Raw genomic sequence first — 117,229 nt, 5'->3', positions numbered from 1 at the left:
CAAACTCCTTTGGAAGGGACTTGAAAACAAGCTGAACAAGGAACGGTTCTGGTAAAGGCATGTCCATTGTCTTTAGCTTGTTAGCCATGTGGCTCATTTCTAGGATATGATCTCTAATTCCACCACCAGTATAATTAGCTGCTCTGCAAGAGTAGCAGCATAAGCCTTGGAAGAGCCAGTGAACTGACTCTTTATTTTCTGGAGGTATTCTGCAGCGGTGGGGCAATCAGTGATCGCCATTCTGATAGGGTCTGAGATAGAACCTTTAATGATAATTAAGCACTTGCGGTTTGAATCCACCCACGGTGCCATTTCAATGTCATACAAGGTCTTTTCTTCATCATATTTCTTCTGACGAGCAGCGAATGCAGCGTCAGTTTCATTCTGAGCCCTCACGGGCTTTTTTGGTTCTTGTGGCTGAGGCATATTGATGGCCAAATCTATGTTGGCCATCACCAGAGCAATTTCTAGCTTCTGATACCACTTCCCATAGTTCCTTCCAACTAATTCTAGAATGCCATTCAAAAGGTTCATAACATTCGAACCTGAAATTCAGATTCAAAAATTTGTGAGCACAACAACAATGTGCATGCATCAATTTAACTTTGGTCAAAATTAAAGCATGCGATATTCTGTACATTAAATCTAAATCACTGTTGGGCAGAAAAAGATATAATGTATATGAAATTCTGAACAAAATTATAATATTGCAATATCAATTTTGGTCAGAAATTACAATATCATAATATACTGAAAATTCTGAAAAATAAATTATGTATGCCTCTATATCAATTATCTCTTGGGCCACCCCTGGAAGTTTTCCCCATGGATGTTTAGCCGCCTTGCGATGACCTCTTCATTGGTTCAAATTAACATAGAGACAAAATAAATTTTTTGTAGTGGAAACATGTAAAAATTCTAAAATTTCAGAAAAATAATTCTGTAAGATTCTGCTCTGAAAATAATACACGTTGGTGCATTTATTTGTAGAGATTCAAATTCTAAACAAATTCATCAAAACAATTCATATTCAAAAGCTTCTGAAAATGAAAAAAGTGAACGAATTCTCGTTCTGATTTTCAGCCCAAAGGCAAAAACCAGCCCACGGCCCGCGCGCACGGCGCCCACCTCGCGCCCAGGCCGCAACCTGGGCCTGGGCCGGAAAAGTGGCCCGCCCATGCCCCCTCCCCGCCTGGGCTGCTTCTGGCCCGCCGGCCATGTGGCGATCCTAGCCGTTGGATCAAGTCCGACAGCTCTCCGCGCTTCTCGCACGGACAAAACCGGCGGCCGGCGTTCACCCCCTCAAACCCTAGCGTCATTCTTCTCTTCCCCTTTCTCTTTCTTCTGTCTCGCGTGGAGAAATGGCGACGGCGGCGGCAACTGGCCCCAGAAGCGACGGCGGCGCTGCTGTGGCGTCCTCGCCGGTGCGCGCGCTCGCCCGAGGGTGAGCGCGCGGCCGTCGAGGTGGCCGCGGGCGGCACCCCTGCTCTGGTCCAGGCCAGGTCGAACGCGCGACGGCGAGCGGCCGGCGGCCAGATTTTGGTCAGCACGCCGACGAACGGTGGCGACCGAGGAAGGTGGAAGGTAAGCCCCCCCCCTTTTCTCGGGTTCTTTCTTGGTTCGATTCGTGTATTTCTGAGGGCTAGGGTTAGGGTTCGATTCGAGATCGATTTCCTTTCTTTCTTTCTTCTCTGGTTCTTCGATTTGTGAGTGAATCTGGTTCGTTTCTTTGATTCTTCCCCAAAACAACCCGATCTATGCACTAGATCAGCGAGTGATACCATTGTTAGTTCCGAAATTTCTAGGGTTCTACAAAAGATCACATCTAGGCATAAGTATCGGGTAGGGGACAACACATTTTGAATAGGATATCAAGTGTTCATCCTAGATCTAGTACAAGAGAGAGAGAGAGAGAGGAGTAGAGTGTAGCAGACCGTCATTCCAGGGGCGGACGAGCTGGTGCCGGCGGGTGCCATCGCGTCGATGGAGTCGAGGATGGAGGCGAGAAAGTTCGCGTCAGCGAGGCGCGGATCCGGCGATGACGGTGGACGGCGTAGATCCTGACGTCCTTCAGGCCTCCACCGGCACTGGCCGATGACGGGGTTAGCGGAGGAAGACGTCGTGGCTGCGGCGGCGGAGCTTTCCGTCGGCCTCGCGCAAACCCTAAATCGGTACGGACTGTGGGGTCGGTTCTGGCGGCGGTGAATCTCGTGTCTCCCGCCCCAGGCCCCACCCCTCTTCTATATAGCGCGGGCGACGAGGGCCCACCAGCCATAACGGACTGGACGCCCCCGATCAGGGCGCGGAGAGGGAGTCCGGCCCGATCTTTGGATCGGGCCTGGAGATCAACTCCAACAGAAAATATATTTCTGCTGAATCTTCTTATGTAGTGTAGGGACTAGAAACACACGTAGATGCTGAGCCATTCTGGTGCGTGCAGTAATGGTCTATTATTTCGTTTGAAATATAAAATAATGGTATATTATTTCGTATCCTTTTGTTGACCTTTTCCTAAAGCAAGCCGAAGTTGACATTGATGTGCTAAAACTATAAATTCATTTGCAGTTAGATAATGCAACTGGTGCGTTGTTTAGGCTACATCTGGCGCAGATGTTGAGCCATTCAGAACTGCCCTGCTGACTTTTAGCAGCAAGTTAGTGTTAATCAAGGCTGGTCAAGATCAGTGTGTAATTGCACAAGATCTGCATGCAAGTAGTCATGAAAATAACGTAACATTATTCTTCCGTCAGTGGGGTGAAGCTGTAAAATTGCACGCACATAGTAGTACACATCAAACTAGCTGTAGCTGATGGCTGGGTGCTTGGTGTCTCCTAGCTTTTCAAGTTTTGTTGAGAGATAACATAACATAGGATGAGCTATTAACATCAGATTAATTTGATGATTGTTGCTGATGTTGGGTGGTTAGTTGAGATGACGCCCCAGCCGCCCAGGAACTGCAACCCCTTTCTCACAAGAAAATGCCAGCTGACGTGTGGATATTTTCTTATTTTTTTCGCGACCGTGGCTGAGCGTTTTTCATTAAGAGGAAAAAGAATAAGTCACCAGAACAAACACTAGCTTTAGAACAGGGGCCCAAAGCTCGAAAACATATGAAAAAAAATTACATATGAACTAAAAAGCGACCAAATGATCTACCGAGAGTGACAACAAAAGAAGTAATCGAGCTATGACCAGCTAGGCCCCAAGTGACAGCCTCATCCTCAAGGCCCGAGGTGACCTCCAACACAGACCTAGACTGGTGATCGAACGTTCTTCTATTGCGCTCAAGCCAGATCGTCCACAAGGTGAGGAGTACCGGTGAGTCGAAGCACTTGCGATTGTCTTTCTGTAGCTTTTTCCGTGAGGAAGACCACCAGGAAGCCAGGTCATAACAGCCATTCAAAGGAACAAGTGTGTGCCAGCCAAGGCGCGACAATTCCCGGTGCCAAACTTCCCTGGCAAAAACGCATCGGGCCAATAAATGAGAGATGGACTCCACTTCTTGAGCGCAAAGGATGCAAGTGTCATCCTCCTGCAGGCCATGGCACTTTCTCCTCGCGGCAGTCCAACAACGATCATGGAGGACAAGCCACATGAAAAATTTGCATTTATTCGGGGCACGTGCCTTCTTCAGTGGCTTGTCTCCCTGTATCTCCGTTTGACCAATGAAGAATGCACGATACGCAGACGCAGTGGAGAAGTTGTGGTCACTCGTCCATTTCCAAATAAATCAATCCGGCATCTCAGGCATAAGATGCACCGATCTAGTTAACTCCCACACTAGCAGATAGTCAAGTATCACCTGGACCGTTAGAGCACCTGGGATGTTGCGAGCCCAATTGTTATTCAACAGGCCCTCTTCCACTGTTCTATGTTTTACCACTCTAGGACCAACTGCATTGAACAGACAGGGTGCCAGTTCACTAATGCTTTTCCCTTGAAGCCAGCGGTCCAACCAGAATAGCGCCCGCTGTCCGTTACCGATCTCAACGGACACCGAAACCTCAAAAAATGGCGTCGACCAGGCCCTCCGATTTGTCAGGTAAACTAGCCCATGGCCGCGACCCATCCGTTTTTTGAACCATAGCCAACGCATTCTCAAAGCATAGCCGAAGATTTCCAAGTCGATGAGACCCAGTCCCCCAAGATCCGGCGGTCTGCACACTTTCGGCCAAGCTACAGAGCATTTTCTACCGCTCACCGTGTTTGTACCTGCCCATAAGAATGCACGACGCAGTTTGTCAATGCATTGGATCACCCAAGGAGAGATTGTGTAACATCCCAGTTTTCATCACTATTGAGGGGAGTGTTGAAATATACAATGCAAACTTCTAGAAGGTTTTATAAAAATAAGGATAAACCATGGCATAATTTTGTTCACCATTACAAAGTTCTAGAATGCTCCACAAGAATCATAAGAAGACATGAAGCTTGGATATTTTCTTGTCATGGTAAAATTTAGAATTTTCTAGAAATAGATATTTGTAGGGAACCTCCTAGAGTGTGACATGTGTCACTCATCCAAGAGGGTATGGGTGCCTATATAAGGAGGGTGCCACCCCTTGCCATGCCATACTACTCCACTCCATCCCACACACATCCAAGGGCATGGTAGAAGTGAGCATAGTTAGAGTGTGCTAGGTTAGCCACCACAAGGTGTGTGTTCCTTTATAACTTTGTTGCTCCAATAAGGTAAGTGTCTTTATAAGTGTTAGTCTCCCATTAAGCTTAGTACTTAGTGTATAAGTTATGATCCATCGAAGTTTGGCTCTGTCACCCGGGATCACAAAAGGGTCTGGGCTTCATCGAAAGTTGGCTCTGCCACCCGGAAGCCAGCTTTATCTGTTGGTAGGCTCTGCCTCCCGGAAGCAAAAGGCGGCTCTGCCGTCAAAAAGGACCCGGTACACTAAGTAACTAGAAGTTGACCGACTCTGAAGTGAGTTGGTGTAGATCCTCAACTTAGTAGGGCCACCTCAATTTCCAACAATTACTAAAATAAAACTTAGGTTGCAATTAAACTACTAGTAACGTAAAATAATACTAACGTTACATGAGGCATTACATAATTACTAGGCAAACTATTTTATACTCTTGCCTCGCGTTAGTACATTCGATCCCTCCAGTAACCAGCATACGCATGCTTGCACCCGCGAAAAATATCATCTTGCCTCTTTCCATAGAAGCCTCTTGAGTCACCGTACCACGCCATAACTCACAGTCAACCGATGGCAGCACCTACTCGCTATTACTCATGCCTCGACGGCAACATACCACGCCATAATTCCTAGACAATCATGGCAGCGCCTACCTCCTTCGCCATAACTTCATCATTCCCTGGAAGCCACAGAGTACCCACACCATTAACCTTGAAATGACCCGTCATGGCAGCACTCACTCCATTTCCTGGAAGCCGACGCCCCCCTCTGCTGTCCTCACACGCTCGCTCTCGCTCGCGCAAGCGCGACATGCCGGCCCCACGACGAGACCACGCCTGCCGCCGGCACCATGCCGTGCCGCCCACCTCCGCGTCCCCACCTCGCCCACGCCGCTGCAGCGTCCTCGCCGGCTTTGCCACCTCGACGCTCGCGCCTTCAGCACTGCCACTGTTCGCATTGACGACGAGCTGCCGCAGCCCACGCCGTCGCCCGTCCCTGCATGACGCCGCTGCTGCTCTCCTCGCCTATAAAAGGAGCGAGGCCGTGACGAGCCCCGTCACCAGCCCAAGCACACCGAGCCGCTTCGCTCCGCTAGCTAAACCACTCCTCACGAGCCCAGCTAACTCACGAAACGAAGCTCCAACAGTTGACCCTCTTCCTCGAGCTGTTCCGCGCCAATGTGAGATGGCAGACAGCTCCCCGACCATTAACTCCACAACACTAATAAAGGCCCAAAACATCCACCAGGCCGTGAGCACTTAATCCAAATCCTTCTATTAACGGAATTAAATACCGACCAATACTGTAAACTCAATATCTCTTTCATATCAACTCCTTTTCACGAAACTCTTTTTTTCCTAAACTCTCCTCAAATCATATACTATCTATTCCTCCTATTTTCATCTACATTTGAGCTTATTTTATAGCTTGTTTGTGTTTGTTTGCCGGTTGTGCCGTTTTCGCCCGTAGATCACGGAGTGACCGAGGAGGAGCCTGCCAAGGAGTACGAAGGCCAGTACCGCGAGCCGGAGCCAGAAGACCCTACCGCGAGCAGGAAGCCGCCGCCGCCGATGCGTAGGTAAGCGAAGGCAAGTTTCATCGACCCCTACGTGAGCAGTTGCATCCATGTGAGGACGTCTAGTTGTAGCCCTGGTTTAGGATCGATTACATACATCGGAACTTGAGTGATTGAGTGTGCTCATACATGCATATGAGTTGTTATGCATATCCAGAGTTGAGACTATTATATGAAGGGATTTGTCTAAAGCTAGGGAAGCTGGGTATGCTGGAGCCGGCGCTACCGTGGTGGTAGACTGGCAGGTGAGTGCTACCGTGGTGGTAGGCTCGAGTTGACATGTTTAGGGATGGTTGCTGCCCTGGTGAACCATAAGGACCGAGTTGTTTTGACATCTCACCTAGCTTACTTTAGTACGACCACAGGTTCCGGTATGGGCCGGACTTAGCCTAATCCCACTGGTTAGCCTGACGGTCGTAGGGATGGTTTACGGGTATAGACCATTGGGGTCAGGGCCCGAGGGTTTGTGCGGCCGGGCTGGGGCGAGACCACGGCTGGGTGTCGGCTATGTCGGTTGTCCGTCCGGGCAGTCGAGCGTGTGGGTACAGTGTACGACCTCTGCAGAGTGTATAATCCATTCGAATAGTCCGTGTCCACAGTATGGACAGGCTACGGTGTGGTCCTGACAACTAGTGAGCTACCTACTGTGGGTTGTGTCGGGAAGAGTTTCATACCGTTAGTTGCATTGCTATAAGATTGTGCTTAATGTGTATCTTGCATGTCATTCCCCTCCCGTAGGGCGAGGTGGAGCTTGCTGAGTACTTTTGTACTCACCCTTGTTGATTTTTCTCCAGAGGATCCTGATTTTGTGCCAGATGACTACGAGTAGATCGTGTCCGCACCCAAGATGATCGAGTGGAGCCGTGATGGACGAAGAGCTAGTCCTCCATGCCATCATGCTAGTCATTATCCTATGGTTGATCTGTGTAGCTCTGTGTTGTCGCTTTTATCCCTCGTGTACATATTAAATAAAGCTCTGTATAACTCTGCACTCTACTTGATGTAACATGTATTATGCCGGAGACTTTATTCAGTAATTAATACATGGTTTAGCCTTGATCTTTGGGTCGGGGCGCTCCAGGTGGTATCAGAGCCATGCTTGGCTGTAGGACACGAACCAGTAGTGAACGACGACCGTAGGAGCCCTAGGATGGTCAATCCTTGAAACCCTATTACTCCTTAAAACTTTAACCTTATTATGCTAACCCTACCTTTATAAGTCAGACGGCGGATGACTGGACCACCACCTACTGCATCAACGAAGATGGATTCCCCAGGGTGCTTTATGCTGCCACGGTGCGATTTGGTATTCCGGAGCGACCGGAGTACGTGGGTCGCGAGTTCATGGAGCATGGCACCGAAAGCTGTGAGGTCACTATCCATATTGGCGCCAGTGATAAGTACTTGGAGATGCAACCCTGGAGCGTCACCGCCACTGGAGCCCGTATGCCTGACACCATTCAACTTGCAGCTCACAAGGCGCTGCAGTACCTATGCCAGATGTTTGAATGGCACTTGGGTTCCACCCCCATGAAGTACTTTCCCCCGCTAGATCGTAACCGTCCTGCTTGGGCGGCGAGGATCCGCAACTTGGAGAGCACCGCAGGAACCGAGAAGGACCCCACAATTGTCGCTATGTCTGCCTATTTGCTTAGCCTCGATGATTTGTGCGACCAACTGTATCAGCGTGTGAGAGATTTAATCCAGCGTGCTGAGGGTGCGGAGTCCCGTTGGCGTAGGGCTAAACTGGCCGTAGCCCAGGCAGAAGCCCGAGCAGCCGAAGCTGAAAGCCGTCTTGCCATGGCCGAAGAGAACCTTAGGGAGCAGGCAGATCGCCACAGTCAACTCCTTAGGGGCATCTATTTAGTGGACCTTGCCAAGCGCAAGGAACGCCATCCCAGGACTGCCGCGGAGCCGCCAATCTTAGAGGGAATTTCGCTGTATCCCTTGTCCCAACCACGCAGGAGGATTGGTGAATCAGTGCCACCCACACCTCCCGCATCTCCCCGAGATCTCGGAAATAGTGACCCCGAATAACGTGTTGTAGGGTTCAGTAGTCGAGTCGTCCCGGCCGACCCTTAAAAGTTGAGCCGCGTTATTGTACTCCGTCGTGGCATGTATCCCTGCTTGTTTGAATGAATGCTTGTGTGGTGCTTGAATGATTCGTTTGTGTTGTGTGCTATTATATATATACAAATCTACCCCAGTAATAAATTAGGAGAGCCACCTAATCTTACCTTATCCCTCCTTGACCGCAGATGTCCCATCATTCGAGCCGATTCCAGGGACTCCATGCTCAGGAAGACGGTGACGAGGTCAAACCGAGAAACCAAGCCCCTCTGAATGTAGCCCCAGAAGCACCAAAAAATGGACACCTGCCGCCGCCACCTCCCCGTGCCCCAGCACCCATTGATCTGGCAGCCATACTGCAGTAGCAGAACCAACTCCTTCAAGTTCTTGTGACCACTCTCACAGCTCAAGCTCAAGGCAATCTTGGTAACAACAGACCTGCAATGCATCATAATGGCAATGGCAGCAGAATTGCAGATTTCAACCGCTTGCAGCCACCTAAGTTTGGAGGATCTGATAACCCTATTGAGGCAGATGATTGGCTGCGAGAGATTGAAATGAAGCTCGAAGTGGTCCATGCAGATGACAGAGACAAAGTTTTGCTCGCAGTACAGTAGTTAAGGGGATCAACCCTTGCTTGGTGGCAGAGTTACCGGGAAATAAATGAAAACACTAACGAGATGGTATGGGCTGACTTTGTCAAGATCTTCAGAGAACATCACATTTCCAGCAGTGTTATGAAGCTCAAGAGGGATGAGTTCAGAAAGCTTCATCAAGGTGGTATGACTGTGATAGAGTATCTTTATAAGTTCACAGAGTTGTCTCGTTATGCACCAGAGGATATCAATGATGACGAGAAGAAGCAAGAAGCTTTTCTTGGTGGGCTTAACCCTGAAATCAGGACCTTAGTTGAAGTCACCACCCACAGTGATTTTAATGCTATGGTCAACAGGGCTATCACCACTGAGAGAAACAGGAAGGTGGAACTCAGTGAGCGCAAACGTCGGTTTGAAAGCAAGAAACCCCAGCAGTTGGAGAAGTTTCAGAGGACCCATTATCCGGCTCACTCAGGCCCGAGGAGCCAGGTGCCTTTTCATTCAAAGCGCACCCCGGTTCTTTCCAGAAGCCAGCCCAATCAGCTCCTGTTATGAAGACCCAGAATACCTTACGCACCCAACCGTCGGGTGGAAGTCAAGTGACCAATGTGAAGACATGTTTCCACTGCCGCGAAGCCGGACACTACAAGGCCAACTGTCCGTATCTCAATCAGCCCGCCCCTTCTATTTTCTCCAACTCTGTTCAAGGACCAAAGCAGCCGACTGGAGCCAAACATGCAACACCAGCTAAGAGCCAGCAACAGTCCTTCGGCAAGGCAAAAGTGAACCATGTGAATGCTGAAGAAGCAGAGGATGCACCCGGAGTGATTTTCGGTGAGTTTCTAGTCCAATCCGCCCTAGCCTCGGTTCTTTTTGATTCTGGAGCATCACATTCCTTTATATCCTCCCACTTTGTGGAAAAGCATGATATACCTACTATAGCCCTTAAGAGGCCAATAATGACCTGTTCCCCTGGAGGTCATATACCCTGCCACTTAGGTGTCTTAGATATCCCTATAAATCTAAGTGGGGTACTATTCCTTGCCAACCTAGTAGTCCTTACTTCCAAAGGGATAGATGTCATACTCGGTATGGACTGGCTCACCAAGCACCGCGGAAACATAGCCTGTGCTGAGAGAGCAGTGACAATCACCAACCACCAAGGGATTACAATCACATGCCTAATCCAGCCTAGCCTGTCGGACTCCATGGTGAACCACATCCAAGCAGAATCCCAAGAAGATGTGCCAGTAGTTCGGGAGTTCGCAGATGTGTTTCCAGATGAATTACCCGGTATGCCTCCAGAAAGAGATGTAGAGTTCACTATTGACTTAGTCCCTGGAACCAAACCTATAACAAAGAATGCCTATCGGTTAGCAGCCCAGAGCTTGCCGAGTTGAAGAAGCAGCTTGAAGAGCTTCAACAAAAGGGATTTATTAGACCTGCTGCTTCTCCGTGGGGAGCCCCAGTGCTCTTTGTGAAGAAGAAAGATGGAAGCATGAGACTTTGTGTGGACTTCCGTGATCTGAATGCAGTCACCATCAAGAACAAGTACCCTCTGCCTCGGATTGATGACCTGTTTGATCAGCTGAAGGGAGCTAAGTTCTTCTCCAAGATAGATCTGAGGTCAGGTTATCATCAGCTCAGAGTGCGACAAGAGGACATATCTAAGACAGCCTTCCGGACCCGTTATGACCAGTATGAGTTCACAGTGATGCCTTTTGGTCTGACTAATGCCCCTGCCTTTTTCATGACCCTCATGAATAAGGTGTTTATGGAGGAGTTAGATCGGTTTGTTGTGGTATTCATAGATGACATACTAGTCTACTCTAAGAGTGCTGAGGAGCATGGACAACATCTCAGAGTTGTGCTGGGAAAGCTTAGAAAACACCAGTTGTATGCCAAGTTTAGTAAGTGTGGATTCTGGTTGCAGAGAGTCAGTTTTCTGGGTCATGTCTTAACAGCTGAAGGTGTTGAAGTGAACCCGGAAAAGGTCAAGGCAGTATCAGAATGGAAGCAACCAATCTCAGCCTCGGAAATCAGGAGTTTCTTGGGATTAGCCGGATATTACCGGAGCTTCATTGAAGTTTTCTCTAAGATAGCCCGGCCTATGACTGAGTTGCTCCGGAAGGACACGAAGTTTGTCTGGTCTGAAGCTTGCGAGCGAAGCTTTCAAGAGTTGAAGAGGCGACTAACTTCTGCCCCAGTGCTAGTCTTGCCAGATAATCAGAAGAGCATTGTCGTTTATTGCGACGCATCCCGACAAGGATTGGGTTGTGTGCTTATGCAAGAAGGAAGAGTTGTAGCTTATGCCTCAAGACAGTTGAGAACACATGAGCAGAACTACCCCACCCATGACTGGAATTAGCCGCAGTGGTGCATTCCCTCAAGATTTGGAGACATTATCTGATCGGGAACAAGTGTGAAATCTACATGGATCACAAGAGCCTGAAGTACATTTTCACCCAGTTAGACCTCAACCTTAGACAGAGAAGATGGTTGGAGTTGATCAAAGACTATGATTTGGAAATTCATTACCACCCTGGAAAGGCTAATGTGGTGGCTGATGCGCTCAGTCGTAAAGCTTATTGCCATCACTTAGTCAACACAAGTCCCAGAGCTGAGTGAATAAATGAGGAAGCTGAACTTAAGGGTTGTACGCCGTTCTTGCAACTATAACCTTAGTGTCCATCCCGTCCTGGATGACCACATAAAGGAAGTTCAGATGGAGGATAAAAGATTGGTATGGATTAAAGGTCGCTACAGTGAAGGCAAAGCCCCAGATTTCAGAGTAGATAAAGATGGAGTCTTGTGGTTCAAGAAGAGATTATGTGTGCCTAAGCAAGGTCATTTCCGCAGGACCATCTTGGATGAAGCCCATAACTCAGCCTATTCCATTCACCCCGGCACTACGAAAATGAACCTGAACCTTAAGGAGAAGTATTGGTGGAATGGTATGAAGGGGGATATCGCTCGATTCGTCGCTCATTGTGATGTGTGCAAAAGGGTCAAAGCAGAGCATCAGAAGCCCAGTGAATTACTCCAGCCGTTGCCGATCCCAGTATGGAAGTGGGATGAAGTTAGTATGGATTTTATCACCGGTCTACCAAGAACCCAGAACGATCATGACTCAGTTTGGGTGATTTTTGACCGACTCACTAAAGTGGCACACTTTATCCCAGTGCGTACCACTTATGGAGGTGATAAATTAGCCAAGTTATATATTGAGTGTATTGTGAAGTTGCATGGAGTACCTAAGAGGATTGTGTCAGATAGAGGCGCCCAGTTCACTTTGAGATTCTGGAGCAGGTTACATGAAGCACTTGGTACAAAGTTGGACTTCAGTTCAGCCTATCATCCTTAGACTGATGGCCAGACCGAAAGAGTTAATCAGATCCTTGAAGACAAGCTAAGAGCCTATGTTCTTACTTATGGTAAAAATTGGGAAGATAGTTTGCCATATGCAGAGTTCTCTTACAACAACAGCTACCAGTCAAGTTTGAAGATGTCGCCGTTCGAAGCACTATACGGGAGGAGGTGTCGCACACCTCTCATGTGGACCGAAGTTGGCGACCGCATCATTGAGGGCCCAGATTTTATTAAAGAAGCAGAAGACAAGATACCAGAAATCAGAGAGAATCTAAAGGCAGCTCAATCCCGCCAGAAAAGTTATGCCAATAAAAGAAGACGTACTCTCAGCTTCGAAGTTGGAGACTATGTGTACCTTAAAGTTTCCCCAATTCGCGGCACATGCAGATTCCAGGTACGAGGAAAGTTGGCTCCACGTTACATTGGACCTTTCCCAATTATCAAGAAAGTGGGAGCGGTAGCCTATAAGCTTCAGTTGCCAGCAGAGATGTCAGGTATACACGATGTATTCCATGTGTCCCAACTAAGAAAGTGTCTGCGAGTACCAGAAGAACAAGTGGCCCCAGAGACAATCGACCTGCAGGATGATCTCAGATATCAAGAGGTACCAGTTAAAATTCTGGGCACTATGACGCGAATAACCCGCAACTCAGAAGTCAGGATTTGCTGAGTTCAGTGGAGCAGGCATTCGGAAGCAGAAGCAACTTGAGAGAGAGAAGACGCGCTCCGAGCCGAGTTCCCTAGTCTCTTTAGTAGTGAAGCTGAATCTCGGGGACGAGATTCAACCTAAGTGGGGTAGGTTTGTAACATCTCAGTTTTCATCACTATTTAGGGGGAGTGTTGAAATATACAATGCAAACTTCTAGAAGGTTCTATAAAAATAAGGATAAACCATGGCATAATTTTGTTCACCATGACAAGGTTCTAGAATGCTCCACAAGAATCATAAGAAGACATGAAGCTTGGATATTTTCTTGTCATGGTAAAATTTAGAATTTTCTAGAAATAGATATTTGTATGGAACCTCCTAGAGTGTGACATGTGTCACTCATCCAAGAGGGTATGGGTGCCTATATAAGGAGGGTGCCACCCCTTGCCATGCCATACTACTCCACTCCATCCCACACACATCCAAGGGCATGGTAGAAGTGAGCATAGGTAGAGTGTGCTAGGTTAGCCACCAAAAGGTGTGTGTTCCTTTGTAACTTTGTTGCTCCAATAAGGTAAGTGTCTTTATAAGTGTTAGTCTCCCGGTTAAGCTTAGTACTTAGTGTATAAGTTGTGATCCATCGAAGTTTGGCTCTGTCACCCGGGATCACAAAAGGGTCTGGGCTTCATCGAAAGTTGGCTCTGCCACCCGGAAGAGGGTATGGATGGGCTACGGTGTGGTCCTGACAACTAGTGAGCTTCCTACTGTGGGTTGTGTCGGGAAGAGTTGCATACCGTTAGTTGCATTGTGATTAGATTGTGCTTAATGTGTATCATGCATGTCATTCCCCTCCCGTAGGGCGAGGTGGAGCTTGCTGAGTACTTTTGTACTCACCCTTGTTGATTTTTCTCCAGAGGATCCTAACTTTGTGCCAGAAGACTACGAGTAGATCGTGTCCGCACCCAAGATGATCGAGTGGAGCCGTGATGGATGAAGAGCTAGTCCTCCATGCCATCATGCTAGTCGTTATCCTATGGTTAATCTATGTAGCTCTGTGTTGTCTCTTTATCCCTTGTGTACATATTGAATAAAGCTCTGTATGACTCTGCACTCCACTTGATGTAACATGTATTATGCCGGAGACTTTATTCGGTAATTAATACATGGTTTAGCCTTGATCTTTGGGTCGGGGCGCTTCAGATTGTGATCGCCAAGGCTGTATGCACTGGAATTGCTGATAATGTGGTCTTCACTAGGACACACCGACCAGCTTTGCTTAGGAACTTTGCTTTCCATGCATGGAGACAACCAGCAACCTTCTCCACTAAGGTTTGCAAAGTTGATTTCTTTAGATGCCCCACTGCTAATGGAATCCCAAGATAAGTGATTGGCAGAGGACTCAGCTTTGCAGGAAAAAAATGCACTAGTGTCACTGTTTCTTCTAGCCCACACTGAATCGGTGTGACCAGACATTTTTTGATGTTGGAGTGTAGACCAGAAGCTGCTGCAAAAAGATCAAGAATCCCTCTAGCCACCACCAGGTCTTGCTGTCTTGCTGCACAAAATAGAATTACATCGTCCGCGTAGAGAAAGGCTCTATCTGCGATCCGGCTGTCAAGATAGGTAAAAAGGCCCCGGGTGTAACACCCCAGGTGTTAATCACCTATAATAAAGATTAATCACGGGCTTAACTAGTCAATTAGAGACCTAATCTTTTGGGTACAAATCGAGTCACCAAAAATCGACTCAAGTTCAGTCCAATTTTCTGGAGCCTGGGAAAACCCGGATACTCCGGGTTTGCACTCGGATATTCCGGAATTACCCGGATACTCCGGATTTGTTTCCGGATAGTCCGGACCTGGAGTTTCTATATCACGTGTCTTAGCTCTTGCACTGTTTCCAAATGTTAAAACATCAGCTCTTCTCTATTCCTCACTCCCTCACGCTCACCCTCACTCTCTCACGTCACTCTCTCCCTCTCTCACGTCCACTCCCTCCCTCACTCTCTCCCTCAAGTGCTCTCCCTCTCGCTAGAGCCCTAAACCCCAAATCCTCCACCCCAACTTGAGCTCAAGGCCAAGAAGGCTTCAAGATGGCGAGGAGCACCTTCTTCTCCACATGTTCCTCCCCGGGAAGTCTTGGGTTTCAAGTTCTTCGCGCGGGGAAAAGCTCGTTCAAGGTACTCCAATTTGTGCCGGCCCGATCTATCTTTCTAGGAGGTTCTAAGTGATTTCCTTTGGTCAATCATCTCCTTATGCATCCTTGAACTAGGATTCAAAAGGGTTTCAGTTTTGGTGGGCTAGTTTTTCCACCATGAGGATTTCTGTTCTTGGTAGAAAAAAATGCTGTCGGACCCGGAGACTCCGGGTATAAGCCCGGATACTCCGGATTTGGAACACTCCGGGGAAAACTCCGGGTATAAGCCCGGATACTCCGGATTTTTAACATTCCGGGGACAACTCCGGGTATAGACCCGGAAACTCCGGATGTATCCGGATACTCCGGATTTTCACCCGGATAGTCCGGACTTAAAATTATATATCACGTGTTTTGGGTCTTGTGACTGTTCCCAAACGTTATTACACCGTTTTCTCTCCTTTCCTCTCTCCCTCACAAGCTCTCCCTTTCCCCTTGGCCCTAAACCCTAAATCCTTCCTTTCAAATCCATTCCAAGGCCTAAGGGAGCTCCGATCGGCGTGGGGGAATCCTCTCCTCCCAATATCCCACCTTGGGGTGGTTTCATTTTCGAGTTTTCTTGCAAGGGAAGCTTACTCAAGATACCAAAAGCTAGGGCTAAATGGATTGGTTGTTCTAGGGTGTTTTAAGCGATTTCTTTTTGGTCAATCATCTCCATACGAGTCACTCTACTAGGGTTTAGAAGAGTTTCGATTTTCGTGGGGTAGTTTTGTCGTAACAAGAATTTCAGTTTTGGGGGCGAAAATGTTGTGAAACCCGGATACTCCGGGTAATCCGGAGATTCCGAATAGGAATCCGGATATTCCGGGTTGCATTAGGAATGTTAAGTATAAGTGGTACAAATTAGTAGTGTTTATACTCGGTACTTGTTAAGTTGTTGTTGTATGTCATATTTGCATTCTCATGTCATATGCATCTCATGTAGATGCGCTAGATGTACAGTGTGTGAGCGTGAAGCACGCGATGTTGGAGCCGAACCCCAAGACGGTGTTTGATGGATGTATCCTAAAGAGAGAAGGACCAGCTGGCGCAACTGAAGACCCGGCCCAAGGTCGGAAGGGCCCAAGGCCTTGATAGCATTAACACTGACTTAGTGTTACCCTCAGGCAAGCCCCGGTGCACATCCTATTATTTGAAATTATGACGCCTATATATGTATTTATTACTTGTGCATTACGTTTCAGGAGTTGATTGGAACCCTAGTTGCATGATCCCTAGGTTTCCCTGAGTTGTACTAGCATGTATAGGACGATAGAAATACTATGCTTAATAGTTCTCGATAGAAGTCGAGTGACTTCTTGCACTCGCGAGAAATAGGATGATTAGAAGTCGAGTAATTCCCGGTTACTCGCGAGATATATAATATTTGACAATCCGGTTCCGAGCTGTTGAATTTGATATAAATGGAAGCTTGAGACCGGGCGGGAGAGGTGTAGTTCCGCCTGTGTCGGTTAAGGACCGAGCCGTTGTTGGCCCTACTGATCATGTTTGAACTGTACTAACCGCATGCCGGGAGTAGGAGGTAGTCGAAACCGGTAAGCCGAGTACTGCCTCACCTCGAAAGTACAGGACTCCATCTCACCTCCTGGGGTAGTCGAGTAGTCGTGGAGAAATGGGGATGCATATGTTTACTTTTGGTGGTCTCACGTTGAGCTCGGCTGACCATATGATGGTGGGGCGGTCCTGTAGTTCAAGGCGGCGAGGGGAAATGTCGGTGCGTGGGGTCCGACGGGGCTTTTATGTGCCGTGTTAGTTAGGTCCACCTTGCAAGGTTAAATCAGATCGATTTGCCGTCAATCGCTCTCGGATATGAGCACCTTGATCACTGCGTCGCAACGTAGTGTTATGATGGAATGATGAGTATATTTATTTATATATGATAATGAACACATTGAATTATTATAGATTGCACCACTATATTTGCTATAGTTGGTTTAAGCAAATATTGGACTATAGTTAATTTATATAGAATTTGGAGCTAAAATATAAAAATTAAGGAATTACTTTAGTCGCTGTTTTCTGCAACATAACCACCAGCCAAAAGCCTTGCATGTCTAGAGATGTGGGCTAAGTTATACCCACTAGTCGGGTAAGTCTTGCTGAGTATTAGTTGCTCAGGGTTTGTTATTTACCCTGTTTCAGGTATAGGAGCTAACTAGGTTTCCCATCAGTGGGCTCGATGTGGCACCTTGTCTTCACGTCTCGGTAGTCCTCGGCTTATTTAGTTTGTTTTATTTATTCTCTAGTAAAAATGCTCTGTAAGTTAGATTCTCTTACGTGCTGTCATTTTTTTTGTAAATTTTAAATTTAAACCTGTTTGTAAAAGTCTTAACATATTTTGCTATTTTTGTAAGATTATATCGTGCTGGTACCTTCTGCGTTCGCCTTCGTGCGAGACTTATGGTGTGTTTCGGTCGGCCTGTGGGTTGAAAGCAGCCTGTCAAGTTACACTTAATTAAGCTAATGCGTCTGATGCCTTCAGATGATGACGGTTACGCTTAATTAAGCGTTTTAACTCGGCGGGTCTATCACACCAGGTTTCAGCAAGTTTGAAAAGAGCATTTAGGGCCTCCATCCCCAGCACAAATAAAAGTGGTGACAAAGGATCACCCTGTCGGAGTCCCTGTGCATGACAGATACGTCGGCCAGGAGAGCCATTGCAAATGATTTTGGTGCTGGCCGAAGAAAGCAACAACGATATCCAGTTCAACCACCTTCTCGAGAAGCCCATATGTGCAAGTAAACCCAAGAGGAAACGCCAGTCAATGGAATCGAAGGCTTTGGAAATATCAATCTTCAATAACGCACTTACCTTCTTCTTTTTATGCAGCAGCTTGGCTGTCAACTGGGCACCTTTGAAATTGTCATGTAACACACGCCCTCTGATGAATGCACTTTGATTCGTTTTTACCAGCAAGTTCATTTGTGGGGCAAGCCGGTTTGCCAGTACTTTGGTGAATAGTTGGATGAAGCTATGAATGAGGCTTATTGGTCTGAAATCACCTACCAAGCATGCCTCTGGCTTCTTGCGCAGCAGTACAATGTATGCTTGATTCACCAGGTACAGGCTGCGACCATCGAGCGCCCAGAGAGCATGGAACGCTCTCAAGATGTCGTGCTTGATAATTGACCAAGCTGAACGGTAAAATTCTCCTGTGAATCCATCTGGCCCTGGTGCTTTGTCCACAAGAATGTCCAGCATGGTTTGGCGAACCTCCTCTTCACTAAAGCAGTAATCAAGCTGAGCATCACCCAGGTTCGGCAAACCCAGGGCCGATAGGTTCAGGCTTGCACCTCTAGTCCCAGGCGATCCTAAGACTGCCTCAAAGTGCCTAAAAAAGGCATCAGCTTTGTCCTTGTCCTCTGTTAGCTCGACATCCTGAACCCGGATGCTAGCAATATGGTTTTTCCGGCTGCGGTGACAAGCCTGTAAGTGGAAGAATTTTGTATTTGCATCGCCTTCAGCCAGAAACGTGAAACGAGATCTTTGTCTGACCATAGAACGTTGCAGTGATGCCAACCCAAGAGAACACAACTTTGCCTTACGCCGCAACGCCAGTTCATGGGCAGCAAGAGTACGTGACTTGTGCACAGTCAAGTCTCAGCGTGATCTCTTTAGCAATTGCGAGCTGTAAACGAACAGAACCCACCTGTTTGGCACTCCAACTAGAGAGGGCTCTGGCAGTAGCTCTTAGCTTGTAATCGAGCACGCGAAAGGCATCTGCTTGCGGCCAAGGTAGGGGTGCGTTCCAGGCTTGCTCAACTGTCTGGAGGTAACCCTCACATTTTGTCCAAAAATTCTCAAACCTGAACCGCTTGAAGTGAGGCAAAGCGCAGTCAGTTCGCAGCAAGAGAGGCGCGTGATCCGAGCACTCCGTTGCCAAGGCTGAGAGGTTATGGTCAGGAAAAGCTGTCGACCATTCATCAGAAGCAAAGACTCTATCAAGTCTCTCGAGGGTTGGGTTATCCCTCTCATTCGACCAGGTAAAACGACGACCATTAAGATGAAGTTCAATCAGCTCGTTGTCAGCAATGGATATTTTCTTATGATAGGTTAGCGTGTGATACAAGTATGCATAGAAACCTTGGAGAGATGTACTGGTAGATGCACCTACCCCAGCGCCAGTGGCACTACCACATGAGTACTATTTAATTGTCCATCACTGTATGCATGAAGTTGAAAGACAAAATAGCAAAAAATCATCCATATCATTGGGCTCGACTCAATTTGGTCCCTGAACTATGAAAACATCTAGTCTCTGAACTATTCTAACCGGCTCAACTTCATCCTTGAATCCAACCTGGCACACAACATAGGCTCATTCTGTCACCGCCCAGTCAGCTTGGGTATGAAATACATTTTTTACCCTCCATTCATACATATAGCAGATTTAACACGGCAAGTCGGGCAGCTTCTAAGCCACATCGAGCTGACCGCTTCTTCCCCAACCAGGTCGTCACCCCTCCTAGGTAGCGCAGGTCATTAATGGTAGGGGAGAGAGCGGCTCGATGAAGGCTGGAAGCTGCCTGTGTTTAAACCTGATCCATGGATGGAGGGTAAAAAGAATATTTCACATCCCAAATTGACTGAGCGGCGACTGGAGTAGCCTACGTGGCGTGCCACGTCACATTCAACGATGAAATTGGGATAGTTCAGGGACTAAATTAGACGTTTTCATAGTTCAGGGACCAAATTAAGTCGAGACCCATAGTTTAAGGATGATTTTAACTATTTCGCCAAGTTGGACTGCAAGGAGTGTCTCTCCACTCACCCCTGCTACAGTGTAAGAGGGTGAATCCGAGGCGACGAGCATTCCGGCGCCGATCCCGCCGGCTCTCCACTGCGTCCGGCTGTTCTATAGGCGTCGGAGGTGGTGGAGAGCTGTGGATCCGGCGGCCGGTGTACAGTTTCCTGCTTCCTAGGTCTAGGTTAGGGTTAGGTAGTGGTGGAATCGTCTCCTCTCCGTCGTCGGTGCCGGATGGGGCCTTTTTTCTCATCGGCGTCAGATCCGGCGACGGCTCGGGTGGCTTCGGCTTCAACGGTTGCGCGGCGAGGTGCTCCGCCGGCGGATGAAGCAGGAGCTTCTTTGACTGAGTTGGTGATGTCGGAGTGAGTTCTTTTCCCCTTTTCTCGTCGAAAGGGTGGGAACCTGGGACATCCTTGTGGGTGCGTGGTTGGTTTGGGCCGCTGAGTCATTCAGCGACGGTAGACTCTTCTTCCGGTCGTCGGTCGTCCGGTCGGCGATGGCGGACCTCTTGTTCCTCTCCTATCATGTCAAGGTGACGGCCGATAGGCATTCAGCGGAATCGATGCGCTTGGTGGAGTACTGGGCGTTGGCTCTTGCGGCTTTACCAAGATTTGGAGTCCCTTGGCGTTATGGGAGGCGGATTTGGAAGCTGCAGGTGGAGACGATGGTGAATGAGACGCCGGAGAAGTCGTATGCCAGCAGCCAGCTCCTTCAAAAATACGAACAGTCGGAGTAAAAGAAGAGAGAAAAACTAAAATACCACTCCTATGCCAAATTAGCAGAGAGATAGAAAGAAGCTTTTGGTTTAGCCCAATTATAGTTGTCCAGAAAGCCCGCAACCCGACAACCCGCCTGTTATCGCCATAAATTAATAGGGTTAATTAATGGGCCGCAAGTGAGTTGGGCTTAATGCAGAAATTAAAGGAGGCTTACGAATCGGCTCCTGTGTGGGCGTTCGGGCCATCTGGGCCATGTACCTTTAGGTTTAAGTTTAGTTTGAGTTAGAGATAGAGTCCAATATGGACACGTTAGTTTAGATTATTTTCCAAGTCTCCGAACTATAAATATGTACCCTATGACATTCGTAAAGAGAGAACGTCATCACGTCTCGCAACAACAATTCTCGGCGCACCGCCACCCCTAATCCTAGGGTTTCATCCAAGTAAGCGCCATGCTGCCCTGATCACTTCTTGTGATCAGGGCAGCATTGTTCTTGCTTTTACCTTGGTATTACTCAAGCGTTTTTTATGGAGAGTAATGTTAGTTATCCCGATGTAATTGTGAATAGTAAAGGTCTAGGGTTTGGGCGCCCCCCATTCCCTCTGTTTATATAGCCCCTTAGGTGGGCTGCCTTGGGCCCCACCTTGGGCGCCCCCTTTTGGGCCGAAAAGGCCCATTAGTGCACCTAAGCCCAGTCTAATTCGGATCTCATCCTTATCAGGCTTCTTTTCCTTAAGTGTGTGACCCTATGGGCTCATATGCGAATAGACATGGCCCGAGTACTCTTACTCGGCCCAATAGTAGACAGTGGTCTCTAGCAAGACATGTCAACTCCTATACGCACACAAAGATCATATCAGACGAGCCGCCACAATATCATATACATACTGTTCCCTTTGCCTCACGATATTTGGTCTAGTTTAAAGCCGACCACTCTTTCTCGATCCTATGATTCAGAATCCTTGGTTAACTCTTAACCCTATCATGGTCATGCATTTCTTGATCCGAATCACTCGAGGGGCCCAGAGATATCTCTCTCTTGTAGAGAGGGGCATATCCCATCTTGACCGACTATGTCTCACAGCATGCTTCTTGACAGACCCGAAAACCACCTTTATAACTACCCAGTTACGGTGCAGCGTTTGATGGCTCCTAAGTAAGTAGGTTCACATCTTTAGTACATACGACGATCTCAGGTCTTAGGACACAGCGTACATATTGTGTAATGAGAATTCATCATCTCGTGTTGGGTCAGTTCAGTCTCATGTCTCACATGAGCCCACATTATTAGTTTGACATCCTCATGTCCATGACTTGTGAAACGTAGTCAATCAACTAATACATGTGCTAGTCTAATATTCATGTGTGTCCTCACATGAACTCCGACTAAGAACATTTTAGAATATTCATACAAGTATAGAGTTTCACAAATACTTCACATAAGCATTAATCAATACAAGTTGTCATCCATGAATATTCAAGGTACACTTTATTAACCATGAATAAAAGGAAATATGATTGCCTCTAGGGCATATTTCCAACAATAGATGCTTTGCCTTGATCTTAACAGGGACTGATATGGGAATCGGCTTTTGCTTATTCTTAGGCCTCTTTTCTAGTTAAAGTTTGGTTATCTATTACGCTCGTTAGGCCTAATTATGTGTAGGATGTTCCGATCTAGCAGTGAAGCTTTTACCGTTGTCGATTGGATTAACTAGATCTAATTGAAGCAGTTTTTGCAGTTATTTGCTTTATCTATTAACATCCAGATATGCAGATCTGATCTGACACCGGAACTCGATAGGTTCTTTAAAGCCGATGCAAGAGTCGTCCTGGGGAGCCGACCATGGCTCGGACTAATGTTTACATATGTTTGTGCATGTAGGCAAACCATCGAAAGCATTTTCACCTTTCTGATCGGGTATAGGTCAGGTGGCACGCCCTGCATCTCCGGAAGCATCGGCGTGTGCCAGGATCTGGGCCGTTGACCGAGGGACCGGTGCCAGCCAGCGCCCCGGCAGCCTCCCGGCTCTTCGTGTTGCCTGTCGCTACTCGCCGGTGGGTTTTGACCGACAACACATTCTAGCACGCCCGGTGGGACCTTCATCAGCAACAACATCCACCGCCGGGATGACTGGACCTCAGAACCAAGCGCCGGTTCCGCCGTCCACCAACCCTGTCACGTATGAAGAGCTGACCCCCGAACACCAGCAGAAGTATGATGAGGTCAAAGCTCAGTTCGAAGCCGATCTCATCGGCTCTTTCGAGAGGACCCGCAACCACGGCATCAGGTGGAAGGGGTTCTCACCCGAAGGCGCTCTTGACCACGTCAACCTGTCCGTACCGTCAGAGGAGCGCACCAGAGCCCTGCGCCAGGAGATGAACTACATGGTGGCTCACTCGCTTCATCGGTACTCAGAAAGCCTGGTGAACGAGCTCGAGCGTGTAGCACATCGCGTCGTCCAAGAGGTGATCAAGAATCAGTACTCCCCATCGGGACCAATCCTAGGGAGTCACAGGGGAGAGGCCCCACTTCAGTCTAGGCCGCCATTGCCATACTCGCTCACAACTCCAGGGCCACAGAGTTCGCCGATCTACGTCGTCTACAAGATCGGCGGTGATCCCGGGGAGGGCCAGTTCCTGAGCGAGCCGCCTAAGGAGATCACACACGGCTACACGTGCATGTACATACCTGACAACATCAACCCAACACGCGCGGGACAGTTGGTGAGTACAGGAGCTTCAGGGACAGATGCGGAGAAACAAGCATGGCTAGCAAAGTATGCTACCGGGCCGAGTTCTGAGCCCTCAGCCCCAGGAGATCTTAGTGTGAAGCAGATCAGCGCAATACTAAGGGACCAGTTCGGCATTCTGCCCAAGAGAAAGGCGATCGGCTATTCCAAGCCGTGCCCAATCGACTACGACTTGATCCCGTTGCCACCCAAGTATCGGCTCCCGGAGTTCACCAAGTTCAGCGGGTCAGAAGGGGCCAGCTCCGTCGAGCATGTGAGCCGATACCTAACGTAGCTCAGGATGATTTTAGTATCGGATCCTCTGAGGGTCGGGTTCTTCTGTCAGTCTCTCACGGGCTCAGCCTTTGGATGGTACACATCATTGGCCCCAGATTCAATCCGCACTTGGAGGCAGCTGGAAGATCTGTTCCACACCCAGTATCACTAAGGCTGCTGAAGCCGGGATTGCCGACCTCGCCCAAGTCATGTGTCCGAGTACGTGCAGCGCTTCAGAGAGGTTAAGAATCGATGCTACTCATCGCGCATCACAGAAAAGGAGGCAGTCGATTTGGCAGTTCTGGGGCTCACTAAGCCGATCAAGGATCTGGCTTTTCAGTTGGAATTCACCTCTCTGGCGCACATGGTACAGAAGCTCACGACGTATGAACACTATCACCCTGAGATGTACTAGGAAAAATTCAAGCACCATGTGAATATGGCCCAAGCAGATGATTCTGGTGATTCTAGCAGGGAATAAGAAGTGGCTGTGGCAGAGTGGACCCGAGAGGCAAACCCCGTCCCGTGCAAGTGGGTCAAACAGAAGGGGCTTGTGAAGGGCTTTGATTTTGACGTGGCTAAGGCAGAGCAGATATTCGACTTACTGCTCAAGGAAAAGCAGTTGAAGCTCCCAGAGAATCACAAGCTGCCAACGACGCAAGAGCTGTAGGGGAGGCCGTACTGCAAGTGGCACCACTCGTTCACCCATGCCACGAATGACTGCAAGGAGCTGCATCGGCAGATCCAATCGGCTATTGAGTAAGGCCTATTAATTCTGGCCCAACACACGATGAGGGTTGACAGTCAACCGTTCCCACAGGCTAACATGGTGGGGCTGTCAGATCTTAGATCTGAGGGCCAGAATATAGCGTTCCGGATTAACATGGTGGGATCCATACGCCGCCGTGACGAGCAGAGGAAAGAGGCTGATTCTGGCAAACGGCCCTACGATGAAGACGAGTCGGAGCAGCAACATATTACAGAAGAACAAGTGCGTCACATCCACAATCAACTCCCAGCTTCCAATTGGCTTCTTGAAAAATACGAGTATCAGTACAAGCTGCGTCGCCGGTATGAATCGGAAGAGGAGGAGTACGAGCACCGCATGGGGAGAACACTGGGGAGGCGCCAAGCTGTACGCGACCACTGGCATTGCCCGTTCTTCAGGTACTGTTGGAATTCCGGCATGAGCCGATTGCCTACTATCGATGATTGCCTGGAGTGCAGGCCTCGGGGACGCCAGTCAGGCGAGACGTCGGTGTTCCGGCGCTTAGGGCCCAAAGCGCGTCACGACGACCATGTTGAGCGGCCATCCAGGGATGATCTTGAGCTCGAAGGAGAGGATAAGTATCATCGTCCACGATGGTGTCCTGACAGACTCAGTCGCTCGTAGAAGCACAGAGTGCAGCGCTTATGCAATCTCGAAGAGGCGGAAGCAAGGTACCTCGACGTGCTGAGGAAGGCGCATCCGGATCTCGCGGAGCAAGTTAGGCACCCGCGAAGGGTAGAAAGGCGCCCTCCAAGGAGGGAGTGGCGCCCCAAGCAGCCAAAAGCCGATGAGAAGCCATCGGCTGATGTGAATATGGTGTTCGTGCTCCCATCAGAGTTTCGGGTGCCCAAACCGGAGGAGTTGGCCGTCGCACAGCTCGATCTTGGCCCCCAGCCGATCATCTTTGAGAAGCCCAAGGAGAAAAGCTACAAACACCTGAAGGGGTTATATCTCAAAGGCCTCATCGACGGCAAGCCTGTGAATAGGATGTTGGTCGATACTGGCACCGCAGTTAATTTGATGTTGTATTCAGTGTTGCGCCGATTGGGTCGTTCTGCTGCTGACCTTATCAAGACCAACGTAATGCTCAATTATTTCAATGGGCAGCCATCGGAGGCAAAGGGTGTCCTCAATGTGGAGTTGACAGTTGGCCGCAAGACCGTCCCAACTTCGTTCTTCATCGTCAACAGTAAGAGTACGTACACAGTGCTACTTCGGAGGGATTGGATTCACGCCAATTGTTGTGTTCCTTCCATAATGCACCAGTGTTTGGTTCAATGGGATGGCAACGAAGTGGAGGTGGTCCGTGTGTAGATGACTCCAGCAAGGTTTCGCTCGCAGACATGAATGCCTGTGACGCGGAAGGACAAGAGCCGATCTCAGGGATTGTGCTAGAAGACTGTGATCGGATCGAAGCGACAAAAAACGGATTGAGGCTGGTCTTATCCACTGGCCTCACAGAATAAACACATCCTGGCACGCTACGGAATTCAGCAGGTTTAGAGAGGCCGGTCCCAGTGACCGGCCCCAAAAAGTAGATAATTCTTATTTGGAGTTGAAACTGTTACATTATGAACAAACAATAGCCTGCTCTGGCAGTTGGTTAGTCAATGTGTATTCAGTTTCGAATGGTAATACAGAAATGGCCAGCCCGTGCGGTCGGCCGAAAATTTTCTTTTGTTATCTCTCTGTATTTGCTGTCGACGTGGCAGGTGACGACGAGTTGCCTGCGTCCACAGTTGATTTTACAGGCGACGGCAAGTTGGGGTATGGGTTTACATCAGCTGACGAGTTTGAGGAAGTTGATATCGGTCCCGGGGATAAGCCGCGACCAACATTTATCAGCAAAAATTTAGACCCGAGCCTGCGTGAGTCGATGATAGCACTATTAAGAGAATACCGGGACTGTTTCGCGTGGGATTATACTGAAATGCCCGGTCTGGATAGAAGCATCGTCGAACATCGGCTCTCGCTTAAGAAAGGATTTCGGCCGTTTCAACAACGAGCACGACAGATGAAGGCCGAAATCCTAGAGGAGGTCAAGAAAGAGGTGCAAAAGATGTTGGATGCAGGGTTCATCAGGCCATGTCGGTATGCAGAATGGATCACCAGCGTGGTCCCTGTACAAAAGAAGGATGGCCGATGGCGAGTCTGCGTGGATTTCAGAGACCTCAACAGAGCAACGCCAAAAGACGAGTATCCGATGCCCATTGCGGAAACATTGATCAACGCAGCTGCCGGTCACAAAATGCTGAGCTTTATGGATGGTAATGCCGGCTACAACCAGATCTTCATGGCCCCAGAGGATATAAGTAAGACCGCGTTCAGAGTACCAGGCGCGGTCGGCTTGTTCGAGTACTTGGTTATGACCTTTGGATTGAAAAATGCCGGTGCAACATATCAACGCGCCATGAATTACATTTTTCATGATCTCATCGGCAAACTGGTAGAAATCTACATTGATGATGTCGTGGTCAAGTCCACATCGGCTGGGGGACATCTGGAAGATTTGCGTCAGGTCTTGGAGCGGACTCGGAGGTTTGGGCTTAGAATGAACCCGAAGAAATGCGCCTTTGGTGTATCGGCCGGTCAATTCTTAGGATTCCTGGTACATGAGGGATCGAGATCGGCCTAAAAAGTCAAGAAGCTGTAAGGACGATGAGGCCACCTACTACGAAGAAGGAGTTACAGAAGCTCATCGGCAAAATCAACTTTGTCAGACGATTCATATCCAATCTGTCTGGACGTATCGAGCCATTCATGGGTCTCGTAAAAATCAAGTCCGATGATGAATTTCACTGGGGGCAGAGCAGCAGCAAGCTTTCGACGAAATCAAGGAATACTTGTCGAATCCTCCAGTTTTGGTTCCTGTACAGCAAGACAGGCCCTTCTACGTATACTTATCCGTAGGCGACACCTCCATCGCATCGGTGCTGGTTCAGAAGCATGACGGATAGGAAAGGGTTGTGTTCTACCTTAGCAGGCACATGTTGGATGCCGAGACCAGTTACCCTGAGATTGAAAAGCTTTGTCTCTGTTTATTCTTTACATGTACAAAGCTTCGTCATATTTTGCTCACGGCAGAAACAATCGTTATTTGCAAATCGGATGTCATAAAGCATATGCTGTCGGCTCCTGTTCTGAAAGGCCGACTCGGAAAGTGGATGTTCGCGCTGTCAGAGTTTGATATCCGATATCAACCGGCAAAGGTAGTCAAGGGACAGGCACTGGCGGATCTCATTGCAGACAGGATCAGCACTGATGTGGTTGCCCTTTTCATATGTCCATGGGCCATATTTTTCGACGGATTGGTGTGTGATGATGGGTGCGGTGTAGGAATTCTTTTGGTATCGCCTCGAGGGGTGACTTATTCCTTTTCCATCAAGATGACCACTCCATGCACCAATAATTTAGTAGAGTATGAGGCCATTCGCAAGGGGATGGAATTACTCCTGGAAGCTGGTGCAGAAGCGGTGGAAATATTTGGGGATTGGAAACTGGTGATTTCTCAGCTCACGGAAGAATATAGATGTGAGAGCGAGGCTCTTTTTCCGATATGGATGCAGTGTCGTGAGTTGATGTCACAATTCAGGTATATTAATTTCCACTGGATACGCAGGACTTTGAACAATGAAGCCAATGACTTGGCACAGATGGCTTCCGGATACAAGTAAACAGCCGATGTGGTCGATGTAGAGGTTCCGTTTCTAGAACCTAGAGATTGGAGAGCCGATATCTTCAATTATTTGAAGGATTCGGCTCGGGGGGCACCCTAAAGGATAAGACTCAAAGCTATGAAGTATGTTCTGATAGGGGACGATATGTTCTACAGGACTTTGGAAGGACTGCTGCTTAAATGTCTGGGGCCTTCGGAGTTGACTCGGCTTTTGCTTGAGGTTCATGAGGGAGCCTGCGGTACTCCTCAATCGGCCCATAAGATGAAGTGGCTGATTAGGCAATCGGGATATTACTGGCCTACCATGCTTGAGGACTGCTTTAAATATTACAAGGGATGTTAGGCATGTCAGCGATTCGGCAAGATTCAGATGGTGCCGGCATCAGTAATGAATCCTATCATTAAGCCATGGCCGTTCAGGGGTTGGGCCATGGATATGATTGGCCAGATCAAACCGCCATCCAGCAAGGGTCACCAATGGGTGTTGGTTGTCACGGATTATTTCATGAAATGGGTGGAGGCGGTACCCATGAGGTCGGTGGCATCAAAAGATGTGATCAATTTCGTTAAAGAGCACATCATTTATAGGTTCGGGATTCCCCAGACCATTATGACCGATGGAGGATCGGTCTTTATATCGGAGGAATTTAGGAAGTTCGCCGATGACACGGGGTTCAAGCTGATCAGATCATCCTCATATTATGCCCAGGCTAATGGACAGGGTGAAGCATCCAACCAGAGCCTTATCAAGCTGATCAGAAGGAAGATCGATGAATATCCTAGGCGCTGGCATGAGGTGTTGTCAGAGGCTTTGTGGGCATATCGTATTTCGTGTCACGGATCCATCAAAATGTCACCGTACCATCTGGTCTACGGTCAAGACGCTGTGTTGCCATGGGAAATCACGGCCGGATCAAGGCGTGTTGAGTTCCAGAATGATCTGTCGACTGAGGAGTATGCAGTCTTGATGAGCGACAATGTGGAGGATCTCACAGAGCTAAGACTTTGGTCACTTGAGAAGATCAAGGAAAACAATGCCAAAGTTGCTCGTGCATACAACCAAAAGGTCAAGCCAAAAGATTTCCAGGTTGGAGACTTTGTTTGGGAGGCAGTGCTACTATTGGGAACTAAAGATAGGAAGTATGGTAAATGGTCTCCAACTTGGCATGGGCCATATAAGGTTGATCAGGTCCTGCCTGGAAATGTGTACATGCTTAAAGAATTGGACGGTGTCAAGTTTTCTGTAGCCGTCAATGGCCAACACCTCAAGAAATATTTCCCGAGCATGTGGGAAGGCGAATAACAAGAGTCGATGAAATCCATCTGGCTGTATTATAAAAGGACAACACATTGAGTTGGCTAGTAAAAAAATAATAAAAAGTGAGAGAGGCCAACACGTTGAGTTGGCCAGTAAATATATATATATGAGAAGCAAGGCAGCCGATGTGTAACCATCGACTTAAGATGTTATTAATAGGTACGAGTTTCAGATTTAACAGGCAACATTAAATGTTCTCTGAATTGTTCTACTAGCTCAGGAACCCTTCTATGACATGGATGGCTTCTGCGCATATGGCGTCGGCTCTTGCTATGATCGCTTCGTCGTCTTTGTCATCGCCTGTTACTATCTGGTGACTCAAGGTGCTTATCTCTGCAAACTCTGCCTGTATCTGCTCGGTCATTTCTTGGGCTTCTTGCTTGGAGTTTGCAATCGAGGCTTTCTCCTCTTGGATCAGTCTCTAGGTGGTGCGGACCTTTTCTTCGAGCTCCACCAGTTCTTTCTCCAGGAGATTGAGTCGCCTTGTACTCACAGAGATATCGGCTTTGGCGTCCAGAGTTGCTTTCTTCTGGTTGAGCATCTTGCACCTTTGAGCAATGTCGGCTTTCAGAGGGATTTGAGAATGACGTAGTTCTATTCTCTGTTGTGCTGCTTTCAAATCGGCCCGAAAGAAGGGAAGATGGCCGGCTGGCCAGAGCTTGACCTGAAGTGACTCTGGGAGTTGGGATTCTATTTGCTCGAGGATTTTCTTTATTTCACTGGAATCATCAACCAGGGTACTGATTAGAACAGATAGCAGACCTTTGATATGTTGTAGCTGATCCGCGAGGTCAATCGGCTGCCATGATGATGGTACTTTCGCTCCAGGGGCAATCAGTCCCATTGATACTGGGTCAAAGGAGAGCAAAGCTGAAATATTGAAGCCCTATGGAGATAGTGGAGTTAGTTTTGGGAACAAGGTGCATCAATGGAATTATCGACTGATTTAGAATCGGCTCATGTAATGTTACCTGTTCTGAGGAAGAAGCGATGGTCGGTCCGGGTGTGATCGGCTCAGTTGGGTTTGAGGCAACAATAGGGGCATCGGCTATGTCAGCCTGTTCGTCACGCACCTCCATCGGAGCATCGGGAGTTCCGGGTTGAGCTTCCATCAGTACATCAGCTGTTGCAGTTCCTTCGCTGCGAATTTCTGCTGAGACAATGGTTGATCCTTGTTGTTCTTGGACTTCAGTTGTTCCAGTGTCAGCTTCATGAACGGTGGTTCCCTGTCGTGTTGGGCTTCCAGTACTGAGGGTGTCTCCAGCTGCGTCCTGAAAATAGGATTACAGTCAACCAGAATATATATGCGTAAGAAAGAAGTTTCGGAGAGATGAATTACCTGGTTGGTATTGGATTCTGATAGATTCAGGGAAGGTTGTACTATTTTCTTGATGACTCGTCTTGCGATGATCTTCCTTTTCTTAGTCGGGACTCGGGGGGCAGCACTTCCAGAGGTTTGTCTCCGCTTAGAAGCCGACTGGGGTGAGTCTGGCTGAGCAGTCATTATTACTTTCTTCATTGGCGGTGACTCCTTGCAAAAAAGAATATCAGGGGCGGTTGGAAGGAAGTAGAATGGCTCCCCGTCACTGGTCATGGGTACTGGATCATCTTGTTGCTGTAAGCAAGGTGAGCAGGGTTAGCCAAGTAAAGTGGTGGAGGACTTAGAAAAAATAGGTGCACTGATTCAGTACCTCTTCCTCGGGGATTGCGTTTTCAGGATCAATTTGCTGCTGTAGAGGGCCTAAAGCTCTTCTGAATACATGAGTTTTCCACATTCCCCTCCATGTGTTAAAGTCAATTGACGAGGGAGTAAAGGACAGATCGGCTGGTATTGAAATGTGGAGGTTGTCAAACATGTTGTAGCATCTTGAGCTGGTAAGACCATCGGGTAAATCGGCTCTACTCTCCACCAAGTGGTGAATATGGAAGTGGGGAGGGACTTGTCCTAAGCCAAATTGCCAAGTTGCTATGACTGGTTGATAGGTTTCATAACCTGGTTTGATGATTCTGTTGGAAGTACTTATGCCAACAGGGAGGAAGCCAGGTCGGATCATCAGGGAATATAGATGCCGAGTGCTATCGTCATCAGCAAAGCTATCCAGCCTGAAGGTAGTTGGGTTCTCAAAGGCTTCAGATTCAGTGAATGGAAAGTAGAGGGGATTGTCTAGACCTTTGTAGAAGACTCTAAACTAGTTTGTTGCATCTGTCGAGTTCAGTTTGCTACCAGGGAGGCTGAATAGGGCTTGGCCATAGCTAGTGCAACTAATTGGCTTGCCATTCTCGTCGGGGAAGGAATTCTTGGCTAGCCTTTGAAAGTTTGGAATCTGATGCTGGAAGTAGAGTTGTGCCCATAACAAAATAAACCACCAAGGGCCTCCAGTTCTGAGTTTCCTTTGGTTGAGCAAATTAGTTGTCATCAGATGGAGACATCTGTATGTTTCTTCGAGAAAAAGTTTGCCTAGGCTAGTGCGGTTGCCATGGGCCAGATGGAAAGCCAAAGGAAGGTAATTCTTAGTTGGAGCTAAGGAAGGACCACAGAAAATAAAATGTTCTAACCAAAGATTTAAAAAGGTTGTGTGTTCCTTTTTAGTTACTGGACCTTTTGTCTTCATGTGCTGGTTCATGTAAGTACTTCAGTTTGTGCAGTCTGCCTTGGATCAAAGTTTGAAGGGGACTTCTACCATTCTGTGGGCTGCAGGATCAGGGGATCTAATGTCTAGGCCAGAAATCATGGTAACATCTAGCAGAGTAGGGGTCATGGGTCCATGACCAAAGAGGAAGCAGTTCAGAGCATCGGACCAGAAATAGCCGATGGTTTTCAGAAGGTTTTCATCTTTATCTAGGGGGGATAATGCTAAACTGAGTGCAGTAGCTATTTTCAATTCTTAAGCAGTCGGCCCAGGAATTTAAATTAATGTCTTGACTTACAAAGGGGGTTCTATTCGCTTCACAGGAGATTAAATCTATGGGATTTTCATAAGCTCGTGGGCCAAGACAAAAGGATTTGGGATTGGAAGGATGCGGCAAAAGGATGTCTGACACCTGGAGTTCAGAAATTCAGAAATGGTGTCATATTTCAGAGTTTAATTCATTCGGAGCTAAGGAAAGTTGAAAAGGACAGGCTGAATATTACCTTCAGGCCGAGGATTGCCGTATCTACGATTGGAGATCTCGCTGTTTGAGCTTCAGAGTTCGCAAGGTTCAGATCTGCTAACTTAGGGTTTTGTTGTTTTGCGGGCTCTGGTTCAAGTTTTGAATACTGTGAGTTTTCGCTCGAACTTATGGAACGGGATTCTCGAATTGCTCTCGGATTTGGAATATCTATTTCGAGTCGGATTCAGAGTGGGGGTGATGTTTTGTTCTTATGCAAGTTACTTCCAGTTTTGAATTTCGTCGGCTCTTGGATATTGGTAAAGAACGATGTAGTGCCATCGGCTTTTGGAGGATTGTCCGAGCAAGCAATTAAGTGATAATGAACTTTATTCATTAAAGATAAAGTTTTTACAAGAGGAAGAGCCGATTTGACAAAGGGACGAATCCTTCGGCTCAATCTATGCTATAGTACTACTCCTACAGTACTACCTACATCTACCACCTGTAGGTACCTAGGTGCCTACGGCGCTTGGGACTTCGCGCCGGCACGTTTCCGCCATCGCTGTCATCGCCATCGTCATCGCTGCTGCCGTTCTTGTCAGCGCTGCTGCTGTCGCTGGCCTCATCATCGCTGCTCCAGCCGCCACCACCGTTGCTTTCCTCCTTGCTGTCCTCCTCGGAGGAGCCGAGGAATCGGAAGGCGCTTCCGGCCATCGGGTCGTCTTCGTCAGAGGAGGAGTCGATTTCCTCTTCCGAGGAGGAATCAACTCTGTCCCAGGAGAAGTGGTCGTCGCTACACTCCTCCAGCTCTTCCTGGAACAGGAGCCGGAGGTCCTCGCCATTGGTCTTGGGTTCGTCGTCTTCAGAGACGACCCCGAAGTCGAACTCCTCTGCATCCCAATGGCGAGCGCCTCGTGCGCCGCCGTCGGGTTGTATTCCGGCGTCGGCTCTCGGCTCTCGGAGATGGGGTCGAGGGAGGAGACGGTGGAACTCGAGGAAGAATGGGAAAGAGGGGAGCCGATGGAAATGGAGCCAGAGGAGGAGGAGATCGCCATGGCTATAGGAGGTTTGGGTGCTCTATGCTGTTTGACTGAGGGAGGAAGACGAGTTTGTGGTGAAAGGAGTCGATTCAGGGTGAGATTAAATAGAAAAAAATGGAAGATGAATCGGCACTTTCACATTCTGCGAGGAGCTGGCTGCAGAGATGTTGCGTCTTCCGTGGTGGTTGTAGTGCGTTTTAATGAGCATCAACAGGGAGATGAAGCAACGAGATGGTTTTGGAATTATCATTGCCAAAACCAGAGGGGCATGTGTTATCGCCATAAATTAACAGGGTTAATTAATGGGCCGCAAGTGAGTTGGGCTTAATGCAGAAATTAAAGGAGGCTTACGAATCGGCTCCTGCGTGGGCGTTCGGGCCATCTGGGCCATGTACCTTTAGGTTTAAGTTCAGTTTGAGTTAGAGATAGTGTCCAATATGGACACGTTAGTTTAGATTGTTTTCCAAGTCTCCGGACTATAAATATGTACCCTATGACATTCGTAAAGAGAGAACGTCATCACGTCTCGCAACAACAATTCTCGGCGCACCGCCACCCCTAATCCTAGGGTTTCATCCAAGTAAGCGCCATGCTGCCCTGATCACTTCTTGTGATCATGGCAGTATTGTTCTTGCTTTTACCTTGGTATTACTCGTACTGAAGCATTTTTTATGGCGAGTAATGCTAGTTATCCCGATGTTCGCAACATGACCTTTAGTAGATCTATCATGCTCTTGTTGTTTATCATCTACGAATATCATGTTATCTCTGCGTGATCATGTATTAATCTTACGCTATTTCTCGTTGCATAGGAATTAGTCGCGTAGAGATAACACACTGCTTCTTTTCTATCTAGTAGATCTAATCTGTTATGGTTTGTTCTTATACGTAAGAATCGGCTTAATATCTGCTAGGTTAGGCCTTGCAAACGGGTTGGACGATCCGGCGATGTATTAGATGCTTTGCCTTGATCTTAACAGGGATTGATCCGGGAATCGGCTTTTACTTATTCTTAGGCCTCTTTTCTGGTTAAAGTTTGGTTATCTATTACGCTCGTTAGGCCTAATTATGTATAGGATGTTCCGATCTAGCAGTGAAGCTTTTACCGTTGTCGATTGGATTAACTAGATCTAATTGAAGCAGTTTTTGCAGTTATTTGCTTTATCTATTAACATCCAGATATGCAGATCTGATCTGACACCGGAACTCGATCGGCTCTTTAAAGCCGATGCAAGAGTCGTCCCGGGGAGCCGACCACGGCTCGGACTAATGTTTACATATGTTTGTGCATGTAGGCAAACTATCGAAAGCACGTTTGCACCTTCCTGATCGGGTATATGTCAGGTGGCACGCCCTGCATCTCCAGAAGCGTCGGCGTGTGCCAGGATCTGGGCCGTTGACCGAGGGACCGGTGCCAGCCTGCGCCCCGGCAGCCTCCCGGCTCTTCGTGTTGCCTGTCGCTACTCGCCGGTGGGTTTTGACAGACAACACCGCCCGAAAGCCCGGTTTTTTTGGCCCAGCCCAAGCTCGGCCCGGCCTGTGCTGACTCGGGCCCGGGCTAGCCCAGGCCGGTAGGGCGTGCCGGGTTTGGGCCGCCACCCCAGCACGCCGGGTGGCCCGGCCCGGCACGGGGGGACCAGGCCGGCCCGATTAAGGCCCGCATATATGCCACTTGGCCCCCAGCCCCCAGGTCTCTCCACGAGACCACGACAGGAGGCCGTTCCGCTCAAAAAAAAGACGGGAGGCCGTTCTCCTTCTCCCTCCGCACATCCGCAGACCGTGGGTCGCGGCTCCGCCCCCACCCTTCGCCCTTCCGATGACCAGCGCCACTCCCTGAAGCGTCCCCTCATGAGAGAAGACTTAAAAGTGATACAATATCAGTCCCAGGAGGCTGATAACACTTTTATTACATCAGATGGTATATCACCGTACAACTGTACGCGGAAGTGGGCAGTGAAGCGCCACTATCTCGTGGATAACAACTAACACCCACACAACGTTATTAACTACGAAGAGGGGGTCATCAGAGTCTTGCGCCATACGGAACTTCCTGCGGGTGACCCTATCCACATGCAAGGTTTGGTGCAGGACGGAACCTCTACTCAACGTTTTCGGGAATGAAGTCTGGATCTTCCTCTGTAAAAATTAAGAATGGGGTGAGTACAAACGTACTCAGCAAGTCCAGCCACACCCACGGAGAGGGTATAAACAGAATATAATGCACAGGGTAAATTAAGGATGAGGCTAGCGTTTTATTTGCGGAAAGCAAATTTTGATGCAGGGGTTCATTTAAAAGAAAGGATTTTCAAAGCAAGTTTTCTTGTACCAAATAACACGTAGTGTTGATCCACACAGGATCCAAGTTTTAAGTTGCTACCGGACTCCTCATCTGCCGTAGCACACGGCACAACTGCCGGACACTTTTCCCAAAACAACTCACGCCAACCCATCCATTCCTAGAAGAAACACAAGTTATGTGACCACACCGTAACTCGCCCAGTACCGTGGGCACGGCTATTCAAATAGATTTTAACTCTGCAGAGGTGTGCAACTTTACCCACAAGCGGGGTACCACAGCTCGATCATCGTAGTGTCGGTGCAGATCCCAACAAAGCCATTACCCACCTTAGCTAGACCTGACTAGCCATCACGGGATCCACCGAGGGGTCATTGACCTATCACAGATGTTGTAACCGGGGCATAAGTCACACAGAGCTAATCATTTCTCCTTGATCACCCGTTGCTCTCAGCTCTCCTGATGGCTATTAGACTAACTAGTGGGGTTTATGCTAAGCCGTTGCCCATACAACGGTCGAGTGGTTTGCACGATAGTGGAGTTATGTGAGATGACACACCAACTCGGTCCTTAATTGTGACAAGATGGATATCTCCCTTCCTTGCTCAACCACACAGGCACGAGCACACCATTTGGCAAATCACACTGAAGTGCCATCCATCCTGTCTAAACTTATCTTTCGAAAATTTCCCATTTTTCGCTTCCCACAGACTCACACATTTTATTTTTATAAAACGAGTTGAATCGTGTTTAAGGTCCTAAGCGCTCTAGCAGCGATTAACGTCCAAACAAATCACATTCAGACATTAATCTAGGTGGTCAAGGAATGGTTATAACAAATCAAGGGGTGGCTATCCAACCATGTTTTCAGCAGTCAAAACATATGCAATTTTATAAAACAGGCCAATAGGTTCTGTTTATAAAAACTAGAACAAAATATGCATCAAAGGGCGGGATTGAACTTGCCATCTTCAAAGCCTTCTGGGAAGTCCTGATCGAGGTACTGTCCTTCGGGTTCGGGGTCGCGGAACTGGTCCTCGTTCGCTTGCTCGCAGCACTGCTCGTCGACGGGCTCTCCCTCGTTCACACCGTGATCTACGACGCACACAAACAGGCACACAATTAACAAAAAGAGATAAAAGCTTTATCGTTGAGCTAGATTCGGAAATAATTAAGATATGGAGATAGAAGTAATATTTTTGGGCGGATTCCTAATGACATGGCCAAAACTATGTTAGTAATGGCGTGGTAAAGTTTCAGGCCGATCGGAGATTGTTTTGCGCAAGAAATGATAAGTTAACGGGGTGTTTAGGGTCTAAACAAGGGTCCAGGGACTTGTTTGTAAATAGTGAAAGGACCTAATTAGAAATATGGGGAATGTTTGGGTTATTCTAGAAAAGGGTAGGGTTTTGTTTATAAATATGTTTATATGGTGGAGGGTTTATTTAGGAATATAATAAAAGGAAGGGCTTAATTTGCAAAAGGACCAAAGGGTGGAAGAGTTCTTAAACAAATAAAAGAAAGGGGAGGGGGTTATGGGCAAATTGCCCTTTCTTCTTCTCTCTCTCCCCGCAGAACAGGGGAGGAGGCCGGCGCACCGGCGACGGCCCTGGGCCGGCGACCTGGGGGCTCGTCGGTGCTCGGGAAGCGGGGAAAAAGGGAGAGGGCGGCACGGGGAGTTAATTCCCAGCCGCGGCTCGAGCGGAGGTGGCCCGTGGGAGCTTGGCCACGGCGGTGGGCGGCGGCGGCGATGGTGGTGGCGCCACTAGGAGCTTAGCGGCGGCCCGGAGCTAGGGGAAAAGCACGAGGGAGTCCTGGGGACTACATTCCCCCGCTCACCTTGGGCGATGGCGGCCCGTGGACGGCTCACCACGGCGGCGGGCGGAGTTCGGCGGTTATGGAGGTGGCGGCGCTGGAGAGCTCTAGGAGGAGGCTATAAGTGGCGGTCGGCGTCGTGGTGGCGAGGAAGCAGCGTAGGGGCCTATTTATAGGCCGCGAGAGGCGGTGGAGCGGTGGTGGCCGGTGGGGAGGCCGGAGAGTGGTGCGGGGTGGCTTTAATGGTGCTTGGCGTCTCGGAGCGGAACGGCGCGCGATTCGCGGCGGCGACGCGACGGCTTGGGCAGGGTTAACGCGCTGGGGAGGACGAGCACGTGGAGGGACCGGCTGCTCAGCTTGGAGTCGCGTTGTGCGGCTCGAGCGGCGAGGCGGCAGCGCTGTGCGAGCAGTGCACGCGTGTGCGTGGCCGGTGGCGAGGGCGGGCACAGGAAGGCAATGATGGTGCTGACAGCGGGCGGCGCGGCGGGCTTCGGGACTGCGTGGAACGCGTGCAGCGCGTGGCAGGCGGCCGTGGCGTGGCGCGGTGCGCCGTGCGCGGTGAGCGCGTGCATGCGCGCGCGCGTGCGCACGACCCAGGGATGCTCGGCGGGGCAGGCGCGTGCCGTGCGTGGGGTGGCTGGGTGCGCGCGCGTGCGTGGAACGGGGGGGCGGCCGGTGGCGGGGTGCACGGCCAGGGGGAGGCGTGCGCGGGCAGGCGGCGAGCCGAGCGGCGTTCGGGGGTGCGCAACAGGGGAGAGGGAGGAAGGAGAGAGGGAGATGGAAGGAAAAATAAAAGAAAAAGGAAAGAGAAAAAGGGGGAGGGAAAAAGAAAGAGAGAGAGAGGGAGAGGGAAAAAGAGAGATCAACCGGCGGATCTCGCGGCGGCGACCGCGGCCGGACGCGCACGCGCGCCGGTCGGGCGTGATGCGGCGACCGGCGGTACGTGACGCGCGGAATAGGAAAAAGAAAGAGACGAGACCGTGATTGATTCGGATGTTAGGGCAGAGATCTGATGGGACAAGTTTCGGGGGAAAAGGGCTCAGGGGTTTAGGAAGGTTGGAGCTCAACGATGAAAAATTTTGAAAATTATTTTCCACGCGTGATTTATTTGGTAGATTTTCGGGATGTTACACTCCCCCTCCTCTCCAACGCTAGCGCCGCTCCCCCAATCATCTCCTCCACTGCCGGCGCCGCTCCCCCAACTCCTCTCCTCCACCGCCGGCGCCGCTTCCCCTCCTCTCCTCCATCGCCGGTGCGGCGGCGCCGCTCCCCCTCCTCTCCTCCACCTCCGGGCTCCGGCGCCCTACCATCGACGCCAGTCGCCCGCTACGCTCCACTCAACCGAGCTCCTCTACAGATCCAGGCGACTCACGCCTCCACAGATCCCGCGCGGTCGTCTCCTCTACAAATCCCGGCGGCTCCACCAGACCCCGACGGCTCCACTGCTGCACCGGGCCTGGCGGGCACGTGGCTCACTAGGCTGGCCGTGCCATCCGGGCTGGCACGGCACGAAATGGGCCCGTGGGCCCCTGCCTGGGCCGTTGCTGCAGTCCGTGGGCAAGCATGGCCCGACACGGTGGACCATAGTGCCGGGCCTGGCCCGGCACGAAGTTGACCGGGCCTAGCTGGGCCCGGGCTCAGGCCGGGCCGAGCGGCCCGAATGGACATCTATAAGCCCAATGTTGGAAGCGTTTCTTCGGAAAAGGATTTTCTCTGAAAAGAAAAGAAAAAAAAGGGCAGGACAAAGCATAGCAAAGACAGACAGACACTTTGCTTGGGAGTCGGGGCTCCTGCATGGACGACCGGCTGCCCTGCCCACCAAAGCACGACCAGCTGCCCTGCCCACGCAGCCGAGGTTTACACGGTGCCGTCCCGCACCTGGAACCGTCAGTATCCTCTCGTTCCCCGGCCTGGTTTGGCAGTGAGCCTGAGGGGCCGTTTAGTTCCCAAAAATTTTTACCCAAAAATTTTCACCTCCTCTTTGAAACACATGTATGAAGTACTAAATATAATTAAATAATAAAATTAATTACACAGTTTGGATGTACACGACGAGACGAATCTTTTGAGCCTAATTAGGGCATGATTAGCCATAAGTGCTACAGTAACCCCACATGTGTTAATGATGCGGTCAAAGGCCTCAAAAGATTCGTCTTGCGGTTTCCAAGTGAGTTCTGAAATTAATTTTTTAATTAGTGTTCGAAAAACCCTCCCGACATCTGGTCAAACATTGATGGGACACCTAAAAATTTTCGTTTTTGGGAACTAAACGCACCCGAAAGGGACGCGGCACGGCACGACAGCACACCGTCCACCGGGAGAGCGCTAGCTCGTTGCCTGACGAGTAAGGCATTGAAGGAATTTACTCCTGCCTGACCGTCAGTAGCGCGACGCAGACCTGTGCGGCCGCCGTTCAGGTCATCGAGCGCCTGCCTGGCAGCTAGGATACGAACATGTCAAAATGTAGATAAATATATATATTTGACGTCTATTTGGTTGGATTCCAAAAAGAAACCCATTGAACTAGTAGTATTTTAAAATTTTAATTTAAAAGATTAGCATATCTATGTTTTAGGCTCTGTTTAGTTGTCTTCAAAATTCCAAAACTTTACAAGATTTCTTATCAAATCAAATGTTTCAATGCATGCATGAAGTATTAAATGTAGCTAAATAAAATAATTAATTACATAGTTTGTATATAATTTGCGAGACGAATCTTTTGAGTCTAATTAACCTATGACGGGATAATAATTACTAAATACAAACAAAAGTGCTATAGTACTTTACACCAAAAAATTTACGCATCTAAACAAAGACTCAGTAGCTAGCTAAACATGCCCTAAATTTCGAGGCTGGTCAGGTCTCGCATCAACGGTGGCCCGCTGCTGGGAATCTGGAGGCTGTGAGGACAGCGACACGCGGCATGGGCAGCTGGTTTTGACCGGCAGCGGTGTTCAAAGTAGCGAGGGCAGTCTCAATAAAGACTCTATTTATAGAGTCTAAGCCTCAAAAACTCTATCACAAGAAACTATACTTCCCAATACAAAATATGTTATTTTAGTTTATATGGCACACTTGTCTCTCTCACATTCATTCTTATTTGCGTGAAGACTTGGAGTCTAAATAAGACTTAGAGTCTTGATTTTTCTCCCTCTCTCTTCTATAAATATACTGTTACATCAGTAAAACACAATAAATAGGAGATTTAGACTCTATGGTAGAATTTGGATTGGGACTGTCCTGATGGAATTATGGCCAAAGGCTGCAACACAATAGTACAATAGTAGTACTGCGTGACAAATGGCGAGCGGATCACGCGGGTTGATTTTTGGGAGCTGAATTTGCATAAGATCTTCCCCCGATTTTCAAATAGTCTGATGATCATTTGACCGGGGATCGTTTGATAAGGCCTGCTCCAGCGGCTCCCGCTAGTACCGGCGATTTCACCAGCCCAGACAGCAACAGCAATGTCTAAGAACGCGTGTATGTGAGGGGAAGACCGCTCTCGCTAGGCGATGACTACACCGCTAGCACGAATGTTTGTACATTGTTCATCAATTAAAGAATTCATTTAATCGGTGATATCGCCTGTCACTGGTGGAGGCGTAACGCAAGATAACGACAGTAACGTGGTGCGTGTTGCTGGATAACCGCCCAACGCCACCCCGTTTTGTTCAAGCGGTACGTGTAAGAACGGCCGAGAATTGTATTTGTTGTACATGTCTAGTCGTCTAGACAAATTATTGGCCAATACACCCGAGATGTAACAATTCGTAAAACTGATCAATGGTCTACACAAATTATTGGGCAACATACCCTTCTTTTTCAAAAAGCTACGAAGGATGCTTCATTTTGCGAAGATAATTTGAGCCACACGTAACACCTCATTGCCATTGCACATTTCTTTTACGAAATTTTTAGTTTCTTCATTGCAACCTGGAGCCTGGAGGTTAGCAAGCAATTGAACTAAAAAGAAGTACTCCCTCCGTCTCGAGATATAAGACGTATTTTGATTGATTTTCTAACTTTAACCAACAATTAGTTAAATTTTATGTGTGCATAGAATTTGCATCGATATGTTTGTAAACAAACAGAATTTGATATTATATTAAGTTTTTAGCTATGATATCGTGGTATAGGAAAAATCATAAGTCAAAATCTTCTATGAAGACTTTTCTCGATTAAAACATGTTTAACATTTCTGGACCGAGGAAGTAAATGTTCTTGTAATTAGTCGATGGTCTGTAGGCGTGGCGATGCTCGTCGATGCTCATCACCTGTCACCTATACGAGAGTTCCTTTTCTCATAATTAAATAGTACTCCCCTCGTTGAAGCGTCTCCTCATAAGAGAAGACATAAATGTGATACAAACATCAGTCCCAGGGGGCTGATGACACATTTATTACATCAGATGATACATCAACGTACAACTCTACGCGGTAATGGGCAGTGAAGCGCCACTATCGCGAGGATTACAACTAAAACCCACACAACTACATTAACTACGAAGAGGGGGTCGTCAGAGTCTTGCGCCATACGGAAGTTTCTGCGGGTGACCCCATCCACAGGCAAGGCTGGGTGCAGAACGGTACTCCTACTCAGCGTCGTCAGGAACGAAGTCTGGATCTTCCTCTGTAAAAATAAAGGATGGGGTGAGTACAAACGTACTCAGCAAGTCCAACCACACCCACGAAGGGGGAATAAACAGAATATAATGCATAAGGTAAATCAAGGATAAGACTAGGGTTTTATTTATGGAAAGTAAATTTTGATGCAGGGGTTCATTTAAAAGAAAGGATTTTCAAAGCAAGTTTTCTTGTACCAAGTAACACGTAGTGTTGATCCACACAGGATCCAAGATTTAAACTGCTACCGGACTCCTCATCCGCTGTAGCACACGGCACAATTGCCGGACACTTTTCCCAAAACAACTCACGCCAACCCATCCAATCCCAGAAGAAACACTAGTTGAGTGACCACACCGTAACTCGCCCAGTACCATGAGCACGGCTATTCGAATAGATTTCAACTCTGCAGAGGTGTGCAATTTACCCACAAGCGGGGTACCGCAACTCGATCTCCTTAGTGTCGGTGCAGATCCCAACAAAGTCATTACCCACCTTAGCTAGACCTGACTAGCCATCTCGGGATCCACCAAGGGGTCATTGACCTATCACAGAGGTCTTAACCGGGGCATAAGTCACACAGAGCTAATCACTTCTCCTTTATCACCCGTTGCTCTCAGCTCTCCTGATGGCTATCATACTAACTAGTGGGGTTTATGCTAAGCTGTTGCCCATTCAACAGTCGAGTGGTTTGCACGACAGTGGAGTTAGGTGAGACGACACACCAACTCGGTCCTTAGTGGTGACAAGATGGATATCTCCCTTCCCTGCTCTGCCACACAGGCACGAGCACACCGATCGGCAATCACACAGAAATGTCATCCATCCCGTCTAAACTCATCTTTCGAAATTTCACATTTTTCCCTTCCCACACACTCACACATTTTCTTTATAAAGCAAGTTGTATTGTGTATAAGGTCCTAAGTGTTCTAGCAGCGATTAACGTCCAAACAAAACACATTCAGACATTAATCTAGGTGGTCAAGGAATAGTTGTAACAAATCAAGGGGTGGCTATCCAACCATGTTTTCAGCAGGCAAAACATATGCAATTTTATAAAACAGGCCAATAGGTTGTGTTTATAAAAACTATGACAAAAGCATGCATCAAAGGGCGGGATTGAACTTGCCGTCTTCAAATCCTTCCGGGGTTTCCTGATCGAAGTGCTGTCCTTCGGGCTCGGAGTCGCAGAACTGGTCCTCATTCGCTTGCTCATAGTACTGCTCGTCGACGGGCTCTTCTTCGTTCACACCGTGATCTACGACGTATATAAACAAGCACACAATCAAGAAAAAGAAATAAAATCTTTATCATTGAGCTCGAATCGGAAACAATTAAGATATGGAGATAGAAGTAATATTTTTGGGAGATTTCCTAATGGCATGGCCAATACTATGTTATGAGAGGTGTGGCAAAGTTTCAGGTCGATCTGAGGTTGTTTGGCGCATAAAATGATAAGCCGAAGAGGGGTTTAGGGGCTAAATCAAAGTACAGGGGCCTATTTGTAATTATTTCTGGGAGTGACAAGACTTGAATAGAATTTCTAAAAATATCTGGAACATTATGGAAAGCGGTAGGGGTCTATTTACAATTAGTTCTATATAGTGGAAGGGTCTTTCTTTAAATAGGGAGAACATGGGGGTCTCTTTTGCAAAAGACTAAAAGGGTGGAAGGGCTTTTAAATAAAAGAAAGAAAGGCCAGGGGCCTTTGGGCAAAACTGCCCTGTCCTCTCCTTTCTCCCGACCGAAATAGGGGAGGGGGAAAACAGGGGCGCCGGCGGTGTCGATCCCGGCACTCCAGGCCACGGCGGCGGCTGGGTGAGGGGGAAAAGAGGGAGGGGCTACGGGGACTCGATTCCCGGTCCTACCTCAGGCTGGGACTGCGCGAGGAGGTGGGGCGACGAGGGCCGGCGGCGGTGGGCGGAGGTGGCGGCGCTGCAAGGCCAGGAAGGGGGCGCGCGGGAGCTGGGCGGGTTCATAGAGGAGCGGAGGCGCGCGGAGGTCGTATTTATAGCAAGGAATGGCAGTGGAGCGGTGCGGGGCAGGTGGCCGGCTAGCGAGCATCGCAGGGCGCCATTAATGGCGCTCCGGCCGCTTGCGGCCGTCGTTGAGCGGCGCACGGGCGGCGACGCCGGTACGGGGTGATGGGACGGCTCGGGCAGGCGCGGCGAGCGGGCCAGTGGCACTGTGGTTGACGGCGGGCGGCGCGGCGAGCAGTGCTGCGCGTGGGCGTGCACAGCGGTGGCCGGCGGCGTGGGCGGGGCACGCACGCGGCTCGGTTCGCTGGCAGACATGGGAGCGCGGGCGGCGAGGCAGCCGAGTGGCACGGCGGCTCAGCGAGGCGGGGCCTGCGGCGTGTACGCGTGTGAGCGATGTCGCAGCGCGCGAGGCGTGGCGTGCCGAGCGCGGAGAGCACGTGCGCGCGCAGCCGCGGCTCGCGCGGCGTGGGCAGAGGGAGGCCGCGGGGCGCTTGCCGCGGTGGGGTGTGGGCCAGGGGGAGGTGTGCACGCGTGGGCGGGCGGCCGGACTGGGCGGGCGCGCGGCGGCTGAGCGACGTTCGGGGGCGCGCGGTGCGCGGCAGAGAAGGGAGAGAGGAAGGGGAGAGAGAGGGAGAGGAAAAAGAAAATGGAAAAAGAAAGGGGAAAATGAAAACTGAAAAAGAAAAAGGGGAAAGAGATAGAGAGAGAGACTCGCGCCGGCGCTGATCGCGGCGACGACCGCGGGGTCGGTCAGCCGCGCTTAGCGGTCGTGTGCGCGCGCGGGCGAGGCCACAGGGAGAGGGGTCGGGGGTTGGAAATCGGACGTTTGGAACAGAGAAAGATTCCGGGAACTAGGGTTCAGAGTTTTAGGAGGATTTTGAGCTCAACGATGAAAAGTTTTGGAAAAAATATTTTAGCGTGTGATTTAATTTTGATAGATTTTCGGGATGTCACAAACCTACCCCACTTAAAATGAATCTCGCCCTCGAGATTCGGCTGGCTCCTAAATAGATGGGGAAATTCCTTCTTCAGACCGTCTTCGAGTTCCCACGTAGCTTCTCTACTCCGTGTCTACTCCACTGAACTCTGCAAATCCGTACTTCGGAGTTTTTTGTCCTCCTAGTGACTGTGTCCAGGATCTTAACCGGTATTTCCTGGTATCGCAGATCTGGCTGCAGATCTATCATTTCTACTGGCACGTGTTCTGTCTCGGGTACCCTCAAACATCTTTTTAATTGCGAGACGTGAAACACTGGGTGTATATCCGACATTTCTTCGGGTAGCTCTAGACGGTATGCTACTGCTCCAACCTTTTCAGAACTTGGTACGGTCCAATGTACCGAGGGGCCAACTTTCCTTGTACTTGAAATCTCCAAGTTCCCCGGATGGGTGAAACCTTGAGATAAACGAAGTCTCCTGGGTTGAAACTTATTTCCCGTCTTTTCTTGTCCGCGTAGCTCTTCTGCCGAGACTGAGCTGCTTTCAGCTTTTCTCTAATCTCGGCAACTCTTTCTTCTGCTTCCTTTATGAGTGCGGGTCCGACTAGGGCACGTTCTCCAACCTCTGACCACATCAGGGGAGTCCTGCATTTTCTGCCATAAAGAGTTTCAAATGGTGACATGCCTAAACTCGCTTGATAACCGTTGTTGTATGAAAATTCCGCATAGGGTAAACTTTGCTCCCAATCCTTGCCATAGGATAAGGACACATGCTCTCAACATATCCTCCATGATCTGATTCACCCTTTCTGTCTGGCCATCCGTTTGCGGGTGATAAGCGGAGCTGAAATCCAACTTGGTGCCCATGGCTTTATGCAAACTTTTCCAAAACCAAGAGGTGAATTGGGTCCCTCTATCTGAAACAATTCTGCTAGGCACACCATGCAACTTTACTATGTTTTCCACATAAAACTTTGCTAGCTTTTCTCCACCGTAATTTGTTCGTACGGGTATGAAATGAGCTGCTTTAGTGAGTCGGTCCACTATTACCCATATGGAGTCATGACCTTTCGGTGTTCTGGGCAAACCCACTACAAAGTCCATTCCTATCTCATCTCATTTCCAAACCGGGATGGGTAGGGGTTGCAACAATCCTGCTGGCTTCCGATGTTCGGCCTTGATTCTCTGACACGTATCACAGTGGGCGACGAATCGTGCAATATCCGCCTTCATTCCATTCCACCAATATTTTTGTCTTAAATCCAGATACATTTTGGTGGATCCTGGGTGAATGGAATATGCTAAGTTATGAGCCTCGTCCATGATCACTTGCCGGAGGCCTCCTTTCTGGGGCACACAAATCCTAATATTATACCATAACGTTCCTTTATCATCCACTCTAAAATCCGGTGCCTTGTTTTTCTCCAGTATGTTTGCGGATCTTCATTAAATCCTTTATCCAAACCTTGGGCCTTTCTGATTCTGTCCTCTAGTGTGGATTGGATGTTCAGCACGTGGCTGGAGCCTCGAGGGACAATGTGCACATTCAATCGTGCCATTTTCTCTCGCAGATGATCATCCTTGGGTCCATGGTATTTCCGGCTTAAGACATCGGCTACCACGTTAGCCTTGCCAGGATGGCAATGGATTTCCACATTATAATCCTTAACCAGTTCTAACCACCTTCTTTGCCTTAAATTCAAATCTGGCTGGGTGAAAATATACTTCAAACTCTTGTGGTCGGTGTAAATCTCACACTTATTCCCAATCAAATAATGTCTCCAAATCTTAAGGGCATGCACTACAGCTGCAAATTCCAAATCATGAGTTGGATAATTCTACTATGAGGCCTGAGTTGGCGGGAAGCGTATGCAACAAATTTTCCGTCCTGCATCAGTACACAACCCAATCCTTGTCGGGATGCATCACAATAGATGACAAAATCCCAATGAATATCCGGTAGGGTCAGCACCAGGGCGGTCGTCAACCTATTCTTCAATTCTTGAAAAGTCCTCTCACATGACTCTGTCCAGGTGAATTTCTTCTCCTTCTTGAGCAGCTCTGTCATGGGCCGGGCTATCTTGGAAAATCCTTCAATGAATCTCCGATAATATCCAGCTAATCCAAGAAAACTTCTGATTTCACTAACATTGGTCGGTTGCTGCCAGTTGGAAACTGCTTCAACCTTCTCGGGGTCCACTACTACTCCTTCTGCGGTCAGAATATGACCAAGGAAAGCAACTTTCTCCAGCCAGAATTCACATTTGCTGAATTTGGCATATAGCCTATGTACTTTCAATTTTTCCAAAACTACTCTCAGATGTTGCTCGTGGTCCTGAACACTCTTCGAGTAAATAAGTATGTCGTCGATGAAGACTATGACAAACTTATCTAACTCGTCCATAAACACCTTGTTCATGAGGTTCATGAAATACGCAGGTGCATTAGTTAGTCCAAAAGACATCACGGTGAACTCAAACTGCCCGTATCGGGTGACAAAGGTTGTCTTTGGGATGTCGCTCTCTCTAATCTTGAGCTGAAAATATCCTGACCTCAGATCAATCTTGGAGAAGTACCTGGCTCCTTTTAGATGATCGAAAAGGTCATCAATCCTGGGGAGGGGGTACTTATTTTTTATGGTAACTTCGTTCAGCGCCCGGTAATCTACACACAACCTCATACTCCCATCCTTCTTCTTGACAAATAGGACTGGGGCTCCCCAAGGTGACGAGCTTTGTCTGATGAAGCCAATTCGTTGTAATTCTTCCAGTTGCTTCTTTAATTCTGCCAATTCGGAGGCTGCCATCCTATAGGGTCTCTTGGCTATAGGGGTGGTTCTAGGGACAAGGTCGATAACAAACTCTATATCCCTATATGGCGGCATCCCAGGAAGTTCTTCCGGGAAAACATCTGGGTACTCATTTACTATTGGGACTTCTTCCAAGGACTTGACTTCCATACTAAACACCATTGGGTCTGATCCACTTACCCGAGTATGGCAGGTCACTCGTACTCCTTCCGGGTTTGTTAGGTGTGCCACCTTGTCAGTACAACCTATGAGACCATTGTGTCGGCTTAACCAGTCCATTCCAAGGATCACATCTATTCCCTTAGACTTAAGTACTACTAGGTCTGCTAAAAATTCTACCCCACTTAAATTGATCCTTACCCGTAGACAACCTAGTTGACACTTGATGTCACCTCCAGGCGTCCGGGTTAATAGGGGTGTTTTTAGTAGTACTGTAGGTATATTGTGCTTTTCCACAAAACTCGAGGATATGAACGAGTGTGATGCTCCATAATCAAATAGTACTGTTGCAAGAGCTGAGCCAACTAGGTACTCACCGAGCACTACGCCCTGAGCTCCTTGAGCCTCCTGCGCGTTGATGTGGTTGACGCGGGCTCGTCCAAACAACTGCTGGGGCTGCCTCATCTGCTGACTGTTGTTGTTGTTGCGGATGGGCACTCGGTTGGCACCTGACAGAACTGGCCTTGGTCCATTCACCGTGTTGGAGAAGGCTTATGTAGCAGGCTTGTTCTTGGCATATGGGCAGTTGGCAATGAAATGTCCTGTCTCACAGCAGTTGAAATAGACCTTAGCATTGTTGTTGGTGGTGGTGACCTGGCTTGCATTGCTCTGCGGGGCCCTCATGGTGTTCTGGCTCCTGAGCTGTGTGTTAGGGGCCTGTGGGCCTGTCACCTGAGATTGAGTCCTATACTGCATTGGGGGCTGGGATCTTGGTGCAGTGTAGCTGAAGCTTCTTGGTTTCTGGAAGCGATCCTGCTGGCGGGACTTGCTTTCCAGGAACTTGCGCTTATTATTCTTCCTCTCTTCAATTTTGACCCTTTCTGTAAGAATCGCCTTGTTCATCAGAGTATTGAAGTCAGGGTAGATCTGAGGGGTAAGCAAGGTCCGGAGTTCTGAGTTCAGTCCCTTCTTGAACATGTCATGCTTCTTTTCATCATCGTTCACTTCTTCTGGTGCATATCAGGCCAACTCCATGAACTGATAGGTGTACTCTTCCACCGACATGCTTCCTTACTATAGTGCGCGGAACTCATCCGCCTTGCGCTTCATGGTGGCCGAGGGAATATGATATCGGCGGAACTCCTTCACAAACTCTTTCCATGTGATGGTGGAGGCATCATCGGCAGCGGCACAGTAATTTTCCCACTAGGCTAAGGCAGTCCCGGTGAGTTGGTGTGCTGCCAGAAGAACTTTGTCCCGATCTTGGCATTCAAACGGCTCGAGCTTCCTCTGGATCACACGAAGCCAGTCGTCTGCATCTAAGGGGTTGCTGGATCTGGCAAAAGTGGGCGGCTTGGTCCTCAGAAAAGCTGTCAGCTTGTCGTTCATGGTTTGCTCTCGTGGTCGCTTGTTAACGAGGGCATTGGCGAGTGCTTCCAGTATGAGGGTCTGGTTGTGTATTATCTGTGCCAGGTCTCCGAGGGGTGGTGGTGGTGGCAGTGGCCCTTCTACTTGATTTTCTCCTCAGTCCTGGCTCACTTCCTGTTCTCCCTGAGGAGGGTTCTGTCCATTAGGCTGTGCTCCTGCATCAGCGGCTGCAGGGTTCCGGATGCGGGAGGCCCTCATAACGCTTCGGGAAGCCATCTGTAGATTGGGTAGAGTTTTTGTGAGATTGGGATTAAGTGATGTTTAAGTTGTTTAATTCATATTTTTGAAAAGGCAGAATCTACCTTCTGCCGAAAAGCACACCAACTAACAAGCACACAAACATAGCAAACAACAAGCACAAACAACTTTATTACTGCAAGGGAAGGTACAACACGGGGACAAGACTAAAATGCATACTACACGTCCGGGTACAGGTTCACACTTAAGGTTACAACTTAAACCAAGGGGCTGGAAGGGTTCAACACCAGGGTGGTGTCGGGTATTCTACTCGCGAGGCGATCCTTCTTCTGGGGCGGAGTGTGCGAGTAGTTCTTGCTCGCCGTCCTCTATGTTTCCATTTTCCAAGGGTTGCGTAGCAGCTCCTCTTTCACCGACGGCAGTAGACCCTTCGGGATTCTCGGGTGGGGCTTGTGGGGTTCTTAAGAGTGGTCCCCATCCTATGACGGGCGTCCCGAGTAGAACATGGTCTTCCCCAATTGCCGGGACTGGGGTTCCACTTCTGATCCATTCTTGCATACGCTGATCTCGGGCTTGCCTGAGGCTTTCTTGAGCAACTGCTTCGCTGCTGACCGCGGTTGCGGCTCTTGCCTCGGCTTGAGCTGCTCGTATCTGTTGCAGTCTCACTGCGAGCTCTGCTTGCTCGGCTCAATGGGTCTGCTCCCTTAGAATGTTGGCTTGCTTGTCAAAGAGCTGATCCAAGGAGGCTACGTAAGTAGCCATTTGGTACAGTGGGTCTTCTTCATGGCGACGCCGTTCCAGACTCCTCATGCGTGCTTCCCAAACTGGGGTTCTGAAGGCTGGCGGAAAGAACCTCATTGGTGTGGGAGCGAGGTGTCTTTCAAAAATCCGGCACGGGTAACGGAGTGCCTTTCTGACGGCCAAGGGATAGGTGTCTTGGTGCCTAAACCCTGTAGCGGTTACTCGCCACGGCTGAATGTCGGGGTAGCGGTCACTTCTGGCGATGACCAGAATCACCCTGCAGCGGAGGGTACCATGGTGCTCGTACTCTCTGCTGTAGTACCTTGGGCGTTCCGTAACACCAAGGCTTTCCAGGGCATTGATCAAGAGGCTGGGGAAGCCAGGCGCAGCTTGGCAATTGCCCTGGGTCCATCCTTCCTCAGCCATCTGAAAACAAAGATAGGGTGAACAAATTTTTGCACGAATATTTGGGTACAAAGGGGATAGATGGTATTTATTACTGCAACATGGGGGATACAGATTTCATGGATACACGATTATTAGGATAGGGTTCTAGCTCGGAGTGCTACTCCTATCATGGGGACTCTTCCTCGATCCTAATAGGGCGTTTCTTCAGTGGAAGACACGGAAGCAAAATCCAGTGGTGGAGATGAACCAGGGATCCACATCAGGGTAGCGAGTGCTCCTTCCCACAAAAATCATTACGTCGCACCGAAGAGTGGCCCTGGAGTCGTACTCCCGGTAGACGTACTCTGGTGGGTCCACCACTCCAATGCGTTCCAGGCTGAGTATCAATAACTTAGGAAAGCCGGGCTCTGCGTGACAGATTCCGCCAATCCATCCATTGTCAGCCATCTGGAACAGGGCAAGAATCAGTGGTGAGTGTTTGTGTGAAAGAAGGATTAACGAAAGAAAAGTCCTAGTGTGAAAGGGCCTGAAAAAGGGTTTCGCTCCGAGGGTCACGTCCTACGGCCAACCTACGGCTCTGATACCACCTGAAGCATCCCCTCATAAGAGAAGACTTAAATGTGATACAAACATCAATCCCAGGAGGCTGATGACACATTTATTACATCAGATGGTACATCACCGTACAACTTATGCGGTAATGGGCAGTGAAGCGCCACTATCGCGAGGATTACAACTAAAACCGACACAACTACATTAACAACGAAGAGGGGGTCGTCAGAGTCTTACGCCATACGGAACTTCCTGCAGGTGACCCTATCCACAGGCAAGGCTGGGTGCAGGACGGTACCCCTACTCAGCGTCGTCAGGAACGAAGTCTGGATCTTCCTCTGTAAAAATAAAGGATAGGGTGAGTACAAACGTACTCAGCAAGTCCAACCACACCCACGAAGGGGGAATAAACAGAATATAATGCACAAGGTAAATCAAGGATAAGGCTAGGGTTTTATTTGCGGAAAGCAAATTTTGATGCAGGGGTTCATTTAAAAGAAAGGATTTTCAAATCAAGTTTTCTTGTACCAAGTAACACGTAGTGTTGATCCACACAAGATCCAAGTTTTAAACTGCTACCGGACTCCTCATCCACCGTAGCACACGGCACAACTGCCGGACAATTTTCCCAAAACAACTCACGCCAACCCATCCAATCCCAGAAGAAACACTAGTTGCGTGACCACACCGTAACTCGCCCAGTACCGTGGGCACGGCTATTCGAATAGATTTCAACTCTGCAGAGGTGTGCAACTTTACCCACAAGAGGGGTACCGCAACTCGATCACCTTAGTGTCGGTGCAGATCCCAACAAAGCCATTACCCACCTTAGCTAGACCTGACTAGCCATCACGGGATCCACCAAGGGGTCATTGACCTATCACAGAGGTCTTAACCGGGGGCATAAGTCACACAGAGCTAATCCCTTCTCCTTGATCACCCATTGCTCTCAGCTCTCCTAATGGCTATCATACTAACTAGTGGGGTTTATGCTAAGTCGTTGCCCATTCAACAGTCGAGTGGTTTGCACGACAGTGGAGTTAGGTGAGATGACACACCAACTCGGTCCTTAGTGGTGACAAGATGGATATCTCCCTTCCCTACTCTGCCACACAGGCACGAGCACACCGATCGTCAATCACACAGAAATGTCATCCATCCCGTCTAAACTCATCTTTCGAAATTTCACATTTTTCCCTTCCCACACACTCACACATTTTCTTTATAAAGCAAGTTGTATTGTGTATAAGGTCCTAATCGTTCTAGCAGCGATTAACGTCCAAACAAAACACATTCAGACATTAATCTAGGTGGTCAAGGAATGGTTGTAACAAATCAAGGGGTGGCTATCCAACCATGTTTTCAGAAGGCAAAACATATGCAATTTTATAAAACAGGCCAATAGGTTGTGTTTATAAAAACTAGGACAAAAGCATGCATCAAAGGGCGGGATTGAACTTGCCGTCTTCAAATCCTTCCGGGGTTTCCTGATCGAAGTGCTGTCCTTCGGGCTCGGGGTCGCAGAACTGGTCCTCATTTGCTTGCTCGCAGTACTGCTCATCGACGTGCTCTCCTTCGTTCACACCGTGATCTACGACGTATATAAACAAGCACACAATCAAGAAAAAGAAATAAAAGCTTTATCATTGAGCTCGAATCGGAAACAATTAAGATATGGAGATAGAAGTAATATTTTTCGGAGATTTCCTAATGGCATGGCCAAAACTATGTTATGAGAGGCGTGAGAAAGTTTCAGGTCGATCTGAGGTTGTTTGGCGCATAAAATGATAGGCCGAAGAGGGGTTTAGGGGATAAATCAGAGTCCAGGGGCCTATTTGTAATTATTTCTGGGAGTGACAGGACTTGAATAGAATTTCTAAAAATATCCAAAACATTATGGAAATGGGTAGGGGTCTATTTATAATTAGTTCTATATAGTGGAAGGGTCTTTCTTTAAATAGGGAGAACATGGGGGTCTCTTTTGCAAAAGACTAAAAGGGTGGAAGGGCTTTTAAATAAAAGAAAGAAAGGCCAGGGGCCTTTGGGCAAAACTGCCCTGTCCTCTCCTTTCTCCCGACCGAAACAGGGGAGGGGGAAACAAGGGCGCTGGCGGCCTCGATCCCGGCGCTCCGGGCCACGACGGCGGCTGGGGTGAGAGGGAAAAGAGGGAGGGGGCTACGGGGACTCGATTCCCGGTCCTACCTCGGGCTGGGACGGCGCGAGGAGGTGGGGCGACGAGGGTCGGCGGTGGTGGGCGGAGGTGGCCGCGGCGGCGGCGCTTCAAGGCCAGGAAGGGGGCACGCGGGAGCTGGGCGGGTTCGTGGAGGAGCGGAGGCGCGCGGAGGGCGTATTTATAGCCAAGGAATGGCGGTGGAGCGGTGCGGGGCAGGTGGCCGGCTAGCGAGCATCGCGGGGCGCCATTAATGGTGCTCCGGCCGTTTGCGGCCGTCGTGGAGCGGCGCACGGGCGGCGAGGCCGTTACGGGGTGATGGGACGGCTCGGGCAGACGCGGCGAGCGGGCCAGCGGCACTGTGGTTGACGGCGGGCGGCGCGGCGAGCAATGCTGCGCGTGGGCGTGCACAGCGGTGGCCGGCAGCGTGGGCGGGGCTCGCACGCGGCTCGGTTCGCTGGCGGACACGGGAGCGCGGGCGTCGAGGCAGGCGAGCGGCATGGTGGCTCAGCGAGGCGGGGCGTGCGGCGTGTGCGCGTGTGAGCGATGTCGCGGCGCGCGCGGCGCGGCGTGCCGAGCGCGGCGAGCACGTGCACGCGCAGCCGCGACTCACGCGGCGTGGGCAGAGGGAGGCCGCGGGGCGCTTGGCATGGTGGGGTGCGGGCCAGGGGGAGGTGTGCACGCGCGGGCAGGCAGCCGGACGGGGCGGGCGCGCGCGCATCCGCGTGGGCCAAGGGCGGCGGCGGCTGAGCAGCGTTCGGGGCGCGCGGTGCGCGGCAGAGAAGGGAGGGAGGAAGGGGAGAGAGAGGGAGAGGAAAAAGAAAATGGAAAAAAAGGGAAAATGAAAAAGAAAAAAGGGGAAAGAGAGATAGAGTCTCGCGCCGGCGCTGATGGCGGCGGCGACCGCGGGGTCGGTCGGCCACACTCAGCGGTCACGTGCACGTGCGGACGAGGCCACAGGGAGAGGGGTCGGGGGTTGGAAATCGGACGTTTGGAACAGAGAAAGATTCCGGGAACTAGGGTTCAGGGTTTTAGGAGGATTTTGAGCTCAACGATGAAAAGTTTTGGAAAAAAAATATTTTAGCGCGTTATTTAATTTTGATAGATTTTCGGGATGTCGCACTCGTGCCATAAAAATACAATTCTAGATTTTTTTTCAGACAGATTAGTGGTGGCGTAAAAAGACCGAGTGCCCTCAATTGTTTGCCACATATAGTTAGTTTTGGCATGCAATTCAAATCTGACTACTTAATTAGTTAGTTAATTGAGATCCAATATCTAGAATTGCGTTGTTTGTGGGATTTTTTTTCAAACTCAAGATTGCACTTTCATAGAACTGAGGGAGTAGAGCTCTTGCTATTTTCATTAAAAAATACTCATTACAACCACGACCGATGCGGAATATCTTTAAAATTAAATCTTAGATTTCTCTCTCCCCCGACAGGTTGTGTTTAAAGAAGTTCCAGTGTCAAGTGAACATTCGTTGTTACTTTGGGCTCTTTCGACAGGTTTTGAGAGGTTTAAGAGTGCCAAATCTCCTGCTTTGGTGCCAATTTTGAACCCCAAACCCAAACCCGTTGTCACGGTACCAAATCTGCATCCTGTGCGGCAGTTCATCCGCCAGACTACTCTCCGGGAAAACAGGGGCATCGTTGGCCCGCGAGGGGGCACTGCCGCAGCGTGACTGGCACAGACGATTGCCGGAACAAAAAGATGGCTCGGCCCCCCAAACGCGGGTCCCCTGCCCGCCCGGCTCCGGCGCCGCTCTGCTCTCCCTCCGACCGAGAAAGAACCCGCCCCGCTCGCTCGCTCAGCCAGGCCGCAGCACGCGACCGAGCCAGATTCCCAGCCCCGCGCCGCGCGGCCGCATCAGCGAGCAGCCGTCGACCCGACCCGACCCGGCCGCTGCGCACACCAACCCACCCCACCCCCACACACGACCGCGAGTCCGCGACGACTCTTCTCTTCCCCGCCACGGCAAGTCGGCAGGAGGGAAAAGAGAGGCGCGCCCGGCCCGACGAGCCCTCGACCCCGCGACACCGGACGCCGACGGCCCGGCGGGTTCGTGGCGTCAACCTGAAGCAGCCAGCCTCCTTCACACAGCCCTCGAGGCTTCGGCTTCGGCTTCGCTTCGCTTCCCCTGCGCTGCGCTGCGCTTCTGCCCTCGCTCCCTCGGCCCCTCCCGCCCGCCCCGCCCTCCTCGGCCGCGCGGCTTCTCCGACTAGCCTCGCCGCTCGCTAGCTCCTCCTCGCTCCGGCGCCCGCGGCGGCGGGCTGGGCGTGGGCGGGACTCGTCTGGAGGGTCCGCCGCTCGCTCGCGCGCGCGAGGGCGGCCTCCGCTAGGCTGCGCTGGGGCCTTCGGGTGGCCGAGCGGCGGCGGCGGCGGCGGCGGCGGCGGGAATTCCTGGTGAGTGGCTCTGGCATTGGGCTTGTGCTCTGCGGGCGTCGAGTCGCATTGCGAGGTGGGGAGCGACCTGTGCCGGGGTGGGGGGGGGGGGATGCCGCTGCCGCGTGGAATTCGGGGTGCGCGTGCTCGCGAGCTTGCTGCTGTCTGCTTCGCCCCCCTGATCTCGCTTGCGGCGTGCGCCAGATTTCGTGGGGATTGTTATCGTGATCTGCGCATTTCCAAAGGAACTGGTGCTCTTTCCTACTTTTCTAGCAGTAAAAAAAAATTAAAAAAAAAAACTCCGGAAGGACTGTCGGTGGGGTTTGTGGGGTGGCGCTAGATTCGCGGCGTCTATTTTTCTGTTTTTTTTTTGCGAAATGTAAACTGGTGTTTTCCCCCTCCCTGTAATTGCTTCTCCCTCCACTGTTTTGTGATTCTGTGTCTGAAGCTTCTCGTGATCTGCATAGGTTGAGCATCACCTGTTTGGTGCACTGTCATGCTCAAATTTTCTCCTCTCCACAGACACATATAGCTCGGTTATTGGTAGGCGCGATCCCATCTCACAGTTTTCTGATAATTTTGCTTCTGTATCAGATTTTTCCTCAATATTTTTTTTATCTTTTTATTGTTGATGTGATTCGATTCGTAGTCAACCTTAATTTTCCCCATTTGGTAGTCGAATTGAAGTGCATCGCTGATGAGTCTCTAGCCGTGGGTTTTGTGAGTACGTCATTTGTGATAGATTCTGGTATGTATACAAGCGAGTACACATATACGCAGGCTTGGAATCCTACTATACACACATGGCGCGTTATTAAACCTTAGCCTTGTATGCGCGATTGAATGCTGTTACGCAATCAGCATCTCAAAAGTGCAGTGTGACAACATTAATGAGCGTGCACCTTCTTCTTAACAGGATAAAGTTCATTCTTGTTTGGTGGTTTCTGGCACACCTACCTGCCTCAAGTCTTGCTGCTACGCTTCCCTGTGGTTATAAAGCTTTCAGGATACACCTGGGAACGTTTGGTTACTTTGAAGTAGTTGTTGGAGCATACCACAACTGGGTGACAGTTCAGCAGGAATTCTTCAACTTTCTGATCGGATGGTTTTGTTCTGATTTTTTTCCTTTCTGAAATTGTGCGATGCTTTAGTGTGAAGCCATAGTGAATGCAAACTCCGGACCAACTTGTCACAAGGTTTTGAGTGATGAAGAAATGGCATGGTGGCTTTGTCATAGTATCTCTGTTCATCATCTTGATGTTAAGATATGTGATATTAGATAGTCCACTCGCGGAAAAATCCCTTCAGTATGTCTTCCAGCAAAACAGAACAGCAGAACTACATTGGTTAGATGTTCCAAACCCACCTGCAATCCAGAATCCACAGAACTCTTCTGAAGTAATATCTACCAAACTCTTGGCATCCAACCTTTCCATTACCAGAAATCTCTCTGATAAAGAACTACAGTCTTTGCATTCTTGGAATCATTTGAGGAATCTAGTATCTCATGCCCATATCCTACCAGATGGAGTAGAGGCAATCAAGGAAGCCGGAGTTGCATGGAGAGAACTAAATACAGCCCTGGCATATGATGATTCAATTGCTTCTGTTAATGGCAGCACCCAGCAAAAGGACAAAGGAAAACAATGCCCATATTCTATCCGAAGAATGAATGCCACGAGGTTAGGGGATAGGTTTGCTTTAAAGATCCCCTGTGGATTGATTCAGGGCTCTTCAATAACTATCATCGGTACTCCTGGTAGTCTTCTGGGTAATTTTAAGATAGAGTTAACTGGAGCTGCAGTTCCTGGCGAACCAGACCCTCCCATTGTGCTTCATTATAATGTCCGTCTTCTTGGTGATAAACTTACAGAAGATCCTGTAATAGTCCAAAATACATGGACTGTAGCTGATGATTGGGGTTCTGAAGATCGCTGCCCATCTTCTGAATCGGATGCTAAGGACAGTGCAAATGGTACTTATCTTACTTGCCTATGTATGAGTATTTCATTACGTATGAGTAAGACCTAGTAAAATATCAATATACTCATATCCACTTGTTGCAGTATCAAAGCTAGGAATCTACAAATAAAATGAGATGAAAATATTATTTAATATGGTTTTTTCCTTCATGGTTTTTTCAACAAAATGGTTTGTCGTCTGCGTGAATATATTTAATCCTGGTCTCAGGATTGACATTGGTTCTTTGCCTTCTCTTGTTTTACAGTGGATGATCTAGAAAAATGTAGTGGCATGGTAGGCAAGGAGCAGAAAGAAATCTTGGCCTCTAAGTTTCGTTCTAATGTTTCATCCATGCCACCTGCAAGGAAAATGAGTGCAGAACCTAGAAAATATTTCCCCTTCAAACAAGGATATCTTGCTGTAGCAATTCTTCGCGTTGGAGCACATGGGATTCATATGACAGTAGATGGCAAACATATCACTTCCTTTGCGTTCCGAGAGGTAAGTCTTGCACAAGTAATCCATCATGCCTTTCGTCCTATAGCAATGTATAGTCAATGATTTCAATTCATGCTTAAATTTTTTTTTCTCATACACACCGATATGAAACTATTTTAATTGCCTATGCTCTATTGTAGCGATATCACAATTTGTTATGGGTGTTTTATTTTGTCATTATTTTTACACTTTGTACATCGATCTATCCAGGATTTGGAACCCGGATTTGTTGGTGAAGTAAGAATTGCAGGAGACATTAAACTGCTCTCTGTGATAGCAAGTGGTCTGCCTACAACTGAGGACTTTGAGCATGTCATGGACTTGGAAACATTGAAGGCTCCACCCGTGCCTATAGATAAATTTGTTGATCTTTTTGTAGGGGTCTTCTCTACAGCAAACAATTTCAAACGCCGGATGGCAGTTCGCAGAACTTGGATGCAATATGATGTTGTCCACTCAGCAAAAGTTGCAGTCCGATTCTTTGTTGGCCTGGTAAGAATGGAAATTTGATAAGAGGACAGATATATCATAGTAATTTGGCCATATAGTAGCTGCAGCATTGTGTTTTGTTATGGTTCTATGCTTAGAAGTAATGTATGCATGACAGCATGAGACAAATTGTGTATGTAGAAGGACAACAGCACAGAAGGCGTCACTCATGTTAATACATCCTAAACAATATGTTCAGTGCATCATCATTATCAATTGCATACATCTTATGCATGAGATTACCATTCCATTGACGGTATTTCTGTCTTTGTTCATGGCATTCTTTTTGTAGTCGCTTGCAAATTATCACAATATACTCTTTCATCAGTACTGTTTTTGAACAGTAAATCAACATTATGGTTTTCACCCCTTTACTAGTTTGAGTTAGCGCTCCCAACTTCAGTCTACTCTGTACTCATTTTCCTTCCATTTTTAAAAGCACAAAAATGAAGTGGTGAATGAAGAACTCTGGAATGAAGCACGGACATATGGAGACATCCAGTTGATGCCATTTGTGGATTACTATAGCCTGATTCTCTGGAAGACCATAGCGATCTGCATCTATGGTGTATGTATAATTTATTATGTGTTTTATTTAATTTAGAGGGCACGTGTGTGCATTTTCTAAGCAATTATTCTTTACAGACAGATGTATTGTCAGCCAAGTATGTGATGAAAACAGATGACGATGCTTTTGTTCGAGTGGATGAAATACTTTCTTCCCTAGACCGAGTAAATATCAGCCATGGACTTCTGTATGGTCGTGTCAATTCAGATTCTCAGCCTCATCGAGATCCATATAGCAAATGGTACATAACCCCTAAGGTAAGTTGTGTTAAACTATATATTCTTATATCGAGAGATTATGCAATTGGTAAGCACATAGAGTAGACAGGCTCTACATTTCATGTGCACGCTAGAAAGAATGAATTTATTTAAATTTGTCCATAATCACTTCTTTACATAAGCGTCCAGTAATTAATCGTGGGAGGATGTGAGAGTGAATGTAAAAGCTAGTCGCCGCATGGCTGCATACTTTTTAAGCATGAATTAAGGCTTGTTTTTGTTTTGAGAGAAAAATCACAAAGGATTTTCTCTGCGTGGAAAATAAAGAGATGCGGGCGTGCCAGTGTATATAGAAAATACACAAAAGAAACAAAGATAGAGAACACAAGCTTTATTCATATTTTGAAAATACAAATACAGGTTCCCGTGTACAAGTGTGCGCTCCATAGCCTGGCGCCGTAGGGCAGATCTGACTTGGGCGAAAGTGGTCTTCTGGTTCCCGGGGCCTCGGAAAGCACCCGGTTAATTACCTCCGCAAGACTAGCTTGCCGGAGTACCTCCGATTAAGCTGTCGTGTGGTCATCGTCTTCGGTCTTCGCTTCGCATTCTCCATGCATGATGATGGTGGTGGTGTAGAGGTGGGCGTCGGCGTCATCCATGGCCTCGTCGGTGTCCATGAGCCGGTGTAGCGCAGCTGCAGCATCAGCAGCACCCGCCCGTGTCATTCGGCCTCGTCGGTCTCGAACGGCGTGGTAGTCGTGGTAGATTGAAGATGCTTGGAGAAGACTTGAAGCTGGACCGAGTCGATGTCGTGGCAGCTTAGTCGTGGTCGAGGTAGTCGATGTTGTTGATGAAGAGGGTCACATCAACCCATGAGCATGTGTGGTGGTGGTGGTGGTGTAGATGGCGTCGATGTCATCCATGGCCTCGTCGGTCCATGAGCTGGTGCAACGGCACTGGGACATCAGCGGCGCCCCACCTGAGTCGTCCGGCCTCATCGGTCTCGAATGGCATCGTAGTCGTAGAGGTGGGTAGTCGATGCAGAGCCGACGAGCTGGATCGAGTCGATGAAGCGGAAGGGAATGTCACCAACCCATGAGCATGTGTGGCGTGGTTGGAGCATCAACGCTGCCCGCTCGCCTGTGCCGTCTAGCTCGCCGGTGTCGGACGTCGCGTAGACGGAGTTGGTGTAGCGCAACTGGAACATCAGCTTAATCGTCCGCCTCGCCAGTGTGGGCCTGGCGAGGTCGCAGTGGGGTGACGATGCGTGGTTGAGTCGGGTCGTTGAGACGCTAGCTGATCCTCAAAGAGATGGCAAGGCATCTACATGGAGATGCACTAGCTTGTTGCTTCTTGTGGAGGCGCACGTATGCTTGTGTGGCTTGCTAGCTTCTCGTACATGTGCACTTGTGCGCGCTGTACATGATCTCGCATGTGAGCGCACATCCAGGCGCCGAGGTGCAGATCCTCCGGCTGCTCCGCGCGGCTCCTCAGGTCGTCGGCGCGTGACGGCATCTTGCGGCAGCCTGCCATCAGCGTCGCCTCATCCTGGCATCTTCACGGCGACGACGTCATATGGTCGGCGCCGGTTTGAACGGGCAGCGTCGGTCATGCCTCTGGCCTCAGCGTCTTCGTGGTGGTGTAGTCGTCGGGTCGATGCCGGGCTTGAGCGTGAAACGCCGGTCGTGCCGGCACGCACTTCGATGTCTTCGTGGCGGCGTAGTTGTCGGTCGATGCCGGGCTTGAACGTGAAGGGCCGGTCGTGCCGGTGTCGCACCTCGGCGTCTTCGTGGCGGCATAGTTGTCGGTTGATGCCGGGCTTGAACGTGAAGCGCTAGTCTCGCCGCGCCGCGCCTCGGCGTCTCCACGGCAGCGTCATCGTCAAGTCGGTGCTGGATGTGCAGCGCCAGCCACGATGGTGCCGTCGATGATGAGAAGGTGGTCGATGACGCCGCTCCACCGGCAGCCGAGCTGAGGTGGCCGTCGATGATGAGGGGTGCCGCGCCACTCCGCCGGCAGCCGAGCTGAGGTGGTTGTCGATGTAGAGGGGTGCCGCCGGCAGCCGAGCTGAGGTGGCTGTCGATGTAGAGTCGGCAAGCTGGACCGGCGAGTCGACGTCGTAGCGGTTGATCGTAGACGAATGGCGAGACATCAACATGTACATGGGTGGGCACACCTACGTGCATTCTCCTGTAAATGAATGCTCTTATACATACATGCGCATGTAGCTAGCTAGCTTGCTAGCCATACGTGCGTTTCTGACAAATACACACACAGACTTGTGCGCACAGCGGTGCAGATTATCTCTTCGGCTCCATGCGACTTCTCGAGCCGTCGGTGTATAGGCGTCTCGCGATAGCCCTTCATCATGGAGTCGTCGCCGTCTCATCCTGGCATCTCCGTGATGGTCGACGCAGCAGCGATGTCGTCATCCTCGACGCCGGCTTGGCGTGCAGCGCCGGCGCTTCGACGTCATTGTCGGTGCGGTGGCCGGGCTTCAGTAACTTCGTGGCGACGCCGTTGTCACTGGTTCGGTAGCCGGACCTCGACGCGTAGTGTGGTGTCGCCGCCAGTCGTCTCAGTGTCCTCGCGGCGCCATCGTCGTTGGTCGGCAGCCAGGCTTGACGATGCGGCGTGGTGTCGTCGCCGGCCGTCTCAGTGTCCTCGCGGCGCCGTCGTCGTTGATCGGCAGCCGGGCTTGACGATGCGGCGTGGTGTTGTCGCCGGCCGATGCTTCATCACCAGCTTGGGGTCTGCCGCGCCTCCGAAGACGAACCGGGCGTCATGGCCTTCTCCTCCACTCCTTCGACTTGCTTCTCGACCTCTGCTCGGCGCCGGCGCGGCTGCCGACTCCGGCTCCTTGCCGACGGCAGATGATGAGGCTGAGGATGGCGAGAGGACAAGGGTCGCCACCGGCTTGGTGCAGACGACGAGGAAGACGAAGACGATGGCTGGCGAGGTCGTCGCCGGCGTAGTGCAGACTTGCGGGCCCGACCAGGAAGACGAAGGTGTAGGCGGACGTGATTCCCTTGTTGACGATGAGGGATGCAGAGGGGATGAGCACGTCTCCGGCAACTCCGAGCGCCGGCGAGCTCGACGACGGCAGGCGATCCCTTGACTCCGGCGCGCGGCTTGAACGAAGATGGACGAGCGCGCCTGCCTCTACTCGTCACGGCGAGCAAGATGTGCGCGGCGTCGTCTGCATCTCCGATGGAGATGGGCTGGGGGCGCTTCTCGCCCCTGGCTCCTTCAGCCGCCCTCCCCTCCCATCCAGGAAAGGAAGCCCCTGTGAGGGAGGCGCACATGCCTTTATATAGCCAGGGATTAGGGTGACGCGCTGCTTGCTAGGTTTTCATCCGGCGCCGCCTTCGTTTGTTGAGAGATATCCGCAGGCCTTATCTGCTCGGCGAGATAAGCATCCCGTCCACCGGATTCGTTGCATCGTGGACCTGATCAAGAAAACCCTCTAGCACACGTGCGTGACAAGCTAATAAGAAGCTAAGGATGCGTGCACGTGCATTTTCATCCGGCTTGCTTACACGTAGACTTGTCTCGTTTTGTTACGGGCCGATGCACCGAGTTGCTGTCACGGCGAAAGTGTTCGGGAAGTCTCGATGCTTCTAGAACCTTCCTGGCCACGCCGGCTGTCGCGCGGGCCCGGCCAGACAGCCGTTCCTCCACCTGTATATCGTACCGGGTTTGAGTACGTGTACACGGCCTGTATACACGTGCCGGAACTGCAGACGTAGATGCATAGGCTTGTCATATGCGTACGTGCATGCTCGGAACTCTGCATGCTCTTGGGGCTAGCTTCACATGTCCTATGTATAAAGTCAAAGATTATGAAAATTATATTTTAAAATAATTGCACAAAATCTCGTCAAACAGTTTTTTACTTTCTTCTTCGGCACAACTGTTTTTTTTAGGCATGCACTACTTCTGCTGCTATTTTCTATAATCTAATTTCCCTGTTACTGCCATTTCTTTGGTGAGTCAAGTGTTGTAATTAATCTTTACTTTGAGTAGGAATGGCCTGAGGAGAGTTATCCTCCATGGGCACATGGACCAGGATACATTGTTTCACAGGATATAGCAAAGGAAGTTTACAGGAAGCACAAGAGGGGGGAGTTAAAGGTACTGTCCAAACTTCTGTGAAATTTTCCTTTTGTGCTGTTGTATGGAGTAATTATGAAGGTTTAGTTGCTTCTGTTTGGATAGCATTTAAACTCAAACATCAAAATACCAGGATCTACTCAGTATCTAAAAAAATGCCTAGCTTTATTAGCTGCTTATTTCTACCTCTACTAACTATAATGTGTCATCTTGACTCTTACAGATGTTCAAGCTGGAGGATGTCGCAATGGGGATATGGATCAATGAGATGAAGAAGGATGGCTTGGATGTCAAGTATGAGAATGATGGGAGGATCTTGGTCGAAGGCTGTGAGGATGGGTATGTGATTGCCCACTACCAAGAACCAAGGGATATGATGTGCCTCTGGGACAAATTTCAGAAAACAAAACGAGGAACATGTTGCAAAGAGTGACAGAGCTAACGGAAAGCAGCCCTTCATCCTACGGTGGCTGCTGTTGGCCGTTGCCTGAACCCAAGCCTTCGCGCTATGACAATCTTGACACATCCCAATTCTATAAGGACGTGCAGAACTGGAAGGCTACAAAGTTTTGGATATCTTCCAGTTTAGTTTGTTCACAGTCGGAAGAATTTCAAGTCTAACTAGGGAATACGCATTGTAGACTATGATAGGCCACATCTGGTTTTGGCGTAGGTAGGAGGGTATTGCTTGCTTTTATTTACAGTGTGGCTACTTGTAGAATATCTGTTAGAATGTAGGGATACAGGAGCGGCAGGTTATCTCGTTACTTGTTAGGATAGATCGAGAGGCAGTGTAACCATTCTTTGAACGGAATGCATTTTGCATCCGGTGTAAATCTATGTGACGGCTATGTCTCTTATATAATCCACTCTGTGTCCCTCCACACCTGAAAATTTTGAAGTTATACAATGACAGTCCCCTTTATAATTCATTCTGGAAATATTCAAATTGGTAGTGATTAAGATATGATTATTATTACATCACATTCAAGTTTTTCAAAGGATAACTGTTCCCTCCCGATTGCCCGATCCCTTCAGAATTCCAACAAACAGGATGCCATGCCGTGCGCGCAGCCGCGCAGGCAAAGTAGCTCGCCCAGGCCAGCAGTATTGCATCCTAAAAAAAAAAGTCAGCAGTATTGCGGGCTCAGAACGAAAATGTCTTCCTGGGCCGTACTTTTCATCCAAATTGAGCCCAAACAAAGTAAGGGCCCACTCTGTTCCCGGAACTTGTACGGCCTCATCCCCTCTCCCTCTCGAAAGAAACTCAAAAAAAAAAAAACTTGAGACGAGCCGACATCGAAACAAAACTTAGACCAACGCGAAGCTGTTGCTGTTGTGTAGTAGTACCCGGCGTATCGTCTGTCGTTGCCCTCCCGAGTCCCGCGATAGTTATGGATAGGGATGCAAGCGGGGCGGCAGGCGCCGCGATCAATTTTGCGGAGCAACGCGGCAGCCTGCATGCCGCCGCATCATTTATGCGGTGTATTGCGGCAGCCCGCGTGCTTCCCGTCACATCAGTTTGGCAGAGCGACGCGACAACCCACAGCTCAAGTTGGCATTTAGCTATTCTTTTGGTTTTTTAATATGACAAAAACTCTATTTCCAGTAGCAAGTTCAGGTAATCAGAAACGTTGTAAATTATTCATTGGTTCAGAACTTCGGACCATACACCTTTCTGCAGATTCAGCTCAAACGAATTACAGAAAAATGTACAATCAATTTCCACTCGGTTCCTCTTGATGCTTCTCCATTCATAGACCATGCATTTGCTTCTTTCAAAAATCAAGCTCATCCCAGATGTATCCTTATTGAGCTTTTTGGGATTACCAGAAACTGAAAATTTGAATCCACAACGGTACAGCCATGCTGTTTGTAAACATATTACAAAGAGTGCCGTTTGAACTACTAGTAATCTCATGAGAGATATTTTAGCACTGTTAATAGACTATATGCTCCTACGTGTAGTATCAAATCATAAGCAACTGGCCACCAAAGAGATGATGAACTTTTTGAACTCTCCTTTGTGACATCAATCACCTAGCTGCAATCTGAAGAAAAAAGGCATTCAGATTGTAACATTCAGCATGATCAGTCAGTTTAAGGAAAACCTACTTGCAAGCAACATACATCCTCCAGATACTGACTCACAAGGAGCACCAGAAAACAATTCAGAGATAGGCAAATCTTTCTGAACTATCATAAATATTTCATAAATAAAATGATTTGTAACTCAATATTTTACTAGCTACCACTAGAATACAGACAGACTGAACACAAAAGACTGAACACCAGTATATTCAGAGATTATGTAGACACGTATTATAAACACCAGTACCTTGTAGTAAGATCAGAGTAAAAATATTGCAGTTCAATGCTCATGGGTCTACGACTCCTAAATCATCCTCGTCATCCTTTTCATCTCCAATTAAGTATCCAGCTATTTCATCATGGGTGATATTACAGTCTGAAATAATTGAAATGGATTAGGCAAGGAGTAAACATATTAGCACACACGGAAGACATCACAATACATATAGTAGACCAAACACACCCTTCCCCCTGATCCAATCTTGGAGACAAATCAATGCTTCCACTGTCTTGCTAGTCAACCTACTTCTATAGGCACTGATAACTTTCTCTCCACTAGAAAATGCCGATTCCGATGCTACCGTTGATGCTGGAACAGCTAGCATATCTCGTGCCATACGTGCAAGTATGGGATATGTAGTGCAAGAAGTCTTCCAATATTGCAGAATGTCAAAAGGAGCATTTGTAGGGACTGTTTCTGCTTCCAAATACTTGTCGAGTTCACTCACCCTTCTCATTTGGCTCAAGTTCTGGTGTAAGCTCCAATCTGCCCAAGGGTTGCTTCTATCAACATTGGTTTCAACACTACCAACCGAATTTGCATGATCTTGAGTACAGTCACTTGATTGTGAGTTATATTCATCGAAGAGATCTCGAAATGTCCTCTCAACTATAGGGAAGTATTGTGATGTTTCACCAAAACATTTGCTTAGACGAAACTTAAGAAATCCCAACTTAAATCTAGGGTCCAAGATGACTGGAACACATATTTGCAAGAAGCATATATCCCAGTATTTCTGAAGTTTTTCTTTCATCTTATGTATCATGGCTGCAATCATAACATCTGCATTTGAGGACTCCTTTTCCAACAATAGCTTGACCTCCCAAAACTGATCAAAAATACAGCTTGCAGTAGGATAGTTGGAACCCGAGAGTACTTCAGTAGCATCACAAAATGTCTTCAAGATGTCACAAAGCTTTTTGGCCATCTTCCATTCCTCAACTAAAGGCTCATGCACATACTGACTGTCCTCACGGGTTAGAGCTTCAAATGCACTCTCATATTCCAAAGCACACTTGAGCATGTGATAAGTGGAATTCCACCGCGTCGGAACATCAAGTGGCGGTCGTTTATCACAAGATATCCCCACTTCTTTAATCATCTTCTCGAAGCTTTGCTTACGTCCTTGTGAGCTCTTCACATACTTTGCACTGTCTCTAATACTTGTGACAGCATTGCTCATGGCCAGCAAACCTTCTTGAACTATCAGATTTAAGATGTGGGCGGTACATCGGCAATGAAACATTGTGCCTTTACTTGGCAGCAAACACTTGGCTACTAGGTTTTCTCTCAAAGTGCTCACAAAGTTGTTGTTTACAGAAGCATTATCTAGGGTGATTGAAAAGACCTTATCTTTGATGCTCCGCTCATTCAAGCACTTCAGCATTGCATTAAACAAATTTCTGCCATCATGAGGTGTTTCTACAGTACCAAACTTTATAACCATTTTATGAAGTTTCCAATTTCTTATAAAATGACAGGTAACACACAAGTAGCCTAAGGTTTGCTTGGACGTCCATAAATCTTCAGTGAGTGATACTCTAGAAGTTGAACTTTTCAACACCTCGAGTAATTCAGACTTCCCTTTCTCATATGTACCCATGCAATATGACTTGATTGTGGTTCTTGAAATATGTTCGAAGCATGGATTAAGACTGTTCACAAAACTCCTGAACCTTGGATACTCAACAAGGCTAAAAGGTAGTGAATGGACAACAATTAGATAAGCTAATTCTTGCCAAGATTTTTCCTGATCAAATTTCCAGTCTTTTAATGATGCACTGAGTGAGGATAGATCATCAGAGTTCATTTGATTGAGCATTTGATCCACCCTTGCTTTTGCCTCACAAGTACGCAAATGCTTAAGGCAAGTGCTTGTGCCAACTTCACGTGCGACTTTGATTATTTTTTGGCAATGCATACACTGAGCTTCAGCAATTGAGTCACCATCATATATAGCATCAAAATCTTTCCATATTTTACAATGTGAAAAAAGAGAAGATGTGCCAAGAGCGTTTTAGAAATTACCATGGAGGGGCTTCCCTAATGTCCAGCAGTGGCAGTAGTGGCAGCTGTGGAGGAGCCTTGGTGTGCAGGTCGTAGCACCTTTACCCTCTTGCCAAACTCAGATATGTCCTTTTGTTTCTTGTGGAGGAGCATGTTCTCCTTGATCTTGCGCCCCCTGCAACCCAAATTCAGTATACATTGTTTACAGCAACAAATCAGCGCTCTGTTTTCATAATGGATCCACAAATCGGATGCAAAGCAAGGTACGTAACAAGGCTGGAACAAGAACAACAAGAAAAACCCGCCTCACCTTCGCGTGATGTGGTCGGTGTCGTCGGCGCCGAGGCCCGAGCCAGGGTGTACGAATGCCCTGTCGTGCACGTTAGCGCTATAGAGCCCCGCCGTCTAGAATCATACGCGAGCACCCCAGATTGGATCAGCCGGATCGAAAGAGCAAGAGGAGCAAATGGGGAAAAGGGAGACACAAGGAGCATGGAAGTATGGAATGAAGATCTTGACCTTGCCTCTGTCCAAGGAGACAAGGGCAGGGTCTCCTTGGTCGGGCGTGAGCACGACATCGGAGTGCGGGTGGACGGGCTCCTTGCAGCTGTCCACCGCGGCTGAGGGAGCTTCGGCGGCACTCATGGTGGAAGTCCGCGAGGTCGAGCAGGACCGGATGGCGCCGCCGCCGGGAGGAAGAGGCGCGCGTGGAGGCGGCCAGGACGGGCGGGTCAAGCAGCGAGCCAGCGACTGGACGGCAGCGGAGGCGGCACCTCTTCCTGAGATTCCCGATCCCTACTCCTCTCCGTGACTCCATTTCTTGCGGGCTTTGCGGCGCCGCTGGGCCCCGTTGGGCCGCCGCATAACGCCGCTTAAACTATGCGGGCCCAATTGAGGCATTAAACAGGCTCGCGGCGTGGGCTTGCGGCAAAGCCCGTCCCGCTTGCATCCCTAATCATGGAGATGGAGAGAAAGGCGGCGGCTCCCGCTGCTATAGTTGGCCAAACGGGCCGGCACGGGCCCGGTTCGAAAAAGCACGGCACTGACCCGGCCCGGCCTGTTACCCCGCGGGCCCGTGTCGTGCCCGTGCCAGAGGCCGGGCCGTGCCTGGGCCGCGATCTCGGCCCGCGGCACAGCACGGGGAGGCACGGCCTCGACCCGTTTGGCACGACGGCGGCCCGTCTGGCCCGGCGCCATTCTCCCCCACGCGCCCCCTTGGACCGTTGGATCTGCCCGTTTGGGGCGATCTGACCGTTGGGGGGAGGGCTATATAAGGCCCGGCACCGGCTGTTCCCCCCTCCTAACCCTAACCCTAATCATTTCTCTCCCTCCGCCGGCCGCCGCTTGTCTCGCTCTCGCACTCTCGCCTCTCAGTCTCTCACCCTCTCGTCCTCTCCTCTCCTCTTCCCGAGCTCTGGTGAGTAGCTCGGAGCCCCAGAGGGTGAAGGCCGGGGTGCGGGGCCGGCACTAGCAGACGGAACGACCATCTAGACCCATCGTCTCGATCTTGCACAGACGATGTAGCATCCTCTTCTCGTTGTCATCCTCCTCGCCGTCGCCGCCGCCAAACTCTGGTGCTCCGGATCTCGCGTAAGTAAGGATGGATCTAAACATCCGAATTCTTAGAACAAATTTGATATTTTAAAATAGATATGCTTAAAATTTTATGCTAATCTTTTTTTATATTATCAAGCATATTATTACACATAAGAATAAAATTTTGTATAAATTTGTTTATGTATTATTTGCTCCCTACAATTAAAAAGGTGAAAAAAGATTTGTATCCGTATCCGATCCGTATTCGAATTTTTATATCTATTATTTGAGAATATATATGATAAATTTGAGGTTTAGTTTTTATGAATCTTTACAAGATCAATGTTAAATACAAGGCTATGAATTTACATAGTAAATTCTATATCTTATTTGTCCATAATCGAAGAAAAATGACCAAAAATCTGACATTCGAATAGACATCCGAATCCATCCATACGCGTAAGTACCTCTATCCTTTCATCTCGCTCTCGCACAGACGCTCTCGGGCTCTCGATCTCTCACTTTCCTCACATTTTTCTGTAGATGTAGATGAGATCCGTCGAGGAACCAGGGCCGGGGGGCTAGATCCGTGCTTCATCAACTTCGCCGGTGTACCTGGTGCTCCGGCTACAAAGGTGAGTCTCTTACCCTAACCCTAGATGACTAGATCTATGTTCTTTCCTTAACCCAGGTCTTGATCTGTGCAGCTGTTGAGGAACCAGGTCACTGGCGAGTGACGATGGCCGGATCTAACGACGAGACGGTGGAGCTCGGTGTGACCGAGAACGAGGAGCGGCGATTGTGCGGGATGGCCGGAGATGATGACGAGGATGACTTGCGCGAGGACCATGATGCATTGTTCGGCCCTGGTGCTGATGACCCCATCAACATCGACGATGATGGCCCTGCTGTACCTGCCTGCGGCGGTGCACCCCCCCCCCCAGACGGTAACAGCGCCAAGCGCTCACGTCCCTCTACCTCTCCTGTTTGGGATGATTTCGAGAAGATGTTCAAAACCACAGCTGATGGAAAGACCGTCAGGTATGGAGCTAGGTGCCTACATTGCTCTAAGATCTACTCTGGTTTTTCTAGTGGTGCCACTGGTCATCTTTCATGCCACATTGCCTCTTGTGTTAAGAGGCGTGAAAAAACTCGCATGTCTCAGTCTCAAATCTCTTTTAATCCTGATGGTAGTATGCGTACTTGGGATTACTGTCCTCTGGTTGCTCGTACTCAACTGGTTAGATTGATTGGTAGACTTGATGTTCCTATCTCTATGGGTGAATCTGAGGCTTTTAAAGAGTTTATTAAAACTGCTCACAATCCTAAATATGCTAGAGTGTCTAGGCAAACCACCACTAGAGACATACAGAAGTACGTCACTGATTGCAAGGCTAAACTTGTTGAGACTTTTGGTACTTCTGTTAATTGTGTGTGTCTAACCTCTGACATTTGGTCTGGTAATGCCAAAGAGGATTACCTCAGTGTTGTTGCTCACTACATAAACTCTGACTGGCAATTAGAGAAGAGGGTTCTTGGTCTAGTTCTTATTGATGTGTCCCACAATGGACAAAATATTGCTGACCGTGTAGCATCTGTTCTTGCTGATTATGGTTTGACTGATAAGGTGTTTGCTGTTACTTTAGACAATGCATCATCTAATGCTTCAGCCATGCTAAAATTGAAACCTATCATTTCTCACTACCTTGGTTTTGATGTTACTGATGAACCAGAGTATGCATCATGTAATGACATTGCATCATCTTCTATTAATTCTATGTTCTTGCATCAGCGTTGTGCATGTCATATTCTCAATCTGATTGTCAAGGAAGCCTTAACTACTCTCAAGCATTTGCTAGAAACATTTAGAACTGCAATATCATTCTTAAATTCATCTAATCAAAGAATTGCAGCATATAAAAGTTACTGCATTGCAACTGGTGTTAGGCCTAGAAAGTTTCAGCTAGACATGGAGGTTAGGTGGAATTCTACCTACCTAATGCTTAAACATTTGTTTCCTCATAAGTCCCCTTTCACTACTTTCATCCAAGCTCAGTATCCTAGGCCTGAAGGTGAGCCATTTTTGTTAACTGATGAGCATTGGATGATTGCATAAAAAGTTTTATCATTTCTTGAGCTGTTTTATGATTCAACAGTTACATTGTCTAGTGTGTACTATCCTACAACTCCACTTATGATTCATTATCTTGTTAAGATTGTTCTGCACCTAAAAAATTATGCTAATGATATACACATCAGATCTGTGGTGCAACCTATGATAGACAAATATAATAAGTACTGGAGGGACATACCTTTGTTGTACTCTTTTCATTCATCTTGGACCCCAGAGCTAAAATGAAAGGTTTTACTAGGGTGCTTAGAAGGTTAGGTGGTCTCACCAGTACTGATTATTCTACTTATTTGGTTGGCACTAGAGCTAGATTTACTGATGTTATCGTCATAAATTAACAGGATTAATTTATGGGCCGAAAGCAAGATGGGCTTAAAGCAGAAGATGAGGAAGGCTTGTAAATCGGCTCCTGCATGAGCATCTGGGCCATATTGGCCATGTATCCTTAGATTTAGTTCGAGATTAGAGATAGAGATCAATCGGGACAAGATTAGTTTAGATTGTTTTCCAAGTCTCCAGACTATAAATATGTATCCTTTGTTATTCATGAAGGAGAGCGTCATAACGTCTCGCAAACAACAACTCTCGGCGTATCGCCACCCCTAATCCTAGGGTTTCATCCAAGTAAGTGCCATGCTGCCCTGATCGCTTCTTGCGATCAGGGCAGCGTAGTTCTTGCTTTTACCTTGGTATTACTCGTACTGAAGCATTTTTTATGGCGAGTAATGCTAGTTATCCTGATGTTCGTAGCATGGCTTTTAGTAGATCTGTTATGCTTCGTTGCTTATCATCTACGAATATCACGTTGTCTCTGTGCTGTCACGTTTCAATCTTATGCTAGTTCTTGTCGCATAGAATTAGTCGCGCAAAGGCAACATCCTGCTTCTTTTATGTTTAGTAGATATAATCTGTTATGGTTTGCTCTTATACTAGGAGTTGGCGTAATATCTGTTAGGTTAGGCCTTGCAAACGGATTGGACGATCCGGTGGCATAGTAGATGCTTTATCTTAGCCTTAATAGGGATTGTTCCGGGAATCGGCTCTTGCTAGTTCTTAGGCCTCTGTTTTGGGTTTTGGTACAGTTGTCTGTTACGTTCATTAGGCCGTAGGATGTTCCGATCTAGCAGTGAAGCTTTTACCATCGTGGATTGGATTAGCTAGATTTAATCGAAGCAGTTTCACAGTTATTTACTTTATTCATCGACATCTGAATAGTTACAAATCCAATATGACACCGGGACTCGATCGGCTCTTTAAAGCCGATGCAAGAGTCGTCCCGGGGAGCCGACCACGGCTCGGACTTACGTTTACACGTGTCTTTGTATGCAGGAAATTGTTCGGAGCACGTCTGCACCCTCCTAATCGGGTATAGGTCAGGTGGCACGCCCGGTTTTCCACAAAACCTCCGGGCGCGTGACGGAATTGCGGGCCGTCGACGAGGGAGCAGTGCCTGTCAGTGCCCCAGCAACCTCCCGGCTCTTCGTGTTGCCCGTCGCTACTCGCCGGTGGGTTTCGACCGACAACACATTCTGGCACGCCCGGTGGGACCACCCTTCTCGGCAACAACGTCCACTACAACAATGACCGGAGCTCAAGATCAAGAACCTGCTCCCAAGCCCGTCACGTATGAAGAGCTCTCTCCTGAACACAAGAAGAAGTATGACGAGATCAAAGCTCTGCTGGAAGCCGATCTCATCGGCTCTTTTGAGAGGACCCGCAACCATGGCATCAGGTGGAAGGTGTTCTCCCCTGAAGGCGCTCTCAACAACGTGGACCTATCTGTACCATCAGAGGAGCGCACCAGGGCCTTGCGTCAGGAGATGAGCTACATGGTGGCCCATTCGCTTCATCGGCATTCTCAGAGCCTGATGAACAAGCTTGAGCGTATGGCGCACCGCGTCATCCAGGAGATAATCAAGAACCAGTACTCTCCATCGGGACCAACCTTGGGGAGTCACATAGAAGAAGCCGCACTGCATTCTAGGCCACAATTGATGTTCTCATTTGCGGCCCCAAGACCACAAAATTCGCCGATCTACGTCATTCACAAGATCGGCGGCGATCCTGGAGAAGGCCAATTCCTCACCGAGCCACCCAAGGAGATCCCGCACGGTTACACGTGCGCCTACATCCCTGACAGCGTCAATCCAACACGCTCGATGCAGGTGGTCAGCCCAGGAGCTTCTAGAGTAGACGCAGAGAAACAAGGATGGCTGGCAAAGTACGCTACTGGGCCGAGTGCTGAGCCATCGGCCCCAGGAGTTCTTAGTGTGGAGCAGGTCAGTGCAATACTGAGAGATCAGTTTGGTATCCTGCCCAAGAGGAAAGCGGTCGGCTATTCCAAGCCGTACCCAAGTGATTATGACTTGATCCCGTTGCCGCCCAAGTATCGGCTTCCTGAGTTTACTAAGTTCAACGGGTTAGAAGGAGCCAGCTCCATAGAGCATGTGAGCCGATACTTAACGCGGCTTGGGATGATCTCAGTGTCAGATCCTCTGAGGGTCTAGTTCTTCGGCCAGTCCCTTACAGGCCCAGCTTTTGGATGGTATGCATCACTGGCTCCGGATTCGATTCGGACTTAGAGGCAGCTTGAAGATCAATTCCATACCCAGTACCATTCGGAGGCTGCTGAAGCTGGAATTGCCGACCTCGCCCAGGTCAGGCAAAAGCGAGGAGAGACTGTGTCGGAGTACGTACAGCGCTTCAGAGAAGTCAAGAACCGATGCTACTCGTCGCGCATCACAGAGAAGGAGGCAGTCGATCCGGCTGTCCTCGGGCTTGCTAAGCCGATCAAGGATGCGGCTTTCCAGTTGGAGTTCGCATCTCTGGCACACCTGGTACAGAAGCTTATGGCATACGAGCATTATCATCCTGAGCTGTACCAGAACAAGTTCAAGCGCCATGTAAACATGGCCCAGGCAGAAGAATCTGATGACTCTGGTGAAGAGCAAGAAGTGGCCGTGGCAGAGTGGACTCGGAGTTCAAATCCTATCCCGTGCAAGTGGATCAAGTAGCAGGGGCTTGTGAAGGGCTTCGACTTCGACGTGACCAAAGCAGAGCAGATATTTGACCTGCTCCTCAAAGAAAAATAGCTGAAGCTCCCAGAAAATCACAAGCTACCGACGGCACAAGAGCTGCAGGGGAGGCTGTACTACAAGTGGCACCACTCGTTTACTCACGCGACGGGTGAATGCAAGCAGCTGCGTCATCAGATCCAATCGGCTATCGAGCAAGGCCGATTAATCCTGGCTCAACACACTATGAAGGTGGACACAAAGCCCTTCCTACAAGCTAATGTGGTGGAGCTGTCAGACTTCAGATCCAAGGGCCAGGATCTGGCATTCCAGATCAACATGGTGGGACCCATGCGCCGCCATGACAAGCAGAGGAGAGAGGCCGCTTCTGGCAAACGGCCGCAGAATGAACGCAGGTTGGAACAGCAGCATGTGACTGAAGAGCAGGTGCGTCACATCCGCAATCAGCTTCCAGCTTCTAATCGGCTTCTGGAAAAGTACCAGTACCAGTACAAGTTGCGTCACCGATACGAATCGGAGGAGGACAAGTACGAGCATCGCACAGGAAGGACACTGGGGAGACGCCAGGCTATACGCGACCACTGGCACTGCCCGTTCTTCAGGTATTGTTGGAATTCCGGCATGAGCCGATTGCCTACTATAGATGATTGCTTGGAGTGCAGGCCTCAAGGACGCCAGCAGGACGAGACATCGGTGTTCCGGCTCTTGGGTCCCAGAACACGTCAAGATGACCATGTGAGGCGCCCACCCAGGGGTGATTCTGAGCCAGAAGAAGAAGACAGGTACCATCGCCCACGGTGGTGTCCTGACGGGCTCAATCGCTCGCAGAAGCGCAGGGTGCAGCGCTTGCGCAGTTTGGAAGAGGCAGAAGCAAAGTACCTCGACGTGCTGAGGAAGGCGCGTCCGGATCTCGCGGAACAAGTCAGGCGACCGCGAAGGGAGGAGAGGTGCCCTCCGAGAAAAGAGTGGCGCCCCAAGCAGACAAAAGTCGATGACAAGCCATCGGCTGATGTGAACATGGTGTCCGTACTCCCGTCGGAGTTTCGAGCACCCCAACCGGAGGAATTGGCTATCGCGCAGCTGGATCTCGGCCCACGGCCAATCATTTTCGAGAAGCCCAAGGAGAAGAGCTACAAGCACCTGAAGGGGTTATATCTCAAGGGCTTCATCAATGGCAAGCATGTGAACAGGATGTTGGTCGACACTGGTGCCGCAGTCAACCTGATGCCATACTCTGTGCTGCGCCGATTGGGTCGTTCTTCTGCCAATCTGATCAAGACCAATGTGATGCTTAATGAATTTAATGGACAGCCATCAGAGGCGATGGGGGTTCTTAACGTGGAACTGACAGTGGGCCGCAAGACGATCCCGACTTCGTTCTTCATCGTTAACAGCAAGAGTACATACACAGTGCTGCTTGGGAGGGACTGGATTCATGCCAACTGTTGTATCCCTTCCACAATGCATCAGTACCTCGTCCAATGGGATGGCGATGAAGTAGAAGTGGTCCCTGCAGACGATTCCAGCGAGGTCTCGCTCGCAGATATGAACGCCTGGGATGCGGAAGGACAAGAGCCGATCTCAGGGATCGCCCTGGAAGACTGTGATCGGATCGAGGCGACAAAAAACGGACTGAGGCTGGTCTTATCCACTGGCCTCACAGAATAGATGCATCCTGGCATGCCACGGGGTGTAATAGAAATAGAGAGGCCGGTCCCAGCGATCGGCCCCAAAAAATAGAAAAATTCTGTTTAGGTTCGGAATTGTTACATCATGTACACACGATGGCCTGCTTTGGCAGTTGGCTACTCATCGACTATTTGGTTTCGAATGATGATGGAATTATGGAAGCGGCTAGCCCGTGCGATTGGCCAAATAATTTTTCTTCTCATCTCCCTTGTGGATAACGAAGACTCGCTTGCGTTCGCAGCTAATTTTTCAGACGACGGCAAACTCGGATACGGGTTCACGTCAGCTGATGACTTGGAAGAGGTTGACATCGGTCCTGGGGATAAGCCACGGCCGACATTTATCAGCAAGAAGTTGATCCGGCTTTGCGAGAGGAGATGATTGCGTTACTGAAGGAATACCGGGATTGCTTTGCATGGGACTACACCGAGATGCCCGGACTGGATAGAAGCATAGTCGAGCATCGGCTCCCGCTCAAGAAAGGGTTTCGGCCGTTTCAGCAACGAGCACGTCAGATGAAGGCCGAAGTCCTAGAAGAAGTTAAGAAAGAGGTGGAGAAGATGCTGGATGCTGGGTTCATCAGGCCGTGCCGGTATGCAGAATGGATCTCTAGCGTAGTACCGGTACAAAAGAAGGATGGCCGATGGCGTGTTTGCATCGATTTTAGAGATCTCAACAGAGCAACACCAAAGGACGAATATCCGATGCCTGTTGCAGAAACACTGATCAACGCGGCTGCTGGCCACAAAATGATGAGCTTTATGGATGGCAATGCTGGTTACAACCAGATCTTCATGGCCCCAGAAGACGTGAACAAGACTGCGTTCAGAGTACCAGGCACAGTCGGCTTGTTCGAGTACTTGGTTATGACCTTTGGACTGAAAAATGCCGGTGCAACGTACCAGCGTGCCATGAATTATATTTTTCATGATCTCATCGGCAAACTGATAGAGATCTATATTGATGATGTTGTGGTCAAGTCCAAATCGGCTAGGGGGCATCTAGAAGATCTGCGTTAAGTTTTAGAGCGGACACGGAGGTTTGGGCTCAAAATGAACCCAAAGAAGTGCGCTTTCGGTGTGACGGCCGGTCAGTTTCTGGGATTCTTGGTGCATGAACGGGGAATTGAGATCGGTCTAAAGAGTCAAGAAGCTGTGAAGACGATGAAGCCACCTACTGCAAAGAAGGAGTTACAGAAACTCATCGGTAAAATTAACTTTGTCAGGCGATTTATTTCTAATCTGTCTGGACGCATTGAGCCATTTATGGGTTTAGTGAAGATCAAATCCGATGATGAGTTTCGCTGGGGGGCAGAACAGCAACAAGCTTTCGATGAAATCAAGGAATATTTGTCAAAGCCTCTAGTGTTGGTTCCTCCTCAGCAAGATAGGCCGTTCTACATGTACCTATCCGTGGGTGACACTTCCATTGCTTCGGTGCTAGTCCAGAAGCATGATGGCCAAGAGAGGGTGGTTTTCTACCTCAGCAGATGCATGTTAGACGCCGAGACCAGGTATCCTGAAATCGAGAAGCTTTGCCTTTGCTTATACTTTACATGTACAAAGCTTCGTCATATTTTGCTCTCGGCGGAAACAATTGTCATATGCAAATCGGATGTCATAAAGCACATGCTGTCGGCTCCTGTCCTGAAATGCCGACTTGGAAAATGGATGTTTGCATTGTCAGAGTTCGATATCTGGTATCAGCCTGCAAAAGCAGTCAAAGGAAAAGCACTGGCGGATCTTGTTGCAGACAGGATCAGCACCGATATTGCTGTATTATTTATTCGTGCTTGGGCTATGTTCTTTGACGGATCGGCTTGTGATGATGGGTGCGGTGTGGGAATTCTGCTGGTGTCGCCTCGTGGGGCGACTTACTCCTTTTTCATCAGAATGACTGCTCCATGCACCAATAATTTGGTGGAATATGAAGCCGTTCGCAAAGGGATGGAATTGCTACTCGAAGCTGGGGCAGAAGCAGTGGAAATTTTTGGGAATTCAAAGTTGGTGATTTCTCAGCTCACGGAGGAATATAGATGTGAGAGCGAGGCTCTTTTCCCAGTATGGATGCAATGCCGTGAGTTGATGTCACAATTTAGGTACATCAATTTCCACTGGATACGCAGGACTCTGAACAATGAAGCCAATGATTTGGCACAGATGGCTTCCGGGTACAGGGAAGCAGCCGATGGAGTAGACGTGGAGGTTCAGTTTCTAGAACCCGGAGACTGGAGAGCCGATATCTTCAATTACTTGAAGGATTCGGCTCGGGGGGCACCCAGAAGGATAAGACTCAAGGCTATGAAGTATGTTCTGATAGGGGATGACATGTTCTACAGGACCTTGGAAGGACTACTGCTTAAATGTCTGGGACCTTCAGAGTCAAATCGGCTCTTGCATGAGGTTCATGAAGGAGCCTGCGGTACTCACCAATTGGCTCATAAGATGAAGTGGCTGATTAGGCAGTCGGGTTATTACTGGCCCACTATGCTTGAAGATTGTTTCAAATATTATAAGGGATGTCAAGCATGTCAGAGGTTTGGGAAGATTCAGATAGTGGCAGCGTCAGTGATGAATCCTATCATCAAACCATGGCCATTCAGAGGTTGGGGCATGGACATGATTGGACAGATCAACCCGTCGTCTAGCAAGGGTCACCAATGGGTCTTAGCTGCCACAGATTATTTCACAAAGTGGGTAGAGGCAGTGCCCATGAGGTCAGTAGCATCAAAAGATGTGATCAGCTTTGTCAAAGAACACATCATCCACAGATTTGGGATCCCTCAGACCATTACGACCGATGGAGGATCGGTCTTTATATCAGAGGAATTCAGAAAGTTTGCCGATGACATGGGGATTAAGCTAATCAGATCATCTCCATATTATGCCCAAGCTAATGGATAGGCTGAAGCGTCCAACCAGAGCCTTATCAAGCTCATAAAGAGAAAGATCGATGAATATCCTAGGCGCTGGCATGAGGTGTTATCAGAAGCTTTGTGGGCATATCGTATTTCGTGTCATGGGTCCACCAAGATGTCGCCGTACCATCTAATCTACGGCCAGGACGCTGTGCTATCATGGGAGATCACGACCGGATCAAGACGTGTTGAGTTTCAGAATGATCTATCTGCCGAACAGTATGCAGCCTTGATGAACGATAATGTGGAGGACCTGACAGAGCTAAGGCTTTGGTCGCTGGAAAAGATCAAGGAGAATAAGGCTAAAGTTGCCCGTGCATACAACAAGAAGGTCAAGCCTAAAGATTTCCAAGTCGGAGATTTGATTTGGGAGGCGGTATTGCCATTGGGAACTAAAGACAAAAAATTTGGTAAATGGTCTCCAACTTGGCACGGGCCGTACAAGGTTGATCAAGTTTTGCCTGGAAACGCGTACATGCTCGAGGAATTGGACGGCGTCAAGTTTTTTGTTGCTGTCAACGGTCAACATCTCAAGAAGTATTTCCCGTGCATGTGGGAAGGTGACTAACCAGAGCCGATGAGATCCATCTGGCTGCAGTGAGATAGGCCAACACGTTGAGTTGGCCATTAAAAAAAAGAAGAAGAAATAGGCCAACACGTTGAGTAGGCCAGTAAAAAAAATCAAATCATGACAGGCCAACACTTTGAGTTGGCCGGTAAAAAAAAGAGAAAGAGAAGATAGGCCAACACGTTGAGTTGGCCGACAAAAAAAAAATATATGAGAAGCGAACAGCCGATGTGTAACCATCGACTTAAGATGTTTTTAAACAAGCGCAAGTTTCAGGATAACAGGCAGTACTAATTGTCTCTTGAGCCTATCTACTGGTTCAGGAACTCTTCTATGGCATGGATGGCTCCAGTTCGGACGACGTCTGCTCGTGCTACAATCGCTTCGTCATCTTTGTCATTGCCTGTAACTATCTGCCGACTCAAGGTGCTGATTTCTACAAACTCTACTTGTATCTGCTCGGCTATTTCCTGGCTTTCTTGTTTGGAGTTTGCAATAGAGGTTTTCTCGGCCTGGATGAGTTCCTTGGTGGTGCAGACCTTTTCTTCGAGCTCCGCCAGTTCTTTCTTCAGGAGGTCGAGTCGATTCATGTTGGTGGATACGTCAGCTTTGATATCTAGAGTTGCCTTCTTCTGGTTGAGAGCCTTGCACTTTTGGGTAATGTCAGCTTTCAGATAAGCTTGAGAGCGACGTGCTTCCATCCTTTGTTGTGCTTTACTGACTTCTATCCAAAAGAATGGGAGGTTGCTGGCTGACCAGAGCTTGATTTGCAATGGCTCCGGAAGTTGGGGTTCTATTTACTCGAAGATGTTCTTTATTTTGCTGGAGTCGTCAACCAGAGCAGTGATTGGAGCAGATAGAAGGTCCTTAATGAGTTGAAGCTGATGTGTCAAGTTAGCCGATTGCTGTAGAGATGATGTTTCTACTCCAGGGACAGTCAGACCCATTAATGCAGGGTCAAAGGAAAGCAAACCTGAAATGTCAAAGCTCTATGGGCATATCTAGAGTTAGAACAAGATGCATTTATGAAGCTATCGGCTGGTTCAGAATTGGTTTTGGAATGTTACCTGTTCTGAAGAAGAGGTGTTGGACGGTTCAAGAGCAACTGTCCTGTTAGAGCTGGTGTTGATGCCAAGAACATCTGCTGCATCGGCTTGTTCTTCGTTTGTCTCCACCAGTGTATCAGGAGTAGCAGTCATCCCATGTTGTACTTGGCTTTCTGCGTTGGGGATGTCTTCTGCTGCATCCTGAAGATGGAATTATAGTCAACCAGGGTACATATGTATGAAATAAAGAAAAGTTCTTGAATGATGAGTTACCTGGTTGGTGTTGGACTCTGATGGACTTGGAGAAGATGATACTGGTTTCTTGACGACGCGTCTCGTGATCATCTTCCTTTTCTTGGTCAAGACTTGGGGGGCAACACTTGCAGAAGTGTGTCTTCGCTTGGAAGCCGACTGAAGTAAGTCTGGCTGAACAGTCATTATCACTTTCTTCATTGGTGGTGATCCTTTGCAAAAGAGTACATCAGGAGCAGTTGGAAGAAAGTGGAATGGCTCCCCAGTGCTGGTCATAGGTTCTGAACCGTCTTGTTGCTGCAAACAGGGTGAGTTAGAATTAGACACATGCAAAGGATGGAGGACGTAGAAGGATGAATGCGTAAATTCAGTACCTCTTCCTCGGGGATTACGTATTCAGGATCGATTTGCTGCAGTCGAGGACCTAGAGCTTTTCTGAAGACATGAGTTTTCCACATGTTCCACCAAGTATCAAAGCCGATTGATGAGGAGGTGAAAGACAAATCGGCTGGTATTGGAATGTGGAGATTGTCAAACATGTTATAGCATCTTGAGCTAGTGAGACCATCAGGCAGATCGGCTCTGCTCTCCACCAAGTGGTGAATATGGAAGTGGGGAGGGACCTGTCCTAGGCCAAATTGCCGAGCTGCTATGACTGGCTGGTAAGATTCATAGCCTGGCTTGATAATTCTATTAGAAGTGCCGATGCCAACAGGAAGGAAGCCAGGTCGAATCATCAAAGAATATAGATGCCGAGTGCTATCGTCATCGGCAAAGTTATCTAATCTGAAGGCAGTTGGGTTCTCAAAGGATTCAGATTCAGTAAAAGGGAAATATAGGGGATTATCTAGTCCTTTGTAGAAGACTCTGAACCAGTTTGCTGCATCTGCTGAATTCAGTTTACTGCTAGGGAGACTGAATAAAGCTTGGCCATAACTAGTACATCTAATTGGTTTGCCATTCTCATCAGGGAAGGAGTTCTGGGTCAGGCCTTGGAAGTTGGGGATATAGTGCTGGAAGTACAGTTGTGCCCACAACTGAATAAACCACCAAGGGCCTCCAGTCCTCAGTTTCTTGTGGTTAAGCAAGTTAGATGTCATCAAATGGAGATATCTGTTTGTTTCTCCGAGAAAATGTTTGCCTAGGCCGGTGTGATTACCATGGGTCAGGTGGTAGGCCAAGGGGAGATAGTTCTTAGTTGGAGCTAAAGAAGGACCATATAAGATGAAGTGCTCTAGCCAAAGATTCAAGAAGGCTGTGTGTTCCTTCTCAGTCACTGGACCTTTTGTTTTCATGTGCTGATTCATGTAAGTACCCCAGTTTGTGCAGTTAACTTTGGAAGAAAGTTTGAAGGGGACTTCTGCCATTTTGTGAGCAGTAGGATTGGGAGACCTAATGTCTAGTCCAGTAATTATGGTAACATCCAGCAGAGTAGGGGTCATGGGTCCATGACCAAAAAGGAAACAATTCAGAGCATCAGACCAGAAATAGCCGATGGTTTTCAGAAGATTTTCATCTTTGTCAAGAGGTGATAGTGATAAACTAAGTGCATCGGCTATGTTCAAATCCTGCCATAAGGGCATGTGAGCCTTTGCTACTCTGCTGTACCATGTAATCCAGCTTTCAGGTGGATTAGGCCAGGCTCTTAAGCAGTCGGCCCAAAGGTTCAAATCGATGTTTTGACTCACAAAAGGAATCCTATTTGCTTCGCAAGAGATCAAATCTATGGGATTTTCATGGGTTTGTGGGCCAAGACAGAAAGATTTTGGATTGGAAGGATGCGACAAAAGGATGTTTGACACCTGAAGTTCAGAAATTCAGAAATATGCGTATGGTGTCATGTTTCGGGGTTTCAGTTTCAGAGACTTGGTAAGCTGAAGAAAATTAAAGGTTTAGGCCGAATATTACCTTCAGGCCGTGGGTTGCCGCATCATCAGAGCTTGTTGTCAGAACTGCAGAATCCGCCATAGTCCAAGATCTGTTGGCTTAAGGTTTGGTTGTTGTGGGTTCTGATTCGGATCCCGGCTGCTTGGAGAGTTCTTTGCTCGAATTTGTAGAGCTTGGTTTTTGAATTGCGCTCGGATTCGAGAGTTCATCGAGTTCGGTTTAGGCTGGAAGTGTTATTCTTCTGCGGGTTGCTTCTAGTTTGAATTCCGTCGGCTCTTGGATATTTATGGAAACCTGATGCGTTGCCATCGGCTTTTTGGAAGGTAAATGAAGACACACGAAATTGGGGAAACTCGATTTCATTAAAAAAAAGTTCATTACAAAGAAAGCCGATTTTTTACAAAGGAATTAATCCTTCGGCTTTGTGATCCTACCCCTACACCTACATCTACCAGTCGTAGGTGTCTGAATGCCTACGACGCTTCGGGCTTCGCGACGGTGCGTCTCCGCCATCGTCGCCTTCATCATTGCCGTCGTCGCTGCTGCTGCTGCCGTCGTCCTCGGCACTGTTGCTGCTTCGCCCACCGCTGCCGCTGCTTTCTTCTTCGCTTCCCTCCGTGGGGGCTTGGAGGAATTGGTGGGGGTTCCCTCCGTGTCATCATTGCCCTCACGCAGGATCTCTTCAGAGGAGTCGGCTCCTTCCCAGGAGAAGGCATCATCTTCGCTGCTCTCCAGTTCCTCTTGGAACAGGAACTGGAGGTCTTCCTCTCCTTCAGTCATGGGTTCGTCCTCCTCGGAGGCGACCCCAAAGTCGAACTCCTCTGCATCCCAGTGCAGAGGAGCCAGCGCCTCGTAGGCTGCTGTTGGGTCCCATTCGGGAGTCGGCTCTCGGCTCTCTGAGATAGGATCAATGGAGGAGGTGGAAAGTGAAGAAGAGGAAGAGGGAGAAGAGGAAGAAGGGGAATCTCCAAAGGAGTTGGAGCCGGAGGAAGAAGAGATGGCCATGGCTGGTGAAGGATTGGGGTTTCTGTGCTTCTGGCTTTAAGAGGAAGAAGGAGTTCGCTGTGAAGAAGAGCCAATTCGGAGTGAGATTAAATAGCGAAAAGATGGAAGATGGATTGGCAGTTTTCACGTTCTACGAGGAGCCAGTTGCAGAGACGTTGCGTCTTCCTTGGTGGTAGCAGTGTGTTTAATGAGCATTAACGGGAAGATGAAGCGACAGATTGGTTTTGGAACTATCATTGCCAAAACCAGGGGGCATGTGTTATCGCCATAAATTAACAAGATTAATTTATGGGCCGAAAGCAAGATGGGCTTAAAGCAGAAGATGAGGAAGGCTTGTAAATCGGCTCCTGCGTGAGCATCTGGGCCATATTGGCCATGTATCCTTAGATTTAGTTCGAGATTAGAGATAGAGTCCAATCGGGACAAGATTAGTTTAGATTGTTTTCCAAGTCTCCGGACTATAAATATGTATCATTTGTTATTCATGAAGGAGAGCGTCATCGCGTCTCGCAAACAACAACTCTCGGCGTATCGCCACCCCTAATTCTAGGGTTTCATCCAAGTAAGTGCCATGCTGCCCTGATTGCTTCTTGCGATCAGGGCAGCGTAGTTCTTACTTTTACCTTGGTATTACTTACTGAAGCGTTTTTTATGGCGAGTAATGCTAGTTATCCCGATGTTCGTAGCATGGCTTTTAGTAGATCTGTTATGCTTCGTTGCTTATCATCTACGAATATCACGTTGTCTCTGTGCTGTCACGTTTCAATCTTATGCTAGTTCTTGTCGCATAGAATTAGTCGCGCAAAGGCAACATCCTGCTTCTTTTATGTTTAGTAGATCTAATATGTTATGGTTTGTTCTTATACTAGGAGTTGGCGTAATATCTGCTAGGTTAGGCCTTGCAAACGGATTGGATGATCCGGTGGCATAGTAGACGCTTTATCTTAGCCTTGATAGGGATTGTTCCGGGAATCGGCTCTTGCTAGTTCTTAGGCCTCTGTTTTGGGTTTTGGTGCAGTTGTCTATTACGTTCATTAGGCCTAATCACGTGTAGGATGTTCCGATCTAACAGTGAAGCTTTTACCATCGTGGATTGGATTAGCTAGATTTAATCGAAGCAGTTTCACAGTTATTTACTTTATTCATCGACATCTGGATAGTTACAGATCCAATCTGACACCGGGACTCGATCGGCTCTTTAAAGCCGATGCAAGAGTCGTCCCGGGGAGCCGACCATGGCTCGGACTTACGTTTACACGTGTCTTTGTATGCAGGAAACTGTTCGGAGCACGTCTGCACCCTCCTGATCAGGTATAGGTCAGGTGGCACGCCCGGTTTTCCACAAAACCTCCGGGCGTGTGACAGAATTGCGGGCCGTCGACGAGGGAGTAGTGCCTGCCAGCGCCCCAGCAACCTCCCCGCTCTTCGTGTTGCCCGTCGCTACTCGCCGGTGGGTTTCGACCGACAACAGTGTACAATAAGTATGAAGAGAAATATGGTGCTGTTAGGTTGAGGAGGACTGACCCTTCTGTCCTGTCTGGTAAGTCAAGATCTGCTTGGGATGAAATATATGATGATGATGGTGCTGCTAGTTTGGTTTCTGGTAGCTTGCCTGGTACTCTTAACATGTCTAGAGATACATCTGCTACCTCTCTGCTGCATGCGGTAAGGTCATCAGCTTCAGCTTCCAATGCTTCTGAACTTGTGTCCTACTTGGACTGTGACACTGTCAACCACCTAACTTATGACTTCAACATCTTGAACTGGTGGCATCAGCACAAACTTACATACCCAGTACTCTCAATCATGGCTAAAGATATCTTAACTGTTCCTGTTTCTACCATATCTTCAGAATCCACTTTTAGTATGACTGGCAGGATCATCGAGGAGCGAAAAAAGAATCTAAAGCCTGAAATGGTGGAGATGCTGACCTGCATCAAGAACTGGGAGGCTGCAGAAGCAAGGCTGCAACAGAATATGGAAGACAAGAAGCTTGAACAAGCTTTTGAAGAACCTTATCTTGATTAGTGATCATTCATGTAATGGGCTGTAATATTTAGGACTTATGGACACTCTAGAACTTTAAGTATTTGACTGTGATGTAATGAACATTATTGGAGCTTGGCTATACTCTTTTTCCCTCTCTAGAGTTTCTCACAAGGGTGAGTTTTATCTAGAGAGGTTTTTAATGAGGCAGCCATTGCACAAGCTTCTAATAAAATTTATCTTTTGTTAGATCTTGTGCTGAGTTTTCTGAATTAAATTATGTTCTTGTTTGAATTTACTACAAATTCTGAGTTGAATGGGTGTTTTTGGCACTACCGTGCTAGTGCAGGCCCGGGCACTAATGTGCCCCTTGGCACGGCATGACCCGGTAACTAATAGCCGTGTCATGCTAGTGCCTGGCATCTGGCACGGCGGCACTAACAGGCACGGCACAATTAATCAACCGTGCCACTTAGTGCCGTGCTGTCGTGCCCGTGCCGTTTAGTGGCGGGCCGGCCCGTTTGGCCAACTATACCCGCTGCCACGAAGAGGAGCGCGGAGGCACTGGTATGAAAGAATCGGAGGAGACCCTAACTCCGCTACCGTAGCAGCTGCTTCCGCCGCCGTCGCAGACGGACGCGCCCCGTGTCGGATCTACAAGAAGCGAGCCGCAACGATCACACGGCGGAGAACCACCGCTCGGCGCGGAAGGGCGTGGTGCGCGTGAGGAAGAGGACGGCGTCGACCGCCTCAGCCACCTCCACGCCGACATCCTCGGCCACATCATCTCCCTCCTCCCCACCAAGGACGGCGCCCGCACCCAGGCGCTCTCCTCCCGGTGGCGCGGCGTCTGGCGCTCCGCCCCGCTCAACCTCGACCACCGCGACCTCCAGTGGCCCCGCTACGACGACCAGCGCGTCGCCGCCCTCACCTCCCATATCCTCGCCTCCCACCCGGGTACCGCCGCCTCTCCGTCGGCGTCGCCCACCTCCGCCGCCGGCCCGCCGTCGTCGACGCCTGGCTCCGCTCCCCGGCGCTCGACGGCCTCCAGGAGCTCGAGTTCGACATCGGGGGGCTCTACGTGCTCCCGGCGAACCTCCCGCTGCAGGCCTCCGCCTTGTTCCGGTTCTCGGCCACCCTCCGCGTCGCCACCATCGCCAAGTGCCGCGTCCCGGACCCGGACGACGACGCCGCGCTCTTCTTCCCACGGCTCCGGCAGCTCGGCCTTGAGGACGTCGTCATCTCCGAGGGCTCGCTGCACGGGATCATCGCAGGCTGCCCCGTGCTCGAGTCCCTGCTCATCACCGGTTGGTCTCGCTTCCGCTGCGTACGCATCAACTCCACTACCCTCGTGAGCCTCGGCTTGCGCGTTCACACCGGGGAACTCATCATCGAGCACGCGCCGTTGCTTGAGAGGCTGCTCCAGCTTGAGTTTCGTATCGCCACGCATCTGTCGGTGATCTCGGCGCCCAAACTGGAGACCGTGGGCTGCCTTTGCGATCTTGATTTCTACTCCAAATTGAAATCTGAGGCCGCAGAACTTCAGGTAACCGTAGCATTCTCGATCTCTTTGCCTCCACGAGGTGTATGTTCTTGCTGTATTTCCACGTGGAGAGAAATTAAATTTCATATGATTTGCAATGTCATGTTTTGTGTTTGGTGAAGGAATTGAGCGCCGTTAGCTTGGTTACAGTGGTGGGCAGCGTCAGGAGTTTGGCTATCAATATTCCTTTTCTTAGCATTGATATGTTCGTCGACTTGATGAGATGCTTTCCTCGCTTGGAGAAGCTGTACATCCAGGTAAAACAATGCTCCATTGGCAGTTGATGGTGTCAACTACTAGTTAGCTTCGACTCTTCCTTCATAAACTTACAATTCTGTCAATCCTTTATCTGTAAGTTTTTTTTTTTATTTCTATCACTTTTATTTCAGACGCGGAATGTGTCGGGGCACAATAGTTTGTGGCACGATGATGTTATCAAAAGCCTCGACATCCGTCTGAAGACGGTTGCGTTGAGAAAGTATCAAGGCCTGGGCCTCCACGCGGACACCCTCGACCTACGGCGCCCCTGGCAATTTCCTTTGAACTCCATGCTGCCAGACACGGTTTGCATTGATGTTGTTCTGCTACTTCTCTGGCACATGTGGAAAGCGCGCAACGCAAAAATCTTTGATCATGTGAACTCTTCTCCTCTTGACATCATCCGTCGCGTGCTGAAAGATATGGACTTGTGGAGCTGCAGGTTTCGGCGTCTTCACCAGGATCTTCAGTCCTGGCGCTCCTGGCTGGCGTCCGTTACCAACTAATTGTTCCATCTCACGTTAGCTTTTCCCTCTCACTCCTCCTGGAGTGACCCATGTAATCTCCCCTCGGTATGCCGAGGCTGACCATGTACACTACGATGTGTGTTCCGATCAATGAAAGTAGGTGGGGATCCCCCCCCCCTCCCACCCCCTGAAGTTGTTCGAAAAAAAAAAGAAAGTATCAAGGCACCACATCACAATTTAACCTTGCAACATTCTTTGTGCTGCGTGCCAAAATGCTGGAGTTGATGATAGTTGAGGGTCGCCACTGTGGCACGAAGAAGTTTATTAGAGAGCATCGTAGATGGCTTCCGTTGGAGGAAAGAGCTTCAAGGGGCGCTCAGTTTAACTTCACAAGTAGTAGATGCGACCACTTTATTCCTCATATTAGTCATGTTCGTGATTTATCCAGGACTGATATCTTTAAATGTGATTCAGATTGTACCCTTTGAGTAAGCTGTTCTTGCCAATTTTATCTCGTGTCAAGTCCAAACTAGTTTTTTTTTTCTCTTGTTTAATGATGTAATAATATTGAGACTGGCCTATGACCTGAAATTCAAGAATGGGTCTTGTTTGATACTTGTGGTTTTACAGTTTACACAAATGATAACAGAAGGTAGTAATTTATTGGAAAATTTTCAATTTACGCCCTCGACCTATTATACAAGTTCGATTTTTCTAGTGATCCTGAAAACACAATTGCTATTTTGAATTGCATCCCAAAGCTGCCTCCCAAAGCTGCCATCTCATTACATGATTGATTATAAATTTATAATAAAGTTAAAATTGCTGCCTCATACATGTGTGTGTCACTTGACTTACAGCTGTGCCTATCACGTTTTTGTGCTGTTTCGGTTTGATTATAAGTCTTGTGTTTTCTTGTTGAATGAGGATATCCTATGACCTGAAAGTCTGAAACTATAGAGTTATGCTTCTTGCTAATATTTTTGGGGATTGCAGCTTGCTATTTAATTGTGCAGTACTACTTAGTAGAAGCATGGCTACATAATAAGAAAGATATTGCACTTCTTCTAGTTATAAAAATATTAAGTCACTAAAAACATTGACTCAATAAATTTGGCAATTAAGTTGAATCAACAATTCTTGTAAAAACTATTGAATTAGCAAATGTTGTAAATACCGTTGAATTAATTTTACTTGTAAAAATTATTGATCCAACAGTCCCCGTATAGAAAAGTTGAATCCCTAAAATTGTCGAGTCAACAAATTGTAAATAATCTGGAGAGACTGAGGAAGTACAACACAAGAGGCACAGCGACCAAACGACAAAGGATCAGCAAATGATCTCACGTTAGGCCAACTCCTGTACTTGCCACCAAAAGCTTCTTCCCACGCCATCGCAGGTTGGTAGCTAGGTGCATCAAACCACATCCAACCCTGAGCTCGCTCGCCACTTCAAAACCCAAGAACCGATCACCATCGTCCCGAACCTCCAAACCTGTCCACGAATGCAGATCGAGTCGATTCCCGGCCGGGGAACTACTAGTAGCGCCGCCCGGCAGATCACCTCACCGTTAAAAGAGGCATTCACGCCCGGCCTGCAGGTCGGTCGCCGCCCTCGACCTCGAGACAGAGCCTTTGCAAGAACGAGACCGGGCCGATGGCAACAATGGCTCGCGAGAGGAGGGCGCCGCTTGCCGCGGCCCTGCTGGCCGTGGCGCTGCTCCTGGGTCTGTGCCGCGGCGACGTGGTGCAGTTCATCTTCGGCGACTCCCTGTCGGACGTGGGCAACAACAACTACCTGACCAAGAGCCTGGCCCGCGCTGCGACGCCGTGGTACGGCATCGACTTCGGGCGCGGCATGCCCAACGGCCGGTTCTGCAACGGCCGCACCGTCGCCGACATCGTCGGCGACAAGATGGGCCTGCCGCGCCCGCCGGCGTTCCTCGACCCCTCGCTCGACGCCGACACCATCTTCAAGAACGGCGTCAACTACGCCTCCGGCGGCGGCGGCATCCTCAACGAGACGTCGTCCCTCTTTGTAATAAGCCAGCTAGCCATTCCTTTTTTTGTTCATCTTTTTCTTTTTGAAGCAAACGGTGTTGCTCAACTCGATCGATCGATCGAACGGCGCGCATGCAGATCCAGAGGTTCTCGCTGTACAAGCAGATCGAGCTGTTCCAGGGCACGCAGGCGTTCATGCGGGAGAAGATGGGGGCGGCGGCGGCGGACAAGTTCTTCGGCGAGGGCTACTACGTGGTGGCCATGGGCGCCAACGACTTCATCAACAACTACCTCCTCCCCGTCTACTCCGACTCGTGGACCTACAGCGGCGACACCTTCGTCAAGTACATGGTGGACACCCTGGAGGCGCAGCTGCGGCTGCTCCACGCGCTGGGCGCCCGGCGGCTGACCTTCTTCGGGCTCGGCCCCATGGGCTGCATCCCGCTGCAGCGCTACCTGACCTCCTCCGGCGGGTGCCAGGAGTCCACGAACAAGCTGGCGCGGGGCTTCAACGCGCGGGCGGCGGCGCTCATGGCGCGGCTGTCGTCGTCGCTGCCGAACGCGACGTTCCGGTTCGGCGACGCGTACGACTACTTCCAGGACATCATCGACCGGCCGTACATGCACGGGTTCAACAACTCGCGGGCGCCGTGCTGCACGCTGGGGCGGATCCGCCCCACGCTCACCTGCACGCCGCTCTCCACGCTGTGCAAGGACCGGAGCCAGTACGTGTTCTGGGACGAGTACCACCCCACGGACAGGGCCAACGAGCTCATCGCGCTCGAGACGCTCAGGAAGCTCAACATCACCGTCGTCGCCAACGCCACGTCCAGTTAGCCATCGAGCGGATGCGGATGGCCGTGGCAGCAAAGCCAGCGCACGAGCGGTGCCTGGGATTTTGTGATGATTGTGTTGTTGTCTGTAATTGAAGAAAAGCCAAAGCCACTGCAAGGAATGGATTATATAATGTATGAGTGCGATCATCTATTACGTGTTCATCCTAAATTGCAGTTTATTTTGACTTTTCTAAATATATATATTTTGTTATGCATCTAGATATACACTATGTCGGCAAACATAACAAAAGCTATTGTATCTAGAACAGTCAAAACGGATTGTAATTCAGGACCGATGGAGTAGTAAAGATTTTGCATACACTCCCTGCTGGTCAATTTACGATTGTCCAGATCAGAAAGAACGCCTCTCCATCTTGCAATTAGGGCACACGCACACGCACACGCACACGCAGGGAGGAGGTACCCCCCGCGTCGCTCTCAGGCGACAGGAGAGGCGACGCCGCCGCCCACCAAACACCCCACCCAGGAGCCCTCGACGGCCACCGCCGCCGCCGGTTGGCGCGCAACAGTGGTGGCGCCGAAGCCGGTGACCATCCGCCGCCCACTCTTTCCACCTCCCCACACTCCTTTCCCCCTCAAACTCTAGACACGAACAACCACAAAATCCGGCGAGGGTGCTCCATTCGCGAGCTCTGAGGGCCCAGTGAAGCTTCCTTCGTCTCTCCAGTGGGGGAGCTAGGGCCCTGCTCGGTGCTTGGGGAACCGGCAACCGTAGGTTTGGGTGCTCCATTCGCAAGCTCTTGGGGTCCAGTTCGGCCTCCTTTCGGGCAGAGCATGCGTCTCCACATTGGGGGCGACAGGTGGGGCGGCCACCACCCAGACACCGCCGTGCCGTCCGTGTGCGGCAACCCTCCCCTCTGCGCGGTCCTCGATGGCCGGATCCAGCCTCCGGGGGTCCGGATCTGCCATATACGGGAGTTTCACGGTGGCCGCGCGTCTGTTGGGTTGGCAGCGAGCCTGCGTTTGCCACACCTTTCTCCCACACCGTTGGGCCTCGGCAAGGTCTCTACTGCAGGTCCGGGGCACCATGATCGTGTCGCCCTGCCAGCGGCCGGCGCGGCTTCCTGGCCCTGTAGGACAACATCGCGGTTCCTGTGGGTGGGTGTTCCGGGAGTCGCCGGCGAAAGCCATCCCTAGTTTCCAATATCCAGTGACAACGGCAACGCTTGCGGGCGCCGTTCTCCTCCATGGAGGCATTGTCTTGCGACTCCAGCACCATAGCCTTGGTTGAGGTAGCTGCTACCGTGCAGCGAAAGCTCTGCGCCCGGTGCGCTTCGCACGGTCTGCCAGGGTCCTCGGCCAATCCCCGGTGTTGGTTTCTGGTGCAAAGCTGTTCAGCTGTGGATGATCATCGTGAGTTGCGCATGTGTCCTCTATTTGGCGTCTCTACTCCGCCAGCGCTCTTCTCGCTAGTGGTGCCATCAAATATTATGCCGGGGGGTGTTTCCACTTTGCCGCCATTTCCCTGCAAGGATTCCTCCCCTTGCACGGCGTTGGATGGTGGTAAGAAGGAGCCCGGATGTGCTTTCAAAGGTGGCTCCATCAGCATCGAAGGGGAGATCGTCGTTTTTTGTGAGTCTTGGTTTGCGCCCCTCCCGCCGCCTTTAGTCCCCTCTCCGTTGGCCTGACTCTCAGATGGAGGGTGACAGCGGAGTGGCGTAGCTACGAGAGGTGGTGTGGAGGTGCAATATTTGCGGTATATCCAACGAGTATGATGTTCGATGGTGGCTCCAAATCGACACGCGATGGCTGTCCTTCTAGCCGGTATCCTAACTTTGTCTCTTGAGCTGTAAAAGTTGTCCTCCCCTATCTAGGTGTTGTTTGTGTTAGGCTATTGTAAAATTGCTGAATCTTAAATGTTGTAGCATTTTGGTTTGCCTAAAACCCTATCAATGAAATTCAGGTGGGGATTCTCTCCCCCAGTGACCGTAAAAAAAATAACGATTGTCCAGGGTCAGGCATTTGGCGGGCAGGTAGAGGAGTTGGGCAGTTGGCCTAACAGTACATGGGATCGATCATCTACTCGTTTCATCAGCAAGTAAAGGAGTTCGCCAAACAATAAGATTATTCAGATTTCTAGTCATATGCTGCTTTCTCCAAAGAAACAGATGTCTGCCGTACATAAGGGTGGTAATGGGCCACGGCTCTACTAGTCTTTTACAGCCCAACAAGACCCTTAAATTATTTAATTCAAAATTGTACCAACCTCTGTTTCAAAATACTTGTCACTCCTCGTTTATCGTGCCAACTTTGACTAAATATTTTTTTCTAAAAAATTTTTGTAAATACTTAAAAATATATAATAATAATAAAATCTATTTCATAACAAATCTAGTGATATAAACATTGATAAACATTCTATAGAAAAAACGGTTGGGCAAAGTTGACACGGAAAACGAGGAGTGACAAATATTTTGAAACGGAGGTTAGTATAAGATTAGAGCCCGGTCCTTTTTAGATCCCGGCCCTTAGATTTTTCTAGGTCAAAATCTTGAGCCCTTTACCACCCCGTCCGTACATGATTGCACCTTTGTGAATTCCAGAACATGAACGGCATATCCTTTTTAACTCCGTTATGAATGAATTTTTACAAGACTGAGCATTGAACTTCGAAGGAAAAATTCAAACCTTGGAATTCGACATCGGGTACACGCAAATCCAAATATCAAGTTCCATTAATTATCTTTTCGTATCCAAATTGTACTACATGAAGAAATATATATCTATATCTATACCTATTTCTCATGCTTTTCTGCCGTCTATACCAATTTTCGTCCGTCCATCCAAACCAGGCTCGAACGCCACGGCTTTTTTATCCGCAGACTTCACCGAACCAAACTTGAACATCGCCACCGCGAGTCCGAGACTGAGCTCTTGGCGCAGACGCAAGTAGCTTCGAATATGGGCTATGAAAGCCAAGTCCGTGCCCCCTGACCTAGCCGCCGTTGTCGATCTACGCCGCCATCACCTATCCGTTCTGCATTCGACTCACCGTATCGAGGTGAAGAAATTCCTCAACGATCCCCATCTTTACTATCTGTGTAGGTAGTCGCGCGGCACCGCTGAAGCCTTGACTGGCGGCGGCTACGAGACTACGCGAGCAGGTTAGCTATAAGCCTATAGCTGTGCGTCCGAGCAGGTTGGCTTGAATATAAATTAATTCTTCTTATCACATATGTGCGGTTGGCTTGCAGCGCCCTCTGTTCTTGTTCAGAAGCATTGCTACGTAAATTCAATTCTCCCTACATCACATGGATGTGCAGTTGCTTGGTTTATTTAATCTATAAAAGTCCTGCCAATAAGACAGCTTCTTATCAGTTTTTTTCATCCATTAGTTCACATATTGTGTCCCTATATGGAATTTCCAAATAAATTTTCGACATGAATCTATTCACAGTTTTGGTGAATCTAATAGTTATATGGAATTTGAACTAGAACTGACACATATTTCTTGCAGATGACTTCTTCGAACGGATATGAGAAACTCACCCCACTTAATGACCAAAGCAGCACCACCAACACAAGTAATATTGATCAATATTATTATCTAACAAATGTTTATTCCACCTCATACTATGCAACTAAAAGCGAATAATACTATTTTTTTAGATGATGGCAACATTAACAATGATAGTGGGCCCATGATATCCGGTAACCAACCACCACTCACAGATCCTAAAGAACACAAGAGGAAGCGAGAAAGAGATCGGTATGCACAACTATCTGACTAGCAAAAGGATGAATTACTAAGAAAACATCGTGAAGCTCGTTAGCAAAAGAAAGTTTTGCAAGGAGAACAACAATGCACATCCAAGCAAATTGAAGCAAGACGTACAAATGCTAGAGCACGTTATGCAAATTTAACACCCGAGCAAAGACAGACAGTACGTGATCGTCAGAGATTGCTCTATGCAAATATGACTTCTGAGCAAAAACAAGCAAAGAGAAATCGTGAAAAAGCATGTCGTGCGAAAAGACGCAAAACTCTAAATAAAAAATCTATCGCCATGATAAATCCTTTGTACAACTCATCATCAGATTCAGATTAAAAGATTTTTGTAGAAAATATGTTCATTTTTAGAACATCCTAAAGCATGAAGGTATGCACTTAAAATTTTACTCACATTCATGTTTTGTGATACTTTCTTCTATATAGTCCTCGTGAACCTGTTGCAATGAACGGGCATACTGTTATCGCCATAAATTAACAGATTAATTTATGGGCCGAAAGCAAGATGGGCTTAAAGCAGAAGATTGAAGAAGACTTGTAAATCGGCTCCTGCGTGAGCATCTGGGCCACATGGGCCGTGTATCTTTAGATTTAGTTTAAGATTAGAGATAGAGTCCAATCGGGACAAGATTAGTTTAGATTGTTTCCCAAGTCTCCGGACTATAAATATGTACCCTTTGTTATTCGTAAAGGGAGAGCGTCATCACGTCTCGCAAACAACAACTCTCGGCGCATCGCCATCCCTAATCCTAGGGTTTCATCCAAGTAAGCGTCATACTGCCCTGATCACTTCTGGTGATCAGGGCAGCATTGTTCTTGCTTTTACCTTGGTATTACTCGTACTGAAGCGTTTTTTATGGCGAGTAATGCTAGTTATCCTGATGTTCGTAGCATGACTTTTAGTAGATCTGTTGTGCTTCGTTGCTTATCATCTACGAATATCATGTTGTCTCTGTGCAGTCACGTTTCAATCTCATGCTAGTTCTTGTCGCATAAAATTAGTTGCACAGAGGCAACACCCTGCTTCTTTTAAGTTTAATAGATCCGATCTGTTATGGTTTGCTCTTTTCTTAAGAGTTTGCGTAATATCTGCTAGGTTAGGCCTTGCAAACGGATTGGATGATCCGATGGTGTAGTAGATGCTTTATCGTGGTCTTAATAGGGATTGTTCCGGGAATCGGCTCTTGCTAGTTCTTAGGCCTCTGTTTTGGGTTACGGTTCAGTTGTCTGTTACATTCATTAGGCCTAGTCACGTGTAGGATGTTCCGATCTAGCAGTGAAGCTGTTACGATTAGATTGATTAGATTTAATTGAAACAGTTTCATGGTTATTTACTTTATTCATCAATATCTGGATATATATAGATTCACTCTGACACCGGGACTCGATCGGCTCTTTAAAGCCGATGCAAGAGTCGTCCCGGGGAGCCGACCACGGCTCGGACTTATGTTTACACGTGTCTTTGTATACAGGAAACTGTTTGGAGCACGTCTGCACCCTCCTGATCGGGTATAGGTTAGGTGGCACGCCCGGCTTTCCACACATTCTCCGGGCGCGTGACGGAATTGCGGGCCGTCGACGAGGGAGCAGTGCCTGCAAGCGCCCCAGCAACCTCCCGGCTCTTCGTGTTGCCCGTCGCTGCTCGCCGGTGGGTTTCGACCGACAACACATACATGCTAGTCTATAAAAAAATAGGTTGTACTTTACCTTGTTGCGTCATGTGTGCTAGTGCTCGATTGCAGAGAGGAAAAAAAAAAGAAAACTATCAAATTAGCTCTGGCTATGGCATTGGGGAGGCGAAGCTCTGGAGCTTTTGCTGGGCTGGACCCCCATTCAGCTTGCTTTGTCGCGGCGGGGCGGGGCAGGCCGGAAGGAACCTCTGGAAGGCCTTGTGAGGCCTCCGAAACGGGCCAGAAGTAATGTGGGTCCTGGCTTTATAGCTGGACCACAGAAAATGTCACCATAATTGGAACAGAGTAGACCGCTATAAAAATTTCATCATAATTGGATCACAAAAAATTAGATATAAAATAATTTTAAAAATATATATTAAAAAATTAGAAATATATTTTTTACTGAATTATATCATATCATATGTTTAATGTATAGACCTACTCATGTGGAGTCCAACAAAATTTGATTTTTAATTTTATAATTTTTTACATTTTACATAATTTTTCAAAGATCCATCCAAAATAAATATAAAAGGAAAAGATAAAACTATTAAAAAATCACTTAGAGAGGTCATATATCCGGTTTGGCGAGTTCAAAGAGAAAAAATACTCGGTTTTCAAGTTCAGGGTGAAAACATATATTGGGATCATAGTTTAGGGAGATAAATAAAACTTTTTTCCTTCGTCGACATAGTAAAACCAGTAACGTGTACTGCAGTACTGCTGGCTACAGTCCACAAGAAATGCACCACTCGCCGCCGCCTCCCACCCGAGCGACAGTGCGTTCGCACTGGAGAACGCAGACGTGCACTCGTGGCGCACCGTAGGGACAGGGTGTAAAAGGTTTCCTTTCGCCCTCAAAAAAAAAAAGGTTCCTTTCTTGTCTCAGCAGAGTGGCCGAGCCCCCCTTCGACCTCACCGTCTCACGTTTACCCTGCCCGCGCCAGTCTCGCTTCCAAGACACGGCCCCAGCGGCCAGCAGCCAGCAGCCAGCAGCCCAGCACGGCACTCCACTGCTCACTTACCAGGTGGAGCCCACCGCCAGCAAACTTTACCAGGTTCCAGACGGATCAGAAAGAACCCCCCGGCCCGGAGCACGCCGTTTTCCGCTCACCGTATTCGTGCCCACGGAGCCGTGCCACCCGTTCGGCCGACAGGTGGGGCCAGCGAGGCTCCGGGCCCGCGCGTCATCGTCGGACCACCGCCAGCCGAAACGCGCCGGGGAGGAAACGGCTCGGTCGGGGTCGCCCCCTGCTCGGGCGCCTCCTTCCCGCCCCACCACGCGCGCAAACGACGCGAGGCCGTTCGCGCGCCCCGCCGCCAGCCTCGTGCGCCCCGAGCTGGCGCTCGGCCGCTCGCCGTGATCCCCACTGGCCCTACGCGCCAGGCGCCCGAACAAAAGTCGCGGTCGACCCTCCTCCTCACTCATCAGTCCTCCTCCCAGTCGGCCACTACTCCCCGCCCCCGCCGCGCGCGTGCGCCGACGACCGGCGACGGACGGACGATCGATCCCGCCGCGCGGTGCCATCATGTCGTCGTCGGCCGCCTCGTCCGCCCTCATCCTCGCGCTCTCCTCCGGCACCCCCGGGGGGCGCCGGCGCTGTGCCCCGCCGTCCCGCACCGGCGCGAGCCTCATCACCTTCCCGCTCTGGGCGCCGCGGGAGCGGGACGACGCGACGGTGGCGCGCGCGGAGGCCGGGCCGGGGGGCTGGGACGCGGCGCCGCCGCCGGAGCGGAGGGCCGGCGCCGGCGCCGCCGACGCCAGCAGCAGGCAGCCCCGCGCGCGGCGCAAGGCGGTTAGTCTGGTCCACGCCGGCCCCTACCTGCCCCCCTCGATGTAGGATCGCTGCTTCTTCTCTGACAGACTGACACCCACGTGTGCCCGCGCGCAGGTCTCCAGACGGAGGGAGCCTCCTGTTCAGCCGGTCAGCCGTTACGGCTCCGGGGCGGCGGGGAACGCGGCGGCCGGCCAGAACGGCGCGCTGGCGGGCGGCGAGACCAAGTCCATCGTCGCCGCGCCGCCGGCCACCATAGTGAAGTTCCCGGGCCCGGGCTACACCGTGATCCTCCCCGCCGCCCAGGACGTAGCGCCGAGGGCTGCCGTCCCGGTCCCGGCCCCGGAGCCACCGCCGCTGCCACCGTCTGAGGAAAACTTCGTGTCGCCACCAGCTTCCATTCCCATGCCCGGCGCCGACGGCAATGCCGGACTTGCGGAGAAGAGGCGCGCACAGGTTGACGTGGAAGGAGTTCCAAATCCAATTCCACCACCTCCTCCTCCTCCGCCTGCGCCTGCGGTGCAAGAACAAGAGGCTGCTTGGGATTTCAAGAAGTATATCGGTTTCGACGAGCCTGTTGAAACGAAGGATGAGGCCGGGGTTGGTGCGGATGTTGCTGGTTCTTTTGAAGATCACGAGAACGATGATCCTGGCCCTTTGGCTGGGGAGAATGTCATGAACGTGATCGTGGTGTCTGCTGAATGTTCTCCCTGGTGCAAAACAGGCAAGAACAGTACTGTTGTTTGTGGTTTATTCTGGAGCTGCTGTTCATTCTAGGCTGCCTGGATTACTGATGTGGGCAACCGTTGAGTATTATAGGTGGCCTTGGAGATGTTGCGGGAGCTCTGCCGAAGGCTTTGGCCAGAAGAGGACATCGTGTTATGGTATAGTACTCTCAGGCTTCTGTTTTTCTCATTTGGTTGCTTTTAATTTCCTTTCTGTTGTCATCTTCAATATTTCATCATTTGGTAAATCTATGCTTTGATAACTTGAGGTGCACATTGTTAGATGTGATGAAATGGAAGGTAAGTTGATTGCACATGATCTGAAAAGAGACTTCTTGGTTCCTTTGTTACAGACATCTGAAACCTTGATGATCAGATGATACATAGGGACTAGTACAAGGTAGTGTTTTATTTTAAAAAAAAATTGTGTCACACGAATGATCATCATATCTGAAACTGTTGCTTAAGACAGCAATACAGAAGTGATCATCTTACTGTAAATGAATACATTGTACTATGTAACTAAGTTAGTGATACAAACTTCGCAATCACACACAGTGATACTTTAAATCAGGTACTCTGAATAGACTTAGATGACTTACCTAAAATTTTGGGGCAATGTTGCTTGTTTCAATCTAAGGTTGTGGTACCAAGGTATGGGGACTATGCGGAAGCCTTCGACATGGGAATCACGAAATACTACAAAGCTGCAGGACAGGTGCGCGTAAACCTCCCGATCAAATGGGAGCCTGATATAGAAAATGCCAAGGCCCAAAATCGCAATATATTCAATTTAATTGGCATTTGATTTGGCTTTCAGGACTTGGAAGTGAAATATTTTCATGCATTTATTGATGGAGTCGATTTTGTGTTCATTGATGCACCTCTCTTCCGGCACCGTCAAGGTGACATTTATGGGGGGAATAGACAGGTGAAGCTCCTTCCTTGTTTTATCACAATTCATTTTCACTGCACTGGTTATCTAAGATCTAGCCAAAGTGCATTCAATTGAAATTCGATTCCCCATTTACTTCAGGAAATTATGAAGCGCATGATTTTGTTCTGCAAGGTTGCTGTTGAGGTACTCTCCCGTGAACTCTTCTGGTCAACCATATTGGAAAATTCTGAATTTTACACTTATCAATATAGTTTGTCATATGCAAATCCAAATCCAGCCAAATGCCAAATTATTGTACTGCTAGGCGCTCTTCTTTTGCACCAATGAATGCTATTTTATTATCTTGATTCTCCCTATTGCTCATGATAATTCTATCATCTTCATTCAATTGGCACGTTCCTACATATGCTGTACCTGAATGCTGCTGTATTATATATGTGACTAAGAACAATGGACTAACTGCTGTGTTCCTCCTTAATCTTCAGGTTCCTTGGCACGTTCCATGTGGCGGTGTGTGCTATGGTGATGGCAATTTGGTGTTCATTGCTAATGATTGGCACACTGCACTCCTGCCTGTTTATCTGAAAGCATATTACAGAGACAATGGCATGATGCAGTACACTCGCTCCGTTCTCGTCATACACAACATCGCTCACCAGGTCTTTTCCTTCCCATAATCATGATTATTTTGTACCTTTGCTGTTTTTTTCTTCTTTTTATAGACTTCATTCAAAATGGTTCAATTACGATCATGGTGCATTGGAAAAGTTACTGAACGATGGCCCATTGGTTCAGATATTCAGTCAATTATTGGTTTTGGTCGGTTCTCAACTAGACTTCACTTTCTGGAATCCTGATGTTTTCCCTCTTGTCTGCAGGGTCGCGGCCCTGTAGCTGAATACCCGTACATGGACCTGCCTGAACACTACCTCCAGCACTTCGAGCTGTACGACCCCGTCGGCGGTGAGCACGCCAACATCTTCGCGGCGGGCCTGAAGATGGCGGACCAGGTGGTGACCGTGAGCCGCGGCTACCTGTGGGAGCTGAAGACGGTGGAAGGCGGGTGGGGCCTCCACGACATCATCCGGTCCAACGACTGGAAGATGAACGGCATCGTGAACGGCATCGACCACCAGGAGTGGAGCCCCGAGGTGGACGCGCACCTCCGGTCGGACGGGTACACCAACTACAGCCTCCGGACGCTGGACGCCGGCAAGCGGCAGTGCAAGGCGGCGCTGCAGCGGGAGCTCGGGCTGGAGGTGCGCGACGACGTGCCGCTGCTGGGGTTCATCGGGCGGCTGGACGGGCAGAAGGGCGTGGACATCATCGGCGACGCGATGCCGTGGCTGGCCGGGCAGGACGTGCAGCTGGTGATGCTGGGCGCCGGGCGCGCGGACCTGGAGCGGATGCTGCAGCAGCTGGAGCGGGCGCACCACGACAGGGTGCGCGGGTGGGTGGGGTTCTCGGTGCCCATGGCGCACCGCATCACGGCGGGCGCCGACGTGCTGCTGATGCCGTCCCGGTTCGAGCCGTGCGGGCTGAACCAGCTGTACGCCATGGCGTACGGCACCGTCCCCGTGGTGCACGCCGTGGGCGGGCTGCGGGACACGGTGGCGCCCTTCGACCCGTTCGGCGACGCCGGGCTCGGGTGGACGTTCGACCGCGCGGAGCCCGGCAAGCTGGTCGAGGCGCTCGGGCACTGCCTCGACACGTACCGGAACTACAGGGAGAGCTGGAGGGGCATCCAGGCGCGCGGCATGTCGCAGGACCTCAGCTGGGACCACGCCGCCGAGCTCTACGAGGAGGTCCTCGTCAAGGCCAAGTACCAGTGGTGAGAGCAGAACCCCGGCCCGGCCGGCCTCCGCCGCTTCGATCGGTTGCGCGCGCAACTTCTGCTCGATCGTGTTGTTTCGACTTATTTTCTCCGGCTTGTTGATCCATTATACATTCCGCATTCAGAACGGTTTCGGTGAAGAGCTTCATCTGCAACGCCGCGGTGGTGTGGTCATACAGGGGGGAATAGAGATAGCTTGAGCTGTGTTTCGACTGGCGCCTTGTAAAAAAAAAACGGCATATTGAATGTTTCGACACATACATGGAGTACTAAATGAAGTCTATTTATAAAACTTTTTTGTATAGATGGGCTGTAAATCGCGAGACGAATCTAATTAGCCTACTTATTCCATGATTTGCAACAGTGATGCTACAGTAAACATCCGCTAATTATTAACTAATTGTGGATTAATTAGTATCATTATATTCGTCTCGCGATTTACAATTCATCTGTGCAAAAAGTTTTGTAAATAGACTTCATTCAGTACTTCAAATTAGTAAGATTACAACACAAAAAAATTTTGCGCCGAAACTAAACACGGCCTGGGTTTCATACTTCGTAGCGCAGTAGTGGAGGTTGTATGGAATTATGTTTGTTTGTTCTGCAGATTTGAGATGCCAGCAAATAAATAAATGCAGGCGTGTAGCTGCTATGTCATACAAGGTTACTTCTTGAAAGCAACGTCTTGTGAAAATTTGAAAGATCTCTTGTCATGAAAGTTTGGCAAAAACTAGTATTGGACAAAGATATATATGTCAAAATTACATACAAAGATCTTTTGTACGTTCTAAAAAAATGCTATAAGTAAGAGCATGGCGTGTAAAAATCACTTTGCACATTTGTGCATATCGCAAACGAGGCCATATCGTTCTCACAGAATTCGTACCGTTTTAGCATGACACTCCCATCAAACACGTTCGTCGCCTCATGCATTTGCACGGCACGGACGTGCTGCTGCGTGCAGTGGTGGCTTCGAGCTGCCTGTCCCGTAGCGGTGCACGAGTAACACGACGAGAGAGCATCCAAAACTGAGGGCGGCAGCCAGCAGGAAAGCTCTCTCACCGCGGACGGCGCATCCACTATTCGTTGCCGGCCGGGCGCGGTGGGCGCGGCCACGACGGCGACGGCGACACATCGGCGGGCGGCAGCCAAGCGAACCGCAACGAGCGGGCGAATCGCGAATCCCGCTCCGCGTCCACCTCCTCGCATTTGGCATCTCCCCCCCTGGGCTGGTGATGGGCCCAGCGAGCCCTCTCGCTCGTTGCGAGACTGACAGGTGGGCCGTAGGTAGAGGCTGGGCCCACCGAACAGTACCGGTACGTGATGCCCAGTCCCCAGTAGCCCCGGAACGGCGGAACGTGATTCTCTTCTCGCCGCGGATGAGACAAGCGCTGACATGTGGAGCCCGGCTTCCGGTGGCCCACGTGTCAGCGACTCTGGCTGCGGTGAAGCCAGCGGACCAATCGGACAATCAGAGCGGCTGCCTCGTGAGCTCTACTAGTACTCGACCCGTCGTCCACTGGCTGCCTCCCCGCACCGACGAGGCCCGCGAAAAGCAACGTCGCCGTCCCACCCCAAAAGCTGCGCGCAGCACGAGCGGGGATGGCCGGCGCAGAGGCGGTGGCCTCCTTGGCCGCGGTGGCGGCGGGGTGGCTCGACCACCTCGATGGGCCGACGGCAACGGCGACCCTGCGCCTGCGCCGGTGGTGGTCGTCGTTGTCGTCGTCGGGAGGCGGCCGCGTCGTCGCCGCCGGGCCGCCGTCCCGGCTGCTTGGCTGGTGGTGGCCGTCGGCGGCGCCGTGGTCGCTGCGGTCCGCGTGGGGCGCGGCGCGCGCGGCGGCCGTGGCGCCGGCGCTGGCCGCCGCGTCGTGGGCGTGCCTGGCCCTGTCGGCCATGCTGCTCGCCGACGCCGTGCTGCTGGCCGCCGCCAGCCTCCTCGCGCCGCTAAGGAGGTGCCGGGCGGCGGGCCCCATTGCCGGCCCCGGCCCCGGCGAGGACGTGGACGAGGAGGCGGGCGGCCGCGGCGCCGGCTACCCCATGGTGCTCGTCCAAATCCCCATGTACAACGAGCGGGAGGTGCGTCCGCAGCCACTCGCCGTACAGCGTACAGCGTACAGCTACCGCAGCGTGTAATACTGACGGCTTTTGTGCGTATAATACTGACGGCTTCCTCTTGGTTTGGGCACATGTGCAGGTGTACAAGCTTTCCATCGGCGCTGCGTGCGGGCTGGCATGGCCGTCGGATAGGGTCATCGTACAGGTTCTCGACGATTCCACCGATCCGACGGTCAAGGTAAGTTTGAATCATCTCGCTGAACTGTACATGTCCTGACTCACTGAGTCCTTATGACTCTGTCAAGAGTGCAAGTGCATTAGAACTGCAGTGACAGCAATGAGTTCAAGTAGCCACCATATGAACGTCTCTATGCTAGTTAGAGTGAACTGAACTCATCGCTGTCTTTTTTTAGAGAGTTCATATGGTGTGGCTACTTATAATTAGTTACCAGTTTTGAGTGCGAACAATGACTGCATACATTAGGTTGACCCATTTCAACGAACTACCGTGCACTAGCATTACTGAATTTTGCCGGTGCCGCCGTCCTCAGGACGATGTCACTGATGTTGTGTGTTCTCAACAGGATCTGGTGGAGCTTGAGTGCAAGTTTTGGGCTAGCAAAGGTAAGAACGTGAAATATGAGGTGAGGAACAATCGGAAAGGGTACAAGGCTGGCGCACTGAAGCAAGGGATGCTGTATGACTATGTTCAGCAGTGTGACTTTGTCGCCGTGTTTGACGCGGATTTCCAACCGGAACCTGACTTCCTCATGAGGATCGTCCCGTATCTTGTGCATGATCCACGAGTTGCACTTGTTCAGGCACGATGGGAGTTTGGTAAGCAGGAAAACCACAGACTATGTCTTGTTTTATCAATCAACAGAACTACAAAAAGTAGCCATAAGAACTTTGTAATCTGGTTTAGAAAAAAAAAGTAGCCATGAGAACTTTGTAATCTGGTTTAGAAAAAAAAGTAGTCGTAAGAACTCTGTCTTGTTTTATCAATCAACATAACTACAAAATGACCCGTACACCGTCACTGAAAACGTAGTTGGCAGACACTCACACCTCTAGTTATGTACGGAAAGGAAAACATCCTGACGAAAACAGAATTTTGTCCCTTCTATGTGCTGAGTAGGCTGTATCTGTCTGATGCATCTCTTGTTCCGATTGACAGGAGCTTGCTGACTGGCATTTCGGGACGGTTTTGCAGTTAATCCCAATGAATTCCTGATGACAAGGATACAAAAGATGACATTAGATTATCACTTCAAAGTAGAGCAGGAAGCAGGTTCATCCATGTTTGCCTTCTTTGGTTTTAACGGTATGACATTAGATTATCTCTCAGTCAGAATTCAGTCCTTTGTAATTCTGTTGGAGTAACATATTTAACTTCAGGAACTGCTGGTGTCTGGAGAATTTCTTCCATAAAGGAAGCCGGGGGCTGGGAGGATCGAACCACAGTGGAAGACATGGATTTAGCAGTCAGAGTAGGTCTCAAAGGATGGAAATTCATCTATGTCGGAGATGTTAAGGTGTGTTTTTTTTTTTGAGGGGTTTTGTTAAGGTAAGCTATAGTACTAATGTGGTTATTGGATTCAATTCTTTAGTTAAATTAAACCTTTTCATCTACAACTCTACTTTAGAGTACACCTAAAAGTATACGATACGAGAAAAGAAATTACAGTCAGAAGGCAACATGATAAAATGCTGAATGTGATTAACGCAGTATATTTAAGAAATGCCTGACCTGCAATTATGTTTTTACATGTGATGTGACTTGCGAGGAACTTACTGTTGCAATCATAGGTCAAAAGTGAACTGCCAAGCAATCTGAAGGCATATCGCCGTCAACAGCATCGGTGGACGTGTGGGGCAGCAAATTTATTCCGTAAGACAGGAAGAGAGATCATTCTGACTAAGGTAAATGTGCTTAGAGTAAGGCGATTTCTTGTCTGGTAAGCATGAGTTATAAAGTCCTCTAATATTTATCTGATGACTGATGTCCTCTACATCCTGGAGCAGGAGGCATCATTTGGGAGGAAGCTTTATTTGATCTACAGCTTCTTTTTCATCAGGAAGGTTGTTGCCCATGTGGTACCTTTCATGCTCTACTGTGTAGTAATCCCGTTGTCCGTCCTGATTCCTGAAGTCACAGTCCCTGTATGGGGAGTGGTTTATGTCCCAACAGCAATAACACTTCTATATGCCATCAGAAATCCTAGGTTCGTATCGTCAAGATCTGTTTATATCGCATCAGTTAGGATTTGTGCTAATGTTTCGAACAACTTCTTTGCTTCAGTTCTATCCACTTCATACCGTTCTGGATCCTCTTTGAGAATGTTATGTCTTTCCACCGGACGAAGGCGACATTCGTCGGTTTGCTTGAGCTCGGGAGTGTAAACGAGTGGGTTGTCACAGAGAAGATTGGTAATTCAAGCTGCATCAAGCCTGCTCCGCAGATACTTGAAAAGCCTCCCTGCAGATGCTGGGACAGGTAGCATGAGCGTTCTGTGTGTGGTTCCTGAGAAATTCCATCAAGTCTTGGCTTTAAACTGACTCTAATTTGTGCGGTGTTTTCACGCTCCTTGCAGATGCACCGTATCAGAGATTTTGGTTGCCATCTTCCTTTTCTTTTGTGCGACCTACAACTTGGTTCATGGAAGCGATTTCTATTTCGTTTACATATATCTACAGGCTATAACATTTCTTATTGTTGGCACCGGTTTCTGCGGAACATCCAGATCCAACTCATAGCGCTATATACAACAGTTAGACTGATCCAAACGGAGGAAATTGTTCAAGTTAGATCATGAACTCGTGATGACTAATAACATCATTGGACTGTCAGGCACACCGTGAAAGCAACGGATGCCCCTCTCTCTCTCTCCTTCGTCTTCGATCTTCTTTTTCTGGAAAAAGGATTGCAGGAATGATGTACTACATATGTAGCTTGTGATCTCCACACTTCTAGTCTTTTCACTTTTTTTTTTTGAATCGAGACTTTACCCCATTTCCATTACCAGAACGGAAATATAAGAGTTCGATACAACCCAACAGGGCATTGGGTAGAAAAAGATGAAAAGGGGAAGCCTTCACTGACCCCGTCTAACTTGTTTCAAGCTAGACTGGAAGGGGTTGAACACAGCTCCCAGGATTCCCCGGAGTTCAGAACTTGCTCGGAGGAGAGTAAAAGAGTTCAGATTAACAGAACTAGCAGACGAGCTAACTCCCAACCCGACAGCCAGAATTCAGAAATGAAGCACACTGCACACCAAGATCAAAAGGACTACTCCAGAGAAAAGCACAAACAAAAGCCATCCATCATCCCACGCGACTTTTTCATCATCGGGCGGCCCACGCTTCACTGTTCTTCGTCTGCTGCGTCGTCTCGATCGTCCTTGGGCGGTGGCAGTTGATGCGTAGGTTCCGGACGCGCCTGATGCCCTGACTAGTGGATTGCGCGCGCATTGCGCGCGCATAATTCCTTTGTAATCCTAGAGTTAGTTATCATGGTAGTAGAAGATGTTTACAAAAAATGTAAAAATAGTATGTACATTTTATAAGATCTGAAAGGGAAAAGGGAAATAGGAAGATCGGAGTTCAAGTTTAGAAAATTCTATTTTTTTCCCAGTGTAACCTAATTTAAACACATTGCGTGCCCACAACCTCTTTGTATTCTTGGTGGTAATTTTCATGGTAAGAAAAGATGTTTTTATTCCCAAGGGGACGTGCTGTTTTTTGAAGAAGGAAGTTTGATTTATCGGCTAATTCTTTTTGCTATTGGCCTTGGCCTGGGAAAAATTTGTTGTGTCATCTTTTTAACAGCTCCTTTTTTCCTCCGCACTGCCAGTCGAAGAATGTTGTGCAGATAGGGTTAGGCTGCTTAAATGTTGGGATGGCACATCATTGAAAGATGAAGCTGCAGGCAGAGAAGAAAGAGGCTCTGCAATTTTTTTTTCCATCCTGAAAGACTGTAAATCATAACTTAGAGCAAGTCCTTATAGGATTGAGTCAACAAATATAATCTAGAGATGCAAATTAGAAGAAATGCATTTTTACTCAATGTGTTTATGTTTGAATGGACAAAGATCAAAGAAACTGTGCTATCCCTTTGGATCTCTAATGGATTTAAAGCAGGAAATACAGCGATCAATAAATTCCCCTATTTTATTCCAAAAAAGGATTTAAACAATAAATCAATATTTTTGGCCTCACACTCTAAAATACCTTAACCAATGTTGGCTATCCTGTTCTGGTACGGAGATGGGAGGAGGAAAATATGGAGACTTGTATTCAATGGCAGATTTCTGTGTGCATGATGCTCAAAACATTGTCAATGGAAGGAAAAATGCCGGTGGGTGTAGGAATCTGGAGGATGTAGGATATAGCCCTGTCCGTTAAGGTTGATAGCTTCCTGATCGAGTTTCTTGTGTTCATACCAGCCTTGATGGGAAAAGAAGGCAAGGCAGTCAAAATCGGAGGCTGCCAGGTACAGTTTCAGAGTTGTAGGTGCAGGATGCGCAGGTCACCGTGAAGTCCCCCCAAATACAGTAGAATGGCAGTTTTTTTTTACCTTTGCTTTGCTTTTGCATATGTTCACATGCATGTAGGTAAGCAACAAGGAAGTTGGATAAGTACACCGTTTAACTACCGTGGCAAGCATGTTGAATTAGGTTAGTGAAAGAACATACCAAAGGAGATCACGTTTGAATTTGGGGGATGAAGAAGAGCATTAATTAAGCAAAAACGGTACAGAAGCACCTATTTGCATGTGGCCGCATAGGACTTATGGGCAAAAGGAGCATGAGAAATCGCGTTCATACCAGGTTCGGGGGGGGGGGGTAAATGGCCACGCAGCATGCTGTTCCCACCTACAGGTAATCAAAATTAAATAAGGGAAGACCAGCGAAGTCAGTGGTGTATAAGTAAATTCAATACAAAATGGAAGAATAGTTGAAGTTGAACTTAAAACCTGAAAGCCGTAAAGTAGCAGTAGAATCCTTTTTTTTCAACTATGTACGAAAAGAAAAAGGAAAAGGTCCATCAATTTTGGGCTCGCACCTTGCGGAACAGTAAATTGAGTTGAATCAAATCAATTTCTGTACTGGGAGAAATCATTGCCCAAATAAAATAGTAAATCAGTCGCAACATCTTTTTAAAATACATGGCATAATGAATCCAATCGTGGGTAAAGGCACAAAGAGAACAAGAAAGTCCCCACAGGAACAATATTGGAAGAAGTTGTGCTACATTTCTAGATTATATCCGCAGAACCTTTTGAAGATCTTTTGGATTATGTAGGTGATAAGAAAAACTTCCATGTCCAGCTACCTATATTCATAAATTTTTTAAATTATGAACAGATGTTATTGGCACTATTATGGGGGGGGGGGGTTGCTGAACCTGGATGGGTGCATTTTTCTAATCAAAACAATTCAAATATTTGCATAAAATATAATCTTAAAAAATGAGAAGTATATAAAAACAAGATGTCAGGTTTAATTACATATTTTTCTTCCTAATTCTCTAGAAACTATACTATAAATGTTTGATTATATAATTTGCTATCATTTATTGTTATTTAACAGTAATATGGAAATGAAAGTTTCTCTACGGGGCCATAAGGCAACACAACTCAGCATCAATGTTGTTTGCGACAAAGATGAAATTGTTCCCACAGTTATCCTGTTCACTGCTGTTTGATCATACCTATCAAAGGGTATTTGAACCATAAGTCCATAATATTTCATTTTCACCATACCACTAAACAATTAATATAAAAAAGTATTGGTTCGGAGAATTAGTCATTTTTTGTTTTGTATTTAATACAACAGCTTCAAATTTGAGCAAGAAATGTCCTTGAAATCACAGTTGTTTAAATACACAATGTATTCTGTTTTATCTCTTTTCAATTTCAATTGGAAAATAACCCTCAATCCATGTGCCTTAAACAGAAATGAAAGTCCAATTAACAGAAAGGAATACCATTAGGGAAGAAGCTGCTCAAGTTGTAGCTGAAACCAAATATAATGACACCTTTGTGTTGTCCATCAATGGAATTGAAACCACATTAGAGTTTTGCTTAGGAGATCAAGATTTCCTGGGTTCCAGTGGGATTGCCATATCGCTTAACATATTGCGCAAAACTATCCCATGTGAACGGTATTGCTCAAGGCTGACCTTTTTCCTATACTTCACACAATTTGGACCACTGACAAAATAGTGCATGATAGTCTACAAAATGGAAGACCGCTGACCTTCAGCAGCCTCTTTCCAAGTATGAAAGCGTGGAAAATCTATCCTTTCCTCTGCCCACCTACAACACAGGGCGCTCCATACTTTTGGCAGTCCATGCTGCACATATGAAAAGCGTGAAAAAACTTCTAATGACTTGAGAAAATACATCCAGGGTTCTTTTTCCTAAACTACTGATGACCTGAGGAAATACAATGAGGTCTGGCACATTGTTCTTTTTCCTAAGTTCACTTTAAATTGCATGCCAAAATGTATTTAGTGGAACAACTAAACGTCAACAACACTAGAATTGTATGTCTAACAAAGCAAACTACAAACATTTATGTGATTGGCCATTCTCTCAGCTCTAAATCTGGAAATGCAAATGGCACAGAATAATTGAAGTTTGTGTTTCCTTTAAAAATGCAGAGTATGCTTGGAGGCCTATGCAGTGTTCTTAACACTAAATAAATGCCCAAACATATTGGGAAATATTAATACAACTGGACTTGTGTTTGTACAATAGACAATAATTCACATATATGAATAGGAATATCCGTCAGATCAGTCTATGTCAATAGAAATGCTGAACTGACGTGGCATTTTCTAAACTAAACAATAACCATGGACATATATGAAAAAGAATAGATGTATCTTATATGGTATTTCATTTTATTTTTCAAGTACAAAATACCCGCATCAACCAAATATGGCCCTAGAACTCACATAATAATTAATAAGATTGAAGAAAAGTAGCTCATAGTACCTGCCAATGTCTTGAGCAGCATGGAAGGACACACAATTACTTCTAAAGGTGCTTTTGCATGACCTGTAAAAATACAAAGACCATATTCTTAACCTAATGGAAAATGATAAATACTGATTAATACTTATAATTCTAATGTCAGCTTGATCCTACGTGACAAAGAAGGAAGATCACCAAGAGGAAGATCCAGATACAGGGAGTGCTATAATCACTCAACTCCAGCTGCCAAATTTAGCAAAAAAGAAAGGAAAAAAAAAGAGGAAAAGAGCGAGTGAAATCTATGAAGGCAGAAGCATAAGCTTGTTGGGTATGAAGCTGGACCAGCACTCACTGCTGGAAGGGACCAAGCTCGTGGTGCTCATCTCCTATCTCCCACCAACACTCGTCAACAGACTGCGCCTCCTAGAGGGGGGAAAAATCAAATTTTGTGCAGGCTAAAAGGAACAGATCTAGACAAGGGGGGGGGGGGGGGGGAGAAAATGCAGATGCAAGTCAGACGAGAGAGGAGGAAGGGGGGAGGAGCTCCGCAGCCAACCCTGTAGCAGCGGGAAGGTCCAAAGCGAGCTCTGCAGGCGGCGCCCGGAAGCTCGGCCAAAGGCCGCGTGTCCTGGCGGGGGTAGTTCCCCGCGCCTTGCGCTTGGATGGTGGCGGGGGTGGTGGGACGAGCCCATGGCGCCTCAGATGGAGGGCTGGCCGGGGCCCGGGGGTGGTGCGGCTGGTGAGGCTAGCCCGTGGAGGGGTTGGCTGCGGCAAGGTGCGTAGGGCCAGGATCGCAGACGGCGGCGACCAGTGGAAGCGGCGGGGCGTTGGGTGGGAGGAGGGCGCTGCTCCTCGCCTGGTGCCGTCGGCGGGCTCGGGAAGCCCGTGCGCGCCGGCGCCGGTTGGGGCACAGCATCGGGGCGACCAGGAGAGGAAAGCCGAGTGCTCACGGAAATTTCTAGGAGGAAGCGATGGCAGCGGCTTTTGTTGACTTGGGAGACTACCCGGTGAAGAAGCTGAGGCATCGGTTATCACCGTTGGTTAGGAATCGGAGGGTCGGTAGAATTTTCGCTGACGTGGATGCTCCCAGAGCTCACGGAGGCGTGGGGGAATCTCTTACTACGATTCACGCACCAAAAGGTGGCACCACATCGTGCCACGTCAGCAAAAAAAATCGTGGCCGTCGATCCGGCGACCAACGGCCCGCGGCCGGCCGAGCACCTCCTCGCAGCCGCGCCCCCGCATGCGCCGACCGCCGCCGCAGGCCGCGCCTCCCGCTGCCACGCCATGGCCTCCACCGCAACGCGCGAGCCTCCAGCGCCGCGCGCATGGCCCACACCGGATCCGGCCGTGGACGGAGGAGGGAGGAGGGAGGAAGGAGGCGAGCGGCGGGCTCCAGGCGAGGGAGGGGGAACGAGGACAAGGGAGGAGGCCCGTCGCCTCCTGCAGGGCCGCCGCCGCGCGCTCCGACCGCTGCCGCTGCCGCTCCGCCCCTGCTCCTCCACCTCCTCCACTGCCGCTCCGCCCCGCCGTTGCGCTCACGGCCGCGGCAGGAGAGGGCCGCGCCGGTGGTCGAGAGGAGGTGCCGACCTCGCTGACGCCCGCAGCAGGTGGGGAGGGTCGCGCCCGCTCGGCCTGCTCGCCCGCGGCGGAGCTGCTCGCCCAGAGCACGGCACGAGGGAACTCCACTGCGAGGCCCACCGCTCGACGCAGCCCCACGCGCCCCGCGACCCGCCCGCTGCCACGCCATGGCCTCCGCCGCAGTGTGCGCCAGCACGGATCCCGCCGCCACGGCCATGGACGGACAATGGAGGAGGAGAGAGACGGCCCGCAGGCTCGAGGACCTCGCGGGCCGAGGTTGAGGCCGCCGGATCTGGCCAGCCCCGCCGTCTGCGCGCCGCGCTCCCGAGCAGAAGCTCCGTTGGAGAAAAAAAAACTCCAGCACAAGTTAACAGGTCCAAGCACGAGTACGGAACAATCACAAACTAATAAATCCAACCGTGTGTCAAGTACACGGCCGCAGATCCAAACACGAGGAGGGCACATTATCAAATAACAACCACAAGCTAACGCATCAAGCGGATTAGTACTTTTACTACTTGATGCTCACTATTAATCTTCACTAGCTGCTGCACATGGATGCAAATTTGCTCGGGACTTGTGAAAGCAGCGACGGATGTGGTCTTCGTGATCCAGTAGAGAGAACTAAGAACTGAGGGAGGAGCGGAATGAGTGATTGAGTGGTGGCGGCCGCCGCCTGCCTTGTCCCTGCAGCGGAGGAGTGAGGAGGGATCAAATAGGGTTAGGGTTCGAGAAGGAGGTTGCTTATATATGCTGGGCCGTTGGGGTTGTGCCATTGGGCTGAGTATTGTTTGATGGGCCATAAGCGTTTTGGGTCCCCGTGGTGTCTCTTGGGAGAAATATTGTAGGAGTTCCTTTTAAAAATATCATAGTTTTTAGTAGTAGTTTCAAAATTTTCAAGAAGTAAATTATTCTTACTACTGTAATTAAATATTGCAATTTTCAGTTTATCATTCATTTCATTTCCTATATTGCTTGTTGCTTCTATTTTCTTCTTTCATTTGTTATATGGTACATTTACTTACCTCTTATTTGTTTTTAGGTCGTTTCCTCATTTTTACCTAGTATTCTGTTATTTGCCCTTCTGTGCTGCACCCATTATCATTATGTATGTGCAATATATTATTGATGTCTTCGATAAATGTCCTTATTCTATTCCACTTACTTATCTTTTGATCCTTTCTAGGAGGTGGCTGCCAAGGTCAAGGCTGCGGGAATGTCATCGTACAATACCATGGTCTCAGCCAGTGACTACACCGAGTTTCAGAACTTCTCAAAATGGCTCCTTTTGCTTAAAGTTTCTAGATATTTTGTTGTAAAGGGACCACCGATGTGGACCGCTCCTTTTGCTTAAAGTTTCTGGATACAACTTTGGTTAATTAATACTCTTACTACATATCATTGTGTAGATGATGAAATGACAGGCTCTAAGATACACCATTTACAATGCTTTGCTAGAAAAAATGAAAGGCCTGCCACTGGCCACAAGCGGCAACGCCGCGAGCATTTCTAGTAATACATAGAAATGTGCCAGAACACGATGCGCGCACACGAGAGGACCTTCACGCCATCAAGCAGCTTTGCACACTGCTTCCACTGTACACTCTAGCTTTGTCCCCACTGTCATGATCTTGCAAGGGAGGGAGCTCTAACGTACAACAAATGGGATCTTGTTGCGTCCAATGGTATGACAACTCCCCGTCATAATTTCAATACCCCAGGTAGCCTGAAACCTCCTCTATCAAACCACTCTGACTGTCATGACAGGGCTGAAGGTTTGAATTGAGGCCCTGTTTAGTTTTCAAAAAAATTCCTACAGTACTTACCACATCGAATTTTTAGACACATATATGGAGCATTAAATGTAGTTGTAAAAAATAACTAATTCCACAGTCTAACTGATTAGCACGAGATGAATCTTTTAAATCTAATTAGTCCATAATTGGACAATATTTGTCAAGTAACAACGAAATGTGCTACAGTACCAAAACCCAAACTTTTTCGCAAACTAAACACAGCCTGAGTAACTTGACAACAGTCATTTGGAGTGTTGTGATAGAGCCATCTTGTCATATTACACGTGATGGCATGATACAAAATATGAAATATTTTTTTTTGGGTGTGGGGAATATGAAATGTTGAATACGTTTGGGTTTGGGCTTTGGGCCCCGCCTGCTCTTTTCTTACGAGTTTTTACACTGGGCCGCAAAGCCCAAACCAGCTCATCTCTCGTGCAACTGCAACATATAGAACCCGAGAGCTAATTCCAGTAATACTAGAACATTGCGCGGCGTTGCCGCGCAGAAATATGCCATCCAGTTCAGGTTTATTTTAAGAAATTAAACTACAAAAAATCCGGGGGGATTTTCGTAAAATTGGTAGACTGCGGGGGTTATTTGGTAAATTTGGCGTCGACGGAGTACCGGTCAATTACTGAAAAGTTCAAGGGGTTTTTCATAAAATTGATGGACTTCATAATTATTTTAACAAAGTCTAGGGTTTTGTTTACAAAATTCACGGAGTACGGCACGATTAGTAAAAGTTCAGGGTTTTTTTTTTGTAAAGTAAGGCTCCACAAAGTCCGAGTGGTTTTCCATTAAATTGATGGACTCTGTGTTCATTTTAACAAAGCACGGGTTTTTTTTTGCAAAATTTACGTCCCTATCTATTACTGATCGTTGGATCGCGATCCGACGGCCAATATTTTCGGAGCCGACGTGGCCCCTCTCTCTGGGCTGGAGCGCGACACGCTTTCAGTAAAGAAAGATTGCTGACTTGGAGGTGACAAACCCACGCCAAGGGAAGATAAGCAACTGCAGTACCAGTGCGCCAGATGGATTCCCCCTCCACTGGACTTTATTAAGATTAACGTGGATGCTGCAACATCAAAGAATTCCAACCAAGCATCTTTTGCAGCTGTTGCCCGTGACAGCTCAGGCTCCTTTCTTAGTGCATCAACACTAGTGTTTTCTGGTGTATTTGATCCAGAAACTTTGGAGGTCTTGGCGTGTAGGGAAGGCTTGGCTTTGGCAAGCGACCTCCTTTTCCAGAAGGTTAGAGTTGCTGGCGACTGCTTGAACGCAGTAAGAAGTCTTCAGGAAGATGGAATGGGTCGGTATGGCCATATCACCTAAGAAATCAATGAGTCAATGACAAGTTTCCTGAAGATTGATTTTGTCCACGAGCGGAGAGAATTCAATCAAGAAGCATACAAGCTGCATACAAGCTGGCAAGGAGTGCCATCTACGATTCGGTTGGCCGCCATGTGTGGTTTTGTAATCCGCCTGAGGGCGTTTGTATTCAGACTACTAGAACATTTGGCGGGCGTTGCGCGCCCTATCATGTGAATGTAACAATAGAAATAAATGTACAAACAATATATATAATGTATATAACATCAATCAAAATAATAATATTACTCATCAGTTTCTAAAGTACTATGTTGATCGTCCATATCACAAATCACATAGTCAACTAACTCAATTAATCAAACAATAGCTGAACTGAGTCACTCGTGTGCAATGGCAGCAGAAATTTATATATAATCACACGCACACCCACTACTTCACCATAAGTAGTAGCACCAGACTTGGACAATTAACATTGTTATAATAATAAGTAAAATAGCTGTACAAAATAAAAAAAGGAAAGAACAAATGCTAGCCAGGCCAGCAAGGACAACAAATAGAAAAGGAAAACCATCCAAGGACCAACCCAAACAATCACTACAACGAATATGGAGCCTGGTTATTAAAACGACATTTTCACGAGAAAACGTTCTTGTGAAATCGACGTTTAAACGTTAAAACGTCCGTTTAAACGTTAAAACGTCCGTTTAAACGATAAAACGTCCATCGTTTCGTTAAAATCTACCCTCTATTCGTTTCGTCGTTTTATCGTTTTAATAACCCTGATATGGAGTCCTGTTAACAGCATTCACATTGAAATCAGGGGATGAAAAACATTCAATTGACCACCCAGTTGTATGCTATGCATGCCTACTTAACCACCTGTACCAACTGATGGCAAAACTGTAACTTCGAGAGGGAGCGAGGGAGAGACCTTGCCAGCATTCATGGCAATAAAAATAATAACAACCAACAGACTTCATCACTTTCCAAGAATGAATTTCAAGACATATTTTACAAGTTATCTGCAACCAAAACAGATGTTAGAGATTACAATAACTGAATGCCAGATTCAAAGGCTTAATCGGATATGAGCTACCGACATGAGGAAAACAGCACATGAAAATTGATAGAAGAAATATAACACTTGCCTCCAATCCATTCGGGTCAGTTGCCTCACTTCCATTTGGGTCAATCCCACTCTAAAGAAAACCAACCCACTCTGATGAACATCCTGTTCATCTGCAAACCATTCATCATACAACTTTCTAATGTCCCTGTATGTGAATAAAGAACAAAAATGAATGCCAATACTTCCAAAAAGTTGAACTCAACATCTAAAAAGAAAAGGTCAGCGTCTTGATTTCTATATTGATACTCTAAAAATGTGCATATCAACACCCTTGTTAAGTGTTTACAGCCTTTGAAACAAGACATATTTAAGATAGGACCAAGAT

The 117,229-nt window shown here is 48.7% G+C and overlaps 7 protein-coding genes across 7 annotated transcripts; 5 read left to right on the top strand and 2 right to left on the bottom strand.

Moving 5' to 3' along the window:
- The first annotated feature begins 55,549 nt into the window (after positions 1-55,549).
- On the top strand, positions 55,550-64,767 carry LOC120703076 (beta-1,3-galactosyltransferase GALT1-like). Its single transcript, XM_039987083.1, has 8 exons — positions 55,550-56,008; positions 56,904-57,962; positions 58,215-58,450; positions 58,658-58,939; positions 59,376-59,504; positions 59,582-59,761; positions 63,749-63,856; positions 64,059-64,767. The coding sequence occupies exons 2-8, from the start codon at positions 57,194-57,196 to the stop codon at positions 64,266-64,268; spliced, it is 1,914 nt and encodes a 637-aa protein (XP_039843017.1). The 5' UTR covers positions 55,550-56,008; positions 56,904-57,193; the 3' UTR covers positions 64,269-64,767.
- A 1,104-nt stretch (positions 64,768-65,871) lies between these two features.
- Positions 65,872-67,389, bottom strand: LOC120701874 (zinc finger BED domain-containing protein RICESLEEPER 2-like). The gene is made up of 2 exons (XM_039985682.1): positions 66,655-67,389; positions 65,872-65,886 (listed from the first exon to the last, which is right to left on the bottom strand). Exons 1-2 carry the CDS (start codon positions 67,387-67,389, stop codon positions 65,872-65,874), a joined length of 750 nt encoding a protein of 249 aa, XP_039841616.1.
- Positions 67,390-70,488: 3,099 nt separating this feature from the next.
- On the top strand, positions 70,489-89,148 carry LOC120701873. The gene is made up of 8 exons (XM_039985681.1): positions 70,489-70,790; positions 71,088-71,164; positions 71,273-71,494; positions 71,663-71,821; positions 86,994-87,811; positions 87,931-88,065; positions 88,198-88,294; positions 88,756-89,148. Exons 1-8 carry the CDS (start codon positions 70,489-70,491, stop codon positions 89,019-89,021), a joined length of 2,076 nt encoding a protein of 691 aa, XP_039841615.1. The 3' UTR covers positions 89,022-89,148.
- An 854-nt stretch (positions 89,149-90,002) lies between these two features.
- On the top strand, positions 90,003-91,678 carry LOC120703075 (GDSL esterase/lipase At1g74460-like). The gene is made up of 2 exons (XM_039987081.1): positions 90,003-90,571; positions 90,673-91,678. Exons 1-2 carry the CDS (start codon positions 90,191-90,193, stop codon positions 91,369-91,371), a joined length of 1,080 nt encoding a protein of 359 aa, XP_039843015.1. The 5' UTR covers positions 90,003-90,190; the 3' UTR covers positions 91,372-91,678.
- A 6,439-nt stretch (positions 91,679-98,117) lies between these two features.
- On the top strand, positions 98,118-102,282 carry LOC120703074 (soluble starch synthase 2-3, chloroplastic/amyloplastic-like). Its single transcript, XM_039987080.1, has 8 exons — positions 98,118-98,590; positions 98,687-99,293; positions 99,389-99,453; positions 99,935-100,012; positions 100,115-100,225; positions 100,331-100,375; positions 100,678-100,851; positions 101,071-102,282. Exons 1-8 carry the CDS (start codon positions 98,324-98,326, stop codon positions 102,025-102,027), a joined length of 2,304 nt encoding a protein of 767 aa, XP_039843014.1. The 5' UTR covers positions 98,118-98,323; the 3' UTR covers positions 102,028-102,282.
- A 1,272-nt stretch (positions 102,283-103,554) lies between these two features.
- On the top strand, positions 103,555-107,133 carry LOC120703073 (probable glucomannan 4-beta-mannosyltransferase 3). Its single transcript, XM_039987079.1, has 9 exons — positions 103,555-104,102; positions 104,221-104,319; positions 104,666-104,918; positions 105,295-105,405; positions 105,480-105,616; positions 105,891-106,004; positions 106,107-106,306; positions 106,384-106,578; positions 106,676-107,133. Exons 1-9 carry the CDS (start codon positions 103,629-103,631, stop codon positions 106,836-106,838), a joined length of 1,746 nt encoding a protein of 581 aa, XP_039843013.1. The 5' UTR covers positions 103,555-103,628; the 3' UTR covers positions 106,839-107,133.
- A 3,208-nt stretch (positions 107,134-110,341) lies between these two features.
- Positions 110,342-112,352, bottom strand: LOC120701872. The gene is made up of 5 exons (XM_039985680.1): positions 112,260-112,352; positions 111,620-111,808; positions 111,416-111,486; positions 111,085-111,147; positions 110,342-110,438 (listed from the first exon to the last, which is right to left on the bottom strand). The coding sequence occupies exons 1-5, from the start codon at positions 112,350-112,352 to the stop codon at positions 110,381-110,383; spliced, it is 474 nt and encodes a 157-aa protein (XP_039841614.1). The 3' UTR covers positions 110,342-110,380.
- Between the last annotated feature and the right edge of the window lie 4,877 nt (positions 112,353-117,229).

Source organism: Panicum virgatum, chromosome 4K (genome assembly GCF_016808335.1).
Source record: "Panicum virgatum strain AP13 chromosome 4K, P.virgatum_v5, whole genome shotgun sequence".
Lineage (NCBI taxonomy): Eukaryota > Viridiplantae > Streptophyta > Magnoliopsida > Poales > Poaceae > Panicum > Panicum virgatum.
The sequence above is the reverse complement of the archived record's forward strand: the minus strand, read 5'-3'. Positions and strand labels throughout refer to the sequence as shown.

Bases quoted from the DNA above. Each gene is read 5' to 3' on its own strand.
- LOC120701874 (XM_039985682.1), bottom strand. From the start codon at position 67,389: ATGAGCAATGCTGTCACAAGTATTAGAGACAGTGCAAAGTATGTGAAG.
- LOC120701873 (XM_039985681.1), top strand. From the start codon at position 70,489: ATGGCCGGATCTAACGACGAGACGGTGGAGCTCGGTGTGACCGAGAAC. The intron at 71,822-86,993 runs GTGAGCCATTTT...GGTGCGCGTGAG, and splicing joins TCAGTATCCTAGGCCTGAAG to GAAGAGGACGGCGTCGACCG. The intron at 88,066-88,197 runs GTAAAACAATGC...CTTTTATTTCAG, and splicing joins TGGAGAAGCTGTACATCCAG to ACGCGGAATGTGTCGGGGCA.
- LOC120703073 (XM_039987079.1), top strand. From the start codon at position 103,629: ATGGCCGGCGCAGAGGCGGTGGCCTCCTTGGCCGCGGTGGCGGCGGGG. The intron at 106,307-106,383 runs GTTCGTATCGTC...TCTTTGCTTCAG, and splicing joins TATGCCATCAGAAATCCTAG to TTCTATCCACTTCATACCGT. The intron at 106,579-106,675 runs GTAGCATGAGCG...CGCTCCTTGCAG, and splicing joins CCCTGCAGATGCTGGGACAG to ATGCACCGTATCAGAGATTT.
- LOC120701872 (XM_039985680.1), bottom strand. From the start codon at position 112,352: ATGGCGTGGCAGCGGGAGGCGCGGCCTGCGGCGGCGGTCGGCGCATGC. The intron at 111,809-112,259 runs GTCGCCGGATCG...TCCACGGGCTAG, and splicing joins CGGCCGGCCGCGGGCCGTTG to CCTCACCAGCCGCACCACCC. The intron at 111,148-111,415 runs GTGAGTGCTGGT...GTATTTTTACAG, and splicing joins GAGCTTGGTCCCTTCCAGCA to GTCATGCAAAAGCACCTTTA.
- LOC120703076 (XM_039987083.1), top strand. From the start codon at position 57,194: ATGAAGAAATGGCATGGTGGCTTTGTCATAGTATCTCTGTTCATCATC. The intron at 57,963-58,214 runs GTACTTATCTTA...CTTGTTTTACAG, and splicing joins TGCTAAGGACAGTGCAAATG to TGGATGATCTAGAAAAATGT. The intron at 58,451-58,657 runs GTAAGTCTTGCA...CGATCTATCCAG, and splicing joins CTTCCTTTGCGTTCCGAGAG to GATTTGGAACCCGGATTTGT.
- LOC120703075 (XM_039987081.1), top strand. From the start codon at position 90,191: ATGGCAACAATGGCTCGCGAGAGGAGGGCGCCGCTTGCCGCGGCCCTG. The intron at 90,572-90,672 runs GTAATAAGCCAG...GCGCGCATGCAG, and splicing joins ACGAGACGTCGTCCCTCTTT to ATCCAGAGGTTCTCGCTGTA.
- LOC120703074 (XM_039987080.1), top strand. From the start codon at position 98,324: ATGTCGTCGTCGGCCGCCTCGTCCGCCCTCATCCTCGCGCTCTCCTCC. The intron at 100,226-100,330 runs GTGAAGCTCCTT...CATTTACTTCAG, and splicing joins TTTATGGGGGGAATAGACAG to GAAATTATGAAGCGCATGAT. The intron at 100,852-101,070 runs GTCTTTTCCTTC...TCTTGTCTGCAG, and splicing joins TACACAACATCGCTCACCAG to GGTCGCGGCCCTGTAGCTGA.